At 44.2% G+C, this 137438-nt stretch overlaps 3 protein-coding genes and 1 pseudogene across 4 annotated transcripts; 1 reads left to right on the top strand and 3 right to left on the bottom strand.

The window, feature by feature from the left end:
• Window positions 1-47155: 47155 nt before the first annotated feature.
• LOC101557882 (translationally-controlled tumor protein-like) lies at window positions 47156-47659 on the bottom strand (annotated as a pseudogene).
• Window positions 47660-58726: 11067 nt separating this feature from the next.
• RAB1A (RAB1A, member RAS oncogene family) lies at window positions 58727-87270 on the top strand. The gene is made up of 6 exons (XM_004609174.2): window positions 58727-58970; window positions 72863-72935; window positions 77714-77809; window positions 83413-83508; window positions 85040-85171; window positions 85418-87270. The coding sequence occupies exons 1-6, from the start codon at window positions 58948-58950 to the stop codon at window positions 85613-85615; spliced, it is 618 nt and encodes a 205-aa protein (XP_004609231.1). The 5' UTR covers window positions 58727-58947; the 3' UTR covers window positions 85616-87270.
• On the bottom strand, window positions 80373-83401 carry LOC129399634 (protein O-mannose kinase-like). The gene has a single exon (XM_055120086.1). It carries the CDS (start codon window positions 82193-82195, stop codon window positions 81347-81349), a length of 849 nt encoding a protein of 282 aa, XP_054976061.1. The 5' UTR covers window positions 82196-83401; the 3' UTR covers window positions 80373-81346.
• CEP68 (centrosomal protein 68) lies at window positions 87110-110024 on the bottom strand. Of its 2 annotated transcripts, XM_055120084.1 has the most exons (7): window positions 109878-110024; window positions 100997-101310; window positions 98637-99995; window positions 97336-97458; window positions 94364-94460; window positions 92422-92591; window positions 87110-91264 (listed from the first exon to the last, which is right to left on the bottom strand). In XM_055120084.1, exons 2-7 carry the CDS (start codon window positions 101282-101284, stop codon window positions 91241-91243), a joined length of 2061 nt encoding a protein of 686 aa, XP_054976059.1. In that variant the 5' UTR covers window positions 101285-101310; window positions 109878-110024; the 3' UTR covers window positions 87110-91240. The 2 variants fall into 2 exon arrangements, with proteins under 2 accessions (XP_054976059.1, XP_054976060.1); XM_055120085.1 differs by lacking the exon at window positions 97336-97458.
• Between the last annotated feature and the right edge of the window lie 27414 nt (window positions 110025-137438).

The following is a 137438-nucleotide window of genomic DNA, read 5'->3' as shown; positions in this document are numbered from 1 at the left end:
CAATCTCAACTCCCCCCAACCCAATTATGAATAGTTTTGTAATGGTCTATCTCACTTAAAGGTCTATCTCACTTAATGGTCTCTATTCAATTAAAAATTTTTTTAAAAAGTAATGTGGAGTTTATGTCAATCAGCTTAATCAATGGCTGAATAAATAGTAGCACTCCTGCATTAAAAACAAAGAAACCAATTTAAAGATATAACAAGTGAAAAAATTAGACTTTTTAAATAATACATAATAGTTTTTCTTCCCTGAGTTGATTTAAATTGCGGAGACCTGTGATATTCCTTTGAACTGGAACCATTTTCATGTAATATCAATTTTTAATCACTTCAATTTATACTTGGTAGCATAATTATCTTTTCATTTGTTTCTCTGTTCTCTGGTCATGGAGACTTGCTTAAAATAAAAAGGATTCTGAACCACATTTTCATTCAAGCCATCTTAGGGAGCACGGCGTTGGATCTCTCCCTGCTTTTCATTTGTTACCTGAGGGTTAATGAAGTTAGACAGCTTTCCATGTCAGGCACTTGAGTATTCTTTTATAGAAACTGTCTATTAAGATCTTTTGCTCATTTTTAGTTTAGGGTTTTTCACTTGTTTGTTTGATTTTGGGTTACACCCGGTAATGCTCAGGGGCTATTCTTGGCTCTGCGCTCAGAACTATCCTCCTGGTACTCAAGAGACTATGTGGTGCCAGGGATTGAATCAAAGTTGGCAGTATGTAAGGCAAGGACCTTAACCCCTGTACTATCTCTCCATCCCCTTTAGTTAGATTCTTTAAATACAGTCTTTTGGTCTGTTTTATTTTTTATTGCTGTGCTTTAGATGCCATATCTCAGAAACCATCGATGAATCCAAGTTGATAAAGGCTTGACTATCTTTTTTTCTGAGTTATATGATTTACACTTTTAACCTTTAATCTTTAATCAATTCTGCATTAATTTTTCTATGCAGTCTGAAGTAGGGAACCCTTTTTTCATTCTTTGGTGTGTGTATGGTCAATTGTCCCACCAGCATTTGCTAGAAAAACAATTTTCTCTTGGTTAAATTATCTTAGCACTTGTGTCAAAAAACAACTGACCATAAATGGAAAGTTTTCTTTCTACATTTCCATTCATTTTCCATTGTTTTATATGCATAATTCTTCTAGCACCACTGTTTTAGCTATTATAGCTTTGCATTAAATTTTAGAATTTGAAAGCGGGGACCCTTCCAAAAATTTTTATTGAAGACACATTGGTTTACAAGACTATAAATGTTTATATGTCTTAGGGGTTCAGAGTTATCACACCACACCCATCGCCAAAGTGCCCGTAAACTATTCCTCTGCCACAGTCCATTGACCCTCCAGCCCCCTTTGAGTCTACTCTCCTGCCGAGGACCCTCTGGTAACTTAATTTCTCTGGTCAAATTTCAACATCACCATGTCTTTTTCAATATTGTTTTGGTGATTCTTGGTTCCTTGAATTACCACGATAAAGTTAGAATCAGTTTGCCAATTTTTTCCAAGTATCAAGCTGGGAGGTCTGATTGTGTGTGTCTTGGTGGCTAGCGAGACTCTGGATTTAATCAACACTGCATGTAAAAAAATAATAAAGCTGGAATTTTAATTTATTATTATTATTATTATTATTATTATTATTGCTTTTTGGGTTACACCCAGCAATGCACAGGGGTTAATCCTGGCTCTGCACTCAGTAATTACTCCTGGCAATGCTCAGGGGATCATGTGGGATGCTGGGAATCGAACCCGGGTTGGCCGTGTATAAGGCAAATGCCCCTACCCGTTGTGCTATTGCTCCAGCCCTAAAGCTGGAATTTTGATATTGTTGTTTGAGGAATTTTGGGACCTCATCCAGTACTCAGGGATTACTCCCGAATCTGGGATAAAACTAGTATTAGTCACAAGCAAGGTAAACACCAAGCAGGAGATTTGATATATTGTTCAATCTTCAGATCCATGGTTAATAGTCTTTAATAAATAGTCTTTAAATTGTCTAATAAATAATCTTTCCATTTATTAAATGTTTGATAAGTTCAGCAATGCCTTTTTGGTTTTCAGAGTACACTTTTGTGCTTATGTTAATTTGTTCCAGGATGCCTACATTCTGTATTTGAATTCCTCTATTCACTGTCTTTGTTTATGGGCCACACTCAGTGACACCTAGGGGCTACTCCTAGCTTGTTACCCAAGGGTCACTCCTAGTGGACCATGTGATATTCACGTGACCATGTGGTGCTGGTGATGGAATCAGGGACTCTTATAGGCTAAACATCCATATTGGCTGTTTGAGTTCTCTACCCAGCCTGGTAGAGAACTTCTTATTCTCCTGGAGATTGGCTCACCTCTAAACCTGGGATCCTCAGCTTTTCCCCTTCTGGTCATGATCTCTCTTGAACTTGCTTCTCTTTCTCTCCCCTCACATTTCTCTAAGTATCACTGTATCACTGTCATCCCGTTGCTCATCAATTTGCTCAAGTGGGCACTAGTAACGTCTCCATTGTGAGACTTATTGTTACTGTTTTTGGCATATCGAATATGGGAGTAGCTTTCCAGGCTCCTTTATCATCCCCAACATACTTTTCCTGATCTTTTTGGGGAACATAAAACAAAGAGTTACTTATGTTAAGCTAGAGATAGCAAGATGTGCTGATAGGATATAGGGTGTGAGAAAACAGGATGACTTAATAACTTGATTTGAGCAACTGGAGGTATGGAGCTGCCATTCAGTAAAATAGGCTGAATAAAGAAACTACTGTATATTGAAGAGGTATTAGGAAAGTAGGGTGCTTCCTTGCATTCAACTGATCAGGGTTCAACCCGCAGCACCGCATATGATTCTCTGAGCCCTGCCAGGAGTGACCCATGACCTCAGAGCCAGGAGTAAGCCCTGGGCACATGATTAAAAATAAAAACAAACCAAAAAATGTTATGACTAGGTAAAACCAGTCTTCTTTTGCATCCTGTGGTTGCAGTTTTAGCTGCATTCCTCCGGGCTCCGTTGACTCTGCTGGGTCAACGGCTAGTGTACCAGGGTTTCTACCAGAATCTACCAGCAGGGGTCAGCACTACACAAAACCCACAGCGTGGAACGTCCTGGGTCTTCCCACTTAAATCGTGCTAGTCTTTGATTTCCCGCATTTCCTGTCTCTGGCCACACTATCATCCACCCTCATGATCAAAACACGGACCACGAGACTACTCTGCCTTCCTCACTTGTTCAAACAGACTTTCCTTTTCACTTCCAAGTAACCCTCCAGCAACAGGCTGTTTACCTTCGTACAACCTTTGTCCTTTCATGGCACTTTTATATCCATTATCATGATTATATGTCTAATTCCATAAGATAGATTGCATAAGAGATAGGTGTTATAGTTCTCTTTTAATAGGTGAATAAAAGGAGGCATAAAGACAGCTGACTGAAATGTCAGATTAAGGACTAAAGTCAAAACTTCTAATTCAGTGTTAAGCGGCAACTCCAAGCTCTTTGGGAGGGGTTGGGGGTAAGGTACTCCCAGTGGTGCTCAGGGGACTATGCATTGCAAGAGATTGAATTCTGGGCCTCTGGCATGCAGAGAATGTGCTTAGCCCATTGAACTCTCTCTCCAGATTAATTTCCTGAGCTTCATTAATCTTGCTTGTTCAAAATCCTCCTCTCTGTGCCCAATTCAATGAAAACAAACTGCAAAGACAACCCTATAGAAAGTAAAAAAATTAATTTGAGCAGACTTCATGAAAAAAGGAGCCAAATGATTAATAACTAGGTGAAAGAAGTTCAATTTTACCAGTTTTCAAGGAAAAGTCAATTAAAGTTAATGTGATACTCTACAATTACAGATTGATAGTTATATCAGAGTACAAGAAAAGCACAACTATTTAATTGTGAAAAAACCATAAGTATTGAATATAAAGTAGCTTATATAATAAATAAAGTCTGTAGGAAAATCATAATTTGTGAAAGGCATCACTGTAACTGTCATCCTGTTGCTCATCGATTTGCTCAAGTGGGCACCGGTAACGTCTCCATTGTGAGACTTGTTACTATTTTTGGCATATCGAATACGCAAGGCAAACGCCCTACCCACTGTGCTATCGCTCCAGCCCGTGAAAAGCATAAATGATATAAATTATTTATAGTTGTATCATATTATTCTGCAGTGCATCCTAAAATATACAGCCCTGGGACTGGGTAGATAGTGCAGCATATAGGGTGTTTGCCTTGCACATGGCTGACCAGGGTTCAATCCCCAGAACTCCACTTGGTCCCCTCAGCATTGTCAGGGACACTGTCAGGAGTGACTTCTGGGCATAGAGCCAGGAGTCACCCTGAGCACTGTCTGGTATAGGTAGCCCCAAACCCAAGAAATAGAATAGAATACACATGCCCAATAGAAAAGTGTACTCTACAGGGGGCTGGAGCAATAGCACAGTGGGTAGGGCGTTTGCCTTGCACGCAGCCGACCGGGGTTCAATTCCCAACATCCCATATGGTCCCCTGAGCACCACCAGGGGTAATTCCTGAGTGCAGAGCCAGGAGTAACCCCTGTGCATTGCCGGGTGTGACCCAAAAAGCCAAAAAAAAAAGTGTACTCTACAGATTAATAATATTCATAGTGGAGGGTTGGCAAGATAATACAGGGTGTAAAGCACTTGTCTTCTATGCAGGCCTGGGTTGGTTCCCCAGCACTTTATATGGTCTCCTGAGCACTCTCAGGAGTGATCCTAAGTACAGAACCAGGAATAAGCCTTGAGCACTGCTAGGTGTGGCCCAACCCTGACCTCCAGAAGAAAGAATGTTCTTAGTGTTCCTGGGAGATGGCTCAAAAAGCAATGGACTGGATCTTTTTGCCTAGTGGAGCCCATAGTACCAACTGGTACTATAATAACCAAAGCTAGAAGCTGCCCTTGTCAATGGCAGACTAGATGACTCAGCGGCATTATGTATACCAAATGGAATGGTATGTATCATGTATCAGTGAAAAAGAACACTATAGCTGTCTGTAATAGAAGAGATGGTCTTCACAGATGGTCTTCAAGATTGAAGAGCTATAGAGCAAATATACATTTATATAAATCACTTACATTTATATAAAAGTATATATAAAATATACATAAAATTCATAAATAGGTAAATCTAATACATAACATCAGAAGAAAGGCTTTGATTAAACTTTTGGGGATTAATTTGGAGTTTTGTGAGTACTACTAGCAAGAAGAGAACTGCTTGGGCTTGGTAAGTTCTGAATTACAGTCTATGAGCATTCCTTCCTTCTTCCTTCTTTCCTTTCTTCCTTCTTGAATCAACCCAAGACCTCACACACACAAGTGCTCTATTGCTGAGCTAGATTCCCTGCTCCTATTATAAAGTGCTTTTCTGTATATACATTACTTCAGTAAAATTTGTTTTTAGATGTTTCCAGGTCTGAAATCTATCTGACTTAAACAATATCCAATTGCTATCTTGCCATTTTTCTTTTTCCTTTCAGGGTTATCAAAGACATCAAATATTATCAAATGGGAGAAGTTCTATGCTTTACCTTGAAGCACTTGAGAAAACAACCTACCTATGTGTTCTAGAACAGTCTTAGTGAGCCGGCATTCAGTGATGCCATCAGAGTACAAGAATGACTGACTAATTTGGAAAAATAGAATAAAATACATCTTTCTCATGGCATATAACTCTTACCTCAGTCAGATTAATTATTAACCTCAGCATTTTTCAGGACAGGATATTTGATTAACCTTGTAAACCAAGCCATAGAGCAAAAGTAGAATTTGTGACCATCTTCCTTCCTGAAGGAACAAGGGAAGAGAAATAGTTTGAAAATAGTTTGAAGGAACAAGGGAAGAGAAAATCTTAAGCACCACTGGACCAGCCTGGTATTTGGTCCTTTTGCTAAATACATCTCCCCCTGATATCTATGAGGAAAAAAAAGATTCAGGAAAGAATTTATATTTTATTTATTTGTGGTTGGTTTATTTTTTGGGTGGGGGCCCCCAATCATTGCACAGGGGTTCTGAGATCACTCCTGGGGATACTTTGGTTCCGGATTACAGTTTCACACACAAAAATGCAAAGAACTCCTGTCCAGTGCTGCTGGGAGTCATCGGAACTATACCCCGGCACTTGGGGGGCCATGTGGTGTCAGGGATCAAACTTGCAGCCTCCTGCATGCCTGACATTCGATCCAGCCCAAGAAAGGATTTTTAAATAGCTGTGAAAAAAAAAAGCCCAATCAAAATATCACTCCCCTCCCACCATAGTAAACGCTAGAAAACTAGGAGGAAAATTGAAGAGAATATTGGTTTAGCTATACAAAAACATTGGGAAATGATCTAAGGAAAGTTTGAATATATTTCTTCTCCTAAATGACCTTTCCCCTTTGGTCTGCAGCCATTTCTGCATCAGAAATAAATGTATCAGTTAGCGGGTGAGCCTACTTAGCCAGAAGGGGGCGAGCAGAAACAGAAATAGAAGATTTCAGTTCAACGGGTACCTCCTGCTGCATTTGTGCTGCCAGAGTAGGCAATTTGAAGTGAGCCAGGGTATATTAGAACAGCCCCAGGGCCTGGGAACCAGAGCAGAGTGGAATCTAGTCTTGCAACAGGGAGCGGAGCTCAATAACTGGAATTGCAACACCAGCAAAGCACCACTAGGTGTCGCGCTGGTGGCCTCACACCGCATAGCTAACTGCAGCACCAACCATCTGGCCCGTATATCAGGGCAAATGTAGCAGGGAGTGACCCCTGTATATCCCCTCTACACCCAGTTGTTACTGGGTAGACCCCTATAAAAATAAACTGCCCTGTCCCCAACTGCAAGCATCTTTCCATGCCGTAAAGATTAAGCATAAACTGTTCTCTTCCAGGTTAGTTCTGGATGACTGCTTCGTTTAACGGTGGTGGTGTATTTTGATCCTTGGGAAAGCAGGAAATCAGATACATGACACTGTAGAAGTCCAGGTAGTGAGAGCAATGACCGCTTTTGTTGAGCGACCTTGTTAATTGCCGTTGCTCTTGAGGAAGGGTCAGCTGAGCACAAAGAAAAGATAGTTTTGCTAAAGAAATACCAGCTCCTAAACAGGTCTTTCTCTGGTACTGAAATTTCACCAGCTATTCTCGGCCCTTCTCAATACTCACCCTTAAGCCTTGTTATTGCCTTGAAGAAAATGAGATTATTTTAAGGACTATCATGTCTTTTCATAAAAGTGCAGGTGTCCTTCAATATTGGAAAGTATTGCTTTCCTTGAAACTTTCTAAAGCAGATAAAGATGATTACCAAAGATTTACACAAATGTTTTGGGACAGTGCTCAGGAAGTCCAGGGGCCTAGAGTTCAATGCAAGGGTCCAAAGGTGTCTGACTCCTATCAAAACTTTTTTCTTTCAGCACTCTCTGACCCCACAATGAACCTATCATCCTATGTTTACTGCACCCCCAGATCAGCAAGAGCATTTGAGAGGGGCAGTAATACCCATTGAGAGTATGTATTGGCACCTTTGCATTTCTAACCCAAGATCTGGCAAGGCTTCCTGATTCCCGCCCCTTGCAATGTAAGGTCTGTGTGTAATCTTGGAAACAATGGTAAGGAGACTGGATTGGAACAGGCATTGGACTATTATGTTTTTTTTTTCTTTTTCTTTTTGGGTCACACCTGGTGATGCACAGAGATTGCTCCTGGCTCTGCACTCAGGAATTACTCCTGGCGGTGCTCAGGAGACCATATGGGATGCTGGGAATTGAACCCGGTCGGCCGCGTGCAAGGCAAACGCCCTACCCGCTGTGCTATTGCTCTAGCCTGGGCATTGGACTATTATGGATCATTCCAAAACATATGGGTTACTGGAAACCCTTCCAGCTTTGCTTTGGTTGAATGTGACGGTCCACAAGCTCTTGGCTCTGGGAGTGTGGGGTGGGAGAATGCCACATGACTGTCATTTAAGTTTGGAACTTTCCAACCGTAAAAGGAAAAGTAGGGATCATGGCTTGCCTGCTTCTTCACTTGTTGCCCTCAGGAGGATTATGCGAGGAGTCTCCCACCTCCCAGCCCATCTGCAATACTGAGAAACCACTCACAGCGGGTCCTTTCTCCAGAGGGTGGAAGGAAAAGAGCTGCCTGTCTGGAAAGTGAAATCACGAGCCCTTCTGATGTTTCTCTAGGTCTTCAATCCAAAGTAAGCAAATGAAGGACATTAGTGAGAACTTTTTGCAAGAGGATAATTTTATTCGAAAGGAATGTGTACTGAAAAATTCAAGTTTTGTTTAAGCCTTCATAAGCTTGGTGTACCTTTTTTCCCCTCGGCCACATCCATTGGTCACACCCAGTGGTCAGGAGCCACACATCTTTGTGCTTAGGGACCAAGATTCCAACCAGTATCCCAGATACAACTAGGCAAATGCCTTAACTTCGGGTCTGTAACTTGGTGCATTTTTCAGATGTTTTAGCGCTCCACATTTGTTTGTTTCTTGGAGCAGGGCACATGAAGGTGTAATTCTCTATGGTTTGAAGTTAATCCTATGAGGCATATAATATCAAAAATTATAAGAATAATAACAGAATTGCAAATTCCTTAAGTAAAATTGGAATCTGAACTTTATTTATTTAGTTCAAAGACTGATAGAAAACCACCAAATTTTGCCCAGATAAAGTTTGATGTGCAATGATAACGGAAACAGAAGTGGCACAAATTTGCAGGACTTTTTACTTCCATCATAGCAAGATGTAACATGCAGCTAGAGTTAAACCAAATGTCTTTAATAAGTGAGCACACGGGACTGGAGTGATAGTACAGTGGGCAGGGTGTTTGCCTTGCACACGGCCAACCTAGGGTTGATTCCTGCATTCCATATCCCCTGAGCACCACCAGGAAAAATTCCTGAGTCATAGTCAGGAGTAATCCCTGAGCATTGCCAGGTGTGATCTCCTGACAAAAAGTGAGCACAAGAATAAAATCTGTGCCATTACAAACTAACTTAGATGCTTCCTGTTGTTTTATTTTATTTTGAAGAATTAATTAATTATTATGGAGACTGGAGAGATAATGCAGAGCTTAAGGCATCATGCATTTTGCATTCAGCTGACGAGGTGCCATTCCTTGTAACACACGTTTCCTTGAGCTCCACCAGCATTAAACCCTGTGCACAACTGAGTGTGCCTGTAACCAAAACAAATCTTGAAAAATCACACTAACAATTAGCAAATGCAGGGATTTTATGATATATATGCTTTGTATTAAGTAGTTTCCGAGGAAGAAGCTTGGCATGCCTCTCTTTCTGCAAAACAAACGTCAATATTTTAGTTTTCCAGTTTTTGTCATACAATCAGAAGTCCTCTTTGGATTTCTTTCAGTTTGTGAAAATAGCTGCCAGTTAATGTTAATGCTGCCAATAAAAGACTAATGTTAGTCTTTTAAGGAGAGAGAGAGAGAGAGAGAGAGAGAAAGAGAGAGAGAGAGAGAGAGAGAGAGAGAGTAAAAAGGAATGTGCCTACGGGCGCAGGGGGAGGGCCCTCGGGGGAAAGATGGGGGGGTGGGAGGGATTCTGGGAACACTGGTTGTGGAGAAAGAATGGGCACTGGTGGAGGGATGGGTGCTCCATCACTGTATGACTTAAATGTGAGCACGAAAGTTTGTAAGTCTATAACTGTACCTCACGCTGATTCATTAAAAAAATAAAAAGTAAAAAATAAAAATAAAAGCAAATTGAACTTACAAAATGCTAAAGATAACTACCACTGGGGAATATCACAGACTAAAATACTCATGTGATTTATTTTATCTAATAGTGAATATTTTTCTACTCCTGTTAACAAGATACCAACTGTGAAGAAGGTGTTAGTGTATTTTTAGTGGTAGATACATTGTCTAGTTGTCAATTATATAGAAAAAGTTTGAAGGTAAAAATGATCCAAACTTAACTTTCCTAAGCTCACCTCTACTTGGAAAACTCTCTCCCCATCCACTCCAGGTATTCATATGTGTCCCAAAGCCTTATCTAATATTCTAATATGGTGCTTTGAAAATAAATCTGGTGTGGGGGGCATAGTGCAGAAATAAAAAGATTGATTTGCATGAGGCCAACTCCAGCTTAGTCCCTAATATAGCATATGCTCGGCCACCCACTCCCCCGTCCCGTCAATCAGAGCTAGGGCTCATTCCTGAGCAGATGCAAGAATAGACCTTGAGGACCACTGGGTGTGATCCCAACATTCCCTCCTCAAAGAAAAATAAATCGAAATATAAAAAGATGGAAGAAGCAATAAATATTAGAAGAAAATATGAGATGATTTATGTCTAACATTGGGGCTAAGGAGGTCTTCTTTTCTTCTCTTCTTGTTTGCTGTTCATGTTTTGTTTGGTTGCCAACATCAAACTCTGTCAATGCATGTAAAGCTTATGTTCTATTGCTGAACTACAGCCCAGACCCTGGAGAGGATTTTTTTTTCCAAAGCTAAGTTTATTTTTCAGTAAAAATCGCTCTTGTTTTATGGGAGAATTTTTATAGATATTATTTTAACATTTCCATATAGGCTAAAATTCCGTTTTATTTTTCAAAGTTTTACTTCAATAGAATTATATATACTTAATTATATGCACACATACACATATATATGTATATGATTTAAGTGAGACAAGAAATAGACAAGTTAAGAAAAGATAAATATGTTCAACATCATTAAAATGGATTGCTTTTCGAAAGATACCATAAAGTGAAAAAAAATAAGGTAAACAGATATGACAAAAAATAGCAAATACTCCAATAAATAAAATAAATCAACAACAGAAACATCAGAACATGATATGAAAAGGCAATTCATAGTAGAGGAAATAAGAGAAGGTTACATATCTCCCTGGGGGTTAGAAAAAAAACAATGAATTCATGGATATAAATATATGCCTATAGGTATAGAAACACAGAATTTTTGTGGCTGCCCAAAGGCCCAGGAGAGGATAATAGCTCTGAGAGTGAAAGTCAGAAGGAGCTTCAACTGCAACTCCAATACTTTATTTCTCTTACCCAAGTAAATTGGGCTGGAGCGATAGCACAGCGAGTAGGGCATTTGCCTTGCACCTGGCCGACCCGGGTTCTATTCCTCCATAACCCCTCAGAGAGCCCGGCAAGCTACCGAGAGTATCTTGCCCGCACAGCAGAGCCTGGCAAGCTACCCATGGCATATTCGATATGCCCAAAACAGTAACAAGTCTCACAATGGAGATGTTACTGGTCCCCGCTCGAACAAACCGATGAGCAATGGGATGACAGTGATACAGTGATACCCAAATAAAATTAGGTTTAAGATCTCTGTGACAAAAGGCAATAGTTATCAAACGTGAACCGTACCATTGGTGAACACATATTTACGTATTTATTGGAACATACCTCGGAACAGAATTTCTAGGTCATATGACCCTGAAGCAGAGATCCTCTGCCTGCTATCCCCCAATCTCCAGTGACCCAGGGATCACACTCACAAGCCACACCCTGCCACACCCTGCCGGCACCAGGTAATCTCATTGGCCACCCTCCAGATCTCAACAGCTGCTCCTCCCAGACAGGAGTATAAAATGAGGCCCCCATAGCCTTGCTACCAGACTCCATGCCAGGCTGTTTTCATTCGGGGCACCACGGGGGGGGGGGGGGTGAGTGAGAACCCTCCCCACCCCAAGGGACCCAGCCCCGGCAGCCAACTTCCATTACCCAACCAATGCCACACTCCAGGCCTTGGCTGCGCTACACATTATAAGACACTTCCTACCCATTTTCCATAATTACCACACCATATTTGATGGAGTTCAGAAGTAGGTGACAAACCATAGAGAGTATGATTATATATATAATATATATTATATAAAGTATATATACACATAGAGGTATATGGAGAGCCTGGCAAGCTATCCATGGCGTATTCGATATGCCAAAAACAGTAACAATAGATCTCATTCCCCTGACCCTGAAAGAGCCTCCAAACGTTGGGAAAGACGAGTAAGGAGAGGCTGCTAAAATCTCAGGGCTGGGAGGAATAGAGATGTTACTGGTGCCCGCTCAAGTAAATCGACAAACAACAGGATGACAGTGATACAGTGATGGTTTGTGTATGTTTTAAACAACATTTTATTTATTTTTGTCAAGGTGGAGGAACTGCAGGGTTTGGGGCCACTGCTGGTGGTGTTCAGGGGCTATTCCTGGCCTGTGCATAGGGCTCCCTCCCTCCCCCTACTCAGGGGGCTATATATGGTGCCAGGAATAGATCCAGGGTTGACCGCATTAAAGAAAATCATCTTAACCCTCAAACAATAACTTTTTGGCCCCTCTACTTATTGTGTTTTGGCTACATTGTTGCTATCAGTTGGCTCATCGAAAAAAATTTTATTGCTGTTTTTTTGGGGTCACCCCAGCTGTGCTCAGGGGTTACTTCTGGTTCTGCACTAAGTAATTATTCTTGGTGGTGCTCAGGGGACCATATGGGATGCCAGAAATCGAACCTGGATCCGATTCATGCAAAATGAACTCCCTACCTGTTGTACTATCTCTCTGGACCTCTGAAATGTATTTCTATGTGCATTTCAATAAGAAGTGAAACAATAAAATAAAGACTACAGGGGCTGGAGCGATAGCACAGCGGGTAGGGCGTTTGCCTTGCACGCGGCCGACCCAGGTTCGATTCCCAGCATCCCATATGGTCTCCTGAGCACCGCCAGGAGTAATTCCTGAGTGCAGAGCCAGGAGTAACCCCTGTGCATCACCAGATGTGACCCAAAAAGCAAAAAAAAAAAAAAAAAAAACCAAAAATAAAGACTACAGTGCAACACTAATACAAACCTTTCAGAATAGCTACAATTAGAGAATGGAAAATACCATGTGTTGGTGAGGATTTACTGCAACGGGGTGGCTCATATATCACTAGTGGGGATTTACCCTGATTGAATCCCTTTGGGAAACTGGCATCATGTACTAACTGAAAATATGAGTATCTGGCAATTCCACTTCCAGGCAGATAAACCAAGCAAAAAATGTGTTTATATGACCACCAACCAAAAAGAGAAGTATAGGGGCTGGAGTGAAAGCACAGCGGGTACGGCGTTTGCCTTGCACGTGTCCGACCCGGGTTCGATTCCCAGCATCCCATATGGTCCCCTGAGCACGGCCAGGGGTAATTCCTGAGTGCAGAGCAAGGAGTGACCCCTGAGCATCACTGGGTATGACCCAAAAAGCAAAAAAGAAAAAAAAGAAAAGTATAAAACTTGCATGGTATCTTTTTTTTTTTTTTTTGGGGTAATACCCGGAGTTGCATCTCATGCACTCAGGCGTTACTCATGGCGATGCTCAGTGGACCATATGTGATGCTGGGAATCGAACCTGGGTCAGATGCATGTAAGGCAAATGCTCTATCCGCTGTGCTATCTCTCCAGCCCCAATATAATTTTTTTCAATACATTTTATAACTTTATTGGGATAGCTTTGAAATATAAAAATCGTATACATATTTAAGGTATAGAAGAGTGTGTACAATAAGCCAGAGAAATAACTCAATGGACTGGCTCATGCTTTGCATGTGAAAGGCTCAGAATTGCTCTCTGAGTATCATGCTAAGTGAAATGAATCAGAAAAAGAGGGATAGACATAGAATGACTGCACTTATTTGTGGAATATAAAATGTCATAATATGAAACTAACACCCAAGGACAGTAGAGACAAGTGCCAGGAAGATTGCTCCATGGTTGGAAGCCTGCCTCATGAGCTGGGGGAGAAGGCAGCTGGGATAGAGAAGGGACCACTAAGTCACTGATGGTTGGAGGGATCACTCAGGATGGTAGATGTGTGCTGAAAGTAGATAAAGGACCAAATATGATGTCTTCTCAGTATCTGCATGGCAAACCATAATGCCCCAAAGCAGAGAGAGAGTAAGAAGGAAATTGTCTGCCATAGAGACAGGGGTGGGTTAGGGTGGGGGTGGCAGGAGGGATACTCCGGGGATGTTGGTGTGGAAAATGTACACTAGTGGAGGGATAGGGGTTCAATCATTGTATGACTGAAACTCCATCATGAAAGCTTTGTAACTATATCTCACAGTGATTCATTAAAAAAAATATATGTGTGTGTGTGTATATATATATATATATATACATATATATATATAAAAGAATTGCTCTCTGGCATTGTATAGTCCCCCCAGCACTGTTGGGAGTGACCCATGAGCACTACCAGGGTTGGTCCCCTCTCAAAAAAACAAAACAAATAAGGAAATAACAAGAACAAAACAAAAGAAGACCAGATAGTACAGGGCTTACAGTGTTTGCCTTACCTGTGACCAACCTCTGTTCAATCTACCACCCCAGGCTGCATTACATGTTGTTCCCTGAGCCCCACCAGGAGTAATCTGTGAGCACCAAGCCAAGAGCAATCTCTGGGCAATGGTGGATGTGACCTAAAAACCCAAACAAAAATAATTAAATAAAACTTAAGCTTTAAAAAAATACCCAAAGACCACATACTAGAAAGTTAACTTATTTATTCAATCAATTGTTCAACTAGCATAAACTCTAGGCATTGTGCAGGAGTCAAAGACCTGAAGGAGCACAGAACTCCTCGTGCATCTCTCTGATTGGCCTCCCCTCATTTGGGGCTGTCCCTCAGAGGAAATGTGACCCTCAGAGGACACCCCTCCTCTGCTGCAGCCTGTTTCCTCCCCTCCGGGCTTGCAGGACAATCCCACCATAGACCTGCTCCCCAGCCCTGCTGCTCAGGGGTGCACCTCAGTGAACATTCAACACACTCAAGGTAAAAGGTGAGATTTCCAGAGTCAACAGGCTAAAATTTATATTAACTGTCACTGTCACTGTCATCCTGTTGTTCACTGATTTGCTCAAGCCGGCACCAGTAACGACTCCATTGTGAGACTTGTTGTTACTGTTTTTGGCATATCGAATACACCACAGGGAGCTTGCCAGGCTCTTCTGTACAGGCGAGATACTCTCGGTAGCTTGCTGGGCTCTCCGAGAGGAGCAGAGGAATCTAACCCAGGTTGGTTGCGTGCAAGGCGAACGCCCTACCCGCTGCGCTCCAGTCCAAAGTTTATATTAACTAGAAAAGAAAATTTGTTCAAAAAGACAAACTGACAAAGATTTCCGTGGCCTTTGCAGAGAAACTGTGTGGTTGACACAGAAAGATTTCAGTGTCCTTTTCTTAGTTCCCTGCTTCTAGTTCCCCAGGGATCCACCTCTGCCTAACAAAGTTGGTTTCTGCGCCTCCCCAACAAACAGCCAGCCTTTGGCAACCTTCCTAGAATGTACACACAGTTTATTTTAAATAGAATCCTTTTCCCCTTTGTTTCTTCTACATTTAGTATCCAGTGTACTAAATGGCAAGCGAGAGTTAATCCTTCCTCATTTTCTTTCTACTCTCTCTCCCATCTTTTCTCCTGGGTGTCTTTTCCTCTCCCTTCATTTTCTTTTCAAGACTCCTAGTGGAGTTAACACTGTCTTGGAGTTTATAGATATGTTGCCTGTTGAACTTGAAGTTGTTCTGAACACAGAGACACAAATCTAGAAAATAGTAGTTTCTTTTCTAAACATACTGCTCTGCTGAATAAAAAACCCAAGAGAGATTTGTTTCTGGACAAGAACCAGAACTGGAGAGAGAAAAGTCAGACTTAAGGGAAGGGAGTGTCTAGGAGATTTATTTCTGGAGTAATTCCACTCAAACTTCCCCAAAATGCACTGGAGATTTTTGGATTCTTCTTCTTCTCCTCCTCCTCCTCCTCCTCCTCCTCCTCCTCCTCCTCCTCCTCCTCCTCCTTCCCCTCCTCCTCCTCCTCCTCCTCCTCCTCCTCCGCCCCTCCTCCTCCTCCTTCTCCTTCTGCTTTTGCTTCTTCTCCTCTTCCTCCTCCTCCTTCTTTTCTCCTCCTCCTTCTCCTCCTCCTCCTCCTCCTTCTCTTCTTAGTCCTCCTCCACCTATTCTTACTCCTCCTCCTCCTTCCTCCTCCTTCTCTTTGTCCTTCCCTTCTCCTTTTTCTTCTGGAGTGAGGATGTGAAGGGCCAAGACAAAGGGAGAGTTGAACCAGACCTGGCTCTGTGCTCAGGAGTAACTCTTAGTAATGTGGTACTGGGGATTTGGACCAGCATCAGCCGCATACAAGTTACATGTCTCTGTCTCTCTAAGCCCAGATTCATATTCTCTTAAACTCATAATCAAATGCATTAGGCTGGATCCATACATGTCCCGCTTTCCACTCCAGTGATTTTTATCTTTGGGGTTCAGACTATAGCTGACATCAACTGACTGTGTTTATTATTTATTGTGAGTACCTGTCTGATCTTGGATCCACATACGATTTATTTTGGTGGTTGTTATCTCTGAGTCATGAAGGAAGCAGTTCCAGTGTTGAGGAGGTCCAAGAATGGATAAAATTGATGGCTTGACTGCTTGGCAATTTCTATCAAAAAATGATTCCTTTCACAGTTATGTCCAAGGACTGGGTACAGGGGTGTGGTTAGCTCTGAAGCTATAGGTATCCTGTTTATCTCAGCTGTAATTAGACTATGAACAATATCTTAGAGAAAGGTGTTTCTCAGACCAGATACTTGGGTCTTATTTCCAGCACCACATGGTCCCTCAAGCACTGCCAGGTGTGGTCCCAAAACAACAGCAACAACAAAACCAAATTAAAGAAAATGCTTTTTATTTATAACTACAATTTATTTTGTGTGGGTGGTTGTGCGTAGCACCTTTAAAAACAGGTGTTTGATTTTTTTTTAACCAAATTGTTGTTCAACTTTATTTACAAATTAGTTTCTGAATTTGGTTTGTTGTGAGTTTTATTTTGAAAACTGATTTTTTTCTTTTAACCTATTCAAACAGCAATATTGAGACTTGGATTCTATATCCTATAGAGGAAAAAATATTATTTTTTACACTTCTGAGTCCTGTAATAAAAAGTCAGATTGGGGGCTGGAGCCATAGCACAGCGGGTAGGGTATTTGCCTTGCATGCGGCCGACCCGGGTTCAATTCCCATCATCTCATATGGTCCCCTGAGCACCGCCAGGAGCAATTCCTGAGTGCAGAGCCAGAAGTAACCCCCGTGAATCGCCAGGTGTGACCCAAAAAGCAAAAAAAAAAAAGTCAGATTGTAAAATAAAAGACAGTTTATAAATGTGAACACCTGCATGGGAGATACCCAGTGAAAATTAGTAACTGCCCAAGGTGGCTTAGAATTTAGAATTAAATATTTATCCTACTAAGGGGAAGGAGAAAGCATTTAGGTCTCTTGGGAAATAGTAAATGATTTTTAGAAAAGTAGAATGGGCCTGTGGATAAGGGGGAGTCAGAAAATATCTTTCAGGGCCTGAGCAATAGTACAGCATGGTAGGGGTTTGCCTTGCATGCAACTGATCTGGGTTTGATCCCAGTTAGTAATCTCTTATACAAGGGCTTAATGGTTCCAGGGTGGAAGACAACAATCTTCACACACTCTCCTCTAAGGACATTTTTTGGATCATTCTTAGTGGATTATTCATGACAAGCAATACAAAATAAATTATTTAGGTCCTGCTTTGGGAGCAGGGTTTGGGGGTCAGCATGGAAACATTCAAAATATGGTGGTGGCAGGTGTAATGGTGGTGGGATTGGTGTTGGAATATTAAATGTAACAAATTATTGTGAAAAAGGAGAGCCTGGAAAGCTCCCCCGTAGTGTATTCATATGTTAAAACCAGTAACAATGACGGGTCTCATTCCCCTGACCCTGAAAAGCATCCAATGCGGTACCGTTGGGAAGGACGAGTAAAGAGAGGCTGCTAAAATCTCAGGACCAGGACAAATGGAGACGTTACTGAGACCGCTCGAGAAAATTGACGATCAATGGGATGATGGTGATGAAAAATACAAGTAAATACATATTACCTATAAACTGACAACTCTCAAATTACATCTCCCATCTATTTGTCTCCACTGAAGCCATCTGCCTTTGGACTTTCTGTTTTTGTGTGTCAGAGTGGCCGAAATTGGATTCCTGATCCACCCCAGCCCCCAGCCTACTTTACTAGCCGTGTCCCCAACCCAGCAGATGACAACATATTTTTTATTCAAAACAAAAACCTAAAAGCACGTTAGGTTTGTTTGGGGGACACACTTGGTGGTACTCGGGGGCTACTCCTGGCACAGTTGGGGACCATGCAGTACCAGGGACCAAACTCCTGCACACAGAGCATGAGCTCCAGCCCTTTGAGCTACCTGCCAGACCCAGCCTTGGCAGCACTTTCACTCTTTCCTAGTCCACATCCAATCCCTGCACTAGTCCTTCGAGTCCTGCCTGCATGGACAGAGAGCACATTTCTCCACTGTCTCTCTCCCCTCTGGTCTCCTCTCCACTCCTTGCTCATGCTCGGATCACTGCATTGGACCCGCCAAAGGCCACCCTGCTTCTACTTTGTCTCCTTCCCTCTATTCTGAGAGAGAAGCCTGGAATTTAAACTGTGTTCCTTTTACGTCCAGAAGCAGAATGCCAGTCAGAATAAACACAGAAAGAGGGGACGCCCCAGGCCCAGCCTGAGCTCCTTCCTCACCCCTCCTGGACTTCTGGGTTCCAGTAACTCTGTGGCCTCCTTCTGGGGACTCCATCCTGGCTCTTGCCTCATCCTGGAAGGCCTCTGCCAGCAATATTTGCACTTTTCCCTCAGACTTTACTTACTGGCACTTCTCCACAAAGCCTACCCCTAAGGATTACCACCTTTTCTACATATGCTTGATCTGTCTAATCTGGCCCTCAGGCCTCAATAGCACTCACCACCTCATGACGGACTCCTCATGTACTTCAGTGTTCAATTTCTCACCGGTCTCTTACATTGGATGCCAGTTTGTGGCAGTCAGGGATGGATTGCCAACTAATGCCTATGCTAGTGTTTGTTTCAAAGGAGTCCTGCCATGCAGTAAATATTTATGGAATGAATTCATTGAAATTTGATATATTCCTTGAAATTGGATATATTTCTTGAACAAAGAACCAATACTATCAACTCTAATAGGCCAATAAATGAAACTTAAGTTAACACTCTGAAATTCCAAATTTTGAACCACACTTTGCTCTCAGCCCAGTTCTTAACTTCTTAGCAACAGTGACACTGTAGTATTTTCTGTGAATGGCCTCTTCTATGAATGATTTTATTGTTCTTTTTATTCCGTTTGTTACATTTCTTAGAATTCATGTCAATGGTTTCATTGATCTTATTTACTACTTCCTTAAAGTGAAATAAAACTATTTAGTGCAGGAAAATCGAAATGTTAGGAGAAGAATAATCTCCATGGGAACTTGGAGAATTTGTTTGGTTATTTGTTTATTTATTATCTACTTAATTTTGTAGTGCCAGGAATCAAACTCAGGCCCTCGCAATTATAAGGCAAGTGCTCTAATATTGACCTGAATAGGCAGAACTTAAACGATTGTCCCATGGGCTACGGAAATGCACATTTGATGTCTATCATCCCATTTATTTTTACCCCTCTGTGATACCAGGCACCAAACCAGCCCTCCTGTATGCATGTAAGTCTCATAGTTTATCACTGAGTCACATCTCTGGCTGACATCCGTATCTAAAACTCATCCCCACATCCCTTCCTAAACATCACCTGTGCAACCAATGACAAGTCAGGTTCTTCCTAAATGCTATTATTCCCTTGAACCAGTATGAAAGATTTCTTTTTGATAACACAATAGATTTCTCCTAACCTTTCTTCTGCTATTCCTTAAATAGCAGAAGCAAAGTTATCATTATGCTCCCAGGAAGAGCTTTTTAAGTAAGGTAACACCAGCCTTTTCTATAATAATTCTGCTCTTAAAAATAATTTATTCCATCTAACTCCATGTTTTCATAAGTTGAAGACATTTACAGAAAGATTAAATGTATTTCTTAGTCTTTCAATAATTGTAATGGATGAAAACAGTGTTGACTGAGTAGAATAAGTTCATCTTATTCTTTTTATTCTCTTCCTTTTCCTTGGGACACGAAACTTGGTGAATTCAGAGAAAAAGGATAGCTAAGACAAGGCACTCAGTGAAAATGAATTGTACAGAAATGTTAGCAGTTTATTTAAAAGGATCGGTCTGATTCCTGAAAAAGAGAATGATAGAGCTAATGTGAAAAAAATATTTGATATCAGTGAATATGAACTTAGGTGATAGTACAGCAGGTAAGGTGCTTGCTTTGCACGCGGCTGACCCCCAATACGAGGTTTGATCCCAGACTCCATATGCTTCCCCCCTTATCTCCCAAGTCAGATAAGAGTGATTCCTAAGCAAAGGGCCAGGAGTAAGCCCAGAGCACCTCTGGGTATGGCCCCAAAACAAAAATAAAGAAAGAAAAATGGGTAAATCTGGGCAAAGGCTATTGGAAGTTTCTTGCTCGATTCTTTTCTTGGTGGTGGGGGGGGGTGAGGGGGTGTTTGAGGGCAGGAATGAGCCACACCTGACTCAGGGCTTACTCCTAGCTCTGCACTTAGGGGTCACTCCTAGTGGTGCTCTGGGGACCGTAGGTGCTGCCAGGATTGGCACTGGCTGCATAAGACATGTGCCTTAACCCCTATAACTATCTTTCCAGCCCTGTATAATTCTTGCTTTTTTTCTCTGCGTTTAGAATTACTTTAAAATAAAAACGTTTTGGGGCTGGAGCAATGACACAGCGGGTAGGGCATTTGCCTTGCACGGAGCCAATCCGGGTTCGATTCCCAGCATCCATATGGTCCCCTGAGCACCGCCAGGGGTAATTCCTGAGTGCAGAGCCAGGAGTAACCCCTGTGTAACCCCTGTGTAATCCCTGTGCATCGCCAGGTGTAACCCTCTTCCAAAAATAAAATAAAATAAAAACGTTTTGGGAAAATATCCGGTTTCTTTGGTCTAAGTACCAGTAAACAAAGCATCAACATGTATTGAGCTACTGATCGTTGCTGAGATACATAAAGATGAATAACAGACGGGGCTGTTGTACCTATTGTTCAGTCTGAGAAGGGGAATGAGACATGTAAATAAGCGTCATGGGACAGTAAAATGGGGCTTCTCTTCCCCAACCTCAAATGAGGCACTAGGGAATAACGAACAGTAAAATAAGGTCAGTTAAAGATAACTGCCCCCCCAACCACTCCCATGCAACTCCCCACCCCCCATGCAGAACATACAAGGAAACAAAAATAACTTGCTTTTCAGTTCTTAGTATTCTCAGTCAGATCAAAGTTACAGGAAGAGAAGGAAAAGGAAAGAAAGTGACATAAATAGGCCAGTTTACCTTTTGTGGATGATGATGACGAAAACAACAAATTCCTAATTGGCTTTCGCCCAATTTTGTAGCAGGTTCTTGTCCTCAAGAAGTCAAAATTGAAAGCAAGGAACCAGAGGGCAGAATGACTGAATCAGTGCCAGACCCCACTCAGAGAAACATAAAGGGAGGGTGAGAAAAGCAGGGAAGCTCCCAGATTATGGGTCTCCTGAATTGGGATTCCTGAAATGGGACATTATTTTTAACAGGAGATTTTTTTTGGGGGGGGGGTCACACCCAGCGATGCACAGGGATTACTCCTGGCTCATGCACTCAGGAATTACTCCTGGCCATGCTCGGGGGACTATATGGGATGCTGGGAATCGAACCTGGGTTGGCTGCGTGCAAGGCAAATGCCTTACCCACTGTGCTATCGCTCCAGCCCCAACAGGAGATTATTTTAACAGGACATTATTTTTAACCCCACCAGTGGGGTGGGGCTGTGGGGAGAGGGGCCTGGGGCAACCCCTGGGGCTTCTCTACCCTGGGGTGTGAGCATCATAGCTTCAGTTACATGGTGGGGGCCATCAGGGCCACATCCACTGGTGGTTGGCGGTCAAGGTATGAGGTGCCAGACAGTAGTCCCAAGGCCTCATGCATGCCAGGCATGTGCTCTGGCCACATCCCTGCCCCTGTGCCCTTCTCAGTCCATGCTTGAGGTAGGACTCCTAGGGGATGGGGAGTTGAAGAGCTTTCAAATGTGGTTTTTCAGGGGGCTGGAGAGATACTGTAGAGGGCAGGGCACCTGCTGTTCACATGGGGGACTTGGGTTCAATCTCTGGCACCCTGTATGGTTCCTCAGCGTTGCTTGGATGATTCCTGAGCACAGAACCAGGAGTAAGCACTGAACACCCCTGGGTGTGGCCCCCAAACAAAAACAACAAATGTTTCTTCAGAGGAAGCAAACAGAAAATAAAAATCAAAATGGTAGATATAAGCCCTAAAAAATTAATGGTATAAATGTACCTGTTGCAACCTGAAACTAGGTATTCTGGGTAAAATAAACCACGCACATGTGATGAGTTTCAATGTATTATGACCTGGGTTTGATTCCTCCATCCCTCTCAGAGAGCCCAGCAAGCTACTGAGAGTTTCCGGCCCGCACAGCAGAGCCTAGCAAGCTCCCCGTGGCATATTCGATATGCCAAAAACAGTAACAACAAGTCTCACAATGGAGACGTTACTGGTGCTCGGTGCCACTGGAGCAAATCGATGAACAACTGGATGGCAGTGCTACAGTGCTACTTTTAGGTGAGATATGCTGAGCTCAAACCTGAGGAATTTCAAGTGAACCATGAAACAGGTTTTGATCCCATTTATGTGTGTGGGCAAGAGAGGGGTGGGGGGCACTGGTGGGGGGCTGGCAGTGGAAGTTCCCTGAGTCTTGTCCAGTAACAGCTATGATTTAGACCAGTTAGAGGCCGAGTGGGTCCCAGAGGACAAAGAACTTAGGACAGAGTTCCAGGTGTTTCTCCAGAAGAGCAACATATCCTCAGGGCAAGGCACGAGCCAGGAGAAAAAACTTGCCTGGAAGCAATAGGGAAAAAAGTGAGCAGGGCAGAGTGGAAAGTAGAAAAATAGTCTAGTTTCTGAGAAAGAACCTCTGAATTCACTCTCCCACTGCAGGGAGAAGAGAGACTGCAGGCAAGGCCCAAGAGGGTTGTTGATGTTGTTTTTATGCATTTATTTTATTTTATATTAATTAATTAATTATTTTTTTTTCTTTTTGGGTCACACCTAGCGATGCTCAGGGGTCGCTAGGCTTTGCACTCAGGAATTACTCCTGGCGGTGCTCAGGGGACCATATGGGATGCTGGGAATCGAACCTGGGTTGGCCGTGTGCAAGGCAAACGCCCTACCCGCTGTGCTGTCGCTTCAGCCCTTTAAAATTTTTTTAAAATTAATCACAATGATAACTCCATTTACAAAGTTGTTCATGATTGGGTGGATTTCTGTCATGTAATGTTCCAACACCCATCCAATCACCAGGGATTAAATTTTCCCTGTAAAAAAGTACCATTTCACCAACTGTCTCTATTTCCTCCCATTCCCCACCCCCATCTGTTACTATATGGCCAGCCCCTTTCCCCTCTTTGTCTCTGTCTGTCTCTCTGCTCTGTCTCTCTCTTCTCTCTCTCTGTGTCTCTCTCTTTCTCTCTCTGCCTCTGACTCTCTCTGTCTCTGTCTGTCTGTCTGTCTCTCTCTCCCCGCTTCTAGCCCCAAGAGTTTTGATCATCATTGGAGACCAGAGATTCCGGTTTATGAACAGAAACTGTTTGCTACTTAGATTGCCCAAAGGAAAATGTCCAGAATTCTATCCATTTTGCATTTTTTCAGACAGAGCAGCAGGCACCACAACCTACCTGGGATTTTCACTGAAAAAGGAGGATAGCATTTTTTTGAATAAAGATATTATCAAGGAACTATGATTTATTTTCTTTAACATGACAATGGTATCATCTTTATGTTTTATTTATTTTACTTTTCTGTTTGTTTTCCTTTGGGGGCCACACCCTGTGGTGCTCAAGGTTTACAACAGGTTCTGTGCTCACGGATCATTCCTGGCAGTACTCAGAGGACCACATGGGTGTCAGGGCTCAAACCTGGGTTGGCCATGTGCAAGGCAACCAACCACCTCAACTCCTTTATTTCATTTATTAAGTAGTGTCCTCCCCACACTCCCTATGATACTCCAGCTGGCACTGCCTGGAGTCAGGCGGTGCAGGCCTAGTGGTTCAGTGCTGGGACCAGAGGTGCTGGGTGACCCCAGAGCAACATCCTGATGTGCTTTGGAGAGGTCATACTAACTTGAAGCTGGGTGATGGAAAAATGAGAATTTTATCTAAGTTGAAAATTTACATTGTACAAACTCAACAATAAAGGGTAATGGAAGAAAGAATGCCGGATAACGATCACAATCTGAGCTTATGCTTGTTCTACCTCATGCTTCACTGATGTGTCCAACCAGTGGTGCTAAGAGAGACAAAGGTGGTGCATCAGACAGTGCTGCCACTGGAAACTGAGACCCTCTCCTCTGGGGAGTCAAGAACGCTTTACAGAACGGCTTTCTGGGGCCAGAGCTACAGTACAGAGGGATAGTTCGTTTCGCTCACAGTAACCTGGGTTTGATCCACGGCACTACATAGGGTCCCCCAAGTCCACCAGGACTGATCCCTGAGCAAAGAGCTAGCAATAAGCCCAGAGCACCACCAGATGTGATTCCCTATGTGCCCTCCTCCAAAAAAAAAAAAAAGCCTTTTATGTAATTTTTGCTTTAACAGTCGCTAAGGGAATAATGAATCCAAACACAGTGTTATCAATGCCCAAGGCAAGATTTTGTGTCTATTTTCTAAGTAATGACTCTTTTCCCCAAACTTTTATAATTCTTCTACTAGTCTAATCACTTTCACTAGAAAACCCACCTGCAATCTCTAAAGCTTAAAGAAGACAAGGAGGAAGTGTGGGTCAACTCTGTGAAAATGTCTCTTGTTTTCTTTGAGCTTGCACTAGTAGGGACTAGGCCCAAAGTCTGCAATTACTCTTTTACATAATTTATAATTTATAAAAGTTATAATTATTCCTTCTGATTTGAGAGGGTCCAGTGTCATTTATGACTTATTCCAGCCCAAAGCACTTAATGGGACCCATTAAGTGGTTGGATCGAATTCATAAAGGATAAAGGACCAAGATAAAATACACAAAGAAGGAATAAGGTAGAATGTCCCACTGACACCTGGTTGAATCTTTCAATAAATCAGCAACAGGCCCTGACAGACTTGACTAGATTCTATGAGATTTAAGGGACAGAACAACCATATGTAATGGAAATCCTGAGCCAAATCTTGAACAAGCCGATCGATGAAGACAGTTTTGGATGTAGTTAATGATTGAGAAAAAAAATACCAAAATTCTTAGATAGAACACGGTGGGGTAGGAAGAAAGTAGGTTGCAAAACAATATGTACAATACAATTCGATTTGGTTTAAATGTACAAAAAATAGGTTTAGAATAGGTACCAAAGTAACAATTTAATTGTTAGTTTTAATCTTTATTTGAATTTCAGACTTTACTGATGCCTGCTCGAGCAAATCGATGAGCAATGGGATGTGACAGTGACAGTGACAGTGTTACTTGTAGAATATGTACTGTATCTGTAATAATATATTTATTTTTAAATATTTTAAAAATATTTTTAGGGCCCAGAGAGATAGCATAGGGTTTAAGCTGGATTCCTGGTACTGCGTTTGGTCCTACAAACACCCACCAGGGGTCGCTCTTAAGCACAGAGCCAAGAATAACCCCTAAGTGCCACCAGGTTTTCCCAGAAGCCCCTAAAAATAATAGTAGGAGTAATAATTTTTCTCTTCAGTAGACTGAACTAGTTCCATTTAATATCATTATAATTTCTTCTAGCTAATTTACTATAAAAAATAGTACTGCTGGGCTGGAGAGATAGTTCAAAGGTTCTGAGCACATACTTGCATGCAGGAGACCCAGGTTCAACCTCTTTTTTAACCTCCAGATCCGAATACCACCAAGAACAACCTCCAAAGGGTCCCAGAGTACTGCTGGGTTTGGCCCCCAAATCAATAATAGTAATAATAGGAGCTGAAGCAATAGCACAGTGGGGAGGGCATTTGCCTTGTACGCTGCCAACCCAGGTTCGACTCCTGGCATCCCATCTGATCCCCTGAGCACTGCCAGGAGTAATTCCTGAATGCAGAGCCCGAGCATCATCATGTATAACCCAAAAAGCTAAAATAATAATAATAGTAATAATAAATTGATAATATTATGATGCTGCAGTAAAAGGCAGTGTTTACTTGGTTTAATTGTGGGAGTAATTAGACTCCTTTTATAACATTCCTGTTTTAGTCATTGAAATTAACTAATACTGTATGAATAGTGAGTAGTCCACTATGCACAGCAATTCCATTTGAGTTTCACTCTTTTTTGTTCTATTTTGTTTCCTGGCCTACCCATGTACTGACTCTGTGCTCAGGAATCACTACTGGTTGGGCTCACAGAACCATAAGTGGTGCTAGGGATCAAATCCAGATTGACTTCATGTGAGGCAAATACTTTAACCACCATGTTATCTCTCCAGACCTTGGTTTTGTTTTTTTTTTTTCAATTTTTGGGTCACACCCAGCGATGCACAGGAATTACTCTGGGCTCATGCATTCAGGAATTACTCCTGATGGTGCTCAGGGAACCATAAGGGATGCTGGGAATCGAACCCAGGATGACCACATGCAAGGCAAATGCCCTACCCGCTGTGCTATCACTCCAGCCCCCAGACCTTGTTCTTTACTCTTATTCCTGCAAACTTATTCCTTGCTATTTTTTATGTGTAATCCATGAAATTGGGTTTTTTAAACCTTTTAAAAAACTCATTGGCTATTTTTTAAACTTACTTATCTATTTTTCTTTCCAAAATTTTAATTAAGCACCATGAATTACAAAGTTATTTATAGTTGGATTTTTGACATACAATGTGTTTCATCACCAATCCCACTTACAATGTCAACTTCCCTTCACCATTGTTGGTTATTGTACATAAGAAAAATGAGAAGATTTGATCTTTCTTTTTGATCATCAGCACTATGATTTGGAGACAGAACCATGTGTTTCTGTTCTCATGTTCTTTTTATTCTGTAGTTGAAGAAATTGAGCCAATTTCTGCTTTCTAATTTTAAATGAAATATGTGTGTTGGTGCTATTGCTATTTCTACCTCTAATAGTTCGATGGAGTAAAATAGAGTAAGCACATTTAAATTTTAGTAGACTTGGAATTAGCATACTTGAATCCCAGTCCCAGTTTAGTTATGAGTGAATGTAATTTTCTCACATATTTGAGAAGAAAAAGCAGCCTGAGCTGAATGTAAAATTTCTTTAAAATGCCATAATCTTAAAATACTGAGAGAGAAAGATAACTCAATGGGCTGAGTACATGGTTAGCACACAGGAGGCCCTGGTTTTATCCTTAGTAACACATAGTCCTGAGCACTGCTGTGAATGATCCCTCAGCACAGAAACAGAACTAGTTCCCAAACACAGCCAGGTTATCCCCCCCCCAAATAATCCTAAAACACTCAGATTTGAACCAGAAGCAATTTGTGTACATGACATTCTATAATTCCTGGGCATGTGGTGATATTGCAGATATTAAAATCAGAGATGATTATTTTATATTTCCTTAACAAATAAAGGCAGTAGTTTGCCTCAAGTTCTGCTCATGATCCAGTAGACACCCAAACAATTACAGACTCAGGTTGATTCTGATAAACTTAGTAATATAAGAAACCGTTTCATGCACTATATGGAAATGGAAGTTTACAAGTAAAATTAGCTAGTGTTAGGCCAGAGCTGTAGTACAGTAGGAGGGCTCTTGCCTTGCATGCAGACAACTCTGGGTCAATCCCTGATACCTCTAAGTTCCCCCAAACACCTCGAGGAGTAATCTCTTCACACAGAGTCAGTAGTAAGCCCTGAGCACAGGTGGGTGTGGGCCAAAAAATAAAAAGAAAAGAAAAGAAAAAAAAAGAAATGCAGAGAAAAGGTTAGCTAATGTTAACAAATAATATCTTTTTCTGGGGCTGCTAGAGAGATAGTACAGTGGGTAAGGTCCTTGCTTTGCACACAGCTGACCTGGTATCGACTCCCAGCATTCCATATGGTCCCCAGAGCCTGCCAGGAGTGATTCCTGATTGCAGAGCCAAAAGTAATAGCTGCTGGACATCTCTAGTGCCCTCATCCCCCACAAAAAAATCTTTTTTTTTTTTAAAAAAAAGCTTTTTCTTGGTGTTCTTTCCAGACTAATTATTTGGATAAAGTTTAGTGTTTCTTGTTTGTCTGATTGCTTTGCTATTATGGCTACACTGGCTCTGTGCTCAGGAGTGACACTGGGTGGTGCTTGGGGAATCATATATCGTGCAAAGGACTTGAACCAGGGTTGGTGAGGTGCAAGGCAAACTCCTTACCTCCTATACTATCTTTCTGCCTGACTGTGTTTTTAACAAAATGTTGGCACTTTCCCCATTTTCCACACACACACACACCTTTTTTTTTTTATTTTTTGGATCTTGGGCTAATCTTGGCAGACTTTTTTGTTGTCTTTTTGTTTTCGGGCCACATCCAGAGCTACGCAGAACTTACTCCTAGTTCGGTGCTCAGTTATTACTCCTGGCAGAGCTCGGAAGACCATATGTGGTGCTGGAGATGAAACCTGGGTCATCGTGTGCAAAGGAAGCACCTTATCTGCTATATTATCTCTCTGACCCCAGAGTTTTGACCATCCCAAACAGAAACTATGTAGTAAATAAAATACCCCTATCCAGACCCTAGTCATCGCTGTTTTACATTATGCCTGATAGTCTGACTTTACCAGCTACCTCATGGAAGTGGGAGCACACAATAGGGAGCCTGGGAATGGCACAGTGGCAAAAAGTACCTGCCTTACTAGCACGAGACCTGCAGTTCAATCCACAACGCTGTCCACTGTGCCTGGCCTCATTCAAGGGGAGATTCCTTGGAAAAGCCTATCCCAACCAAAGCCATATTCTGCCACCTATCCCCCACCAAGCTCACTGTATCACTGCCATCCTGTTGCTCATTTATTTGCTTGAGCGGGCACCAGTAAGGTCTCCATCGTGAGACTTGTTACTGTTTTTGGCATATTGAATATGCCACTGGTAGCTTGCTAGGCTCTGCTGTGCAGGCGGGATACTCTTGGTAGCTTTCTGGGCTCTCTGAGAGGGGCAGAGGAATTGAACCGGGTTGGCTGTGTGCAAGGCGAATGCCCAACCCGCTGCGCTATCACTCCAGCCCCACCAAGCTCAGTGTGTTTTTCTTTTTTTAAAATTTTTTTTCTTTTTGGGTCACTCCTGGCTCCGCACTCAGGAATTATCCCTGGCGGTGCTCAGGGGACCATATGGGATGCTGAGAATGGAATCCAGGTCGGTCGCATGCAAGGCAAATGCCCTACCCACTGTGTTATTGCTTCAGCCACTCAGTGTGTTTTTAAAGCCCTCTTGATGTTCAAAAGTGAACCTGGGTTAAGAATTCTGACTTAATGTGCCTACAGGTAGGCAAAGCTGGCCTGAAGCTTGGTGGGCTTCTCCAGAACCTGCCAAGGTAGTTCCTCCTCTGTATCGGGCCATGCTAGAAGAACCCAGGCCACTTCAAACTCTGAGAACCTGGAAGTGAAACAACAGAATCTTAATATTTCAACTTGAGGAAACTGTTTGACATATGCATGATTTTTGAAGAACTTATGCCTCGGGTATGGCAAGGAGGGCTTGGCAATTATATAGCAGTGTGATTTTTTTTTTTTTGCTTATACTTGAGCAGGTGGCAAAGATTTCTGAATTTCAGTTTTCTTATGTATAAAAAGAGAACAAATATATCCTATGTTTAAGGAATGATGGCTTTTTTATTGTTTAAATAACAAAAACTTTTAGAGGCAAAATAAGACTTGAAGAATGGTGTTATCCAGGCAAAAAGATGATGCTAAAAGACTGTGCAGGCACGTGGGGATGGTTGGCAGTGTGTCTGGCAAGGATGTTGCAGGAATGGTGATGCCTAACAGTGCTTTGCCAACTTAAATGTTCCTATGAATCACCTGGGAAAGTGTGGTAAAATATAGATTGTGATTTAGTTGGTTTGAGAGACTGTGTTTCAATTTAGTTTGTTTTGTGGCCATATCCAACAATGCTCATTGGCTATTACTGTTTTGTTGCTTGGAGCCTTGGAACACCATATAGTGCTGGGATCAAACCTGGGCTTCCTACATGATCTTCCTTGAGTACTCTATCATCCCAGATTGGGCTTGCATTTTTTTTTAAATTACACCTGGCAATGATCACTCCTGGCTTTGCACTCAGGAATTACTCCTGGTGGTACTTGGGGGATCATGTGGGATGTTGGAGATCAAAACCAGGTTGGCTGTATGTGAGGCAAGTGCCCTATTCTGCATGTCTAACAAGCCCCAATCCTGCTGGTTCGAGAATTACATTTTAAGAACAGAGTGAAAGACATGTCAATTATAGTGTTTGTTGTGATGGTGGCTGACTCGAACTCTTCTGTTTCATCATTTGTGAGAAATGGGAAGACGAGGATATTGACAAGACTTGTGGTGGACTTTTGACCCAAATAAGCCCTTTATTCACAGGCTGAACTTCAAAGTTTAAGACGGGGGTTGCTGGTTAGATAGTATAGCAGATAGGGCATTTGCCTTGCATGCATCGACCTGGGGTTCAATCCCTAGCACCCCACATGTTTCCAGAGCTCCTCTAGGAGTGATCCCTGAGCACAGAGCCAGAAGTAAATCCTGAGCACCTCCAGATTTGGCCCCCAAACCAACAAACACACCAAAGAAACCCCTCTGAAACCCTACAAAGTTTAAGATGGTGAACTATAAGAGGACTGTGATTATTAGAAGGCCACCCAGACAAGGAATTATCACCAATGCAGAGAGCACCCCCAAAGGATTGTTTCTAACTCCCAAGGACCTCATTCTATCCCATACATCTCTAAAACACGTGTTCCCCTTCCTTTCGTATAGTTCTGGATGCTTCCCCTCACTCATTGATTCATTCAACAATGCATCGAGCACCTACTTGACTCCAGGCACAGTAGCGGACTCCAGAGATATGGCAGAGAGCAAATAAACTGCTATTCTGAAGGAACTGGCTTTCTAGGTAAAACTTTATTGTAGCCAAACAAGTGAACCAAATGCAAAAAGCATTCCACTGGGTGGTCACTAACATATTCTATGTTAAAAGAAAAAGTTTAGGGAATTTTCTGCCAAAGAGACTATGTGTACCAAAAGTGTGAACACATTTCAGAAGTGTCAGACAAGGGAATAGATTATGGAGTCATATATCATTAATGGATGAATTACATATACATTCAGAGTATAGGAAGGAGGTGAGACGTATATAAAGGTAGTTCCTAAGTTTTCAGAATTAAGGGCATTTGTCTTTAACATCTTTAACTAAAAATGATTTTGAATTTTTAATTCCCACTTTCATTGGAACATTTCTAAGTACCATGTAGTAGGTTAGAAAGAATAATCACTTATGCTGTATGTGTGAACTTGTAAAAAAAAAGTCTCAGTGGCAAACTGACAAAACCATGCAAATATAAAACCTGCAGCATTCTGACTTGTGTTTTATAAAGTAACAATTAATGCATAAAACGGAGCCTCTAGCATTTAAAAACCTGACAGCAAAGCCTGTCCTCATTTTCTACATTAAAAAGTGTGAAGCACCGTGGTGAAAGAATATGGGTTTTATAGTTTAACATACTTGGATTCTAAGACCAGCTTTATCTCTTGGGAGACATGTGACTTTGGAAAAGTTACTTAACCCCTCTGGACCTTAGTTTATTCAATTATAAGATGGGAAATAATAGTCCATCACACAGTACAATGATAGCAATTAAGTAAAACAATGTCTGTATAATTTAATATCAAATGACATTTATGAATTGCTACATTAATAGATTTTTTCTTTCATTGTATTTATAAAAGGATATGGAAGTTAGCTGAACCTATTGTGGTAATCATTTTACATGTAGAATAATCATTTCACATATGATATATGTAATATATATGTAAGTCAAATCACCATGCTATAAACAGTACCAATGTATCCAGTGATGCACGTCCATTATTTCTTAATCACTTGTATCACTTGTAGTCCCGTTGATCTTCAATTTGCTCAAGCAGGTGCGAGTAATGTCTCCATTTGTCCCTGTCTCGAGCTAGTGCAGCTCAATGATATCTGCTTGCTCCAGAAACAGGAAGAGCCTCAAATCATTCATTCAGGGATTTGACGAAGAAATCTGACCATCTAGTTGGTGGGCGGCCACGAGGTCTTCTGATGTCCCGTGGAATCCAGTCTGTAACAGCTCTAGTCCAGTGGTCGTCTCTGAATCGCATTACATGACCGGCCCATCTGATTTTTGATGCCTTGGCAAACGAGACAGCATCCCTGATTTTTGACTGTCGAAGAAGGTCAGAACTCCGGATTCCTTCTCTCACTTGAGTGAGACATGATATTCCTAGCATAGCTCTTTTGAATTCGCCAAGCTACCCGTGGCATATTCTATATGCCAACAACAGTAACAACAATTGGCCTCATTCACCTGTCACCGAAAGAGCCCCCAATATGGCAGCATTAAGAAAGATGAGCAGGGGGCTGGAGCGATAGCACAGAGGGTAGGGTGTTTGCCTTGCACTCGGCTGGCCCAGGTTCGATTCCCAGCACCCCATATGGTCCCCTGAGCACCAGCAGGGGTAATTCCTGAGTGCAGAGCCAGGAGTAACCCCTGTGCATTGCCAGGTGTGACCCAAAAAGCAAAAAAAAAAAAAAAGAAAGATGAGCAAGGAGAGGCTGAAAAAATCTCGGGGACGAGCTAGACTGCCAAAAGGAAGAAAGACTAAAATGATTGTCTGTACTTTCAACACACAGACACTGGTATCAGAAGCATCCATCGAGGACCTGATGGTGCAAGTGCAGAAGATCAAGTACGACATCATTAATCTGACCGAAATGAGGAGACATCAATCACATCACGCCATTTTCGACACTGGAGAAGAATTGTTTCTCGGAACATGCGACAACAGAGGCATTGGTGGCGTTGGTGTCCTTGTCAACACGAACTTGGCCATGAGCATCGATTCATTCGAATGCCTAACAACCCGAATTGGACAATTATGCTTGAATAGATGTGGCTCACTGCCTGCAGTTTCTATCTTCATCATCTACGCACAACTTCCAACTACGATGAAGAAGAAATTGAGACGTTCTACATGGAACTGGAGAAGTTCTATAAAGAAGACCACACCTTCTACAAGATCATTGTTGGTGATTTTAATGCCAAGATAGGTCCGAGAAGGTCACCCAAAGAACTCCACATTGGGACACATGGCCTAGAATGGAACAATCAGGGTGAGAGACTGTCTGAATTCATCATGTTGACCAACACCATCCATGGTAACTCACAGTTCCAGAAGGCCAAGTCTAAACGCTGGACATGGGAGTCTCCTGGTGGACAGTTCCACAATGAAATTGACCACATCATATTCAATCGAAGGTTTTGCCTGACCGATGTCGCTGTTGTCCCAAAATTCCAAACGGGATCGGACCACCGTCTCCTTCGTGCAAAATTTTACTTCACAGAGCGGGGAGAAAAGTCTGCAAAATTTAAGTCTAAGAAGGCAATTCCCAGAATGACCACCAACTGGGAGCTCTTTGGCACTACTGCAGCAATGTGGGAAGATGCCGTCCTTGACAACATTGACGAGGAATATGATCGACTGGTTCAGCACCTCCATGTCTGTACGAAGAAGAATGCCGAGAGTGAGAAAGCCATGAACAGATGCCTGTCTTCGGAAACTCTCGAGCTCATTCATCAACGTGGTTTGGCACGAGCCTCAGGCAACGATAGGCTAACGTCCGGCTCACAAAGCTGTGCAGAGATGCGATAAAGGAAGACCTCAGAGAGAAGAGCAGCAGTGATGGCCAGTGCAGCAGAAGCCGGGAAAAGTATTCGCAAGCTCACCTGTCCTTCACTGTAGGATGACATTACTTTGTCCTCTCCCCCCTTGCCACGAGGAGCTTGTCCTGGTTTTTCCCGGAGTTTAGGCTTACCCCAGTCTCACCCATCAAGGTGTTCCTGAATCTGTCCCATCCCTTCGTTTAGCTGTAATTACTTCTCTATGCTCTCTTCCCCAAACAAATTCCTGATGTATTCACTGGTGAATTTACAAAAGTAAAGATAAAAACCATATGATCATATCAATTGATGCAGAGAAAGCATTTGACAAGATCCAACATCCGTTCATGATAAAAACCCTCACCAAAATGAGTTTTGGAGGAACTTTCCTCAAAATAGTCTAAGCCATCTACCATAAGCCTATGGCAAGCATTATCCTCAATGGGGAAAAACTAAGGGCCTTTCCTCTAAGATCAGGGACAAGACAAGGATGCCCACTCTCACCACTTCTGTTCAATATAGTACAGGAAGTACTTGCGATAGCGGTGAGGTAAGAAAAAGATATCAAGGGCATCCAGATAGGAAAGGAAGAAATCAAATTCTCACTATTTGCAGATGATATGATACTATATCTAGAGAAACCTAAATCCTCTACTAAGAAACTCTTAGAAACAATAGACCTGTACAGTAAAGTTGCAGGCTACAAAATCAATACCCAAAAATCCATAGCCTTCCTATATGCAAACAATGAGACAGAGAAAAGGGACATGAAAAAAGCAATCCATTCACAATTGTGCCCCAGAAAATCAAGTACCTCAGAATCAGCTTAACTAAGGAAGTAAAAGACCTCTACAAAGAAAACTACAAGACGCTACTCCATGAAATAAAAAGAGGACATGAGGAAATGGAAACATATCCCCTGCTCACGGTTAGGGAAAATCAACATTGTCAAAATGGCAATACTCCCAAAAGCATTATACAGATTCAACGCGATCCCTATACAGATACCCATGACATTCTTCAAAGAAATGGATCAAGCAATCCTGAAATTCATATGGAACAACAAACACCCACGGATTGCTAAAACAATTCTTGGGAAAAAGACGATGGGAGGCATCACCCTCGTCAACCTCAAACTTTACTACAAGCGGTAATAATCAAAACAGCATGGTACTGAACAAAGACAGAGCCTCAGACCAATGGAACAGGGTGGAATATCCCACACAACCCCAAATGTATGACCATCTAATCTTTGATAAGGGAGCAAGAAATGTGAAGTGGAGCAAGGAAAACCTCTTTAACAAATGGTGCCCCACAACTGGACGACCACATGCAAAAGAATGGGCTTAGACCTCGACCTGACACCATGCACAAAAGTCAGATCAAAATGGATTAAAGACCTCAACCCATAAGGTACATTGAAGACAAAGTTGGCAAAACCCTCCATGATATTGAAGCTAATGGTTTCTTCAAAGATGACACACAACTGACCAACCAAGAGGAAACAGAGATAAACAAATGGGACTACATAAAACTAAGAAGCTTCTGCACCGCAAAAGATACAGTGACCAGAATACAAAGACAGTCTACAGAATTGGAAAGGATATTTACCCAATACCCATCCGATAAGGGGTTTATATCAAGAGTATATAAGGCACTGGTTGAACTCTACAAGAAGAAAACATCCAACCCCATCAGAAAATGGGGCGAAGAAATAAACAGAAACTTTTCTGAGGAAGAGATATGAATGGCCAAAAGGCACATGAAAAAGTGCTCTACATCACGAATCATCAGGGAGATGCAGATCAAAACAACCATGAGATACCACCTCACACCACAGAGAATGGCACACATCCAAAAGAACAAAAGCAACCGCTGTTGGAGAGGATGTGGGGAGAAAGGGACCCTTCTACACTGCTGGTGGGAATGCCGACTGGTTCAGCCCTTCTGGAAAACAATATGGAGGCTTCTCAAAAAATTAGAACTTGAGCTCCCATTTGACCCAGCAATACCACTACTGGGAATATATCCCGGAGAAGCAAAAAAGTATAGTCGAAATGACATCTGCACTTATATGTTCATCGCAGAACTGTTTACAATAGCCAGGATCTGGAAAAAAAACAAGTGCCCAAGAACAGATGACTGGTTAAAGAAACCCTGGTACATCTATACAATGGAATACTATGCAGCTGTTAGAAAAAATGAAGTCATGAACTTTGCATATAAATGGATCAATATGGAAAGTATCATGCTAAGTGAAATGAGTCAGAAAGAGAGAGACAGACATAGAAAGTCTGCACTCATCTGTGGAATATAACATAACAGAGTAGGAGACTAATATCCAAGAATAGTAGAAATAAGTACCAGTAGATTGGCTCCATGGCTTGGAAACTGGTCTCACATGCTGGGGAAAAAGGCAGCTCAGATAGAGAAGGGAACACCAAATAAAATGTAGTTGGAAATCCCACGCGGGAAGGGAAATGCGTGCTGAAAGTAGACTAGAGACTGAACACAATGGCCACTCAATACCCCTGTTGCAAGCCACAACACCAAACTGGAGAAAGAGAGATCAAAAGGGAATACCCTGCCACAGAGGCAGGGTGGGGTGGGGGGAAATGGGATTAGGGGGTGGGAGGGATACTGGGTTTATTGGTGGTGGAGAATGGGCACTGGTGGAGGGATGTGTTTTCGAACATTGTATGAGGGAAAAACAAGCTCGAAAATGTGTGGATCTGTATCTGTACCCTCGTGGTGATTCACTAATTAAAGAATAAAATAAATTTAAAAAAAAACCTTGTTTCACAGGGGACATTGGTGGTAGGAAATGTACACTGGTGGAGGGATGGGTGCTGGATCATTGTGTGACTGAATCCCAATTGTGAACAGCTTTGTAATGATCAATCTCACAGATATTCAATTAAAAGGATGTGGGGAGAAAGGGACCCTTCTACACTGCTGGTGGGAATGCCGGCTAGTTCAGCCCTTTTGGAAAACAGTATGGACGATTCTCAGAAAACTAGAGGTTGAGCTCCCATTTGACCCAGCAATACCACTGCTGGGAATATATCCCAGAGAATCAAAAAAGTACAATCGAAACAACATCTGCACATGTATGTTCATCGCAGCACTGTTTACAATAGCCAGAATCTGGAAAAAACCCGAATGCCCCAAAACGGATGACTGGTTGAGGAAACTTTGGTACATCTATACAATGGAATACTATGCAGCTGTTAGAAAAAAGGAAGTCAAGAATTTTGTAGTTAAGTGGATGGGCATGAAAAGTTTCATGCTGAGTGAAATGAGTCAGAAAGAGAGAGACAGACATAGAAAGACTGCACTCATCTATGGTATATAGAATATCAGAGTGGGAGACTAATACCCAAGAACCGTAGAAATAAGTACCAGGAGGTTGACCCCATGGCTTCGCGGCTGGCCTCACGTTCCGGGGAAAGGGCAACTCAGAGAAGCGATCACCAACTACATTGTAGTTGAAGGCCATGTGGGGGAAGGGAGTTGCGGGCTGAATGAGGGCTAGAGACTGAGCACAGCGGCCACTGAACACCTTTATTGCAAACCACAACAGCTAATTAGAGAGAGAGAACAGAAGGGAATGCCCTGCCACAGTGGCAGGGTGGGGTGGGGGGGAGATGGGAGTGGGGAGGGTGGGAGGGACGCCGGGTTTACGGGTGGTGGAGAATGGGCACTGGTGAAGGGATGGGTTCCCGAACTTTGTATGAGGGAAGTATAAGCACAAAAGTGTATAAATCTGTAACTGTACCCTCACGGTGATTCTCTAATTAAAAATAAATAAATTATAAAAAAAATTGTTTTTAAAAGGTAAAAAGAATTCCTCTTTTGTCACAGTTTTTTAGTCTATGTACACACAGGATTTAGTAAACTTCTCAAAAGGATGTAAATATGTTATAATCTGAAACGAATATATGGACTGAATTTCCTCCCAAGTTCTATACAGAATCTTTTGCTGCCTATCTGCTGCGTAACCTCTGGTAGGTCCCTTCCTCATTGCCTAAGTCAAATACTTTTACTATTGACCCAGAAAGTGGGTATGGCAACTATGCAGCTGGGCCAAGGGAAGAGTAAAGGGCTGAGCACATATTTTGTATGAGGGATGCTAGGATTTTATCCTCAGCACCTCATGGTTCCCTGAGCATTGCCAGGAGCCACAGCTGAGCACAGAGCCCAATAGCCTTTGAGTGCTGCCAGATGTGACCCCAAAATCAAAGTGATAAAAATTAAAATATCTCTGCTGCCTACCAAACAGTTTTGGAAGGGTCTTGCACAATAACTGAAAAAAAAATGCGTTCAAAGAAAAACAATCATGCAACTGTAAATTCCTTGGAAATGAACAGATAAGAAAATACTAAAGGATGATCCTAAGACCAAAATGTGGTTCAGAGATTTAGGGTGAGGCTGTTTATAGTCTGTTTGGCTTCTTAAATTTTGTCTTTGTTTTTGTTACCATTTGTTTTGGGGAAAACAAAGACCAGCCTTGAATTTTCTCTCAGGGTAGCAAATCCTCTTTTGGTCACTGGAGAGCAAATTATGAGAGAAAAGGAAAAAAATCTTCTAAATAATTGGGTCATCATGGCAAGGCTCCTCGGAAGCTCTTCTGGGACAAGATTTAATCGCTTCATAAATTGCGTATGTTGATTTTGTTATAAATAATAACCCTGTGTGCCTCATTAAGAACTGAATGCATGTCCTTGCATGAAACTGATCCCTTTTCTTGCCAGCTTGACTAGATGCATTGTCTTTGGAGTTCTGTCTTGGGAAACAGGTGCACCTGGCGGAGAACTCAAAGGTGCAAGATGTCTCAAGGACAGTGAAATTTTTTGCTGGTCAGTTTTGACAACTCATGCTCTAGATGATCTATCAGGCAATCTGTGTCTTTCCCCCTCTCTCATGTTCGCTGGTTCTCTCTCTATGCCTCTTCCCACCTTTCTCTAGAAGTTCCCTTGTGGGAGACGTTGATCATGAAATTGAATAATATAGTGTTTGCCTTTTAAGGACAGGAATGCTTTACAGTGCAGTGCTACTCGAGGTGCAAGTCACAAACTGGTGGGCAGCTTTTTACTGTTCATGATAACAGCACCAAAATTTAAAGTAACTGCTTAAGAAGTTTCAGTTGGCTTTGTTTTGCAGTGCCAGGTATCAAACCCAGATCTTCTGTATGCAGGAATGTGGTTGGCCACTGAATCATATCCCTGGACCACATCTAGGAAGTTCTATAGAAATCTAAGCCTGTGTTTAGTTTTCTACTTTCATTTCATTTGGCAAAAATGTCAGTTAATGCTGGATTGGAAATAGAAAAAATTAATCCTTCATTACAGATAGCTTGAGAATTGCTGTTGTGAGGAATTGTTTAAGCACTATATTATCTTGTCCAAATATGACTATCCTCATACATGTTTTACTAGACAATAAGTAATGTTGATCAGTGCTTTTGCTTGTCTTGTCATGGTTGTGCTACCGGGGCTGGTGATGCCAGAACTCAAACTCATACATGCAAGATAGGCCCTCTGCCACTGAGTCATGCCCCAGATCCTTGTTCTGTACTTAGGTGGTCTACTTCAAGTGTTAAGATACATAGGACCAGCACTGCTCATGGATTAGAGTTCATTTTTGTATGCAGAGAGCATGAGTTCAGATCCTGGTACCTCATCATCCCCAGTCCCATCAAGACCAACTTCAAGCACTGAGCTGGGCCCTTGAGCACTATAGAATGTGGACCCAAATAAACAAGAAACAAAGCATAAAACTATCCAGTATTTTCACCTATAAATATCAGTTCTTTGAGGGCAACATAGTTTTTGTTCATTCTACTATGTAGCTCCCATTTCCTTCCTTCCTTCCTTCCTTCCTTCCTTCCTTCCTTCCTTCCTTCCTTCCTTCCTTCCTTCCTTCCTTCCTTCCTTCCTTCCTTCCTTCCTTCCTTCCTTCCTTCTTTCCTTCCTTCCTTCCTTTTTTCCTTCCCTACTTGTATGGCATTAAGATCTAACCCAAAGCCTGAATTTTAATGTAATCCCTGACCCTAGTGCTCAAAAGACACCTTAATCTTTGCCAAGTGGATCTCATTTTCTTCCAGATCTTATGATATATGCAAAATATGTTCTCTCTAGGATATCTGTGATACTTGGCTGAGTCCTGTATTTAAAGTTATGCTAAAGACATCCTTCTTTGGTACCTCCCATTGCAAACTTGTCATATTACCATTTTTACATCAATGTGCTGAGATGGGGGATAACTTGAGACACCTATGAGATGACCTTCTTTCCTCAGAGACAGCTCTAGAGCGTGAAGGAGACAGTCTGACCCGGGCACCATCTGGGCCTCTGTTTATTCTCTTGGCCTCTTAACCTTGTTTTTGTTTAGTTTGGGGGCCACACCTGGCTATGCTCAAGGCTTAGTCCTGGTTCTGCACTCAGGAATTACTCCTGGTGACGCTCAGGGGACTGTATGGGATGCTGGGGATCAAACCCAGGTCAGCAACATGCAAGGCAAGTGTCCTACCTGCTGTACTATTACTCTGGTCCCATGGCCTCTCAGTCTTTTTTTAAAATTTTTTTATTGAATCACCATGATAAAAGTTACAAAGCTTTCAGGTTTAAGTCTTCTCAGTCTTGAGATGCATATACAAGAGGCTCTTTAGGTGCTGAGCCTCTCCTTGGCATAACATCTGAAGAAAGCTGACAGGATTAGTCCCTTTCATGACCCATAACTGTTTTTAATCTGCTTTTTAGAGAAAAATGTGAGCATTGGGAGTCAGAGGAACTGGACAATTTTTTTTCATTAAATATTTTAAACTGAGAATAAATGCAAATTTTCTGTTTAAATTTAAAAGAGCTAATATTCTTTTTTTTTTCTTTTTGGGTCACACCCGGCAATGCACAGGAATAACAGGGGTTATTCCTGGCTCATGCACTCAGGAATTACTCCCGGCAGTGCTGGGGAGACCATATGGGATGCCGGGGATCGAACCCAGGTCAGCACCAGGCAAGGCAAATGCCCTGCCTACTGTGCTATCACTCCGGCCCCAATAAAAGAGCTAATATTCTCAGCCCTCTCCACTCTCAGTCAAAAGAAGCAAAGACTGAGAGTGGAGAGGTTTGGTTTGGTTTGGAATGTTTTGATTTGGTTTGGGGCCATACCCAGATGTGCTTAGAGCTTATTCCTGACTCTGTGGTCAGGGATCATTCCTGGTTGCGCTCTGTCTGGGAACCATATCGGGTGCTGGGAATCAAACCTGGATCACCAACATTCGAGACAAATGCCTTACCCGCTATACTGTCTCTCTGGCCTCATTATTTATTTATTTTAGTAAATACTTATATAACACTTTATTAATTATATATTGCTGCACTATAAATTAATACAAGACTTACTGGCTCCAGGAGTAAGCCTTGGATATTGCTAAGGGTGACCCTTCTCTCCAAAAACCAAAATTTATTAGCTCAGTGTGATAACAGTAATAGTTTTATTTTCTCTCATTGTTCCAATGGGGCTCAGCTAGGTAGTTCTCTTATAAGCCTGCAGTCAGATGATAGCTGAGAAGGAGTCATTGAAAAGTTTCCTTATTCGTGGAGGTAGTGACTGGTGTTAGTAAAGAGCTCATCTGAAAGGTCAGAGATGTAGCTTAGTGGAACACATTTGCATTGTATAAGGCCTTGGCTGCAAATCCCAGTCACAAGTAAAACAACTTCACCAGTTTGAACACCTACATGTGACCTGAACTTCTTCACAGCATGGAATCTGGGTTCCAGGAAATCTTGTTCTTTGTATTGAATGGCAGAGATAGAATTTGTCATTCAATATGTCCAAGTTTTTATGAGAACATATTTAAAAATTTTCTCGTGGGTATGTACCTAGGAGTGGAATTGTTAGATCATATAAAAAAATCTAAAAACCTTTTAAAACCTGTTTAAAAACCTGAAAAACTGCTGTGCTGTTTTTCAACGTAGCTGTACTACTAACATTCCCACCAGTAGTATATGAAGGGTCTGGTTTGTCAACATCCCAGCCAACTTTTATCATTATCTGATATTTTATCTAGCATTCTAGTGGGTGTGGCATGTTTTCTCCTTATGACTCACATTCTTCTTGAGTATAAATTATTCACTTGGCTTCCTTGAAACTGCACTCAGGATTAAAATATAATTTTCAAAATAGTTTAAAAAAACATGGCTTATGCAAATATCAAATGAAAATGGGTCACAATTTAATCAACTCACTAATTAATGAGGAAATTATTACGGTGGGAAGACTGGTTCAAAGACTATTTTGAGAAGCCAGAGTTTATATTATCATTTAAAAATCTTAAAATAAAATCGCTAAATTAGAGGGAAAAATTGGTTTTGTTCTATTGGGTAATAATCCATAACTTTTGAGGTTACCAGGTGGTGTACTAGAGTCAGCTCATACTAAGTGATTTACATGTGAGAAACTTTTCTAAGTCATCCTCTGTTCAATGCCCCTTCCAGCCTATTTAGCAACTAATTACTAATTTGACCATTACTATTGGGGAAAAATTGTTCAGTTGCCCACCAGACACACAAAGTGTTAGTAAGAGTAAGAGCTTTTTTTATAGGATCTTAACTCTTAGCTAATTAATAAAGAGCAAAGTCAAAGACTGGTACATTCTCGAAAACTGAGTCATCTTTGGTTGGCCTGATAAACAGTGCTTCACCATAACACTGAAAGAATACACAACCACTCTCTGGTCTCATTTCCAATTTTTGAATAATTTTTCTTGATACTATTTTCCCCATAATAGTATTTTCATATCCCCCTTATAATTTTCTTTATGGACTTCTTTTCCTGTGCTTTATCATAAATACTGGTGTTTTTCAAGGTTTTATCTTCAAGGATTATCTAGGACAGGTATGGTTTAGAAAACTGATAAGTAATTAATTATACACTTTTGCCCTTCAAATAATATCAAAGAAGTTCCTAGTTGGATTTTCACAAAGAATTCCTACTTTCAGAAGAGCTTTTCTTGCATCGAGTGGAAGATGCCTATTCATTTGTTTATACTGATATGTGATCTTGGAAGTACCTTAACTTTTTTTTTTCTCTCAACTGTAAGTTTTGCATTATTAACAACTACCTAAAAGGCAAGAACCATGCATGGTGGTGGGGGGTGGGGGTGGGGGTTTGTTTGATTGTTTGTTTTTCATGCCTTTCTTTTTCCTACAATGCTTGGTACAGGCTTCTATCTAAACATTATCACTCTTCCAACTGGACTTTCTGATGTGAGCTCCCACCTCATCCTGCTTCTCTTATGCAATGTGACCTGCCACTCCTTCATGAAGAAGTGGAGTCTTTCTCCATCTCCTGCATCTGGGGAGGCCCTGTGACTACTCAGCTTAATAGAATATGCTGGAAGTGATGTGAGGAAGTTCCAGGCACAGTATTTAACTGACCCAGCAGCTTCTATTTTCAACTATGCTCCTGCAAGACATCGCACATCAACTGTCAGCCAGGCAAGTGAGCCTCATAGATATCTCACCTACTTCTGCCTTCAGATGACTGCAGTCCCAGGTGATTATAACAGCAAGTGCACAGACATACTATCAAGAACTACTGAGCTGAACCCAGTCCACACGCAAAACCAGGAGAGATAATACAATGTTATTTTTGAGTAACTGGTTACCCAACAGAGAAAATCAGAGCAGAGGGCCCTACATAAAGAATATTACCTGACCTTGTAGTCTAAACCTGTCCTCAAAGACTGATGATTCTTTAAAACAGGAAGCAGAGGCTAGAGAGAGCACAGAGGTTTAAGCACTTGCCTTGCATGCATCTGACTCATATTTAATTCCTGATACCACATACAGTCCCCTGAGCCCTGCCAGGTGTGATCCCTGAGTGCAGAGCCAGAAGTAAGCCTGAGCATTGCCAGGTGTGACCCAGAAAACAGAACCAACTCCAGACAAATTAAGAAGCAATTTTCACCTAAGATCTTGCTTGATACCTTATACCTAACAGATATTATTGACGCATTTTTATGAATTAACAAATGCACATAAAATGAAAAATCACTAAATAGCAGATATATTTTAATTTGATTTTCTGGGGGGTCTTGGGGCACACTTGGCAGAACTCAGGACCTACTCCTGGCTCTATACTCGGATATCATTCCTGATGAGCTACAGTAACCAAATGAGGTGCCCGGGATTGAATCCTGGTCAGATGCATGCAAGGCAAGGGTTTTACCTGCTATGCCATTGCTCTGGCCCCCCAATTTAACATTTTTATCGAGGTCTCATCGAGGCTATAGCAACTTTGACTATTGAAGTCAAAGTTGCTATACCCGTCCCTCCAACAATGTTTCAAGATCCCTCCACCATTATCAACAATCCTTTTCTCACCCCGACTCCCCCACTCATGTTTGTTTGTATTTTGTAAGGCAAAGGCACATCAGTCAGTGCTCAGAAACAATATCCCCAAATTGGTGTTTGGTGGGTTTTGCCTATGATATTCAGGGGGCTTACAGTGTCTTGTTGAGCTATCCCTCCAGCCCTATAGCAGGGATCTTAATCCTAGATTAAAAAAAAAAAGGTTGATTTGGAAATAAAATACTTGGAAAGAACTCTTCTTTCTGAAGACAGATTTATCTGTATTCCTGGGCATGGTTCGATGTCCAGACCAGAGTCAAGACAACCTGTTTGATCACAAGTTTGAATTCATGTAGGAGGAAATTTCAGAACTGGTTTTGCTATTGTTGGGCAACAACTTGAATTCACAGCTGCTAAGGCAGCCCAGTGTGGAGACTTGTTTGTTCACCTTTTTAAAAACTGTGAAAAGGATAGATCTTGATTCTGGAAATACAAAATTCAGATTTCAGAGCACTCTTGTTTTGTTCTTAGGAAAACCACTGTTGGAGCTGGAGAGATAGTGCAGAGTTCAGGTGCTCGCCTTGCACATGACAGGTTTAATTCCCAGCACTGAACATGGTCCCGAGAACTCTCAGAGTTCTCTGAGCATAAAGCCAAGAGGAAGTTCTGAGCGCTGCCAGTCCCCAAACCAAACAAAATCACTCCTGTTGTGGGCCTCGGGGGTGGGGAGAGAAGAGGGTATTGGGGGGGTACTCCTGATTCCCAATTCAGTGCTCGAATGTCACTGGGCCTTCTACATGCAAAGCACATGTGCTAGCCCTTTGGCTGCATCTCCCAGGACTGAGAAGATCATTCTATATCACGGTAGTGACGATTTTCTTCATGATGCCCCCTACCCACTTCCAGACCCAGCCAGCCTTCACTCTCTGTTTTTTTTCCCTCTTACTCCCTGCACTCCAACCTTGCTAATCTTTCAACAAACCCTCAAATGTACCACATTCCTTCCTCCCATGGAACCTTTGCTCGTGTTATCTCATCCTTCCATACTCTCTGCTCTTTCTTCATCTAGTCAGCCTCATTATTTTGCCTGAGTTCGGGAACAAGGTCCTCAAAAGATGCTTTTTCTGACCTCTGCACCTTCATTGAGATACCTGTTTAGTTAAATGCACCTAAACCCCCCACATTTCTCCTTTCATAGCATTTTTTAAAAAATGGGTCATACGCAGTAGTGCTCAGATAAGGAGTCACATGTGAAGGTGATTAGAGGACCATATGGGGTGCCAGGGATCGAACCTAGGTCAGGCATGTGCTAGGCAAGCACCTAACCTGCTTCACTCTCTCTCCCTCTCACAGTTTTACCATTTGCATATCTTTAACTGTGCACCTGGCAATGCTCAGTCAGGACTTACTCCTGACTCTGCACTCAGGAATCACTCCTGGTTGTGCTCAGAGGACTATATGGGATGCTGGAGAGCAAACCTGGTCTATCTACATGCAAGGAAAGGGAAATGCCTACCTGCTGTGCTATCATTCCGGCCCCATCAATATAATTTTATTCATGTAGGAAACCCTTGACCATGAAGACAAAGGTTGCAAAAGAATTTAGAGTTGAGGGGCTGGAGAGATAGTACAATACCTGTCTTGCATGTGACCGATCTGGGTTCAATACCTGGCATCCTGTACAGTTTCCTTTGCACCACCAGGAGTAATACCTGAGTGCATAACCAGGAGTCATACAATCACAAAAATCACAAAATCCCGTTAATCACCGATTTCTTGGGCGGGCTCAGTAACATCTCATTTCGTCCTTTCCCTGAGATCTTAGAAGTCCATCTTGACTCGGCCCTCCTAACGATGTTGCACTGGGGGCTCTTCAGGGTCAGGGGAATGAGATCCAGCTTGTTACTGGATTTTCATACGAATACACCATGGGAAGCTTGCAAGGCTGTCCCATGAGAAAAAAAAATTTTTTTCAGAACCAGGAGTAACTCCAAATAATCACCAGGTGTGGCCCCCCAAACAAAACCAAATAAAAAAGAAGACTTGATTTATAGTTGATCCTATGGCTTTCTTGAATGACTCATCAACTCTTCAAAACTAATCATCAAATTATAATTTATACCCCCAAGACTCTTTTTTTTTTTTTTTGCCTCCTGGAGTCATACTTGGCAGTGCTTAGAGTTCGCTCATGAGTCTGGTACTAAGAACTTAATCCAAGTCTCCCACATGAAAGGGTATGCTCCAGCCTTTTGAACACCCTTCTAAGCCTTCAAGGTGAAGACTTTTTTTTTTTTTTTTGCTTTTTGGGTCACACCCAGTGATGCACAGGGGTTACTCCTAGCTCTGCACTCATGAATTACCCCTGGTGGTGCTCAAGGGACCATATCGGATGCTGGGAATCGAACCCAGGTCAGCCGAGTGCAAGGCAAACACCCTACCCGCTGTGCTATTGCTCCAGTCCAAGATGAAGACTTTTTGAATACTTTAAGTGTCTTCCAATCCCAAACGGTTCTAACATGATCCCTTTGCAATGCTCCCTCTCCCCCCTTCAATTACTTTTATTTATTTATTAATTTATTTATTTTTCTTTTTGGGTCACACCCAACAATGCTCAGGGATCTGCACTCAGGAATTACTCCTGGCGTTGCTTGGGGGAGACTAGATGGGATCATACCCAGGTCAGCAACGTGCAAGGCAAATGCGCTCCCTCCGTGCTGTACTATCACTCCGGCCTTCCAATGACTTTTAAAACAGGCTTTTTTCCCCCTCAAATTAGTTTAAATAACTTTTTATTTTAAGACAACTTACCTGGTTTGTTGTTGTTGTTGTTTCCCCCTGAAAACAATACCTCTACTACAAGTAACTCAAGGTCAAAATAAATGAAGAGCTCAAGATGACATCAGTTCCTGTTATCTGACCTGGTGTTGTGTGGATCAAAAGCGGCAGCCAGTTAGGATGACAGGTGATAGATCCAAAGTAATTGCCAAATCTATTAATGTTTTTCCATTTCTAAACTGTCCTTAAAGAAAATCATATATGGGGTCATACCATCCTCATGGTACCCAGCAGAGCAGCCATACCATCCGGAGTCGTGTTCTCTCCAATAAAGAACTGGTAGTTTCTGAAATTTGCATGGATGTGCTTGATTTGCTCTGTAGTCCCAGTTATGAGGTTTAAATCTTTCTGATCTTTGTTCTTCAAGTTTGCCTTGAGTTGATTTCATGTAATCTTTGATGTACTTCTTGCAGGCTTCCTTAGTGAAGCTGGTTTCCTGCAAGTGATGGTTCAGGATGATGTCCACACCAGTGATCATGGTGCTGGTGGTTCGTACTCGGGGCCTTTGGCAGGGGCATTTTCACCAATGAGCGAGTCATCAATGCTAAACTGTGTCCGACTGACCATCTTCCCCTTGAACTCCAGGCACAGCCCGTTCCGTGTTTTCCTTGTTCTTGTAGATGTCGGAGAACATCTTCTCATGGCTGATGAGGTACCAGTGGATGATTCCGAGGGTGGCTGGCGGCAGCGACTGTGGCTGGGTAGGAGCACGGAGCTCTGAGCTGGGGTACAAGCCAGAGTGGTGCTTTCGGAGAGTGGGGAACGGGCAGAAATGGCCTTAAAACAGAATTTTAAATTTTATAAATAGCTCAAGTTTGTCCTTACCCTTTGCTGAGTCTACAAAAACTCCTAAGATAATTCTCCTCTTTAAGAGTAAGCAGTCAACTGAGTTTTGTCTTTGTTGTTTTGCTGATATTCAGGGAAACAATTTTTTATGCTATGCTAAAATAGAATAAGTGTATATATGTAATATGATAGTGGGGGTTTTTGGGTTTTTTTTTTTTTGCTTTTTTGGGTCACATTCAGCGATGCACTGGGGTTACTCCTGGCTCTGCACCTAGGAATTACTCCTGGCGTTGCTCAGGGGACCATATGGGATGCTGGGAATTGAACCCGGGTCGGCCGAGTGCAAGACAAATGCCCTACCCACTGTACTATTGCTCCAGCCCCCTATGATAGTGTTTTTCCTTTTCTTGACAAGGTGTTATTCAATCATGATAGAAATCAATAATTTCTTAGATTTGATAAATATAGTAATTCATTGAGAAATATCTCTCTTGTAGGAGCTCACATTTGTCACAAGAGCATAGACCTAGTCAGTTTTATTGGTTTATCTCCTTGTCATATCAGAATAGGTGCTTACTAATAATTGTTGAATGAATGAGAGGATCAATGAGAACAGGATAGACTGCAATGCGACAGCAACTCTTATTGATAAGATTTCTTGTTGATTCATTTCCTGCTTGTGGCAAAACTAAGAGTAAAAGATAAACTCATTTGCTCACCCTGCCACCTGGACTCAATTCCAGAACATATTATGCTACCATACAGGATTTCTACCTGGAACCCTGATAGTGATCTTAAGTTCCCATATAACTGCTGTGCTATGTCATGATTTTCATTTATTCAACTTAGTTATGTAGTCATACTCACTGTCACTGTCACCCCGTTGCTCATCGATTTGTTCGAGCGGGCACCAGTAACGTCTCTCATTGAGAGACTTATTGTTACTGTTTTTGGCATATCCAATACGCACGGGTAGCTTGCCAGGCTCTGCCGCGCGGGCTCAATACTCTCAGTAGCTTGCCAGACTCTCTGAGAGGGGCGGAGGAATCGAACTCGGGTCGGCCGCGTAAAAGGCGAAAGCCCAACCGCTGTGCTATGGGGAGAAATAGAAATTGTCCATGACAGAGCCTGGAGAGACATTACAGAGGGCAAAGATCTTGCCTTGCATGCATCTGACCTAGGATTGATCCTCAGCATCCCACATGGCCCATAGAGCACACCAGGAGTAGTCCCTGAGTGCAGTGCCAGGAGTACCCCTGACCATTGCAGGAGTGGCCTAAAACAAAACAAAAAACTACTACCCACCCAAAAAAAATACCACAGAAATTGTCCATGAGGCTTGCCATTGTGTGAGAATGGAGTACAAATGAGTTCCAGGAGGCACAGACATTTCAGCTTAGCTTGACTGATTCCAGAGTAAAAGGGTAGCAGGATATGCTATCCTCGAAACATGCCACAGTTATCTAAGGATTATTTTGAACTGAAGGCGTTTGAGAAGAAGCAGATATAAATAAAACTTTTGTCTTTCCTCCCACTTTTGCTTTCACAGGGCAGGACATAAAATTGTGAAGATGTATCCACCTTCTCTATACCAGGAAGGAGAAAAGTTAATCCTGGAGACAAGTCTATTTACTTATCAGTTCAGAGACATCACCAAAGGAAACTACTTAGCAAACTTCACTAAGTAGCCCTTATCTTCTATTAGTTTTTCTATACACAGGATGTATAGAAATTATTTTACACATACAAAATATGCATTCCCTCCCACAACTTGCTTTCCCTAGAAACTCAGTCTTTTCCCTTTCTTTTGTTATATCTCTATAATTTTAAAATTCTTTCAAAATCCTTTAAAGTCCAAGTTCTAACTTTTTTGAATTCATCATCTTTAGGTGATCGCACATATGTACATAATGCACTTGTTTATAAAATTCTTTAATATTCTTCTTATTATTTATTTGCAATGGTGGGCATCAAGCTCCAGTAAGGCATTCATTTTACCCTTGAGCCACATTTTGCCCTGTTAATGTTTTATCAGTCTAATTTACAGAGATCAGAGGTCAAACAGTAACTTTTTGCCCCCAATTTTAAGAATCAAGCCCAGATCCTCACACCTGCAATACAAGTGCTCTTCTCTCAGCCACATCCCCAAGTTAGTATCAACACCTCTTTTTTTTTTGTTTGGCTTTTTGGGTTACATCTGGCAATGTACAGGGGTTACTCTTGGATCTGCCTCAGTAATCACTCCTGGTAGTGCTGGGGGATCATAAGGCAAATGCCTTACCCACTGTACTATTGCTCCAGCTCCAGCATCAACAACTCTTTCACTTATGTAAACATCAGCTTATCCAATTAATCTAAGTTAAGTGAAGACTCCCCCCCTTTTTTAATAAGAGAATAATTTGAAACAAGTCACCTGATAAGGAAGGATAAGGTACTATCTACTCGCATTGGACTGGAGCGATAGCACAGCTGGTAGAGCATTTGCCATGCACGTGGCTGACCTGGGTTTGATTCCTCCGCCTCTCTCGGAGAGTCTGGCAAGCTACCGAGAGTATCCCGCCCACACGGCAGAGCCTGGCAAGCTACCTGTGGCATATTCGATATGCCAAAAACAGTAACAACAAGTCTCACAATGGAGACATTACTGGTACCTTCTCAAACTAATTCATGAACAACGGACAACAGTGCTACAGTGCTACAGTGCTACTCCCATGTAGTGCCATGGTGAAAATACCCAAATAAGACCCCCATTAGAAAAGCCATTGCTGCAGCCATAAACAGAGTCCAGGGGTTAAGACACTTGTCTTATACATAGTTCACTTTGGTGTGATCCCCATCACTGAATGTGGTGCCCTAATCACTGCCAGGAGTGATCCTTGAGCACAGTGGCCCTGAGCACTGCCTCTCTTCTCCTCCCCCTTCTCATCCTCCCATCCTTCCCCTCTTCTCCCTCCTTCTCTCTCTCTCTCCCTCCTCTCTCTCTCTTTCTCTCTCTCTCTCTCTCTCTCTCCTCCCCCTTAAATAATGGAAGAGCACAGCCAGCTTTGCTCAGGCCTTACTCCTGGCTCTGGTGCTCAGCGATTACTGCCGGAAGAGCTCTGGAGACCTACCATAAGTGATGGTCATCAAACACAGGCCAGCTGTTTGCAAGGCAAGCACCTTACCTACTGGACTATCTCTCTGGCCTAGTGTGATTTGCTTCTATTTAGGACTTACTCAGTTACATTCACTTAGCGCTTAAAACACTTAGGTACTGCATAAAATACTTTAAGATATATGAGTGTTTTCAAAAAGATACTTTAAAAGTATTTGTCTTGACTATATGCTGTTATGGAGAAAGATGACCACTAGCTGTGTCCCATACAATTGACTATTAAAATGCTGCGGTTTTTTGTTTGTTCGTTTGTTTGGGGGGCATATCCAGCAGAGTTCAGGACTTACTCCTAGTAAGCTTGGGCGACCATATGGGATGCCAGGGAGCCAACTTGAGTCAGTAAGGCAAACTCTTTACCTGCTATACTATTGCTCTGGCCTCTGTATTTGTTGATTTTATAAAAAAACAAAAATCAAGCACTAGATATTTTTAGAAGATCTATTATGGGCTAAGCCTTAGAGACACAGAGAAGTGTAAAATCCAAAGATGTATAAGATGTCCTTGCAGGTGAGATTATCACTCCCTCCCTGCAAAAAGAGAATGTGAACAATTGCATCTCTACCTCTGGACTATGGAGTCTTTCTTCCTCTCCCTATGAGGTCCTCTTCTCCATCTAAAGAAAGACAAAGCTGGGTAGAGTTAAGGCACCTTAAGTCACTAGAAGATAGTCTGTAGGTTGACAGGCGGTTAAAAATAAGGTAGAAGTAAAAACATCTTAAACTAAAGCAGGATGAGTTCAACATGTATTTGGGTTCATGTTTGGGGTAAGGCTGGGTCAGTGAAGAAGCTTTTGAAAGAAGTGAGTGATGGTGACAGGGAAATCAAAATCCTGAAAATATTTTCCAGTTTTTTTTTTTTCACTTTTTGGGTCACGCCTGGGGATGCTCAGGGGTTTCTCCTGGCTTTGCACTCAGGGATCAATCCTGACGTGCTCAGGAAACCATATGGGATGCTGGGAATTGAACCCGGGTCAGCCGCATGCAAGGCAAATGCCCTACCCACTGTGCTATCACTCCAGCCCCATTTTCCAGTTTTATAATTTCACCATTGCTGTCTACTAGCTGTAGATCAACTGGGGCCGGAGAAAGAGCTCAAGAGCTCAAGCACATGTTATGCATGCAGGAGGGCCATAATAGATCCTTAATACGATATGGCCTCCAGAGCACTACCAAGGATGACCCTGGAGCACAGAACAAGGAAGAATCCCTGAGCACTGTTGGGTGTGCCATTAAGAAAGAATAAAACAAACAAAACCCCAAAGAAAGTACTTCACGGTTATAGAAACACAAGGAAGTTTTATACACAATGATTGGGCATTAATTAAATCCAAAATTCTGTCTTGTAAAAACTTTCTCCTTGACCAAACTCTAGTGAGGCCCCTTTGAGTTCCCTTCTCAACTAGGTCTCAATCTTTTTGCCTATGAAAACTACAAATTTTGGGGACTGAAGTGATAGTATAGCAGTAGGGCGCTTGCCTTGTATGCTGCTGACCTGGGTTCAACTCCTGGCACCCCATATGGCCTCCTAAGCTCCAGCAGCAGAGATGTCTGAGCACAGAGCCAGGTATAAGCCCTTAATGCCACAGGTTCTGAACCCCCAAAACTCCCCAAAAGGAGCCCTCCCAAACAAAAAGCAATCAGTGTTCCTTCATTCATTGCTGGTGGCAATGTTGCCTGGTGCAGCCTTTTTGGAAGACAGTATGGACATTTTCCAAGAAACAAGGAATCGAGATTCCATGTGACCCAGCAATTTCACTTCTTGGCGTCTACCCCAAGGCCCCCCAAACTCAGAAATGATATCTGTGCTCCTAGGTTCATTGCAGCACTAGTTATAATAGCAAAAATCTGGCAACAACCCAAATGTCTAAGAACAAGTAAGTGGAGAAAGAAATTGTGGCATATGCTATTTGGCTTTAAGATGAAATCATCAACTTGCTGCCGTGTGGATGGATATGGAGAGTATTGTGCTGAGTGAAGTTAGTCAGAAGGAAAGGGACAGACACAGAATGATCTCTCTCGTATGTGAGACATAAAGAAACATAATCACTGTCACTGTCATCCCTTTGCTCATCGATTTGTTCGAGCGGGCACCAGTAACGTCTCTCATTGAGAGACTTATTGTTACTGTTTTTGGCATATCCAATATACACAGGTAGCTTGCCAGGCTCTGCCACGCGGGCTTGATACTCTCAGTAGCTTGCCAGGCTCTCTGAGAGGGGCAGAGGAATCGAACTTGGGTCAGCCACGTGAAAGGCGAACGCCCAACCGCTGTGCTATCACTCCATAGGGCAACAAAAAATGACCAGAGGCAACAGAAAATGAGAACTGCTCTATAGAACTGAACTTACCAAAAAGGGAAAAGTTATGGGGGCGGGGGAAGCACTGAGACAGTGGTGGGTTATGTGGTATTGGAAGGCTCTATACATGAAACCTTGTCATGAACAGTACTGTAAATCAAGGTGCTGCAAATAAAATTTAAACTAATAAACCTAAACTATAGTCTGTCAGCACAAATAATTTTGTTTTCTTTCTACGCACTGATTTGGACAAACATCTCCAGGAGTTTCTAACAGTTCAAGGACACATCCTTACAATGACCTCTGCCCCTCCTTAAAATTCCTGAGAAAGCTCAGAGCTGCCTAGAGAAGCTGTTTGTTCCTGCCAAACCTGGTAACAGACAGATAGGCCCCAGAAACTCATTCGTAATTGTTACTTGGGAAAATTCACAATTATAAATCCCCCTTCTATCCTTCTACTTCCTCTCTCTTTGAAATGCAAACATCTGGGGAGTTGACTCTCACAGTCAGACATTGCACATCGTGCTCTTTCACCCGTGTTTTCTCTCATACAGAGGTAAAGTTTGTCTTTTGAATAAGCACAATTCACAAACCTCATTGTCTTAGTCCCAAAAGCTAGTCTCCTTAAATATTCCTCAGCCCCATTCCTTCAGTTCTTTTTAGCTTTAAAATGTCTGTATGTTTGTCTTTTGTTTCAGTGAACTTGAGGTCGGGTCCCTCTTGGAAGAGTTATTGTTAAATAGTGTTTGTCTTTGTCTCACTTGAATAATCTCCTGTTTTCTGTGTTGATTCATAAGTGGGACTTTTTTTTTTTCTTTTTGAGCCACACCCGGCGATGCTCAGGGGTTACTCCTGGCTCTGCACTCAGGAATTTCTCCTAGTGGTGCTAGGGGACCATATGGGATGCTGGGAATCAAACCCGGGTGACTGTGTGTAAGGCAAATGCCCTTCCTGCTGTGCTATCACTCCAGCCCCAGGGGGACATTTTTTGACAGTTCTGATATCAAAGGGCACCTGTTCTTTGACTGTTGGGGGCTTGAACTCCTTACTTGTAGGCAAACTGAATATCTCGGATAGCTGCGTTTTGTCTTGTTTGTTTGTTTTGTTGTTTTAATTCCTTCCTTGCTTTCATACCTTTAGATTCTCTCTCCACCCCTCAGAAATCTCCCCTCCTTTTTTTATTCTTGATGCAATTTTCCCAGGTCAGGCACATCATCCAATGACTAAATGAATCTAATTACCTTAAACTAATCTCCCTGCCTCCTGTCTCCCCATTTTTCTCTTGTAAAAAATTCTTGTTTTTTTGTGCCATGCCCAGCGGTGCTTAGGGCTTACCCCTGGCTCTGTGCTCATGGATCACTCTTGGCAGGGATCAAGGGACCACATGGGGGGCCAGGGATTTAACCTGGGTCTGCAGCTTGCAAGGCAAGAGCCCTACCTTGCCAGGTATTATCTCTCTGGTCCCAATTTACAGACCTTTAAAGCCATGTTTCTTAGGTATATAAATTGCTCTATGAAGTTTTTATTTTTTATTTGGGGGGAGGAGGTTATGGTCCCACACCAAGGGTCACTCCTGACAGTGCTTGGAGGACCATAAGCAATGCTGGGGATTGAACCCATGTTGGCCATCTACAATGCAATTGCCTTCCTGGTACTATTGTTAGTGCAGAAGTGAATTTTCTTGAGCTGGTGGGAATTGTATGAAGATTTGCATATAAACCTCGGAAGGTGAAGAAGTTAGAGTTTATTGTACAGGTCATATAGACGGGTCCAGTTTCCCCCTGCAATGTCCAGGTTTCTCCTTTGATGTATGTACAACGTCATTCATTCAGTTTAGAGATGCCTAGCCCATGTAGACTCCCTGGTCCTGTCCCTTGCCATTTGCTCACCTCCAGTATATGCTGGCCTGGTCTGGTCTCTACGCCACTCTCTATCCAGTCTTGTCTTGCCACTGGGCCTCTCTCCAACTGTGCCCCACTGGTTCCATCATCTGGTCTTTCCTGGTCTTCAGTCATAACCCTGATGCTTGTGGGTGAGACTCCTGTGCGAAGTGCCCGTCTCTAGGTCTCTCTCAAACTGCATCCCAGTGGTTCGTCCTGGTTTTCCTTATCTCCAACTATTGCCATGTGCACGTGGGTGAGACTTCTGTGTCCTGGACCTTGTTATTATCTGGGTGTCTGAACCCTGCCTGATGCTGCTTTCTGCCTGGGTGTCTGAGCCCTGCCTGTATTCTGTCATCTGTCTGGGTGCACAAAGCCAAACTGATCTTGCAGTCTGCCTGGGCATATGTGAAGAGAAAAAGAAACTGGCTGGGGGCTTCTTCAATCTGCTGTTATCTCCCACCATCCAGCCTTCCCATTATCTATTTTGAGTGGATACTTTTTCCATGGATGGAAGTTAAACTGACTAAAATTCACCTGGCACTCCATCCTTCCACATCTGCTGTGTCACTATTTCTCCAATCCCCTATTTATATTCTCAAAAAAGGAAAAAATTAGCATTTGGAAGGAAATGTTTCTTCCCAGTATGAAGAGGAACAAATTGGAGGGAATGGGACTGGCTGTAGCGCAGGTGACAAGCCAGTAAAAAATGGAGCAATCTCAGCTGGGTTTCTTTCTTCTTATGAGAATAGCTTAAGTTTAGGAGGTCGAAGTGATAGTACAGCAGGAAGGGCACTTTCCTTGCATGCAGCCAACCTGGGTTTGGTCCCCGGCATCCCAGATGGTCTCTGGAATTCTGCCAGGAGTGATCTCTGAACACAGAATCAGGCAGGAGTAATCCTTGAGCACCTCTGAGTGTGGGGTAAAAAGAGTAGGAAGAATCCAAAAGGGAAAAATAGCACTTTTTAGAAATAATTAAATTTAGAAGGTAGTTTTGAAAAATGGGGGCCACATACAGCACTGTTCAGAGGTTACTACTCCTCACCCCCTATTTCTAGCAATTCTTGTAGGACCACGTGGTAGTCAGGATCAAACCCAGGTTTCCAGCATGTAAAGCAAGTGCTCAGGCCCACTCTCACTCTCTCTCTCTCTCTCTCTCTCTCTCTCTCTCTCTCTCTCTCTCTCTCTCTCTCTCTCTCTCTCTCTCTCTCTCCTCAGACCCTATGAAGTAATTCTTTGTTGAAAATGAACTAGGTAACTAGGGGAAGTTTAGGACTATACATTCAAGGTGAGAGGTTAAACGTTCTACTTTGGGTCAGAAAGATAAGTCAATGGGCTGAGTGCATGCTTCTGAGTATGATCCCTGGAGCACTACAAGGAACAACTCCTGAATCCAGAGCCAGGAGGTATTCCTGAGTACTGCAGGGTGTGCCCCTCCCTCCCTCTCCCTTTCTTTCCTTCTACTCTCTCTCCTCTATTTCTCCCTTCCTCCCACCTTTATACTTTCCTTACCTTTCCCAACACCCCTTTTTGTTTTCCCTCCTTCCCTCTGATGTCATGCTGTTGCTCTGGTGAAGGGCTGTGTATCAGATACACATTTGGAGGTGGTGCTTTCACATTTTTGTGGCGGTGCTTACCAGAATTTGCACACACTGGTTTAAATGCTTGACTGTAGTGCAGGACTAGGGATCACCTACAGCAAAGCTGCTGGGTATACAAACACAGACGCACACACCACCAGAGCAGCCAGAAGCTGAGAGCGTGCAGCTGAACTGGAGATGTAATTTGAGGCCTTACCTATGCGAGGCAGGCTCTTCAGCCATGGAATGATCTACCAAACTCTATTAATTTTTTTCTTTAGGGTGAGGTGTGTGTATGTGTGTGTGGGGGGTCACACCTAGTGATACTCAAGGGCTACTCCTAGATATGTGCTCAGGGGACCATGCAATAGCAGTATCTAACCCAGGTCTTCTTCATGCAAAAGTTGTGCTAGCTTCACTAATAGAACTATCTTCATGCGTTATTTATCTGTAGTTTTTGTTCCACACCCTGAAGTGCTCAGGGCCTTCTGGCTCTGTGCTCAGAGGTCACTCCTGGCTGTGCTCATGAGACCATATGTGTGAGGAGGATCAATCCAGGATCTGTCCATGAAGACAAGCTCCTTACCCCTTATATTATCTCTCTGATCCTCCTGAGTTCTTCTGTGAAATCACAATAAGCAGGGACAAAAGTCCAGAAGAATAAACATTTATGTTTATCATTGGTCCTTTTATGTATTTCTGGTGTGGTATTCCTGTGTATTTAAAAAGCCAACATGTTGTAAGTTACTTCAGTTTACTTTTGACAGCAATGCCAGGTAAGACACATTTGGGAGGGAGGTAATAAACGGCTAGTAATAAGAGCTACCTTCTTCCCACATTTTGGTGTCATGGGAATTCAAAGTGATTTTGCAATCAGTCTTGGGAGATAATTTTCTAGGTTCTTAGAACAAGTTGGAAGATAAACTTTGGACAATGTATTATACTATGCCCTTTGTAATTAAATAACCCAAGATAATGTGTTAAAGTTCAGTGGAGATTTTAGTTCAGGAGCTGATTAAAGACCAAGTTGTTTTCTGTTTTTAAATGTCACACCACTATTACGCTGTGTTTCTAAGTATTAGAGAGAATGTTTCACGTTTCTATGGGTTATTCTCTTCCAATCTTGCAGAACGGCTCAGAATTAAATAACTAAAAATAAATAACAATTCAACTGGGAGGTTGGCAGCAGGCCAGACCTCTCTGGGTGGCATCGAGATGGAAATGTGTCAGGAAGACAAGTCTGGCCAGGGCAGGAAAGAGGAGAAAGTCCACTGGTGGTACAGCATTCATTATCTAGGATCCAGGCTGGGGTGATCAGGGAAGGGCTGAAATCAAAGCCTGCAGCCAGGACAAGGACTGGAACCTGTAGGGCTGGGTGAGCGAGGAAAGGAACTGACACAACAGCTTCATGTGTTCCAGAGGCCCAAAGTTTTCAGCAGCCCGGCCCCCACTCCTCCCTTTTCCGTCCAAGGATCATCAAGAAACTCAAGCTTCAAGCGGGTCCAGCCCGCAGAAGAAGGTCCGGAGGCAGACGCACCCGGGCGCATCCAGCAGCCCTTCTTCCTCCCCGCCTCCGCGCTCAGATCGACCCTGACAGTGCCCAATTCTGCCCCCTACTCGGGTCCTAGGCCCCCGGCACCAGCCGCCGGCACCGCCCTCCGCTCCTCCTTCCTCCCCCTCCCCCACGGGGCGCTGACTCGCGAGCCTGCCACGTCTCACTGATGACGTCACCGGGGCCGTTCGGCTTTAGCCAATCCGCTAGGGGGAGTCCGAGCGAAGTCCTAGCCAGCGAGTCAGCGGGGAGGGGAACCGGGAGAGGCGGAGGGGGGTTGTCAGAGACTGGGGAATGGGATGGGCCACAACCCCTCAAGTGCGCATGCGCCATGCGCGCGAGGCGTGGCGGGAAGCCGAGTCCCGGTGGCCCCGCCGCGCCGTCCGTGTCTCGCTCTGACGGCTGCTCGTGACTCTCTTTCCCGGCATGCCTCGCGGTGTGCCCGCCCCCTGGGCTGTGTAAAGGCCCCTCGGTCTAAGGCTTTCCTATTTCCTGGTTCGCCGGCGGCCATTTTGGGTGGAAGCGATAGCTGAGTGGCGGCGGCTGCTGATTGTGTTCTAAGGGGACGGAGTGGGGGAAGACGTTTGTTCTCCCGGAACAGCCTATTTCATTCCTCCCCTCCGGTTACCCGTGGCGCGGAGAGTCTAGAAGGCGGCTGCGGCAGCAAGGGCGGCGGTGGCGGCGGCGGCAGCTGCAGTGACATGTCCAGCATGAATCCTGAATAGTGAGTGCAGGGAGAGCGAGAGCATCGGCCGGCTGCGGCGGTGGGCCGGCCGGGGAAGGCGTCCAGGGGGCGAGGGGGGCGGCGCGGGGGTGGGGGCCTGGGCCGCGGCGCGGAGGGCAGGGGCCGGGAGCAGGAGAGGCGGACGGGCCGCGAGTCGGGCCCCATTGTCTGCCGGCGGAGGGGAGGCCGGGGGGAGGGGTCGGCCGGGCGAACCGGGGCCCGGACCCCGTCAGGGTGGAGGCCCGGGGCGCGTTGCGGGTGCGGGGGCCCGGCCTCTGAGGGGGTGGGGCGGCGGGCCGGGGCCGCCGCCGGGAAGGAGACTTGTTTTCCCGGCGCGGGGCGTGTGTCGGGGGCCCGGGGCTCGGGTCTGCGGCCCGCCGGGACCCCGCGGCCGCGCTCGGCGGGAGCTGTCAGAGCCGGCGCGGTGGAGACCCGCTTTTCCTGTCCCCCCGAGCGCGCGGGCGCCCCTGCGCCGTCCTCCCCGGCGGGGCTGCGGGGAAGAGGGATGCTTTCCGGGCTTGCGTGGGATCCGGGAGGGAAGCTGCGAAGCGCTCCCGCGGACTGAGTTCTTTCCCCCCCCCCCCCCCCCGGAGTTCTTGACGAGAAGCCCTGGGCTCGGGGAGCGTGTGGTTTTTTAGAGGACACGAAAGTCACTGGGTGTCGCACAGGTCAGGGGGAAAAGCGAAGACGGGTGTGGACGGGCGCCGCTGTGACCGCCCCCGGGGCGGACGAAGACTCGGGCCGTCCAGCCGCGTCGATCCGCGGGCGCTTGGGTTACCGACTCGGATGCCTGCAGCTGGGGAATGAGGCTCCCCGAGGTGTCGTGAAAAGTTAATGCATTTCTTTCACTTGCTCACTCGGGAAGTCACCGGAGCAGATAGGGCACGCCTGGTGCTTTTCCTGGGAACTGGCGTCCACGTTCCGGGAATACTTCGTTGGGCTCCCTTAATGGCCCTCCAAGAAACCCTCCAGCAGTGTACGAATAATTGGAGGATTCATCGGTAATTTTCTTGTGTCAGAAGACGCCGGGGAAGAAGATTTTTTTTTGTTTTTGTTTTTAGGCACAAATCAGTATTTGTCCTAGAAGTAGAGTTCAGTTATTGCCTTGGTCAATTACCGTAAAACGTTTTCCCTAAAAGGCCCATCAGTTTAGCTGACCGTCATGTGTGTGTCACATGGCTCTTGCAACATGCTTTCTGACCTCAAGTTTTGTAATACTGTGGTTTAATGCTGAAATATGCACCCCCCCCTTTGTACTTAACAGGAGCCATAGTATTTTGGTCAAAATTTTAGGTGCTTTAAGAAGTTGAGGTTAGGGTCTGTCTGAGACGACTGTGCTTTGTGGACAGTTTTTCATTTCTTTAATCCTGAGCTCCAAGGACAAAGTTGATTTGTACATGTTAGGCAGAGTTGGATTTGAGGTCCCCAGTTTAGTATCTTTTCTGGTTAGGTACATGGACTTAAACACCTTTTAAGAGGCGTGTAAACCTTCTGTTCAGGGAGTTTCTTGTATTTGCTGTATATACAAATAGCTTTGTAAATACGTCCTGAAGATTTGAACAAAAAGAAGCTTGACAAATTTTTTATTCTCAATTTGTTTCCTGGAAAATAGATACTAGTAGTCATTATTCCTAGGAAGGTAGTTGTGAGGTTCAAGTGTCAAAGAATTTGGAAAACTATAAGGGCTCTATCTACATAGTGTAGATCATTATCAATGTATGGCAGGCAGGTAGTGCTAGGATTAAGAATGTGACCAATCCTTTATCCTTAAGAGTTCGTAGTGGAATATAGAAAATAACTATATTTCAGAAACAGCAGATAAGGCAAGTTCTACATATGTGGTATGGGCCTCAGCATCATGATTTCTTTTTTGTTTTGGGGGGGTCCACAGCAGGTAGTATTCAGGAATACTTCTGGCTCTGCACTCAGATAACCCGAGGATGTTGGGGGACCATTTGGGGTTAGAAAGATCAAATCTGGGTCAGGCCGGTGCAAGGCAAGTACCCCACCTGCTATACTGTCTCCCGCCCATGCCGCATCATGATTTTGAAAGTGTGGTGGATGATTATGGTGGGTTTAGTTGGGTTTAGGAAAACTTCATAAAAGGAGAACTGTAAGGGAATTTATTAGTGATAGATTTGAGAAACAGCAAGAGAGGGAGGTTTTGTCTGACCCCCTGTCCCCCAAAGAGAGGAAGGAGAGACATTGGTTAATAAATTTCAAGAATAATAGTTATTCAGTAAATACAGTGCCAAGCCAACCTTTCTTTTGAGGTCTAATTAATAATGACCTCAACAGAATCAAAAGCAGAAGTCTGGTGGTGGGGACGTGGGTGCTGGGGGTCAGATTCAGGGCCTCTGCATGCAGGTGCTCCATCACTGAGCTGTATAACTAGCCCAGAGAATACTTTTTGTATATTTTTGTCTTCAAGTATGCCAGTTGTCTGGTCTATTCTTACATTTTAGACTGGATCTAGTAAATTAAATGGGTGCTTAGGAAAAGCTTTGGAAAACCATTAGTGAAAATTATTTGTCTTTGAGAGTATATGATTGGATTTTTTTTAGGGAAGTCCCAATAGCTACCAGCAGCAGATTTTTAGTGGTCTGACTTAAGCAGTTTCTTTTTTGCATGTAATGAAGTTTGTTACCATCATAAAAGTAAATAGGGAAAGTTGGAAGAAAAAAAAGAGGAACATTCTTACTGTATCACTCTATAATACAAGACTTTTCTTTAGTGCCAAGTTCTAATCTTTAAAATCCTCTTTTTCTTAAAACTTAATAGGTGAGTGCCCTTTCTAATTCTAAGATGTCTGAAATATCTAACATTTATGCCAGGTACATTATACATGTGTAGACATTATATATGTACTGTATACTAGCTAGTGTTTATAAATGCGCCTAATAAATTTTTCTTATTCTATCATCTGATTTATATAATTTCTTTTAGAAACTAAAAATTCTTCAGTGCTGAATTTGATAATGAGAGTGAGTTCTTGACAAAAGGGAAAAAAATGGTTCTCAAAGAAGAAACAAACTTAGGTTTATATTGGTCTAAGATTACATAGCCTTATTACTAGATGCTTTTACTTTATGATTCTCAATTTGTAAATTTTTTTTTTTTTTTTTTTTTGCTTTTTGGGTCACACCCGGCGATGCACAGGGGTTACTCCTGGCTCTTCACTCAGGAATTACCCCTGGCGGTGCTCAGGGGACCATATGGGATGCTGGGATTAGAACCCGGGTCGGCCGCGTGCAAGGCAAACGCCCTACCCGCTGTGCTATCGCTCCAGCCCCTCAATTTGTAAATTTTTTATTTTTGGCTGTTATTGGGAGCAGTGACCATCTTGGGTCATCTTTATGGTAAAAATTGTTTCAAGTACAAGCAAAAGCAAAAAAGCAATTATGTAAAAGCATAGAATCTGAACTATGGAAAAAGTAGATGGAAAGGGTAAGAGTTCTCTTTTTCTGGAGCATTTTGATTTTCTGAACTAGGTGGTGTGGCAGGCAGTGATTATTTCCATACACTGGTTAAATACTTAGCATTATCTTCATACCAGAAACATTTTTATAATCCATTGGTTTCTAGAGGGTTTTTTAGTGTCAGAATTATTTATAAGAAATGTGTTAATAAAGCATGTATAATATCACTAATATACTAGTTTGCCATAGTAGGAGGAACTTTAGTTTCTACTTGTAACAACTGTAATTCTTGAATGCAGAAAAAAACGATATGACTTTTAAAAAAATACACTAGAATAATAATTTAAGATTAGTGACTGAAGATTTAATGCAGTCTTACAAATTTTCCTCTTTTGTATTGGTAAACTCAAGTAACACTTGACAACTTTGCCAGTATTATGCCTTGGATGAAAAGTTTTGTTTTTAAGTTTCTGGGCCATGCTTGGCTGTGCTCTGTAATCACTCCTGGCAGTGCTGGGGGACTGTTTGCCATGCTGGAACCCAAAGGATTGGGTGGGGAGTGATTATTATTTTACTTAGGCGCCGTGATATATAAAACGTTTTGTTGGGTGGAGGGTTACGTGCTTAGGGTTTACTCATGGCTATGTGCTCAGGGATATTCCTGATGGATCTTGGGGGACCATCTGTTGTTCTGGGGTTTGAACCCAGGTCAGCTGCATGCAAGGCAAATACCCTACCTGCTGTACTATGGGTGTGAACCATGATTTACAAAACTTTGAGCCAGTCTGAGTTCTATCTCTGAACCCAACACCCTGTCAGCTTCCCTCTACCAGTGACCAAAGGTTCCTTTCCTCAATCTTATCACTTGGCTTAAGGATTTGAATAAAAAGTAAGTGAATCATTTCTGTTATCTGGCAGGCTAATAACTATATCAATCCATGTAATTTAGAATTTCATGAGAAAACCAGAAATCAGTTAAAAGTAAGTTGTTTTATTGATTGCCTTGATGACTTTTTGGTCATCTTAGTTGATAGTGATTTGAGAATTTGAGAAACATTTAAAGGAGAAAAAAATAGTAAGTTTTCAAGACTCAGAACATGGTTACTTTCATTTCTTTTGTGGTGCTGACAGTTGAACTCTTTACAGGTATGTGCTATGCCTTTGACTCTTAATGTCTATAGAGAATCATTGTATGTAATTCTTTGGGAGATACTAGTTTTCAGTAACTAGGTAGCCATAGAATGAATCATGAATTTTCCGTGAATGATTCTTGCAGTATCATTCATTAAAAAAAAATCAAAATTTTGCGTTTAAAAATTTGCTATTTTCATTATCAGTTAAAAGGAAGGATGTTTATATCTTCCTACCTCTGTCAACAAATAAAGCTCTATAAAAGTTTGGTTTTTGAGGGGGAGATCTGGAGCATTAGTATAGCCGTAGTGCTCTTGCCTTGCAAGAGGTTCGATGCCTCTCATTTCATGGTTTCCGGGGCAATGAAAGGAGGGATTCCTGAGCACTGAGCACCGCCAGGAGTAATCACTGGGTGTGGTCCCCCCACCTCATCCAATTTTTTTTTTCAAATGCTGTGAAAGAGAATTCTTTGTGAGTGAACTTTTTTATTGGATATTTTAATCAGGTAAAAAAATTGAGGGGGCTACTTCCTGTTCAGTGCTGGATTGGGGTGGGTGGGTACTGCTTGCATCCAGTGTCTAGGATCAAATTTGTAGTTTCAACATGCAAAACATGTGCTCTGGCTCTTTGAATATCTCCCTGGCTCGTCTCCCCCAGACTCCTCCCCCAATTTGGGGGCCAAGTTTAATAATTTCCCTGTGTGCTAACATTTTGAGTTAAGCTCATGTCCTAGAAGCAGTCAATCATTTAACTGTTTTTCTCTCCTTGGTCACTTTTGATGTTCCCTATGATGTTATTTATAATTTTGATAGTTTTATTTTTGATAATTAAGAATAGTTAGCTTTCTTTATATTTGTTTTTTAAATTAATGTTTTCTATTGTCTTATATTTGGGGTTAAATAATTTTTTTTTTCCTCCATACCTAGTTGTGCTCAAGGCTTATTCTGGTTCTGCTTTCAGGGATCACTCCTGATTAGTGCACACCAACTACGGTGCTGGGGATCAAACTCAGGTTGGCCATGTACAAAGCAAGTGTCCTACCTACTATACTTTTTCTTTGGCTCTTAATAACACACTTTTAAGTTTCGGAGATTTTTAAAGGATTTGCTAGAATTTGTGTTTCAAGACAAAAATTCGAAAGTGAATGTGAGATGTTGTGGCGTGAGGTATTATTACTCCTGTGAACTTGTTTTAAAAATCCAAATAGTTTTTTTTTTTTCTTTTTTAATTTTATTACAAGATTTAGGCAGAATGACTTTTCCTTAGAGGGAAAGGGGAGTGGTCAAGAGTGTTTCAGTCTTTTCCAGTAGAAGGTGGGGCTGGGATTGTTGCTTTGATATCTGGAAAAGAATTTAGTGTGGTGGGAAGAAACCTTGGCTTTTTTTTTTTTTTTTTTTGGAACCACCCAGTGAATGTTTCAGATAATGAAAGGGCAACACTGGAATGCTATTTGGGGGAAAAGTGTAGAAATAGCAAGGAGCTAGAGAAACAGTGTTTGTAACTTACAGAGTATGATAACAGGGCATAGAAGAAATTGGAAATAAATTTTTCTTGTTATTTTTGTGACTGATAGAACACTGTTTTATTCTGAGGATATATTGTGATAAGTAATAGTGACATTTACTGTTTCGTGCCCATGATTCATAATTCTGACTAGTTATGTTACATGTGCCTGTTTTTGTTCTCAGGAGGCACCACTTTTTAGACATGTAATATTTAGTAATACCTGCTTTATTTATTTATTTATTTATTGTATTTTGGGCCATATTTGGATGTGTTCAGGGGTGACTCCTGGAGTTATTGAGGGGGGGGGAGATCATGTGCATTGCTGCAGATCAAGCCCAGGTCGGCTGCATGCAAATCACACAAGTGCCTTGCCCTTGACACAATTTTTCCAGCCCCAAAAAGATCTTCTAAATGACTTTTAAATCAGTTTGTGTGCCAGCACGTGGATCACATCTTCTCACAAGGCACTTTGTGCAGTCTGTCAAGCTGGTGAGCTTCACAAATGAAATTGAATTATTTAATTGAATTTTTCCAAGAATTGTGAGGGTTTAATTTGTTTTCCTTTGTTTTAAACTTTTAAGTACAAGTTTTTTGTTCATTTCACTTTTCTTGTAGACATTTTCAGTAACTTTCTTAACCCCGTTAATGGTTTTACACCCCAGGAGCATTTGATTAACCCTATAGACAGATTACGTGCATGCAGATTTATAGCATTTGTATAAAGTTGTAAGTGGTTAACTTTTACAAACCTCTAAGAAGCCCTGATTTAAGACAGTGAAAATAGAAAAAAGCTTTTTTCTACCACTGTTGATATGGAATTCTGGGAATGACAGTTTTAAATCTGATACCCTGAACTGACCTGATTAAAGATTTGAGATGTGTCTCAAAAACAAAAATAAAAGTCTGCAATATATCCCCAACTACGTGTATATAGAATGCACAGTGTCATCATTTTCAATTACAAATAAAGACTACAGTCCTGTAAAAAAGAAAAGAAAAAAGATTTGAGGTGTGTTTGGACTGGTTTTATTTTGATCAGTCTTTCCTTTTTTCTCTTTTCAGAAATTGGTTACTGGGTCAGAGAGGTAGTAGAGCCCGTAGGGTGCTTGCTATGCACATGGCAGATCTGGGTTTGATCCCTGGTATCCCTTAGTGTCCCTGAGCTGTGCCGGGTGTAGGTGCCCCCCTCCATCTGCCACCTGCCTTTGTTCTCACCCCCCCCCAAAAAAAAAAGGTTGTCAGAAAAAGTTTTGTGGTGCTTTGCATTGCATGAGCCTGACCCTGTTTTTTTTTTTTTTTTTTTGCTTTTTGGGTCACACCCAGCAATGCTTGGGGTAGTTACTCAGGGGACCATATGGGATGTCAGAGATTGAACCCCAGTAAGCTGTGCAGTGCAAATACCTTACCCATTGTACTATTGCTCCAGGCTGAAATGGATCGTTTTTGGTCTCTACCTAGAGTTGCCCTTGAACATCCTACCACTACCAAAAGTCTTATCTTTCTGTTTCTCTTTTTACTTTGCTAGTATAGGAAGTGTTCCCAAGAGTCTTTAAACAAGTACACTGAGTTTGCAGAAATGTCTTTCATATTAAGGACTATGGTAGGGACTCTTTTCTACCTTAAAATTCATATGGATTGTAATTAAGAGAATGCCCAGGAAAGTGTAATTTATGCTTAAATAGATTAGATGAAATTTATAAAAACAATTGAATAGCTAGATTTATGAAAGGATATTGAAACAACTTTGTGGAATGTACACTATAGGTAGTTGTTTAGTTCTTTTTGCAGGGGAGTGACCTGGGGGTAGGGGAACATGAGGAAGGGATTGAACTGTGTCTGTTGCGTGCAGGGTAAATGTCTTAACCACTGTATCGTCTCTCTGGCCTTACTTTCTGATTATTAATCTGAGTATATAAAGTATATCACTGGAAGAATGTGGAATAATAAAATATTTGGAGTTATAAATTCTTGGTTTATTTATGTTTTGGCTTTTGGGCTACACTCAGTGGTGCTCAGGGCTTACTCCTGGCTCTGTACTGAGGGATCACTCCTGGTGTGGCTTGGGGGACCAGATGGGGTGCCACGGATCAAACCCAGGTTGGCCACATACAAGGCAAGTGCCCTATCTCTCCAGTCCCAAATTCTAGGTTTAAAGTTCCTATTGTTACTTAAACTGCACACAAACTGTTTTTGCCTGCTGAACATTTTTATTTATATATACTAAGATCAGTAACACTCCAATTTAATCTTTAGTAAACTATATAATGCTATGCAGATACTACTTGACATGCAAGTTGTAGTAAGAAAAGTTAGATTACATGTAAATGGCAGGTAGTAGGGGTTTTTTTCTTTTATTTTTTGAAAGGGGGGACTCAACATTTAGTGGTGCTTAGGTCCCACTTCTGACTCTGTAGGGGTCATTCCTGTTGGGGCTCAGGAACCATATGTGTTAGGGATTGAAGCTGGGTCACACGTGTGCTCCCTCCAGCATCTCCAGGTGGTAGTTTTGACCTTAAAATTTTTCCACATGTAATCTCTTATGTCTGTTCTCTACTAGTTTTAATATCAATTTTTAATTTTCCACTGAATATGTATGAACATATAAACAGAAACCCTTATTTTCCTGTCATAATTTTGCTCCAAGTAAGGTTTTTGTTTTAAATTTTCAATTATGAAACAAAATAGGTGCTTACCAAAATAAGAAAATGACTCAGATAAGTAACAAATAGAATGGTATTTGCACAAATTAAGTTTTGTGACCTACTAGTGCAGAGGATTTGTAGATAAGGGGCTCCTGATATCAGTTGTTAATAGAAAATTTAGTTGTGTTGGATTTAGCTTGAGAGGAATAGAGTGCTGAGGAATTTCCTCAGAATCCTGGTTCTAGTCTTGGGATGATGGGGTTAACAAAAACAAATTGACCTTCAATCGTCAATCATGAACTTTATTTATATACAAGACTTCCCTTAATTCTGTGAAGAAATAGTATTCCTGGTTTTAGAGTTGAAGGAAACAGTCAAAGAACAGTTAAGTAGCATGCATAAGACTGGAGCCATAGCACAGCTTCCTTGCACGCGTTCTACCCGGGTACTAATCCTCCGTCCTGCTCTGAGAGCCTGGCAAGCTACCTGTAGGGTATTCAATATGCCAAAAACTGTAACAAGTCTCACAATGGAGACGTTACTGGTGCCTGCTGGAGCAAATTCATGAACAGCAGGATGACAGTGCTACAGTTCGGGAATGGGATTAGAATTTTAACCCTTGTACCTATAATTCAGTCATAGTAAGCTATTTCTAGTTTATTATTAGTGTTAACTTCTAGGAATCTAAATTTTAAAAATTTTTTTTATTTTTTAATTTATTCTTTTATTGAATCACCATGTTGGAAGTTACAAAGCTTTCAGGTTTAAGTCTCAGTTATACAATGCTCGAACACCCATCCCTTCACCAGTGCACATATTCCACCACCAAGAATCACAGTATACCTCCTCCTACCGCCCACTTTTAAGTCAGTAAATGAGGCCACTAACATTTTTTTGTGGTTACTTAAAAAATTTATGTATTTTTTAAATGTTAAGGTTTGTGAGTTACAGGTTATGACTGGACCTTTGACTTTAGGCTTGAAATAAAATTAAGTTTTTCTAGGCCTGAGGTTAAATTGCTTTGTCTTCGAGCCAAAGAAATGTCACAGGGTTAGCCACATCCTGGTTTGATCACTGACATCACATGCTCACTGGAAGTGACCCTAGAGCCCCAATCCCCTTGTAAAAAGCAGTAAAAAAAAATCAGGTTCAGTTTTTCTGTTTTGATTGGCTATCTTTAAATATATATTTGGAAGTCATGGATTTATTTTGTTCTGTTTTGTTTTGGGGCCACACCTGGTAATGCTTTGGGCTTGTTCCTGGCTCTGCACTCAGGTTTAATTGCTGGCGGTACTGCTTGTAATCTTGACCCTCTTTACTTGGAAGTCATTTGTATTATGACAAGTACACTGGGCAAAATTTCAGGTTTGAATCTGTGAAAGTACCCTCCTATAAAAAGTTTTTCTCTTCTTGGATCCATAAAGAAAAATCAGTGGACTGGTGTGCAGGGTTACATGCAGCTGAATCTGGTTTGAATCCCCATACCTCCTAGAGTTCCCTGAGCACTGCCAGGGGTCACTCATGAACACAGAATCAGGAGTAACTCCTGAGCTTTGCAGGGCATGGCCCTACCCTAACCCTCAACAACAAAAGATAATATAGGGCAGGAAGGTAGGTAGCTCAAAGGGCTAGAGTCCATTCTGTCACCTAGAGGCTCTAGGTTCTTCTATGCCCAGCACCATATGGTCCCTTGGACATCTGTCACCACGGAGCAACTTCAGCTAATGCTCAAGTGTTAGCCCAGAGCATTGTTAGGTTTGGCCCTATCCACACACTTTTTTTTTGGGAGGGAGTGTTAGTTTTGAAATTTAAATTTACAGGAGAGTAAAATTAGTACAGAGAATTCTTTTATCACTTAATGCATAATTTCCCTCAAAATCGTATCATCTTACTTGGCACATTTATCAGAACTAAGAAATTTTTCTTTTCTATACTTTTAGAAATCAATTATTACCATCTATAGTCAAGAGAAGGGAAGATTTTAGTACAGTAGGGAAGGTGCTTGCCTTGCACACAGCTGACCCAGGTTTGAATCCCTGTATCCCTTATGGTCCTCTGAGCACTGCCAGGATTAATTCCTGAGTGCAGAGCCAGGACTCAGCCTTGAGCATTGGCGGGTATGACCCAAAAAAGCTGAGAAACAGACAGATGGGGGGTGGGGGGCAAGGGAGGAGAAGGAGAGGGGGAGAGAGAGAGAGAGAAGGGAGGGGGAGGGGGAGGGGAAAGGGGAAGGGGAAGGGGAGAGAGGGAGAAAGATAAAGAGAAAAAAGAGTGAGTTAATATCCCCCTAAGGCAGTCTTTCCCAAACTGGGCACTCCCCCCAAAACTCCCCCCTTTTCACCTCAGAGCCCTGGTTGAATTCTGATTGTAGCCTCAGTTACAATTGGAGGGTATTTGTTTGTTCCTGGCTATGGCTTATAGTTACAGAAATATTTCAGAGCAGTTTCAAATACCCAATCCTTGAACTCTGGTATATTAATAATTTAGAAATGTGCTACTGTGTTAGGTAATTATAAATTAAACAAAGCAAGTAACATAGTATTGATCATACAGGTAAGACACAAATAGTCTCAAAAGTTAAAGTGGATCAGAATTCATAAATACACTGAGTTAAATGCTTAAACTGAATCTCAAAGATCTGTCTGTTCAGTTATATAATTTCATTTGCAAAGACATTGAACAGAAATAAATGGCTACATCAAAATTTGTGCATTGCAAAATAAAGAGCTAAAAATAAGCATTCTGCTGAATGGAAGATACCTCACAGTATTTTAAAGGACTAATGTCCAAGATGTATAAAGCTCTCTCAAAAGGTCACTGACAAAGAAACCAATAGCCCCTTCAAAAAGTGGAATGATTCCCAATTATGCTACAAATTATTTTGTGGGTTCAAGAGCCTATTCTTTCAGTTATTGTTTTACTTTTTCTTGGGAGGTATGCTGGGGGCTATAAGCCACATCCCCAACCCCTAACCATCAGTTATTTGGTTTGGTTTTGGGCCACAGTCAGTGGTACTCAGGGGTTACTCCTGGCTCTGTGCTCAGGAATTACTTTTGGTGGTGGTTGATGCTGGGGTGTCATATGGTGCACAGGGGATGGAACCCGAACCGGGCAACACACAAAGTACCTTCTCTTGTCCCTTGTGGGCTGCTGCTGTTGGAGTGATTCCTAAGTGCAGAGCCAGGAGTAACCCCTGAGCATTGTCAGGTGTGGCCCCCAAACAACAAAAAAGCTACACACAGTGGTCACCTCACTAAAAAGCTACCCCTCACTTTTGGGAAAAGATTTTGGCATAAAATCCATAACAATTATGTGGTAAAATATGGTACTCTGATAATTTGGCAAAACCCCAAATAGATTTTTTTTAAGCTCTTGATTTTTGGACTGTACATGGTGGTGATCAGGTGCTGTTCCTGGCTCTGTGCTCAGCAGTGACCTGTGGCAGTGCTCAGGACTATATGTGGTGGTAGGATCATGTCAGTGGCATGCACAGCAAGCTCCTTAACCTGTTCTGTACCATCTGTCCGGCCCAGGTGTTTTAAGTAATGAGTAATTCTATTACCCATTTTTGTTTTGTTTTGGTTATACCTATTGGGTGTTGTAGGGCTACTCCATAGTCAGAACCTCAGCATGTGAAGTATGTTTTTCAGCCCTTTGAGCTGCTCTAGCTTTCTTGTAACCTAATACTAAACGTTCATAGATTTTTTTGAAGTCCCTTATGTAAAAATGGTATAATATTTGCATAGAGTCCATGCACATCTCATTTCAGATCAACTCAAGTATTTATAATGCTACTACTTAAGTTATACCATTGTATTGTTTAGGGAATACAAGAGAAAAAGAGCTCTAAATATCTAGTGCATACCCTTCATAAGCCTACATAGCTTGTATTTTCAGTTCATATTACATTATTATCAGTGAATGTGGATTCCCACCTAGAGAGGTGGGTTCCACATTCACTTGTGTGAAAAACTCAACAGTTCATGAATAAACAAAGGTAATCACTTAAAATTTTATCTTATTTATATGTAATTATTATAATCTAGGTTAAAATTAGAGTTCTGTTTGATTACCTTAGGGTAGCAATTTTTTAAAAGCAAATCATAAAAAACAAACTTAAATCATGTGTATTTTTCTAAAAATCTGTAACTTTGGGTATTTGTTATTTTGAAAATGACTTAAAAGAATGTTGTAGAACCAGTCAGAAGGGGGATGGATCATGTGAGATTCCTTTGGAGACTGGGTTTTTGAATCTCACATGCTTCAGTTCGGGAAGGAATACTTAGGAATGGATGACTTTTTAATTTGGTCTGGCAGTGGCAAATTTCCATAAGAGCCTACCCTTCAATGTTTTCTAAAGAGGGCTTTACTGCAAGTTTAGAATATTTGTATAATTTTGCATTTGCAAGACAACTGGATTTTTGCTGCATTTCTAGTTTAAAGTACATATTATATGCATTATATGCTTTCAGAAACTAAGTGATTGTATTTTATTTCTGGGTGGTACTGGGGTTCCAACCCAGGCATTCACACACAAGCAAGTGAGTGCTTTACCACTGAGCCACCTCCCTAGCCCAAATGGTCCTTTTTTTTTTTTTAAAGAAGTTTCTTCTTTGGAGGATTACTATGAAATGATGATTTTAAGGAGCCAGGGAGAGAGTAGTTAGTGGGAAGGGTTCTTGCCTTGCATATAGCCACCCAGGTTCAATTCCCAGCACTTCATCATAAGTGCAGAGCCAGGAATAAGCTCTAAGCACTTCTGGGTGTGGCCCAAAATAATAATAGTAATAATGATTTGATCTTAGTAATTAAAGGAGAGATTTATTTCACTGGCAAGAACAATGGAAGCTTAACTCCCCAAATTCTGATAGTGCATAGTAGGGTTTATCTACCCTCTTTTGGCCTTTCTGTGATACTTAACGTTTCTTTTCTTTCCTTGGAAGTGCAAGTTCACTGATCTCAGACATCATGGATAGAATTGCCTAACTTTCTTTTACATAATTCAGTCATACTAATGATTCATCAAAAGGGCTTTGTTGTTACTTGCAGCTTTGGTTTCTATTAAGTCATACATGAGCTTTACAGAAACTGAAATACTCCTTTAGTGAATGAATATTCTTGGCTATGTTTTTATTGTCATGAACTATAATGCAATATGTGTTTCATTGATGTGATTTTTTTTTCTGTTTTGCAGTGATTATTTATTCAAGTTACTTCTGATTGGTGACTCTGGTGTTGGAAAGTCTTGCCTCCTTCTTAGGTTTGCAGTAAGTTGAAATTTATAGAAATTAATGCTGTATGTTTTCTAGGAAAATACAATTTAGACATTTTTTTTCAGAATGAATTGTTTTTTTTCAGAGTTTATATGTTTAAAGCATCTGTATATACATCCCCAGTGATATCTTGAACTCTTAAGTAGATTAAATGTTATTGCTTTTCTAATAAATTAAGCAAAATACAGTTATTGTCAGATGGTCTTGGTAGAGGTAAAAGTAGTAATTAATTCCTACATACATAATGAGATAAAAGAAAAATAGTTGGCCCGCTTTGAAGGTGACTTGATGGAATAACTTTTCAAATAAAAATTTACGAGAATTTTTTTAAAAAGCAGGGCATATTTTCCTTTTCACTGTGGAGATGATTGATTCTCACAGTATGGACCAAAGATCCCTGGCTTTTCAAGAACTTCTGCAAGGGGTTCAGGAAGTTGAAACTGTTATTCCATTAAGACAAAAGACATTTGCTTCTTTTTATGGTGCTGACTGACATTTGCTGTGACAAAAGCAGTGGTAGGTAAAGCCTCTGCTGCATTAGGTTATATCAGGGTAGTGCTTTGCTCCAAACTGCACTCATTGTTAATGGTATTTATATCCTTGCACTAGCCGAGATTTTCCTTTAAGAACATCTTCTCTTAAAACAGTAAAAATTACCTTTTTATTTTGTTCTCCCTTTTTTTTTTTTTAAGAATCTTTGAGAGTTTTATTATTGTTATTTAATTGCACCAGTTAGATCTCCCTACTTGCTCTTAGAACCCAGGGCCCACACCCAGGGCTACTAGGCCTGACAGTGCAGACTGGATAGTTCAGTGTTGGGCCCTGTTGATTATACTGCTGTGTGGGACTGCCTTGCTCTCATCTTGTCCCCACTGCGGGTGTAGGCCATTTATGTGCTTTGTGTGTACAGGGCATGTGCTTCAGCACTTTGAATTATCTTCTAGACCCCTTAAGTATTCTTTTTAAAATTTTGTGTGAAGAAGGCTGGCGATATGGTCCAGTGATAGATTGGCAGCTGCCTTAGATTCTCAAGGCCCTGGGTTCCATCCTCAGTACCATGGCAGCATGCACTGATAGTGCACAGTGACACTTGGCGTGTGATATCCCCAAGGGCACAACTTGTAGTGGTCCGGGGAGGGGGGGAAGGGTGGATCATGCGATCTTCACCAAAACTAGAACGGGGGGAGGGGAGGAAGAATTACCAAAATAAAAGACTGAATAAATGATAATTGCATGAATCTCTTTTACTTCATGTTAGAGTGTGTTGTCTTAAAAGAAAAACACTTGTACATATAGTTCTGAGTTGTGAGCTGGTTTTTTTTTTTTTTACTGAACTAGCCGTGTTTTATTGATCATTTTATGTTTTTTTACTCGAAAGACAAGTAAAAATTACAAATTCTGTAAAAAGATCATGTAGAATTGAATTTTTGGCAAACATTTTCTCAAATGAACTGCCACTTCATGGAAAATTATTTCTTCTTTATAATAAAATTCCAGTTTATAAAGGGAAATGACAGTTTTCATAAATTTGTAACTTGCCATTGTAACCATGACAGTGTCTCAAATACTTTGATTTTTTTCTGAAGATGTGAGTGAAGATACTGTCATTTTATATATATGTGTATATATATAAAATTTCATTGTAAATAATTAAAGCCATCAGAATACTAGAACAAAACATTAGGAACTCTTGAATCAGAGGTGAAACTATTTTTTAACACAGGGAAGTAAGTATTAAATCAAAATTAATATTAAGTATATTAAAATTTTTGAAGACAAACTAATAATAGCCAAAAAATAGTATGAGAAAGTAGTCAGTCAACTGTGTGCAAGGCAAACGCCTTTCCCACTGTACTATATCACTCCAGCCCCATATGTCAGAATTCTTTTAAGTATCTGTTGCATGTCAAAGTATATAAACTACAACTACGAAGTGTACTGTAGTGTTTGGGGCTGGAAAGATAGTTCAGCAGGAAGGGAGCTTCCCTTGCATGTGATCAATCTGGATTCGATCCTGTATGGTCCCCCAATTACTACCAGGAATAATTCCTGAGTGCAGAGCCAGGAGTAAGCCTTGAGCATCATCAGGTCTGACCCAAACACACCCTTCCCCCCAATCTTCCCCCAAAAAAACCCCAAGTACTGTAGAATACTTTTACATATTTTAATTATTTTAATAGGGTGTATCGTAGGCAGTGCTAGGAACCAGGCTTACTGTTATCAGAGTTTAGCCTTGTGCATCCTGGAGGGCAGGATCTTTATGCTTGAAATTGAACTAGGAGCTTTGCACATACTAGGCATTTACCATTTAGGCTGTTTCCCCAGCCTCACGTAAAATGGCATGAACTGAGTAAATATTGTTGGGAAAATGGCACACTTGTTTAGCATAGGGTTGTTAGAGATCTTCAAGAAAAAAAAATTTTTTTAAACAGTATAAGTGCAATAAAATGCTATGAATGAGATATGCTTGTATATGGATAGTGCACACATAAATCAGTAAGCAAAGGATATTTGTTCTAACAGAAGTATAAGCACATACCCGAATGGCATTTCACAAAATAAACTAATTACCAGTAGACATGAACTTTTAAATTTTATTTATAATTAAAGGATTTTAAATTCAATTTCTTCTTACTTCCTTTTGGCCATGCCCCTTGGTGTTCTGGCTCTGTGCTCAGGGTCACTTCTGGTGGTATTTTGGGGTTCATATGTAGTGCCAAGAATCAAATCAGGGTCAACCACATGCAAGGCAAGCCCCTTAACCCGTGCATAATTTCTCAGCCTCTTCATTTGTTTCCTTAGTTTCTTGTAGTAAAGATTTTCTCCTTTTTTTCGTGTTTTCTTTTAATTGGACAAACTATACTGTCCATGTGATAGCAACTAGCCCAGTGAGGTTATTTATGTTTACCTTAAACTTAAACGAAATTAAAAAATTTATTTTTTTCATTCTCACAAGCCAGATAGGGCTCTGGTTATTGAATTGACCATTGTGGTTTACAGAACCTCTCTATCATCAGAAGTTGTTTGATAGTGCTATACTTACTATACTTAGAATTAATTAGTTTTGTAACTCCCCTGGTTTGGGGCTACATCTGGCAGTACTTACTGTGGGGTCACTGGGGATTGAACCTGGTGCTGCAGTATGCAAAGCACACACTAGCCTGTTGAGCTTTCTCCTTGGCCCTGAGCATTGAGTCCATCGTTATTGGCAGAACTTCTGAGGTAGTGCTTTGTTTGCTAAGATTGGACTGTGCTGATTGTCTGATCTCTCCATTCAAACATCTTTTCACAAATGTTTTCACTTAGAGAGCTTTAGGACCATGAAGAAAGCTTCATATGGCTAGAATGGAATGCTTTGCAGGTAGGAGACTTAGTTTTGATCCCCCATACCATTGGGAGCAACCTCAGAGCGCCATTGGGTGTTTCACTCCATTAGGCACCCCTCCACACCCCTTTTATTTCTATTCTGAATGAAATGTTTTAACACATGCTGAAAAGAACAGGTTTAACTTTTAAGTTTAATGTTGTGTTAAACTCTGTTCATACAGAAACTTGTATATAGCTGTTTATAGAAGCATTTTTTGTTTTCCTGGATAAACAATGTAGTGTATTTATACAATTTGCTGTTTATTCGGCCTTAAGTACTGATGAACATGGATAAACATTTATAAAATTATAAACTGAAAGAAGCTTGACAACAAAAGGCTACATAAAAAGTCACGGTATTCTTTTGTTTTTGGGCTACACCTAGTGATGCTCAGGGCTTATTGCTGGCTTTGCACTCAGAAATTATTCTTGGTGGTACTAGGGGACCATATGAATGCTGTGGATAGAATCTAGGTTGACCACATGCAAGGCAGACAGCCTATCTGCTATACTGTCACTCTAGCCCCAGTTGCAATACTTTTTTTTTTTTTTAATTTTTATTATATCACCATGTGGAAAGATACACAGTTTTCAGGTTTATGTCTCAGTTATACAATATTCAAACACCATCCCTTCACCAGTGCCCATATTCCACCACCAGAATCCCCAGTATACCCCCCGCCCTCCACCCCCCACTGTATAACTGATGAATTTCACTTCATTTTCTCTTTACCTTGATTACGTTCCATATTGCAAAACAAAACTCACTATTGTTGTTGGAGTTTCCCAGTTGCAATACTTTCTTAATGAAATTTACTGAATAGGTAAATTCATAGAGACAGTAGATAAGTAATTTTGGGGTCTGAGGAAATGGAGGAAGTTGGGAGAGACTGCTATTGGATACAGGGTTTCCTTTGGGTTGATGAAAATAGACTAAATAGTAATGATGATTACACAAACTTGTGAATATATTTAAAATCAGTTAAGTATTTTAAGAAGGTGAATTTTATGTTAGGTGAATTTTATTTCAACTAAAGTTTTTTTTTCCTAAAAAATAATCTGTGAGAATGATAATGATCATTGGTTTGTGGTGAATATATTTGGGTGGAAAAGAGGGAGCAAGAATTGATTAGCAATTATGAAGTCTTTTTTTTTTTTTTTTTTTTAGTAGCCCTAATACTTTGCACATGTAAGAACAGTTCCACAGATTCACATCTCCAGCCTCCAAAATCATTGTAAATCATTGGAAGTATAAAACCTTTTCCTGGATGATGTACTGGAGTGGAATAGAAGGGCTATTCTTAACATGTTATACTTCCTAAATTTTGCCAACTTTGTAGATACAAATAATAAACATTATTTATTCTGTTAAACATTAATTATAATTCAACTATTTTTCCCACCAGGATGATACTTACACAGAAAGCTACATCAGCACAATTGGTGTGGATTTCAAAATAAGAACTATAGAGTTAGATGGGAAAACAATCAAGCTTCAAATAGTAAGTAAAATTTTTTAACTAGAAAATTTATTTGGAAATTATTTTGGAAAACTTAGAATTCATTCTTTATTAAATACCTAAAACTTAAATATGATGTACCTTAATCATGCATCTGTGAGTGATGGAATTGTTTAGATTGAAAAGGATTTATCTGAGTGCCTTGTTTCCTGTTCATAAATTAGAAGTACATGTTTAAGTCAAACATGAGTCTGATTTTCTTGTGCTTTTACCAATAGGGCCTAAGTTTACTTAGTCTCATGATTAAAGTGTATTGGACATTTTTGTTTGTATTTTACTGTGAATACTGTAATATTGAGAAATTTAGGATTCTTTATATGTGACTTAGTTGAAGGGTAGTTCTCATGTATTAGTCTGTACAATTCTCTAGAAACAGAATTTTGTTGGAAAGTAACTTAAGATTTTCTAACATGTTTGTTTTATAGATCATAAAATGTATGCTGAGAGTTTCATTGTCTGGCTTGTAGTTACTAGTAGAATCAAGTAACCCATGGTGTTTTTTCTTCAATATTTTGTGCCCCTGAATTATTCTAGCCCTTCCATATAACCTAACTTTATATTTCCAATCCTTAACATAAAAATAGGCAATTGCTCAAAAGGAGAGATTGGGGGAGGGAGACAGAGAGAGAAGAGAAGCACCTGCCATAGAGGCAGGCTGGAGGGGAGTCAGGGGTGGGGGGTGTTGGGAGGGAACCTGGGGACACTGGTGCTGGGAAATGTACATTGGTGGAGGATGGGTATTGAAATACTGTTTGACTATAATGAATAGTGATTCAGTAAAAATATTAAAGATAAAGAAAAAATATAGGGTATTGTAGCAGTTCAGTTGGTACAATTTAACCAGTGTGGAACTATCTTTGATCTATAAAAAAATTCTGGGCATATTTAAAAAGTAGGCTATTGGGAATACGGGGTAACAGAAAACCAGTGACTTTTTTTCCTTTTTTTATCATGAAACTGATAACACACTGAATTGGAAGGAGTTTGAATTTAGAAGTTTGAACCTTGTTTGTGTGTTGGAACCACTTGGTGGTGCTCTGTTCTACTCCTACCTTTGTGTGCACAGGAATAATCCCAGGCAATGCCCAGAGTTGGGAACCAAACCCTAGTCCACCGCTACCAAAGCAGGTGCCTTAGCTTCTGTACTATTGGTATAATATGTACAAGTGAATGGATTTTTAAAAAATTGTTCCCCTTTATAAAGTAGAGAAAAGGTTTTTTTGCTTGTTTTTGAGCCACACCTTGCAGTGCTCAAGGATGACTCCTGATTCTGTGCTTATGAATTACTCATGGTGTTCAAGGACCATATGGTTGCTGGGGATTGAACCTCCTGGGTCAGCCATACACAAGGCAAGCGCCCTAACCTCTGTACTATCTCTTCGGTCCCCATTTCAGCTTTTCTTGTTCAGTATGCCATCTGTGTCTTTATTAGAGTTGGAGATTACAAAACATTTAACAAGTTAGAGGAAGGGCCAGTCCCATACCATGGGATTTTTTTGTGATCACTCATTTATGAAGCATTTATGAAAATTCTCATATTAAACCAGGCACTCATGTAAACTCAGGGATACAAAATGAAACTTATCTCCACAGGAGATTGTGCTTTAGTGGATGAGACAATGCTGTGAAATCAATTACAGTGGGATTATTATGGATAAGGAGTTTCCAGAGTTTCAAGGAGACATCGTAAATTTTACTTGTTAAAAGCTGTAGTTATAATTCTTTGTTAATGTGCATCGAGGAACTCTTGTTATCTTTGTATGGAGGCTGGTGGGCAGAGAAGGGAAGTATTTTATTGAGCAACATCTATAATTAGACACTGCAGTAGGCATTTTACAGACACCAGAAGTTCATTTAAACTCCCTAAACAATTCTGTAAAATGAGTTGTGTCTAGGATTCACAGATTTTAAAAAAGCTGTTAGGTGATTGACTTTCCAATGAATATAGATTTGCAGTTTTGTTGTCATGTTGGCTTGATCCCAAAACTCAAGCTTCTCCAAGGGTATCCTGAAAGATTTTGCTCTCTAATCTTCCAAGATCTGTCTGGTACTTTAGAAGGAAAGGTAATGAATCTGTAGTGACTTGTCTTCATTAGTTTTAGATTAGTCACTATTAACATTTTGCCTTACTTGCTTCATTTCCCTTCCCAGAGTGAGTTAGAGTATATCACACACATTATGGAATTCTACTTCACAAATAATTTAAAGGCATAGCATTGTAAAGTGCATGCCTCACATGTGTGGTATCCTAGGTTTGATCCCCAGCACTTTGAAAAACAAAAACTGTACCCTCAGAAACACAACAAATTTGACACTAAAGTCAATTGTATACTGCCTGTATTCAGATATCTCCCACATTGCAATTTAGTTTATGACAGTTCTTTTGGAGGTTGGATCTTAAGCAAAGGAAGTAATCTTAAGCGAAGGAAGTGATTTTTTTGCGTGTGTGTGGGGGGAGGGGTGGGATAAGAGGGGGGAGGAGGAATGCCTGTTAACATGTGTATTAATATCAGTTCTCCATCCATTTTCACATTTATTAAAAATTTTTGCCTTTCCTGTTGATAATAGAATCTGTTCTAATTAGCTCTTAGACTTGTTTCATAGGAGTTTATATTCTCTTATAATTTTATATTCTCCGCATGGGAGAACCTGGCAAGCTCCCTGTGGCATATTCATATGCCAAAACCAGTAACAATAATGGGTCTCATTGCCCTGACCTGAAAGAGCCTCCAATGGTCACCTGTTAGGAAGGATGAGTAAAAAGAGGCTTCTAAAATCTCAGGGCTAGGACCAATGGAGACATTACGGAGACCACTTGAGAGAATCGACGATCAACGGGATGATGATGATGATGATGATGATGATGATGATGATTTTAACATTACAGTTCCCTTCTTCTAAAGGTGGTTGTATCTTATTATCTATTTATTTTAGTCTTCAAGTTCCTTCCCCCCCCAGTAATTCTTTTTTTTTTTTAATTTTGGAGAATCACACTTTATTGATGGCTACTTAAAGAGCTTTTCTATATACACGACTCACTAGCTTACAAGATGAATTATTTAGGTAGGTGAAGTCTCTGTGGAGTTGATTTTGGAAACTTCCTTCACAGATTGGTTGGGTTCAATTTGTCCACATCTGCAGCTGGGAGTGATTGGTGGGAGATTCAATCCAGTTGTTTGAGCTAACTTAGCACCTTCTGTCTGCCTGGATCACCAGGAGAGGCAGGACACAGGAACACTAAGGAAGCAGAGTTCCTGCAATGATTCTATCTGTTTTCTTAACTTCATCCTTGCCTATCACTCACAGGACTGGATTTTAGAGCATTTCTCTTGTCTGAGGCACTAAAGTCTCTCTAAGTGAACTCAAAACCTTGTGATAAGTATTCAACACAGCCTGAGCAGTGGGCCTTTCTGCGGGAGTCTGGCTCTTACATGCCTTATGAATGTCAAACAAATGGAAGCAGACCATATCACTCCCTTCCACGTGTCCCAAAAGGAAACTTGAGACATCTGGAATCTTCTAAATATCAACCTTCTCGTCATACGGAGGCATGAGGTCATCTTGAAAAGGCACATGTTCCCCATGGGGCCACAGCTGCTCTGGGGCCACAAAGTCTCCGTGGAGCTGCCTGTGGCCACACTTCACCAGCATCCCAGAGCTGTGGTTCACCAGGGGCAGGGCGTCTAGGTCGTTGGGGATGATGCTGAAGTTACTGGTCAGCAAATACTGGGATAGCGTCTTGGGCAAATCATTGGAGTCACACATTACCCACGTGCCCATGGGGCTGTGGTGCAGGTAGTCAATGATACTCATGTAAGCGATGGCCAGCTGCAGTCGCTGCGGCCACGTGTTCATGTGCTGGTACTTGGGAAGGTTCAGAGTCTCTTCCAAGTTGCTCAAGGAGCGTAATGGGTGGTACTCAGTGAGAACAGTGTTGTCTTCCTCACAGTAGCCAAGAAGTGTGACAACATGTTTGTTCTGTAGAGATTTGAGCATCTGAAGTCTGTGCAGGAAATCCTCTTGCATTTCCAGACTGGTGAGGCATGAGAGAGCAACTTTGCGTTCCTTCCACTCTGACAGAAAGACCCTCTTCACAGCTCCTTCCCCCACACGCTTCAGCTGTCTCACTTCTGTCTTCAGCTCCGCACAGGACAGCCAGGGCGAGCAGTTTCTCATCTGTCCCATTCTGAAGGAACCAGGGAGACAGTGACTGGCGTCCACCTCAGAGCGTTGAGGGGAAAGGAAGAACCAGTCCAGGCCGAAGTAGAGCAGCACGTTCATGAGGGCCATGGCAAGCAGCAGCCCCAACATGGAGGGCACTTCTCTCTTTGGGGGGCCTCTTTTACCATCCTGAGATTTCTGCTCCATGCTGTCATCCTCTGTATTTCGCAACTCAATTTTTTTTTTAAGTTGAGCATTATAGCTGCAATGTTTGTGCCATCCTGGTATACAGGGAAAACACCATTTTCAGTGGTTAGATGTGACCATCGCTGGTAAAACAGCTTTGAGACCAGGTGCAGGTGCAGACGCTTCCCTCTAGTACAGGCCGGCTGGTCTCGAAAAACACAAACGCAGTAATTCCCTTGAGTTCTCCGGTCGGTCCCGGCGGCCAACGCGCGCTGTGTGGGGAAGGGCTTCCTAGGGGCTCCGGGAAGGGTGGGCGCCGAGGCCGGGCATGGGGTCCTGCCTCCCCACAGTAATTCTTAAGTAAACATTTAAAATTCTCCATTAATCAATAAGTTACCTTGTTGGGCCACAGTGATAGTACAGCGGGTATGGTGCTTATCTGCAAGCTGATGACCATGATTCGATCCCCAGCATCCCATTTGATCTCCTGAGCTCTGCCAGGAGTGACCCTGAATACAGATCCAGGATTAAGTCCCAAGCAACTTCGGTTGTGACCCCAAAACAAAGGAGTTATTTTTTTATCTGTTAGTGGGGTAAATAGGTTTTCTAATTATATTAGAACTTTAAGGCGAGATCATTGTCTAGAAGCAGTTTCAACAAAATTCTCATCACCAAGAATTTAATTCTGACAGTTGAGTTTTTCTTTGATAATTTTAGCAATTAAATTTTTTTTAAATTACAAGCATTTATTTTCAGAGTCTAAATTGTTGAAATACAGTAAGGTGCTTTTAAAATGGTTCAAGTGCTATTTGGTAGTTATCTGAATTAGGTTGTTTTATTGCTTTCCATGATGGTAAAATGTGCTTGCAAGTGATTCATTCTATCTTTGTGGGTATGTATTGTGTTAAAGCAGTTGGGATCATAGTTTTCTTATCAGGTCAACTTACTCTGCATTCATTTTTAATGCCTTGCACAATGCTAACGGCTGCAGGGAATGTGACAAGTATAATACAGTTCCTCATTCCAGAGAACATGAATTTTGGTATAATTACCATTGTAATTTCCTTCATGCATTTGGCAGTTACCAATGCAGTTTAGTAGTCTGAACATTTAGTGCTAATGTTTCAATTTCAAAGCCTCATAATACAACTTTATGTAAACTAAACTCTTCTTCTTCCTATATCCCTTTTCCTAACTCTGTAATGGAATTTATGGATTTCTTGATTGTTTTTTAATAGTGGGACACAGCAGGCCAAGAAAGATTTCGAACAATCACCTCCAGTTATTACAGAGGAGCCCATGGCATCATAGTTGTGTACGATGTGACAGATCAGGTAAGTTCCAGGGGGAAATTGTGTTATAGGGGCAAAGTAGGGAATACTTTGTTATAGGGAAGTTACTTTATATAGAAATATTTTTTACATAGCAGAAATTTCTGTCCCTCTCCAATAAGTGAATAGCATTAAAACATTTTAAAGCATTAATCTTTCAAAAACAGATGCGTTATTATCTTCCACCCTTCATTTGAATGGATTGATAAACTAAAACGTCTTATTTGCCTTTGGTAAATAGGACATTTAGTAATCAGTTTTACATTTGCTTTCAAGAGACTGGTTATATTTATCATAAACTAAAATAATCATTTGCCCAGAGTTTATAAGGAACTGTTGGGTTAATACTGTGTTTGTGTTCTTGGTGTTAATTATTAACAGGAATTTGCCTGGTAATTTAACCTGTCAAAACTGCCAAAAGCAGGATAGGGGTGGAGGCTTCTCTGCCTATGGAGGATGTGGGTCAGGACATCTGATGACATTGTAAGAGAATAGCAGATAGCAAATAGCTGAAGGTGACGTGCTTTTGCAAGAAGGTATAGAGATACAGAGACAGTGTAGAATGTGTCTTTTTTGATCAGAAACTGTCCTTTTTGATCAAAAAGAAAATTTCAGGGCTCCCTTTTTTCCTGTCAAGAAGTAAAAGATCAACTTCGAAAATTCGAATTTTTCATGTAGCAAATGTAATGTCAGGTCAATTGTAAAGTCAGCGATTTAGTACTTAACTAGAATCGAACTTTAGATTACCAGTAGAAGTGCTGAAAAAGTGCTAACAACTGGAATGGGGAAAATGCTAAACTCAACTTATTTACAATGAAATATTTAAAAGTCAAAAGTTTTTCCCCAAATAGGAACTTGGAAACTTATTGAGCCATTTGTTTTTCAGATGCCAGGGGTCTAATCCAGGGCCACTGGACTAAATCCCAGGCCCATAAACAAAAATGTTTATTAAACTTTAAAAAAAATGGTTTTATTGGATGGAGAGGGGTATTTATATAGCACACTGAAATTGTATATTCTAGAACTATTGGATTTGCATAAGCTTAGTTTAATATTGAGCTATATTTCCCTCTCATAGTGTATTTTCATCTTTACACTTTTCAAATTTTAATTTTTAATTCATTTAGTTATCTAAAGTCATTAATTTTAAGGATGCTCTCTATGCTTATATTCAGGGATTCTTCTTGTGATATTGAACAGTTCCATACTAGGGTCCTGTGATATAGTGCTGCTTATGGGTCCACAGACCAATCTCTGTGGTGCTTGGGGGCCTTCAGTGTTGCACCTGGTGGGCTTGGCATCTGATGCTGGGATAGCACTTGGGGCTTGCATCTCTAACCTCTGAGCCATCTCCCTGGCCCCTATATGTAGTAGTTTTAATCTATCATCAGTTCATTTCTTCGCCAGCACTACTGTTACAGCCTATTTTGTAACTAGAGTTGTTTCACTGTCAAAAAAGCATTTGTTAATTACTTGCTTTATTAGACCAGTTGTGTTCAGAACCATGTTACAATTTTTTTAAATGCCTTTTCAGGAATCCTTCAATAATGTTAAACAATGGCTGCAGGAAATAGATCGTTATGCCAGTGAAAATGTCAACAAGTTGTTGGTAGGGAACAAATGCGATCTGACTACAAAGAAAGTTGTAGACTACACAACAGCAAAGGTATGTCTTCAAGTTTGAATTTCAAGTTGTTTGATTTGAATTACTTATGGCTGTGGCTGATACAGCAATCGTAGCCGCTTTAGCTTTGGAAGTAGGTGTACTAAATAGAATTTCTGACAGTGACATTTCATGTAGTCGGGCATGCTTGGATTTGGGGACTTAACCCTTCCTCACTTTGTACTTTAGACAATAGAAACACACTAAACGAAAAAGATTATTGCTAATTTTGCCTTTTTATTTTCTTAGGAATTTGCTGATTCCCTTGGAATTCCATTTTTGGAAACCAGTGCTAAGAACGCAACGAATGTAGAACAGTCTTTCATGACAATGGCAGCTGAGATTAAAAAGCGAATGGGTCCTGGAGCAACAGCTGGTGGTGCGGAGAAGTCCAATGTTAAAATTCAGAGCACTCCGGTCAAACAGTCAGGTGGAGGTTGCTGCTAAAACTTGCCTCCGTCCTTTTCTCACAGCAATGAATTTGCAATCTGAACCCAAGTGAAAAAACAAAATTGCCTGAATTGTACTGTATGTAGCTGCACTACAACAGATTCTTACCGTCTCCACAAAGGTCAGAGATTGTAAATGGTCAATACTGACTTTTTTTTTATTCCCTTGACTCAAGACAGCTAACTTCATTTTCAGAACTGTTTTAAACCTTTGTGTGCTGGTTTATAAAATAATGTGTGTAATCCTTGTTGCTTTCCTGATACCAGACTGTTTCCCGTGGTTGGTTAGAATATATTTTGTTTTGATGTTTATATTGGCATGTTTAGATGTCAGGTTTAGTCTTCTGAAGATGAAGTTCAGCCATTTTGTATCAAACAGCACAACCGGTGTCTGTCACTTTCCATGCATAAAGTTTAGTGAGATGTTATATGTAAGATCTGATTTTGCTAGTTCTTCCTTGTAGAGTTATAAATGGAAAGATTACACTATCTGATTAATAGTTTCTTCATATCTGCATATAATTTGTGGCTGCAGAATATTGTAATTTGTTGCACACTATGTAACAAAACAACTGAAAGATATGTTTAATAAATATTGTACTTATTGGAAGTAATATCAAATTGTATGGTGATAAGTATTGTTTCAATTCTTATGGTTAAAGGGACATAGAACCTTGCATTATATCAAAACAGCCCTTTGTGTGTGCAACCAGGGCATATAGACCTATCTTATATCTTAGAGCAGTATCTAATATGCTTTCCAGATAATACCCAATAAATGACTTACGGAGGCTTATGTGTTCTGAGATTTAGCCAAGCTTAGTGGTTCAGGGAGATTAAATTTTATGGGAAACAAGTGTAGTATATATGCTATCTAGCCTATTAATACCTTGATCCTTCTCTAAAGCTATGTGAAATGGCTTCATTTTGTTAATTCATCTGTGGTAGACGTGGAAAACAGCACACCTTTTTTTCCTAATTGGCAAATGATCAGACTGCTGTGTTGATGCTGTTTTTAATCCATCAGAGCTGTTTTTAATGCTCTGAGTCAGATGTCAACTGTGTTATCCTCCACAATTGTATAACTTAGGTTTGGAGGAGACTTAAAACATTGAAGTAGAGAGTGAGAAATTTATTGTGATTGCCCTAATTTTAGAAATTATATCCATACTGAAAACACAAATGCTGGATAGAAATAAACGAAAGAAATATATTTATTTCAGTGGAATTTTGCACATGTGAAAATTTTGTTAAATAGGACCTTAAAGGATTCTAGGGTTTTATTGTGTGAAACAAACCCTTTGCTGACACTGGCATTTTAAAGTGACAGAAATCAAGGGTTGTTTCTCAGGCTGAGAGTGGGGGGCTGGGGTTGGGGCTGAAGTGAGGTAGCAGCAGCCAAAACATTATTTTAGATCTGGCATGTCGCTGTTGACAACAGAGTTAGGTTTCTTCTTTAATTCAATGATAAAAATTTAAACTAAAACAAGCCAAAAATTAATAGGTTCCTTTATTTTCACAAACAGGCAACTGAAATACATGGTACAAAAATAAGTGGTAAGATTATTGTAAAACGAAATGGACATAATATTCAAATTACATTTTCCATCTATGAGAATTTCACAATAAAATCATAGTTTACTTTGTATTATAGACGTGCTTGTTGGATCTATTTATCCTTTTATAAGGCAGCTGGAAAATTCCTGACGTTAACAGTGGGTGTTTGGGAAAAGATCTTTCTTTTAATACTTCAAATAGATTTATTTTTTGCCTTATCAGTACAATACAATGGGGGAAGGAGTTCAGAGACAATTTTCGACATAGATCAACTGATACAAATGTTAGTGTAATGCCATGCACTTTTAAGCAACTTTATTCAAACTTGGGTGTTAGCAAAAAGTAACATAAATGTAAGGTTAAGTGTATTTACATACTTAATTTTGAAAATTCGATTATTTTCTTCATGACAGTCAACAGTTTGAGTCTTAGCAAAAGACACTACAGCATGCTGCATATTAGCTTTTATGAAATGCCAACAAATTCAGTTTTGAAAACATTTCTAATTCCATTTCCAAATACAAACAACTCAAGCCAGTGGTTTTAATAGTTTAATAAAATCTAATCCTCCCAAAAAAGAAAATTTCATTTTTTTCTTTACAATTCGTTTCTTTACAAAGGATAGCGCTGATTATTGTTTTAATTATAATTGGCGACCACAAATTAACTTGCACAAATGAAGTCTTCCAAACCTAAGCAGTGACAAGCACTAGAAAACCCTGCAGAATGAAAGCCACCACTGACTAAAATTTTCTTTATGCAGCAAAAATTTTATGTTCCCATTTAAACTTCAAAACTGCCCTATATTGACTTAGAACTGGGAGCTTAGAGTAGCAGCCATATGTCAACACTGCCAGTCCAGCTTTTAGTACTCTATTTTCCCTGTGGAGTTCAGTTCTATCCGTTTAAACAAGTACTGTGGAATTTTACTACAGGTAAAACGCCCAGCCAGGATACTTGACTCAGCCTGGCCACACCTGCACATGGAATCCTTTCTGCTGGTGGCATCTTTCTAGGCTAAAAACAATTTTAGCTTGATTTCAGGGGAGGTCTTAAGACTTGTTAAAGCACCACTTTAGATAAAATTATAGTGTGCTGCTGCACCGTGGGGACATTGACAGCTAGATCCAGATAGCACCCTTGACCGTACCTTATTTCAAAGAAAATGAACAAAAATATCCTAGACAACTCAGTAAACTAATACTTTCCTTGAAACTTTTTGGATTTTTTTTTTTTTTTGGCTAACAAAAGAGCTATTTTCATGCCTATCAAATATTAGTAAATGGCCTTAGCTCCTAAAAGTTATCCTGTGGGAAGGCATGTACCAATATATAGCCATAGCAAAGAAAAGGTAAAATATATGTCAATTTAAGTAAAGATACCATCAGATATAAGTATTTTTAATACCAATCTTGGGCATTTAAAAAATGTTATGGGGGCCGGAGATAATAAAAGAGTTAAGGCACTTGCCTTGGTGCTGGCAATCCTTGTTTGACCCCTGGTTCCACATGTCTGCCCCCAGCACCACTGCGAGCAAACCCAGAGCATCATCAGCTATCATCAGAAATCTAATTCTTCCAAAAATGATTTCATTTTAAAAAATCTCAGTGTATTTAAATAAAAAATTTTGATCATACTCTTAAGCATAGTGGTAAATCCAGTAAATCCAGGCACTTGAAATAGCCCATTTTATATGCTATTATTGAATCTTACCTAGTGCTTTATAGTTAATCTTTAAATATTTTCCAGTTGCTAAAAAGTTTGAGATACTATAAAGAAGAAAATTAATAACTCATAAGATGCACAAGGCAATATTAATAAGACCGTGTGGCTTAGGACTGGGGGATACTGGCCGAGTGGTAGAGTGCATGTTTAATGTGTGAGGCCCTAGGGTCAAGCCCTGGCACTGCATAAACGTTTGTGTGGTTTAGTTCCCAACTCTGAAGCCCTAAATTTCTTTAATTTAGTTTTGTTTTGAGAGGCTATTACAGGTCTGCATAGTGTTCCAAAATTATGCTCTGAGTTCAAGATGATTTGTTCATCTCATTAATAAGGTTAAGTTCAAGATGATTTGTTCATTTTGTTAATAAGGTTAAGCACCCTCCTCAGGTGAGAATCGAGTTTAAATTAAAGGTTTTTAGGTGCTTACCTTGGCCTGTAAGTATGAAAAACTCTTTCTTAAGCCTTAGCCCATTATATTACCAGACAGGAGGCTGGGGAGGGGGTTAAGGGGGATGTATTTTCCTCCCATGTTCATGACTCAGTTAACCTTTTTCAAAAATGGAGAAAGTCATGCTTTTGTTTTTGCATAACTTGGTTACCAGCATTTAGCCAGTCATTTTGCTTTAAAACATTATAGAATTAGCTCAGCCTTAGAGTATTTGCCTGCACATGTGTGAACTCCTGGGTTTAAATCACAGAACCAAACACAAGACAAAGAATTGACTCTTTAAGTGTCTGCTTAAACAGTTTTTTTCCTATCAGGTTACTTAAAGGTCTACTCCTCATCAACAATGAGGTCCTTTTTGTCCTCTCCTACAGTGTATTTTTAGCCTTAGTTTCTGTAGTTAATGAGGCTGGGTAATGCTACAGATACTCTTCCCTTCCCTGACCTTGAGCTACTTGTCCAAGGGGGATGGGGAGGAGGAGGCCAGTAAGGATGGATGCATCATCCTAGTGGAACCCTTAAGGTGGATAGGCAGTTAGTCCAAAGCTGTTTCTGCTCATCTACTGATTTACCTACCCTTTGCCAATTGTTTTCCCCATCACATTTTGTTTTAAGGTATTACTTAGGTAGACAGATGGATCCTTAAGTCTTAAAGATGCAGTCCCAGATATTTTGTAGAGATTCATTTGATTGTAACAGTCTATTAATCTGGAGGGTTAAAGTCTCTCCTAGTATCTTGAGTAGCTTATAAACCTAATAAGCTTTATTTTGTAACCTTCCTGACCTTTCACTTTTTCAGTCGCTTGGGTTCTAAAATGAGTAAGTACAAGCTTTTCCCTCTCTCTTGAAGTACAGCCATCATATTTGGCAGGCTGTTTTTTTGTATTTTTGAGCCACACCTGGCAGTGCTCAGCAATCACTCCTGGCAGGGGCATCAAACCTGGGCTGGCATTATGCAAAGCAAGTGCCCTACTTGCTGTACTTTTGCCAGCATTGATCTATATATATAGGTAGATATTTTTAGGTCAGGGAACACAATTTATATGTAATTAAAAAAAAAGTATTCCCAGGATCAAAAAATTACATGCCGAATCATGCCAAGTGGGAATATTCTACTTTAGGAGTGGGGGGTTGGTGATGGGGGGAGCACTGGACAGAACACACATGGCCTATCTCTGGCACTGTTGTATGCCAGATGTAGGGCCACAGATGGCAGTACTCAGGGCTTACTCCTGGCTCTGTGCTCAGAGATCAGTCCTCGTGAGCTTGGGGGAACACGAGGTGCTGTTATGGGACTGAACCTGGGTTGGCTGCCTGCAAGACAAGCCTCTATCTGTTGTGATCTCTGGCCCCTTTAAATTATCTTAGCAGGTAGTTTTAGGGTTTGTTTGCTCTCTGGGCAGAGCTGGAGCATGTACCTGTAATTTCAGACACTTGGGTCAGGGAGCCAAGGATGCAGTGTTGCTCTGGTGCCAAGGGTTATTCAGACCACACCTGTGGATGCTCAAGGGACCATGTGGTGCCAGGGACTAAACGTGGCACTGGCCACATGCAAGCAAACATCTTAACTCCTTTATTATTTCTCGGCTCCTTCTTTTTTTTTTTTTTAAACTGGATAAAGGTTTAGAATAAAAACAATCTTCCTATCATTTTATCAAAACTGCAAAGCCAGATTGTATTTGTAGAGAAGCACCAAAAGGAAAAACCTTAGTTTGGAAGAATTTGTTTTAAATTTAAAAAAAAAAAAAGTTAACTCAACAACCTTACTTAAGGGAAGAGAAAGGCATTCTAAAGCTCTAGTACATTAGAGTTGTTTCCCTCTTGATAGTTCAGTGTTAACATGGCTCTTACTGAAGAACTTCCTGAAAGTTTCCCACCATCTGGATTTTGACTGGTAGATTATGTCTCTGCCTGAGGAGATGACTGGAAGAGAAGAAGAAGCATGAGTTATATGCAGAGGAAGAATTGACACTTGCAGTTACCTGCATTCATTTCAAAACTAAATCACTGCTTATATTTCTCTAATGCGAATACAGGGACTCCCTGTACTTGACATATATGGATTTTATGCATTAACTTGTTTACAGTGAATTCCCCCAGCACCCCTGCATGTCTTCTAGAAAATCTCTTAAGCCCCATATTTTATATGTAGGAGAGTAGGTTTAGAGAAAGCAAAATCCCTTGTGGAATTACAGGCCTTGGGCAGGGGGGATGCCAGAGTGGACACTAGGCCCTTCTGCTCTGCTCTCTTAGCCTCCCTTCCCAATCACTGTTGGATTTTCCTCAGAAATAAGAAGAAAGTTGTCCTGTTAAGTGTCCTAGGTATGTTAGTGCACCTATCCCCTGGCTCTTCTAGGAATGGAGTGATAGGGAAAATTTGTAGAAGGGTGGGTGCAGGGCATGATCAGTAACTGGTCTCTACGGCTGTCTGGTGCCATCAAGAATCATTTGGTGAGGCAGAGTAATGGCACAGCATATTTGCCTTGGCATGTTTCATCCCTGGCACCCCATATCACAGCCTGCTAGGAGTCATCTCTGAGTGCAAGGCCAGGAGTAAGCCCTGCATAGTGCCAGGTGTGGCCAAAAAAAAAAAAAAATTGCATGCAGGGCCGGAGAAATAGAACAGAAAGTAGTTGCCTTGCATGCAGCCAACTCAGGTCCAATCCCTGGCACCGCATATCAGCCCCTGAGTGCACAGCCTGGAGTAAGCACCACCAGCTGTGACCCTAAAACAAAAATAAAAACTGCCTGGTGCTGGTGCTGAACAATGAGTTGGGGCAAGCAGAGGAGCAGCCTTGTAAATGCACGAGCAGACATTTTAAGAAGCAGTATATATTTTACTGCCACTGACCCTGGGAATGGGGCTGGTAAGGGACTGTCAGAAGCGGGGGTATTTGGACCAAGTGAGTAGCAAAGCCCTGCAGCAGGGCTGTCTTTATCACCGGAGACCCTGAACCTTCCCCTGTTCAGTACCAGGGGCTTCTCCCAGCATTTCATCTGACATGATTAGTTGCCAGGAGCTCTGTATTTATGCCAGCATTGAGCTACAGGCGTAGATTTTCTTCTCATTTTCTACTCACCAGGCTGAACTTCAGGTCTGTATCTGGATGTGTCCTCAGTGTACTGTCGGGGATGAGAGTGCAGCCAGCCAGCACATCCAGAGAGGCAAGGAGGGAGTCATACAGGTGATCTGCGTGACTCTCCAGCATGCTGGGCTGCTGGGAGATTCTCTCGAGGGCATCCTTTAACACTGACAAGTTAAGTTCAACGCAGTTAGGCCCCCAAACCATGCAGACTTATTAAAAAAAAAAAAAAGTTCAGGGCTATAGACACTTGGACCATGGCAATTTTCAGAATGTCCGCCATATATATGTGTGTGTATTATATATATAATATATATATAAATACATTTTTGCTGGGGGCGATAGGGCTCAAGCTCAGGGCCTCATACATATAAGGCATGTGCCGTACCATGGAGCTTCATCCTGTCCAGTTTTAACTGTGACGCCTTAGGAACTTCTCTTGCACACAAGAGGGAGGATTTATGTTAACTTTGATCAGAGCTGAAGGAAGGTTGACCTGACTTGACTTTGGAATTACATGATTCAGAGGGCCCTATAAGCATGATTCGCTGGTAAACTGCTCTGAAGCATTTTATTTTGGGGCCACAGATCCAGGAACAATCAGGGGTTATTCCTGGCTCTGCTCTCATGAATCATTCCTGGTGGGCTCAGGGGACCAGATGGGATACTGGGGTGACTGTCACTTAGCATCCATTGCAGACTGCTTCTGAACTTGTTTTTTGGTTTTTTTTTTGGTGGTGTTTTTTTTTTTTTTTTGTGGGTGCTAAGTGAATAGGAAAGAAATGGTCTGAAACTAGGCTAGAACAAGATTTTTAGGGCAAGATCCACTCCCACAAACCAAATGCTTATTTGAGGAAGGGATGGGCTAGGTTGGGAGAACAGGCAGGGCTTGTTCCACCCACCCCCCTTTACTTTTTTATTTCCTTTGTTAAACACAGGCTGCTGTAGCTTCCTGTGCCTTTATCAGCTGTGTTAACACTCCCTAGTTTCCTGCCACAGTTGCAACATCTGCCAGCAGCGGAAGGGAAAGAGGAAGCTGTGTATCTGCAGAGGACTCAACAGATGGGTGGGAGAAAGAATGAGGGCCCCTAGAAGCAGAGCAGTGCAATGTCACAGGGCAAAGTTCCCCCCTAGGGCTGTTGAGGCCCGCAAAGAATGCAGAGGGCTCCAGAGAATAATTGTTGGCTTTACCCTTCCACCTTTAGGCCTTTATTCTGCCCTCCTGGGTTTGGTCAGCAGAATCCAGCAGACTGATTTTTGAACTTTTACTTTTTAGCATGTTTGTTTGGAGCCATGTAAAAGGAAAGCTGGAATGTGATTGAAATAATCTTTTCCAGGGAGACATTAGTATTTTAACTGAACACATCCAGCTGGTTCAGACACTAGTTTCCAGTCATTTGATCTAGTACAGTTAATCCTTACACACAGGGTGGAGCTGCATAGGTCCAGCAAGAATCAAGCCAGTTGCAAGCTTAATGTACCCAGTATCTCTGATCGTTCTATTTTCCTCTACTGGCAACCCTCCTGCAAGCTGGTCTTGAGCTTAGTGTGCCACCCCCAGCCTGTCTCTCACAGGTCTCAGCTTCTTCTGAACAGACTCCTCAGATCCTTACATAAATCCTCCCCAGAGTACTCGTTCAGCCTGTGCTGGGGAACTGTAAAGGCTGCCCTACCTCTGTCAAAGGGAGATGAAAGCAGGAGCAAAAGCGTCACCGTTGAGGCCTGACATCTAACATCTGCTTGGCTTACCTCAGTCTCAGTAACTGCTGCCTTAAGTGGCTGAACTCGCAGGGCTGGTGTAAGGGACTGGCAGATGGTCATGGGCATCTAAGTTAGGGGGGGATTGTGGAGGACCTGGCCTGGCTGGCTCCTTACCAGTGACAGTGTGGGTCCCTGAACGATTGACTGTGGACTCGATTCAAACCTCAAGCCTTCTCACCTGGGGTATTATCCAACAGGCACTGAAGAAGAATTTCTCCTTTCTGTAAGATGCTCTCTGTTAGGGGCTGGTGCTCATCTATATCTTTCTTAAATTGCTTGAGGCATATCAGAAAAAGAAAGACAATTCATTAGCATTTTGGTTTGAAAAATGATTCAAAGTGAACCCATGCAGGGTAGATGGATTCTCCTCTAACCTAGAAGATAAAGCCACCCAGTCTTAATTATTTGTGCTTTTGGGGCCATAACCAACAGTTACTCAGGGGGCCGTCTGGCATGCTGGGGGCTGAACCCAGGTTAGTCATGTGCAAAGCAAGCACCCTACCCACTGCACTATCTCTCCGTCCCCACTTAAGTCCCCAACAGTAGTTTGCGCTTAAGGTAAATAGTGTCAGTTCTTTTTCCATAGTTTCACATAGCCCTGCCCCCACGCCCCAAGCTGAGGATGACTTGTATAGAGCTATTATTATTATTATTATTATTATTTTGTGAAGCGCTTTTAATCAAGGTTTCCCTCTTGGGCCACAGTTCATAGTGGTCTCTTTAAGCTCACGGGGTTCAGATTCTCAAAGCAGACTTCTTTCCTAACGAACCTGGTAAGAACTGCAAGTGATCTATTATTATTGGCCGCATCCTCCAGATAACCTGCCTTGGCTTATGCAAGGCATCAGGGAAACCACTGAGTGTCTGTTTTACTCTTTATGTTTACTTTTAAGAGTAAACTGCTTTCAGTTTTCCTTTGTCCTAATAGCTATACTATTTTTTTTAATTATATGCAGTTCATACGTTGCCATAAATTGAGTTGACACAAGTTCAAGTATTTAAGATAGAAACAAATTAAGCCAGCACATGTATACATCTTTATCAGGCATTTAAGCAGGTAGCTCTTATGAAAATATATAAATCATGCGCCATCCTGTATGGGATAGGGGGTGACTATTCTGTACTAAGGTCATGTAGGTGACACGCAAGAGCAATGTTTCACTGAACTGCAGGGGCTAATCTCAGCTCAGCTCTCTACTCTGGTTTTTTTGTTGTTGTTTTTTTGTTTGTTTGTTTTTAATTTGGGGTCACAACCGGCGATGCACAAGGGTCACTCCTGGCTCTGCAGTCAAGAATTACCCCTGGCGGTGCTCAGGGGACCATATGGGATGCCGGGACTTGAACCCGGGTCAGCTGTGTGCAAGGCAAAGGCCCTACCTGCTGTGCTATCGCTCCAGCCCCTCAGCTCTCCACTCTGCTCACAGAATACGATAGCTGCTTCTGGCTCGTATGGAAGTTGAGGAACACAATTTTCCTCATGGGGGATAATAAATGAAGGCATACAAATCTACTTGGCACCCACTCACACTGGTGGCGCTGAGGTATACCAGAAGAAAAGGCAACAGAGATGTATGCAAAAAGGCAAATTTCCTCTCCCCCAGTGTGGCTCCTCAGTTGTCTGCATGCACATGGGGCCACAGAGGTCCTCCTCAGCTTGATAGCAACTACTCCAGATAGCAGGACACAGCATTCCCATAGGGCGAGAGAGCGCCCCCTGGAGGTCTGACTGCTAATTCTAGTTTCTTCCAATTTGGCAAAGTCCCTGCCTCCCTGGGAGCCCATGTGGGAGCCCGTTACCCAGCCCAGCCTAGCACGGGTAAAGCATGCCCTCTTCTGTTGAAGATACGCTCCCGGTTACTGTAAAGTAGTGGACATCCAAAAAACTGTTACAGAAAAATCTTTTCAGATTAGCATGTAGCTCAGATCACAGATCCTATTTCTTTTTTTTTTTTTTGAAGTAACAGATTTTATTTAGAGGTTTCTGAGGGAAGGAGGAAGGGATAAGTGGAAAGGGAAAACCAGTAGGAGTAACGCCCTCAAGAAAGAACGCGGGCTCCTCCAAAGATGGAGAGAGCTCTACACACATCCTAGCACTGGACACGAAAGCATGAAAGTACACATCTCAAGGGGGGAGATGCGGGCGACACATGTGCTTGGCCACATGGCACAAGCAGCACATGGGCTCAAGCAGCATATGCGCGCACTTCCTTTGTTCAAGGTGTCTTTTATAGGGTTTCTCCAACCTGCCCCCACCCACATGGGGTTTCTTTCCAGGTAAAAGTTCGTTGCTAAGGTTACCAGGGAGGTTGGGAGTGGTGATGGCCTTCTTTGGGGAACCTCCTGGGGAGGGGTCCATTATCCTCAGGGTCTGCTGATGGTTTCTTCCACATCTTAAGATCTTAAGATCTGCACATCTTAAGAGTCTCCTTCCCAGAGACTCTGCTAAATCTCAATTTTCATTGCCAAGGGCCTTTTCCTATCTACCTGCCTACATCATATTCCCCCCTAGAGATTTCACCACCTTAAAACAGATCCTATTTCTGCTCCTACACAGTCTTGGCCAACCAGATGTGCCAGAAGCCAGAAGACAATACTGAGGGTACCTCTAAAATTTATTATCCAGTTAAGAAAACTGAGGATGAGGACAGGCAGCTCTCAGTACAACCACCTGTCTGATGCATATCTTAGAGTACTATATTTCAGCTCAAATCCGTATGGACAGAGAGTGCTGTCTGACAGAACTTTCTGGAGGGCTGAACAAATTCCACACATACCCTGTTCAATGTGGAGACAAGTGTGGGGACTGAACACAGAAAAATCTGAACCTCTGCTTTCACTTAACAGCACATGTAACCAGTCTAGGGACTGTACTTATCAATCCCTGAGGCATCTGGGAAATGTTTACTTTGCAAATCAGTGGGTTTGGTTTTTTTTTTTTTTAAATGGGTAATAAATCTATTTATTCAGGTCTCTGGCCTGGGAGATAATTCCTACATTTCAGTTTCACAGAATGTAGAATCGAAAAGAACCTCAGATTAGACTTCAGGTGAATAGCCGAGCAACACAGACATCCATTACTTGCTAGTTTACTCTATAATTAAGTGACTTAGGCACGACTTCCAGGCGAGAACAGCCAGGCCCGCATATTACCCGGTAAAGCTGCAGAGAAGACTTGAGACCTGTAAGATTGGACTTGGGTGGTGCCAAGTGGTTGGTAATGTCTGCTACAGTATACAGCCAGAGGATCAGCTCTTCCAGCTGACAGCAGAATGTCTGTGTGGACAGAAGAACACTTGATGTTAACTGATGAGCTGTTTACATTCTCTAAGACTAAAAATATCTGGGGGACTCTAGGAGCCGACTGTGCACCTTGCTAGAACTCTCCCTTCCTGAAGGTGTTCCTCTCCCTGCCCGTTGCCACCTCAGCACTCCAGACTCTGCCAGGCCAATATAAAGGGCTCCCACTTTGGTTCCATCTCCCCTTACCCTGGTATAACACCAACTAATAGGCTGAACACAGCCAGTTCTGAAGGTGGGAGTAGAGCCAGGAGGGCAAGGGCAAGGGCACGGGAAAGAACCACCCAGAAGTGGCTGGCTTGCCACAGAAACCAACTTGGGTCAGCACCACTGCCAACGCTGGAATGATTTCTGGGGCAGCAATGAACATACATGACTTCAGTCAAGGCCAAGCTGAGCCCACAGATGAAACCTATCTGTCCTTGCTTTGCTCCCGCACTGTTGAGGAAACTGGGTGTCAAATCCCACCAGCTACCATGAGCTACATACTTGACCTGAGTCCCCAGTCTCACAGAGTCCTGTTTCTTAAAGGCCCAGTGATGCACAGGGCACTAGGCAGCTCCGCACCCTCCTGAGTGCCAGGGAACAGCTGGGCATCCACCCACACCTGCTGGGTGGCTTCGTGCTTGCTGGGCCTCTGAGTGAGGATGGCACCTCCTGAACCTCCCGTGTCAGGTGGCACAAAGCCCTCAAGCACTCATTTCATGCCCCCCACGCAACAGCTCTGAGGCATGGCTGCACATTCTGCCAAGATGCAAACGAAACTGGATCAGGCCTCAAGGACATATGTGCCATGATGGCTGCCCAAGGCCCATGGCCTTTCACCCAGCTACTACAGAGGGGCCGTGGCTGGAGGCTAGGACACGGCCTGTGGGATGGACCTGACTCTGCAGTCACCTCACTTTGCCCAAGTTCCGCTCTGCTGAGCCCCATGACCTCTGAGAGGCAGCTTCCTCCCCAGGGTCAAGGCTTTGGGGGAGCAGCCTGGGAGTAGTCAGGAGCCCAGGCCGCAGCTCCGACTGTCCCTGGCTCGCAGGTCACTGAGGTGCTGTGGCCTGTCCCTCCATTGGGCCCTGGTGAGTCATGACTGGGGAGAAGGTGAAGACAGGAGGAGCAGGTGCGGCCACTGTGCCCGACAACAGGGTCGCATTTACCTTCACACATTGCAGCAACGATTCTCTCCCCTGCTCTCCCTCTCGAGGCGGACCTCCCACTTCTGGGCTCGATGCGACCTCCAGGCAGGCGGCCGCCCTCAGCAGTCCGGCAGAGACTCCCCGAGCCTGGCTGCTGACTACACCCGGAGCCCCCGCAGAGTCCCGAGCCTGGACAGAGGGGCGTAGGAAACAGGGGCTCTGTCCCGCTGGGGCTCTGGCCCCTCTGAGGGCCGCCCTGGAGGGGAGCTGGCTTTGGCTGGAGTCTGACGGGAGGGAAGTGGGCCCCTCGCTGTCCGAGGCCCCAAAGGAGCTCTGAGCGTTGGCAGCCCCCGGGGGCGGGCTCCCCAGGGTAGGGCTGGAACCCAGGTATGCGACCAGGCCGGAGACCTGCGTAAGCCGAGTGGGCAGGGCGAGGTACTCGTCGTCACTCTCCACCTCCACTTCAGCTCGCCATCCGGAGCGCCCCTCACTCTGCTGGCCCCCCTTCTCGCTTCCTGGCCGGGGTGCGGGCCTGTTCCAGGTCTTCAGCTGGGCGCCCAGCTCAAGGCGTCTGTCCCTGGGCAGGCAGGCCGCTGGGCGCCTCGGGACTGGCTCTCGGCTCTCCTGGGGACCATCCCGACTGCTGGTGGCAATGGGGGTCGAGGCAAACTGGGCCCCTGATGTGAGCCCCGGGCCACCCTGTTTCGGGGGTGCTCTGGAGGGCCGCCGCTTGAGGTGGGGCTCAGCGGGCCCCGAGAATGACAGGGCAGTTGCCTCTGCTAGTGGGCAGCCGTGGGAGATGTTCGCGGGGGACTTGAGGGTGCTCGCTGGGGAGACAGAGAAGCTGTCCAGGTCCACCCCGGAGTCCTGCAGGGCCGGGTCAGCTGGCACACGGCAGGCACGGTGCTTCCGGAGTTGAGAGCTGGGCCTCAGCGGGTAGGTGTAGTCCAGCAGCTCTTCGTACTCCCTGTTGGGGTTCCAGAGCGGGGAGCGGCGGTCAGGGGAGGGGGGCAGCGAGTCTGGCAGCACGCAGGCCCAGTACTCAGCCTGGAAGGAAAGGCGTCTTCTGCCCAGCGCGGGCTCCTCAACGCCGGAGGACAGGGGCTGTGACGACCACTGCAGCTGAGGGCCCGGGCCCAGGGCAGACGGGGTGCCCGGCGGGACCACCAGCTCCCAGGAGGAGGCCACCTGGACGGGGGAAGCATCGCGGAGACTGCTGCCGACACACAGAGGGCCAGCAGCCCGGGGGCTCCCCGCCGCCCTCCACCTTGACGGGTACTCCTCTGTGTCAGCGCCGTGTCCTGAGCAAAGGGATGTCGTTTCTGCCACAGCGGGGCTCTGAGGGCACACCTCGGGGGCAGAGGGCCTGGCCTCCTCCATCTGCAACCGTGAGGGGAGAAGAGGCACCAGGTGAGAACATGACCCAGACCAAGCTCCTGCCTCAGGTGACAGACTGGGGGTGGGGGAAGGGAGAGGGGAGGATGATACCTGGGGAAGGTTCTGGAAAGGAGTAGCCAGGTGCAGTGAGGCCGGCCCAGGCCGCTCCGGGGAGCAGGCTGCTGTACCCAAACTCATCAGCCCTCAGGCCCCCAAGCTTTCCTCCACACACTCTCAGCTACGGGTTCTGCAGCAGGGCAGCCCCCTCCCCAGAGACGTGGGCTGGAAAGCTGCTTCCTCCCGGCAGTGTGAAGCTAGTGGGTGTCTGCACCCCTCCACTGGGAACTGCTTGCCTTGATGAGGGCTCACGGGTGTAGGGTGGGGAGCAGAGACACCCACGCACCCGGCTGCTCTTCTAGACACGCATCTTGGGGAGGGCTGGGCAGCGGAAAGAAATGGCCCAGCTGCCCAGCTGCTCTCACAGCCTGCTCCCTGGCGCCCTCTGAGAGGACAGGCTCCACGGCCACCACAGCACCCAGGAGATTGCAGCCATGGAGGCCTTGGCAGGAAGGGTGTAATAGGCCATTAGAGCGGGAAGGACAGTCATGCATGTCACCTTCCCAGCCGACTGGGACTCGTACACTGGGTATAGCGACACTGCATCAGGGAGGCCGCAGGAGCACCCTGTGCCTGGGACAGTACTTCCGTGGACCCAAGGGACCATCCCTAAGTCCTCAGAAGCTAACTGCTCTGACCTGTCCAGATGACCCCAGGGACCCCCTGACACCCCACTACCGACACTGTGGGGAGCAGGCTCTCAGCTGTAGCACCCCAGCACCAGGCTGGGGGTCCACTGCTGACCCTAAGGCCCCACCCCAAGTGGACCTGAGCATAGGAGTCACCCCCCAGGAGCCCAGACTGTGAAACTGCACCCTCGCATGAAAGGGGCGAGGACATGGAGGAGACCGGCGTCACGGGTCACCCCCCGCCCCGCCCGATCCTACCTGTCCTTGAGCAGGCAGTAGTGGCTCCCCTGGAGGTACCAGGCACCTGGGGGTGGGCTCACGGCCAGGGCTGTCGGCCTGCAGCTGGGAGACTGCCCCACTGCTGCAGGCAGGCGCCAGGCACCCCTCGGCCCCCCACACGGGGGAGGCAGGGCCCCCCTCAGCTTCCAGGCGGAGCGGCTGCTCCTTGCTCAGGGGGCTCAGGGAGTCCCCCTCCTGCTGCTTGCATGTCCATCGGCTGGAGGGCTCGGCTTCGGGGGCGACCCCCTGTTCTTCCCCCAGGGCCATGGGCCTGGTGCTCAGGCTTCAGCTCCCTGGAAAGCGAGAGAGAGGTCCTTAGCTCATCTCCAGGGAACTCTTGAGTTTTCATGATCAAGAGACCATTTCCTTGCCTCCAGAACCTTCCAAGGGGAAGCAGAACCTTATCACTGGTTCCATTTTAAGTGGGTGGTGCAGGCACCCAGGTGGGTCCATTCAAGCTGCTTCATATCCAAGTAAGGACTTGGCCCTGCCCTGTCCCCAGAGACCTATTTCTCCCCACGCTCTGCGCAGGAGACTGGCAGGTTGGGGCCTGCCCAGGCTTCTGCCAGGCCCAGCAGATGCCCCCGAGCCCACAGCACCAGGCTGTGGAGCAGGTGGGAATCTCAGTCCTACAAGGACCCCCGTTAGAGCGCAGCGGCTCCTACCCGAGTCTGGGTGGTGCTGGGCCCAGTAACTGAGGTGATCGCAGCAAGGGGGGCTGGCTGACCAAAGCATTAGCAGGGCACAGGCAGCCTGCAGGCGGGGGCAGGCGGGGGCAGAAGCAGGGGAGCTCTCAGAGTGAGTTCCGTCAACGAAGCCCATCTGAGTGAGCACTTTGGAGGACAGGGAGGTCCCCCTAAGCCAGGCCGGGAGTGCTGGGCCACCGGCAAGGAGCATGCCCGAGGGCTCAGAAGGGAGGTCCTGGGCAGCTGGAGTGAAGGGGTTTGGCAACAGGGCCGACCTCAAAGCTACCACTGCAAGACTAGCCTGGCTTCCCCGGGGACCAAGACGGGGAGGGGTGATTAGAGGGGCAGTGGTGGTGGGAAGCCTGAGAAAGTGGAGGCTGTGGATGCGCCTTGGGTCCTGTGATGGGACACACGGGAGAGGCGGCACGTACCCCAAGACTGCTGCGTTCTACTGCCCTGCCCGCTTGTGCACATGGGGCTCCACCCAACTTCACATGAAGCTTCAGTCACTTCTCATAGCTGCATGTGGGGCAGGGGCGCAGGAACCCACAGCAGAGTCCTCAGAGCGAGCAGGTGCTGCTGAAATGACCCGAGACCGGCCCAGCCCACAGGTCACTGAGGGCATGGGTCCTGGGGGAGGTGATGACATAACTGTCCAAGAAGGGGGCTGAAGTGATAGCACAGCGGGTAGGGCATTTGCCTTGCACACGGCCAACCGGGATTCAGTTCCCAGCATCCCATTTGGTTCCCTGAGCACCGCCAGAGGTAATTCCTGAGTACAGAGCCAGGAGTGACTCCTGTGCATTGCCGGGTGTGACCCAAAAAAACAAAACAAAACAAAACAAAACCTGTCCAAGAAGTCATCTGACCAGGCACACAGCTGAGGGGGAAAAGCAATTTCTTCTTCTTTTTTTTTTTTTTTCTTTTTGGGCCATGCTAGCAATACTCGGGTTTCTCCTAGCTCTGCACTCAGGAATCACTCCTGGCAGTGCTCGGGGGACCATATGGGATGCCAGGGATCAAACCCAGCTCGGCCTCGTGCAAGGCAAGTGTCCTATGCACTGTAGCATCTCTCCAGCCCAGCAACTATTTTTCAAATACAGGACAGTCTCCCGGAGGGAAATAGTCTCTGCCCTCTGAGTCTACCTCTCAGGGCTCCCTGCAGACAAACATGAGCATCCACTTACCCTGCCTCTTCCTACAGGAAGCGGCAAATGCTGGGATATACTGCTGAGGGCCAGCTGCCACAATGACAGGGGCCCCACACTCCTGACGGCCGGGATGCTTGCACGGTCGTGGCTGCGCTGCTCAGAACTTATTTTGCTGGCAGCATTTGAGCCACATACTCGGGAGGTGCTGGGACCACACACAGTCATGCTGCAGGGACTGTGGGCCCAGGGGTCAAACTCTCCGGCAAGGCAACTGCTTTGCCACTGAGCCTCCCCCCACTCCCTTTCTTAAAATGCTTAGAGACTTTTCCTTAGAAATGAAGAGCCTCCATATACATATGTATAAATATATCATTATACATATTTTACAAAAATATGTACATATGTATTTTGCTTTTTGTGATGCTCAGTGGTTACTCCTTGACTCTATACTCAGAACTTGCTCCTGGTGGTGCTTAGAGGACCATATGGGATGCCAGGGATTAAACCTAAGTCGGCTGCGCGCAAGGCAAACACCCTCCCCACTGCACTATTGTTCTGACCGCTATTTCATATTTTTAAACCAGCGTCCAGTAGAGCATGATGTGGTGAGAATGTGCTCCGGCTGATTCCACTGGTCTGGCATCAGTGGATCTCTGAGGTACTGCCAACTCCACTGAGATGGGGGACCATGGACACACGCACGAATGACCTGGGGTCCGCACAGCACAACCCCTCCAGGCAGAACTTCGGAGGCCCCACAGAGCACCCACACCACCCACCACCACAACCCGCCCTGCAGCCCTTGACGGGGAGGACCTTCATTCACACCCACCCATGTCAGCATGGGACCTTCTGTACGAGGCGGGTCCTCTTCTCCGCCTTCAAGGACGGCAACACCGAGGCTCAGAGATGCTAGTCCACGTCAACAAGAGAATGTGTGCACTTGGACTGGCCAGACCTCAGAAATGCCAGTCTGTGACGGATCCACACCCTCTCCCAGGCCAGCAGCTTTAAAAAACAGAGCACTCTGGGGCTCAAGTCTAAGACATTATACAGGGTCCCAGGAGGCTGAGAGGGAGAGTCAGCCTCCGCCCTAAAAGTCCCATAGGTCACACTAAAGGACTCATGGCCGAGAAGCCCCAATGGTGGGGGCTTCCCCCTCTTCCCTCTGAGAAAGATGCATATGCTCAAAACTGCTGCCCTGGGCCAAATCCAGAGCCCAGGCTGTGAACTTTAGGATCCAGAAGGCTCATCTGCGATGTTGCTTCAAGCTCTCCACTGGTTTCCAGATTATGCAGAGGCCATATGACCTGCTGGATATAATTAGGAGTGACGAGGGCTTGGCTCACTCTCGCCTACAGTAAAAATACACTCCCGCACCGTGTATGTGGAAATGCTAACTGCTCGGTCTGGACACCTGACCCACCCTGCTATCTGCCACCGCTGCCAGGCCAGAGACAGGAGGCCGGGGTGGGGAGACTCCCCTCTCACTAGCCCTCTCCAGTGCAGGAATCACTCAGGAGAACACCTCAGACACAAAACGCTTTGCCAGGGTTCTCCCTTGAGATTTCTGATTTCTGCCAGCTTAGCCCTGAGTGCACAGTCAGCCACTGGACCTGCCACAGAGGCCAGGTCTCTCCTGGCAGAGCCACCCCTGTCACTTCCGGGGCCCAGGCCCCACATCTGTACCAAGCCACGGCACTGGGGAAGAGGTGCCCAGTGTCAATGCACAGACCTGTATTGGGACTGGAGACACACAAAGAAGCCCTGGTGTGGCGGCTCCTCCGAGAACACGGAGCTGCCCCCTCGAAGGGTGGGCAGGGTGTGTGCCCGCATCCTTCAGCGCTGTGGGTTTCTGGGGGAGCCTAATTTAGAGAACAGAACTTAAAGGCAACTGGATGTGGGAGGCGGCATGAAAAGGCATAGGATACAGATGGGGGAGGCCAACAATGGGGCAATTACAGGAGGCCTGCGCCTGCCTCAGAGCTGGGAGGCGGCGGGCAGTGGCCGCAGACCCATGGCCCATGGGCAAGGGCCAGTGCCAGGCCCTCGAGTGTCTGGGGGCAGATCAAGCAGAGCGTCATGGCCCCCTCCCAGGCCCCCTCACCCCCCACCCCCGCTAAGTGGAGAGTGGACGCAAAGTATGGAGCTGGGCAGCGCCTTCCCCTTCCCCTAGGTGGGCTCGTACTGGGCTCTCCCTAAAGCCAAGAGTCCCTCCGGGTCTGGGACCCTCTAGTGCGGAGTTTCCACACAGATGTGGCCTACTGCCACCTTTCCAGGAAACACACTTTCCTAAGGGAGCCAACAGCAGGCGCCCCGTTCCCCACAGAGGTTACTTCTGTTCCCTGGACGGCCCCTGCGCCCCAGGGCAGCTCACGCCCCTTGGGGAACACTGCACGGAGAGCCATGTGGTGGGAGACCCCCTCAGGCTCATCCGGCTGGTCAGGTAGCTGGTCGAGGGTCTTCAGAGGCCTGTCCTCAGAAGAGACACAACTGCCACATCCTGCGGGAGCTTGGCTGAGCTCCCAGTCACCCCTCCCCGCACCCCCGAGCTCTCAGGTTTCCTCTCAGGCCAACAGATTGTTCCTGTGGGGTGACGAGGATGCTGAGGTTTGATTGTCGCTCAACTGGGCCCTTTGTTCCCACCACCCAGCAAGGCAGAAAAGCTGCTTTCTGGAAACAACAAAGGTCCCTCCTGCCCTCCGAGGCCTCCCTGTCCAGACCAGTTTGGGAGGTCGAAGACAGAAGGAAGCTGATTATCTCAAGAGATGCTATTAAGAAACGGTGCTCAGTGCCTCCTCCCCGGAGCACCCAGGGGAGGAGAACTCTCCACTCTCACTACCAGAAACAGCTATTTCACCCAGCAACCGGATTGTTAGTACTTTATAGGGACTGGCAAACCTGGTCAAATGTTCCTCTTTGCTTTGGCTGCTCAGATCCCAATCCTCAATCCCACACAGGTCACGTGTAGAGAACAAGAGGCACTCACCTCTTTGTGCTTTGGCGATTCTCTGACTTTTTCTTACTTTTTGGACTACTTCCTTTTAACTCTTCCTGGAGCCTGCTTGACTCAATTTTCACTAAATATTGTGTCATAATGAAAGTAAATAGAAAGATTGTTAAAAACAGTAAAATAATACATGTGTAAGGGTCGGAGAGCTAGTACTGGACTTAAAGCGCTTGTGTCACATCCAGCTGACCCAGGTTTGAATCCCGGGAACCACATAAGGTCCCCAGACACTATCCAGGGTCATTCCTGAGTAGAGTCACGAATAGGTTATGATCACTGCTGGGTGTGGCCCAAGCCCCCTGCCCCCTAAATAAACAACAACAAACCCTGGGGCCAGTGAGATAGTACAGGGGTTAGGGCACTTATAAGCAGCTGACTGCAGTTTGATCCCCAGCAATGTCTGGTTCCCTGAATACTCTAGGAGTGACCCCTGAGCACAGAACTGGCAGCAGCTTGCAAGTACAAACACACACACCCCACCACACACACACACACACACACACACACACACACACACACACCCTGAGGCAAGGATGGCTGAGAGAGAGAGAGAGAGAGAGAGAGAAACAGACAGACAGACACACACACACAGACACACACACACCCGAGGCAGAGGATGGCAGAGAGAGAGAGAGAGAGAGAGAGAGAGAGAGAGAGAGAAACAGACAGACAGACAGACAGACAGACACACACACACACACACACACACACACACACACACACACACACCCCTGAGGCAGAGGATGGCAGAGAGAGAGAGAGAGAGAGAGGAGACAGACAGACACACACACACACCCCTGAGGCAGAGGATGGCAGAGAGAGAGAGAGAGAGAGAGAGAGGAGACAGACACACACACACACACACACCCCCCTGAGGCAGAGGATGGCAGAGAGAGAGAGAGAGAGCGAGAGAGAGAGAGAGAGAGAGAGAGAGAGAGAGAGAGAGAGAGAGAGAGAGAGAGAGAGTGAGTGAGTCACCCCCCTGAGGCAGAGGATGGCCGAGGAGGTGACAGTGACTGCCAGTGTGATCTAAGTTCTGTTCAGGCTGCTTCCCACCAAGCAGGAGCCTGGTCCCAGAGTTTGGGACCCCTTCCCCACACAAACACACACTGCTGGGGTGAGCAAGCTCCAGAGCACTGCAGCCTGATACACGCGCACAGCTTAAACAATGCATGGTATCCCTGGTGAGCACCGCAACTAAAGGTGTTAGCTCCACAGTCAGGAGCATGAGTCCTGGGGAGCACATCTGAGCACCCCAGGGACCCTGCAAGCATTACAATCAGTGTGCACAATCACCACAAAACACTCAGCTCATAGAGCATACAGGTGCAAGCACTGCAACTAGGGACAGGAATAGCAGCACTGAGGCTGAGTGTGCAAGCCTAGGGAGCACCATAACCTTGCACACATGTGACCCCCTCCACATCCCCCCCAGTCATTGCAACAGCAACACTCGAGCGGGAAGGGGAACCAAAAGAAAAGTAAACCAGTTACCAGTTTCTAAAAGGCAAATGCAGATTCTCGTCAGCACCCTTTCACTTAAAAGTGCCATCTCAGAACTTACAGGGATGCAGGTCCTCAGGTCCCAGAGCCTTAGAATCAAAATTCAGTGGGGCCAGGTGAATAAGCAGGCCTGTTTCAGCACTCTGAAAAGCAGCAATCCTACGGCTTTCCAACCACTTGCCCCCTCATGCCAGGCACACAGGAAAGATATGGCCCAGGTCCTTCAGACTGCTGCAACAGGACAAACCAAAACCTCAACCTTATGGTAGTTTTCACTGCAATTACAGAAGGGCACAGCTGGAAAGAACCTCCAGAACGAAGAGTATGCCACTGAGGGCATTCGGGACACACGGTGGCCACAGTGAAAAGCAGAGCCAAGAGCCCAGTAATCTGTAATCTTACAAGTGAGGAGAGGAAGGTTATCTGTTTTTGGAGACCCCAAATAATTTCAGAGAAACTGCCTTCTCTAGAGCTGGAAGAAAATGTACAACTCCAAACTTGGGCTGCTTCCTATGACCAGCAAGCAGGGCAGGTACAGGAAAGCCTTGATGGGAAGCTGTGCCTCCCTGGGGTGTAGTTGCCACCTGTGTGTCAGTCTGGCAAGGCAGCCTGAAGCCAACAGGAAGCTTCCTCCACAGTACACAATGCTTGGGAACGACTTTGAAGTGAGTTTCTTCGAAGTGGGTCTCACTTCCTGAGAACAGATTTCAATTATCCAAACCCCCCCAAAGGTTTTGCCTCTCTAGCTAAGGGGCTTGTTTGCCGCATCAGGCCCCATCTGTTTTTCTCCTCTGCTCCTACACCACCCCTTCAAGCACCAGATCTCATTAAGAGCGTATCGAAGAGTACCATCCTACTTGGCCAAAGAGTGATTTGGCCTTAAGCAAGCTCTAGCCAGGCTCTAAGTGCAGAAATGTTTATCTTCTATGGAATTCTTTTATTGTGGGGCTAACAGGGGAAATCAGAAAAAGCTGAAGGGATTTTTTTTTTTAAATATAGGAAAAAATAAGGACCAAAGGCAGAGAGACACTGGAGAGTAAATATTTTATACTATATATATTATACAGATAATTAGTAGTAGTGGATCTGTTTCAAGCATCTGTTTTGTCCTACCAATTCCTAAGCTTTTTTTTTTTTTCTGGTGCCATGAATTTATGTCAATAATTCAACACTTCAGGACCCAGGAAGTTACTGTGAGAACTCCCATTTTATGATGGGAAAACACAGGCAGAGAAGTGACTTATCCAGAGTTGGTAATATGGCAGGTTCAGCTCGATGTGAGTCGCTGCCAGAGCTCAGCGGCCTCCCTGCCCTGTAAGAGTAACAGGTCCCACAAGTGAAAGAAATCTAAAGGGTTGTTTTGTTTTGTTTTTTCTTGGTCAACTTTTGGCTACAGAGCTGATTTTTTTTTTTTGCTTGTTTGTTTTCTTTGGGTTTCAATCATCGAGGGCCTTGTATGTTCCCAGCATTGTGCCAGGGCCCACAATGGTACAGTGTGATGTATAAAAACAGAAGCGGTTAGAAGGAGGTCCAAATTATTAGCTGGAGGCTGGGGCAAGATGGGCGAGAGATAGTTTTCCAGAAGAGACCAGAGTTCTCTGCTCTTCCTTGTGGCAGTAGCCCTTAAGGGAGCGGATGGTGGAGGGAACAGGCATGAGACGTAGTAGCTCCACTTCTCTTAACCAAGCTCCAGGCACACTCACCGTGGTGCATTCAAACGCCCTCTACACCCCACCTCTAGGAAGGGTCGGGGTACTCCAGAGAATGCCCGTCGTCCTGCCCACCACACCGAGGAGCTCCCAGGGAGGACCAGTCTGCTCTGGCATTGGCTTGCCATTTTTTAATTGCAAACAACACACCGAACCTTCCACCTAAATAATTATCCTTTTAACAGGACTGGAAACCTGTGCCCCTGGGCTGCTAGGACGAGTTCTGGAGATGACGGTGAGAAAGGGTGGCCCTCCTGGGCAAAAAAAAAAAAAAAAAAAGGCAGAGATCTTGCCCCTTCCCTTGGCAGCGAGAGCTGCCACGACCGTGGCGGCTACCAGGCATCTCTGCAGTGGGCACGGCCCTGGGCGGGCTGGTGAGAGGGAGGTTTATATTTAAAAAGCCCAGGCGAGGGGCTGCCGCCGACTCTCTGGGCCACCTGGGTACCGGCAAGGACACGGGGCAAAGAAAGCACGTCTGGGAGCGAGGCCGCGATTTCGGGCACTGGCGACACGGCGCAGCTGCTCGGCGGGTAACACGCGTGCACTGGCGCGCGCCCCCCGCACGCACCCCGCCGCAAGGGGCTTCCCCAGCCCGGCTCCCGCCTCCGCGCCCCCTGCGAGATGGAGACGGGGGCGCGAGCAAAGCCTTTGTGCCCTTCTCCGCGCAGGACGCGAGGCCCAGCGGCCCGGTCCGGCAGACCCGCCGGGACAGAGGGGCCCCCGGGTGGCGCTCGGCGGGGCGCGGGCGTCCCCCCACACACACCCCCGGGCTACCGCACCCGCGCGCGCGCCGCTACCTACCGTGCCTCGAGCGTTTCGGACGCGCGGAGCGGGCTTGCAGCGGGCGTCCCCGGCTGCGGCAGCCCCATGCGGCGGCCTCGAAGCAGGGGTCCCGGACGGAGATCACGGTCCCTTCGCCCGTGCCTGGCGCGTTTAGGGCGGGACCTGGCGCCGGCCACGCCCTTCGACCCCGCCTCTCCTCCGCAAAGGGGCTCCGGCCGCAGTTCGGCCAATCCCAAGTCTCAGTCTAGAAGGTTAGCCAATAAGAGACCCGTTTCTGCAAGAAGAGCCCGCCCCCAGAGCAGTCTTAGCCTATGGGCGGTCGGATCTTCTTCGGGCCTCGCTTTCGGCGCTCCAGGCTCGGGTTACGCGATTGCCGGGAGCGGGTCGCGCGAGGGCAAGTTGTGCGGGAGGGCGCCGAGAGCTGCGTGCCGGGAGGGATGCGCGCCGAGGTCCGCGCCCTCCCGCCTCGAGACCCGCACCCCGACCCTCGCGCGCACCGATTCGTTTTGGTCTGGGCGCGCGCCTGCTTCGGGCGCGCTGCTGCGGGGGAGGCGGACCAACGGTCTGCGTCTGTGCGTTACTAGAACTCCCAGGGGGTGTGACCGAGACCGAACAGATGCCTTGGGGCTTAAGCTCTGGAGAGGGCAGGTCGCGAGGTGACTGGGAGGTGAAACGGAGACAACCTTTGAAAGGATATGAGGGATGTAGATAAAGGAACCGAGAGCTACTCAGCAGCTTGGTCCGATGGGCACTTGCGAGAACGGGAGTGCCAGCCTCTGCGAGGCCACTACGCTCGCCCCTGGGAGCTGGAGTTGAACTAGAGCTGAGCAGGAACAGGAGCTGAGCTGGAGCAGTTGCCGAGCTGGAGCTGATTAGGAGCAGGAGTTGGAACTGGAGCTGAGCCAGAGCTGGGAATAGATTGACCAGTCACCATGTGCAACCCCAGATGTAATAATTGACTAAGTCACGGACAATCCATCTTCAGAAATGAAGCTGACTGGAAACAGTATATTCATTCAGAATCCAAGTCCTATCCCCACTAATCACTTACTGATGACCAGATTACCAGAGGGAAGTTATACATTTATAAAGGAGAAACAGCACTTTCCACATTAAGCAAGTGATTGAACACTACTAATAATGGGATTTCCAAGCTTCTCAGAGGTTTAGCTCTGTAGCACTGTCGTCTCATTGTTCATCGATTTGCTCGAGCGGGCACCAGTAACGTCTCCATTGTAAGACTTGTTGTTACTGTTTTTGGCACATCAAGGACGCCACAGGAGCTTGCCAGGCTCTGCCATGTGGGCAGGATACTCTCGATAGCTTGCCAGGGTCTCCAAGAGGGACGGAGAAATAGAACCCAGGTCAGTCACGTGCAAGGCAAACGCCCTACCCGCTGTGCTAGTTTTATCACAGAAATATTTAACTTCACTTCGTGTGAGTAGGAGATATAATGGATATCAGGATAAGTTCAATAGCACCACAAGGATGGATAAAATAAAAAACAGAACAGCAGAAAATATTCACACACCACTTATCCAACCACTAGCCAAGAGATGAAGAGCACTCACAGGACTTAACAACAAAGAAACCCACCAGAAATGGGGGAAGGTGGTGGCACTAAAGTAATACTTCCTCAAAGATGACAAAAAGACACCAACAGGCATTTGGAAAAGCACTCATCATCCCTGATGATCAGGGAAATGCAAATAAAAAATAACAACAGGTCAATGCCCCTGACGATTGTTTAAGTCAGCCTCAGTGAAGGAATATTGAGACTTAAAAAAATAAATAAAGCTCCCTGGCCTTGGCTAAGAATATGGTACCTCCACCTCTCTGGGCACTACTCCAGGCTCCCAGGAGGGATGATGGTTATCAGTAGTTTGGTGGCTGTGTAAGGGAGGGTCTCGTGAATTCGTGTGTTCACTGACAGGCCCTGGGCTTGCGCACACTTGGGAGAGGAGCTCCTGCAGCCTCTTTTTTTTTTTTTTTTTTGCTTTTTGGGTCACACCTGGCAATGCACACGGGTTACTCCTGGCTCTGCACTCAGGAATCACTCCTGGCACTGCTCAGGGAACCATATGGGATGCTGGGAATCGAACCCGGGCTGACCGCGTGCAAGGCAAACGCCCTACCCGCTGTGCTATCACTCCAGCCCCATCCTGCAGCCTCTTTATGACCTCTGAGGTGGCCTAGACAGAACCCCGACTGCACAGCAGTGCCCCAATCTGGGGCTTTGGAGAGCAGTTGAGAGGCTTCTGTGAGAGGGCAAGGTGGAGGAGGAAGGTGCAGGCTTCTTCATTCCTGTCTCACTGAGGAAGCAAGACCAGACCCTCATCAAGGACGCTAACTGGGAATATCATGGCCAGGAGGCTGCCCAAGAGGAGGTGCTGTGTTGTGGTGGGTGGGAGTCCTGAGGCCGAACCTCAGAATTTAGGGCTGGAATTGAGGGTGGGATGGCTGGAGTTGGAATCTCTTGAGCTGCTGCTGGAGCTGGAGCTGGGCTGAGCTAGCACTGAAGGTAGAGTAGAGCAGGAACTGGAGCTACAGCTGAGCTGGAGCCGGAGCTCAGCTAGAGCCGGAGCTGGAGCACATCTGGAACTAGAGATGAGCTGAAGCTGGAACAGCTGGAACTAGAGCTGAGCTGGAGCTGGAGCAGAGATGGAACTAGAGCTGAGCTGGAACTGGAGCAGAGCTGGAACTAGAGCTGAGCTGGAGCAGAGCTGGAACTAGAGCTGAGCTGGAGCAGAGCTGGAACTAGAGCTGAGCTGGGCTGGAGCAGAGCTGGAACTAGAGCTGAGCTGGAGCAGAGCTGGAACTAGAGCTGAGCTGGAGCAGAGCTGGAACTAGAGCTGAGCTGGAACTGGAGCAGAGCTGGAACTAGAGCTGAGCTGAGCTGGAGCAGAGCTGGAACTAGAGCTGAGCTGGAGCAGAGCTGGAACTAGAGCTGAGCTGAGCTGGAGCAGAGTTGGAACTAGAGCTGAGCTGAGTTGGAGCAGAGCTGGAACTGGAGCTGAGCTGGAGCTGGAGCAGAGCTGGAATTAGAGCTGAGCTGGAGCTGGAGCTGGGGCAGAGCAGGAACTGGAGCTGGAGCTGAGCTGGAGCAGGAGCAAGAGTTTAGTTGGAACAGGAGCCGGAGCTGAGCTGGAGCTGAGCTGGAACTTGAACTGGAACTGAACTAGAGCTGGAGCAGAGCTGGAGCAGAGCTGAGCCAGAGCAGGACCTGTACCAGCGCTGGAGCTGGAACTGAAGTGGAGCTAGAGTAAGAGCAGGATCAGAAACTGGAACTGGAGCTGAGCTGGAGCTGAGCCAGGTTTGGGGTCTGAGCTGGGGCTGGAGCTCCATTGAAATGGGAGTGCCACCGAGGGAGTTTTCCTAGGCAGGGAAGAGAATGTTAGGCGGGAAAAGCCAAGAGCAGAGAGAGGTGGATGGGTTTGACAAGTGTCCAGACCACTCCTGCCTCCCTGTGCAGTCAGACACTTTATCTGTCACTTGGTTTGATCCTTTCTTGGTACACACCCGATGACACTTGGGGGAACATTTATTTTGGGGATCCAACTCAGGTCTCCCACATGTGAAGCATGATTGCCTGCTGTTTGAGCTGTGTCCCCAGCCCCTAACTTTTCCTCTTCATGACATCTGCTGATCAGTGAGTGTGTAATCACAAAATAAATACAAAACCATGGCACTCTCTTGCTGCCTGCATTCCGTGGTCTCAGGCTGCTTCCCCCGCCCAGATGGCCGATGGCAACGGGCACATGAAGGAGGGAACAGGGCCACCAGGCTGGTTGGTGATCAGTTGCCGTTTATTCCGGTCTCCCCACGCGCCTGCTCCAGTCTCACTTGGCTCCCCATTCCAGTCTCACACTACCCCCCTCACTCCCATCTCCTCCTGTTCCCCATGTTAGTCTCTCCGTGCTCTGTCTCACCACCTTGGTCTAGTGCCCACCTCCAAGCATTGGGGGTAGCAACCACACCTAGGTCCAATAGCACAATCAACATATGAAAGCCCTTTCTTCAGCTCTCCTGCAGCCAGGAGATCCACCCAAGGGGGAAATACCACCTAGGGGTGTGTTTCCCCTTTTCTTAGTCCAATAACTATTCAAACATTTTTTTTTCTTTTTGGGTCACACCCGGCGATGCACAGGGGTTACTCTTGGCTCTTGCACTCAGGAATTACTCCTGGCGGTGCTCGGGGGACCATATGGGATGCTGGGAATCGAACCCGGGTGGGCTGCCCCGTGCAAGTCAAATGCCCTACCCGCTGTGCTATCGCTCCAGCCCCTCAAACATTCATCTTAATTCTACTTCTTAATATTAGTCATTTTGTATGGACAGTAAGAGATACATTAAGCTTGTAGGGTGGCTCTCCTGGCGACATCTCGCTTTAAGTCGAGATGCCCAGGAGCGAATATTATTCAGAGTCAATTAACTCCCAAGTCATAAAAGCATAGCGTTCACTGTCTTTCTGTGTCTATACAAAAAGGACATTGCTCCGAAGTAAACTATGCGAAAGGACATAAGGGAAGGAGAAAAGCAGTATTTCACTTACAAATACAAATCAACAGTCTGAGCCGGGGATAAGGGTGACTGACCGGTTGGGGGAGCAGAGCACAGAGAAGAGGTTAAAAATAAACCCAGGGGAATGGGAGTGCCTCGAGAGCACTGTGATAGGTGTAACCCAATAAACCTAAGCTCCCTGGGGCCAGGGTGAAATGACAAATCAATGTTATCCTACAATTGAGCCCCCTACATAAGGTAATTTTTGGAGGTACTCCTGTGGGATGTCCCCTCATCGACTCCACCCCCACGTCACCCTTCCTTAAGAGACCAGGCTTTGTGTCCACATTCCTCAGGGAAATTCAGTCGCAAGCTGAAAGAACTTGCCTGCAGAACATGTGCTTTCCTGGCTTTATTTGATGTGGTCTCAGTCCTCAGCAGTTACTCGGTATTCTGCAGGGAGAGGAAATAGGAAACAGATCTGGGGGATCTGAGTAGGCGGGGAGGATTTCCTTCAAGCTAAAAGGTCAGGTCGCCTCAGGCTGGTGGAGTGGGGGCCAGGGAGGTGGGACTGTCCTCCTGAACAACACCTCAGATCAGAATGGTAGAGGGGGGGGACTACCAGCCTTCCCTGATACTGTAGCCCCAGGTGACAGGTAAGCTAGCAGGCTATGCAGCAGAGAGCACCATAGCATCTGGGGATTCCTCAACGACAAAAGTGCCTGTCTTGTGAGCACGGGACCAGGAGTTCGATCCTTAGCTTCACCCTCCATGTGCCATGCATAATCTCATCAGCTCTACTTTTGGGGTCAGCAAGGTATGTAATCCCTGGAGTACCACTTCAGCTAAAAATGTTCCACTCCAATAAGCATCACAACCAAGAGTGTATCCAATCCACAATGTGTTGGTCATTGCACAGCAGAAGGTGGGGGGATGCCTCAGTGGTGGAATCACTTGAAAGCATGAAGCTAGGAGTTGGATCCTGGGCATCACTCACACGCACTGAACGAGATCCCAGCAGCACGGAGTTCTAGTGTCTCTGGAAAGTGCTATGTCGAACACACGCAACCAGGTGCATGCAAGCACCATAAAAAGTGCAGACACTTGGACCAGGTGAGCACATGTGTGAGCAGCACAGTGCCCTCAGCACTGTACCAGGAGTGTAGGAGATTTAGAAAATTAAAAAAAAAATAGAACTGAGGGAATGAGATAAACTGAGTTTACTTGGGTTCACTTGCCTCTTTCAGAGGCTTTTTGGGTCTTCTGAGACCTCCCAGGGCAGTGTTTCCAGCTGGTGTGGAGTCGAAATAAGTAACATAAACAATTTGTTCATCTAGATTTTGTAGAGTTGCAGGAATTTAACTTTACTCACCAGTGTGTGTGCAGATGCCACTCCTCTGCAGTAAATACAGAGAGCTCGCTCTCATATGTGGGTCATAAACATATCACTGTCACTGTTGCACTGTCGTCCCATTGTTCATCGATTTTCTCGAGCAGGCACCAGTAACGTCTCCATTGTGAGACTTGTTGTTACTGTTTTTGGCATATGGAATACCACACGGGTAGCTTGCCAGGCTCTGCCATGGCTAGCTTGCCAGGCTATACTCTCGGTAGCTTGCCAGGCTCTCTGAGAGGGATGGAGGAATCGAACCCAGGTCAGCCATGTGCAAGACAAATGCCTTACCCGCTGTGTTATTGCTCCAGTCTATAAACTCCAGTCCATACTCTCCTTTCGATAGCTCAGCTGGTAGAGCGGAGGACTTTAGTCGTGTAAACATATCAAGAAACAACAAATAGCTGAAGTCCTCAGAACTGGAGATTTTGTCTGTAGAATTGAGCTTACCTGGGGTGTGTGTGTCTGTGTGCATGCACGCACGCGTGAGAGTATGCATGTGTGTGTGGAGGTGGTGGTGGTGGTGGTGGTGGTGCTGGCTGGAAGGGGCCCCTGGGACACTGGTAGAGGGAAGCAGTCACACGAACTCTGGTGGTGAGTGTGGTGTTGGAATGATGGATCTGTGAAAAGCATAATTAACAAAATTGTAAATCCCAGTGATTCAATACAAATGTTAAAAAAAATCTGTTACTAATGAAGTTCTTAAAGATTGTAGGAATAAATAGCATCAATAATAGTGATGCTATCTGCATTTGTCTCTCTGCATTTGTCTCCTGGGTTACCATAATTATACAATTCATTAGTGTTTTGTTTGTTTTTTTTGTTTGTTTTTGGTGCCAGGATCAAACCCAAGGCTTTCTACATTTAAAAAATTTTTTTATTAGAGAATCACTGTGATGTACAGTTACAAACTTAGAAACATTTGTGTTTTGCATTTCACTCATACAGTGACCATTTACCCATCCCTCCACCAATGCCCATTCACCTTCACCAATGATCCCAGTACCCCTCTCACCACGCCCACCCCATCCCCCACCACCCCACCCTGCCTCTGTGACAGGGCATTCCCTTTTTTCTCTCTCTTTTTGGGTGTTGTAGTTTGCAATAGAGGTATTGAGTGGCCTTCATGTTTGGTCTATAGTCTACTTTCAGTTCGCATCTTCCAAGCCGAATGGGTCCTCCCAACATCCTCTACTTGGTGTTCCCTTCACTATCTGAGCTGCCATTTCCCCCAGCATGTGAGGCTAGTTTCCAAGCTGTGGGGCAGACCTCCTGGTCCTTATCTCTACTACTCTTGGGTGTTAATCTCCCACTCTGTTATTTTATATTCCAGAGATGAGTGCGATCTTTCTATGTCTGTCTCTCTCTTTCTGACTCATTTCACTTAACATGATACTTTCCATGTTGATCCACTTATATGCAAAGTTCATGACTTCATCTTTTCTAACAGCTGCATAGTATTCCATTGTGTAGATGTACCAAAGTTTCTTTAACCAGTCCTCTGTTTTTGGGCAGTCCGTTTTTTCCAGATTTTGGCTATTGTAAACAGTGCTGCAATGAACACACAAATGCAGATGTCATTTCTGCTATACCTTTTAGGCTTCCTACATTTTAAGCATACACTCCACCACTGAGTTACATCCCTCATTTTGCCATAATGATTATATGTGAAATTGTCGCTTAGGTCTTGTGGCTTTGAAAAAATAAAAGAAAATGGATCTCTGCCAGGCTATGTGGAGATGTAAAGAACACATCTGAGGGGGCAGGAAGGCTGGCACATGGGAGAGCCGCCTTGTGTGGGTGAGGCTGGGTTCCATCCCTGGTACCAAGGGACAGGTGGGGGAGGACAAACAGCAGCAAACAAGCAAACAAAAATGAAAGAAATATTAGTTGGTTTGGTTTGAGATAAATTGTATTTATGACCGTTGCATGTGATTTCAGGCAGACTTTATCTTGGGATAACCCCCATCCTTTCACCCCCTCCTTTTCTTCTGCTATTGTTATGTGAATGCAGTATATGCGTTTTTGAGGGGGTGGTGGTACTGGTCAGAGATGGCCCACATGGTTGTGGCATTTATCAGCTCTTCACACTTTCCGTTGCAGTTCCCTCACATACTTGGTTGTAGTGTGCCAGAGATGGCATGATCAACTGAGATACCTTAAATACTTTTCCAAGAGCGATGAAAGTACTAGAATCCTTTAGATCCTGCAGCCCTTGAGGGCAAGGGCTGTTGAACGACGGGATGCCGTTTTCCAGAATGGCCACTAGATGGAGCGCGTTATGCGCGGTTTCTTAGGGCTTGCACCGGGAATGCGCATTCGTGGCCAACCCCGAGAGCAAAGCGCAAGCATAATACAGTACCTTCTCTGAGCTGGGCTCTGCCTCCTGGGTGCTTGCATGGTCCAAGGTTAGAACTGTAGAAAGGCAGTCGGTGTCTCTTCACACCAGCAATGAATTTTAGGCTTTGGCTGGATGGATCAGGGAACTTTTCCTTCCAGGGTGTTCCTGATCAGTCCAAAGTTAAGAGCAAAACTGGGCTGTAAGAGTAGAGATAAGTTTTTATTTCTAAAAATGTACATAGAAAGAAAGAAAGAAGGAAAGGAAGGAAGGAAGGAAGGAAGGAAGGAAGGAAGGAAGGAAGGAAGGAAGGAAGGAAGGAAGGGAGGGAGGGAGGGAGGGAGGGAGGGAGGGAGGGAGGAAGGAAGGAAGGAAGGAAGGAAGGAAGGAAGGAAGGAAGGAAGGAAGGAAGGAAGGAAGGAAGGAAAAAGAAAAAATGTGTATGTTGGGGGGACATTGAGATATCTGGGGCACTTTTTACTAAGCTCTTCCATATTCTCTCTCTCTCTCTCTCTCTCTCTCTCTCTCTCTCTCTCTCTCGTTGTTAAACTAAGGTCGGTGAAAGCTAGAGAGATAATACAGCTGGTAGGGCACTTGCCTTGTACACAGCCAACCTGAGTACAATCCCTGGCACCCCAGTCGTCCCCTGACCCTGCCAGGAGTGATCCCTGAGCACAGAGCCAAAAGCAAGCCCTGAGTACCACCAGGTATGGACCCCTCAAACAAAAATAAACAACCCCCCCCACCAAAATATAAGGACGTGTTTTCAAAGGGCAGAGATTTGTTGAGGGTCTTGGAGAAGAGCAAACTTCTATTTCGAGAACACGCGATGACTATTTATAGCTTTGCACTGTTAACTGCGTGATCAATCCAGACTGTGTGTTGAACAAGCAGACCTTGCCAGTTATGTTCCAAACAGCAACTTTAGTCTTAAATTTCACCCTCTTCTCTGGAGCAAAGAGGGGTTTCACTCTTCATTTGCATTAAATGCTACAAATGGCATTAATTTTACGGTCACTTTAAGTTTTAAAAAAAAATCACTTTTAATCATAAGCAGGCTCTCTGTGTAGCCATTGAGGTGTCAGTCCTACGTAATTAGAATTCCAAGTGTGATTTTCAAGCGTCTTCTCCTCCCTAACAGGGCTTGCTTTGAGGTGTAGGGGTCTGTGTGGGCTGGTGGGTAGGGAAGGAGAAATCTGCACTACCCTCCTGCTCTCCAGCTCCCTGACTGCTTTTTACCCCTGAAGATGACAGGAGGGAGGAGGAAGTGAAGGGGGGGCTGTGTGGCCCTGTTGGAACTCTTCTCTGGCCGCCCTGGGCTGGATGCTGACATCTCACGCTCTGCAGGTGTTTAAAGTTGCCTTGCTCTGGGGGTTATCTCTCTTTTTTAAATTTGATTTTGTTTTTATAAAGTTGTTCACAATTATTTATTACATTCAATATTGCAACACCAATTCCACCACCATTACACCTTACCACCACCATTATTTTGAATATTCCCACCATCCCAAAACATGTCCTTAAATAACTTATTTGTATCTCTTGTTATGAATACTCTGCTAAAAATGATCCCAAAAAGTTTCCTTAGAGGAAAGTATGTGAAGATTGTTGTATCTCATCCTGGAGACATTAAGCACTAGTATAAGAGATTATTAAAATGTTAACATGTTGTGTTTGTGTGCAAGGATATATATATATGTACATATATAATTTTTTTGCTTGAGATTCTACTTTACACCCCATCAAAAGTGGTGTGCTACTCTTGGTACATCAGCGGTGTAGAGTATGGGATATCACTCCAGCAATTCTAAAATTTTAAATAGGGAGATAAAGCTGGAGTTAAATTTTTAACTGGATGGTGACCTTTAGGTCTGGTGGCATCTCTAGCTTTTGGATCTCTTTCGATATTTATTTGTGAGTCTCCAGATTATAGCCATTAATGAGTTTATATGAAACCCAGAGGCAGTTTGAGGGCGTGACTGCCAGGCTCCAGGAATCACAGGGAGATGGAGGAGGTCACCCATTCCCGACTCTGTGAAAGCTTGGAGAGTTCAGTCACAAAACCCACATACTTGAGTTTTTCAGCAGTTTCTCCTATGGATGAGGCTGATCTGAGCCTGTGGAGATTGGCCTTGAGCATGGTGGCAATTGAGTTCTGGAGGTTTTGGGCTACAGGGGCTCTGTTGGGGTGGGTGGTGGGACTCACACAGATGGTGATTCTCTTTTGAGAACCCAGACCCTATAGGCTTCACCTGAGTTCCCTTGACCTGCAGATTGAGCCATTTCTTGCTGCTGACCAAAGGAGGGGGTCTCTCCTTAAAATTCAGACAGGCCCTCCCAACCAAGTCCCTTTGGCATATAGATTATTTCAGGTTGAGGTCAACTGGACCCTGCGTGCTCACGAGAACATTTCATCACTCTTTGAGCTCCCTAAAGAATACAAATCAGGGGGTCAGAGAGATAGTATGGCAGGTAAGGCATTTGCCAGGCATGCAGCTGACCTGGGTTTGATTTCTGGCTCCCATATGGTGCCAAAGCCCCAGCAGGAGTAACCTCTGAGTACAGAGTGAGGAATAAACTCTGAGCACAACTGGTATGGCCCACCACTCCCCTCAAAAAAAAAAAAGAAGAAAAATGAGGTGCTCCAGAATTAGGATTTTTATTGGGAGTCGCCATTCTATTAGAGAAGCCTGCCTAGAGAGCACAGCATCAAATGCAGAGCGTTTGCTCCTCATCACTGGAGTCATTGTTTCCTCGCTTCCTGCCTCTCTCCCCAAAGTCCTGGCCAAACGTTGGCTCTGGACTCAGACCCTCATTTTTTTCCACCGACATAAGTCTACATTCATGTGGGTTCTTTCTCCGCCTGGGTGCTATTATGTCTTTTTCTCCAAAACTCTGAGGTTAATTTGATTGTTCAACTGTCCCAACAAGGGGCCTAGAGAATTTCCTCTCCCCTTGCTCTCCACAGCGGGTCCCTGAGGCTCCCTCACCTTGACTTTCCCCATAAATGCCGCAACTCCTCCAAGGGTCCCTGTGCTAAGGCCTCTTCAAATGTTTCCCATGGGCCACCCTGTTCCCCTAAGAAATTCAACACAGGCCAATGCTGCCAGAAACATCTCAGATTCATGATGCATTTGATTTTGAATTAATTTGGGGTTAGGGCACATTCAGAAACATTTTACTGTTGCCAAGGTTTTTTTTGCCGTCCTTATATTCAGTGACAAATCCCACAATGGGGTTGTGAACCAGCGGCTACAAGCCCTGCTCTGTCCATCTGCTCTCAGCTTGCAGCCCACCCATAAGACAGTGTTTCCGGCCTATGCAAACAGAGGTACAGGCCGAAGCCAGAGCAGCAGCAAATTCTCTTGGCTCCCTTACAAAGAAGCTCATCACCCTACACCTTCCTCTTGGTGTCCTGCGTGGGTCTGAGACACTGTCCACCCTGCTCCCCTTGCTCTAGGGGACACACACCCAGCTAGCCAAGTTTCAAGTCTGTCACTCAGGGTGACGATAGGCCGGATGGCCAAGCCAGGTCCAGCTAGGAGATAGAAGCTGTTGTCACCATTATTCATTATTCTCAGTGTCCTGTTGTGTCAGGGATTGAACCTTGGCCTCAGTCCTGGGAGATGTGTCACCAGCCATTGCAGTGGTCATTATAACTTCCTTTAGCACCTGTCCGGTCTGCCCTGTAGCTGGCCAGCTGCAGCTCACAGCAGATGCCTGCATCTGAACACAGAAGGCGCCACAGGGAGAGGGAGGGCAGGTGTGGGCAGCCGTGTCAGTACCCCAGCTCCCCATCAGCAAAGATGCCTTTTGTGGCGATGCACTGCCTTTGACTATCGCTGATTCCAAGTTACCACTTGTTTTATTTATACCATGTGGTGGGGGGGGCAGAGCTGAGTCACACCCAGTGTGTGGGGATCAGTCTCAGAGGTGTTCAGGGGACCATATGCGGTGCCAGAGATAAAGCTGGGGTCAGCTACATGCAGGACAAATACCTCAACTTCTGTTTATCTCTCTGGCCCCATCTTATTTGGGGGGCAGGGTGGGGGAGGGGGGTGAGTGTTGGGCCACACCAGCAGTGCCCAGGGCTATCCCAGGCTCTTCACTCAGGAGTGGCCCCTGGCAGAGCTCAGGGGACCACATGTGTTGCCGGGGATTTGAACCCAGGTTGCAGCCACCACAGCCGCAATTTTTATTTTTTGCTCACGGGCTAGATGTGCTAGTTTAGCCTTTAAAACTGGTGTCCAAGTTACTTTTTTATGTCTGTTTACATGTTCTACCTTCTGGGTAAGCCTCGGCACCCACCTGATGCCTCCACATGTCCTTGTTGACAAAGCAAACAGGGCTCGAGGGCTTGGGGTTACTGCCGGCCACTGCTTCCATGCGGGAAATGGGCTCTAAGTTTAATCAGAAATGAATATGTGGTAATATAGATATAAATGCCCCCACTTCCTCTTTGTATTTCAAAGGATTATGACTGCTTTTCAGCTGGGTAACTTCGGATCGATTACTTCACTTTCAACTTCTCATTTGTAAACTGGCCATCAGCGCGGTGCCAGCCTCACCGGGTTTTTCAGCAGATTAAATGGAATAATCCGTCTAAACCACTTAGAACAGTGACTGACATGCCGATGAGCTCAGCAGCTGGCCATGGTTGGCAGCTCCCCACATTCGACCAGCAAAGAGGAGTGGGGGCGGGGGGAATCACATCCTTGTAGGGCGAGATTCTGGCTTCTGGTCTAGCCTGCCAGAGCACCACCCAGAGTTACCCTGTGGCTCCTCAACAGTGCCTGGACCATCAATGCCAAAAATGAAAGGCACGAAGCATATCTCTAAATGCTCCCTCAGAGTGATCTACACTGTAGCACTGCCATCCAGTTGTTCATCGATTTGCTCGAGCGGGTACCAGTAACGTCTCCATTGTGAGACTTGTTGTTACTGTGTTTGGCATATTGAATACGCCACGAAGAGCTTGCCAGGCTCTGCCGTGTGGGCTGGATACTCTCGGTAGCTTGCCGGGCTCTCTGAGAGGGATGGAGGAATCCAACCCGGGTTGGCCGTGTGCAAAGCAAACGCTCTACCCGCTGTGCTATCGCTTCAGTCCATGTACAATAAAATAAGAAGAGTGAAGAAAAGCATAGCATATTTATTACCAAATTAATGTTACATATGCACATATTTATCTCATATATATGTACTTTAAAAGCCAAATAATGGGAGAAAAAACAATAATAAAAAAAATGCAAGAAGCCAAAGGTCTGATATAGGAGGCAAGGCGTGTGCATTGTGTATGTGACTGACTCCAGTTCAAATCCCTGGCACCACATATGGTCCCAGAACATTGCCAGGAATAGTCCCTGAGCACTGCTGGGTGTGGCCTAACCTTTCTCCCCCACCTCCAAACTAAAACTGGTTACCACAGGAAGCTTAAAGTGCTCAGGAGAGATCTCCCCAAGATTCCCAGAACTGGCTTTCTCCGGACACTTCTAATGCATATGCACACACAGCATCCAGATGTTAAACTCACGTGATTGGAGGCCCTGTCATCGGAGAAATAGTGACCACTCTCAAACCAAGAGGAAGCAGAGGGAGGCCTACCCAGAGGGAGTATAGAACTACCTTGTCTTTAGAACTAACCTCCCTGAGAAACACTGATATTTTCAGGGTAAACCTGAGGCCCCTGGACTTCCCTTCACACGTTGGGTCCTTTCCAAAGTCCTTAGTTTTGGGTTCAAGCCCTCTAATGACTGAAAAAGGTATCTGTATGGTCTTTGTAGATTCATCATGTGTGAGTTATTCAATTGATCCTTTCTTCTGCCAGTTCCTCTAAAGCAGGTTGGGTTTTGTTTGCATGTGTTGTTTTGGGGCCATTCTGGGTGCTCAGGGATCACTCCTGGGCTGTGCTTGTGGGTACAGGGCTGTGCTTGTGGGAACAGATGTGTTGCCCTGGGTGAGTGAGAGACCAGCACTCTGCCCGCTGTATTACCTCTCCAGCCCCATTTGAAACACTTTGATAACCAGCCTGAGGAAAACCCAGACAGGTGGGGGAATTTCCAGGATCAAGGGAACAAGACCATGGGGGCAGGGAAGGGACACAGAGAAGCAAGTTATATTTTGAACGTAATTCCATTCAAACTCTGGACTTTGGAGCCATGCAATAATTGAAATAATTACAGAAACCATTAAAGAATTTAGGCCTTCCTCTCAGTATCTGTATTGCAAACCATAATGCCCAAAAGTAGAGATAAAGAGAGAGTATGGGGGAAATCGTATGCCAGGGAGGTAGGGGGAGGGTGGAAAAGGGGGTATACTGGGAGATTGGTGGTTGGAAATATGCACTGGTGGAGGGATGGGTGTTCGAACATTGTATGATTGTAACTCAAATGTGAAAGCTTGTAACTATCTCAATGATGATTCAATTAAAAAAAATTAGGCCATCCATAAAAATGAATAAATAAAACCAAATCAGCCAATTATCTTTAGTCTGCTGTAGGTGAATACTTTTTAAATAGAATATACAATAACTAAAGGAAAGCTAATTGTATTGTGAACAAGAAATCTCAATAGGCACTTAACATTGTAGAAAAAAATAAGACTTTGAAAATGGAACTTAATTTTTTCTTTATAAGCTATAAGACATATTTATTTTTATTATTTTTTTTTCTTTTTGGGTCACACCCGGCGATGCACAGGGGTCATTCCTGGCTCATGCACTCAGGAATTATCCCTGGCGGTGCTCAGGGGACCATATGGGATGCTGGGATTCGAACTCAGGTTGGCTGCGTGCAAGGCAAATGCCCCACCCGCTGTGCTATCACTCCAGCCCCTATAAGACATATTTATATATATATTTTTAAGCTGAGGTAACCGTGTTAACATTAATGGGATTAGTGTACAGTTATAAATGATAAAGGAAGTATTAATTAAAGCCATGAAAGACACTAACACAACACACCCAAAAGAATGACTGAAAGTTTGAAAGACAGACTGTTGAAAATGTTGGTAAGAGAAATAAAAAGAGGGGGGCACTGAGGCAATAGCACATTGGCAGGGCATTTGCCTTGCACGCAGCTGACCCAGGTTTGATTCCCAGCATCCCATATGGTCCCCCAAGCACTACCAGGAGTAATTCTTGAGTGCATGAGCCCAAAGTAAGCCCTGTGCATCGATGGGTGTGACCCAAAAAGCAAAAAATATGTTGGTATGAGGAGGGAAAAATCAAATCATCATAACTATCACATAAATTAAAATTCATACAAAAATTGGTTAAAATATTTGAGAGTACCTACCTATCAAGCAGCTTTGAGGATAGATGGATAGATGCCCAGAGAATAATTTCTTACCTTTTGGGGGGTTTGGACCACATTCAGTAGTGTTCAGAGCTTACTTCTGGCTCTGTGCTCAGGGATCACTCCTGGCAGTGCTTGGAGGACCTTATGCAGTGGTGGAGACTGAACCGTGGTTGACCACGTGCAAGGCAGCACCCAAATCTCTGTTCTATGTATCTGACCCGCGGAGAAGAAATTCTGCTAAGTGACTGCAAGACAGTAAGTTTATTTCCTAAGCTAGCTATACCTTGAGAACAAATAAAGGAATAAAAATAAATTGTTCAGCTGTGTAGAACAGTCACATTTTTTGCTAGAAGAATTGTTTTTCTGTGATTGTGAGTAGTTGGTAGGTTCTTTGGGGTTCCAAGATAAAGCAATATAAACTATAACAATGTAATTTTCCCATTCTCAGAGTAAGTGAAGACCAGAATTCTTAGAGTGGGAGAAAGGAGATATGGAAGATAGGAAAGGGCAAATGACTTCTCACAGCCCTGATTTTAAATATTAATATAAATTCAGAAATTTCTTTCCTGGCTCTGTCTATGGAAAACACCTAGAAATAATGACCAATTAATTCTGCAATGACAAGCACGCCTAACCTCCAGAATGTGATATGTGTTCAAGTGTACACATGGCATCTTGATTTATAGCAGTGACTGAGTGATAGCATGGAAAGGAAATGTCACAGAAGAATAATTGATCACTCACATTCCCTCAGTAAAGATAACTTGCCATCCCACATCAGCCACAGGGGAAATGCCAGGTTGGTTCCAGATGAAACGAGCATGGGGAAAGCATGGTCTGGATATTTTGTTGGAAAACAAGGCAGGCAAACAGTTCAGGAGTGGGCAGTTTAAACTGTATTGGCAGGTTCTGTACTGTAAAAGTGTTCCTGGTTTTATGTCACTTTAGGGGAAAAAGAATACTGATTTGATGTGAGTTAAGTAAAGGGGATGGTTGGAGGCATGGAGTCAGAATTGGTTTCTTGCAGAGGAAAGTGTGGTAGGAGGTAGCGAGCCTGGGGAGGAATTAGGCTGGGAGCGGGTGGCTGCCCTCCAATGTTAAATCTTCATAAATTTTTGACATGATGACTATATCTCAAATTATTTCTACTAAAAAGAACCAGTAGTTTCATCTAGAGAAACTGTTGACTCCAGGAAACTTATGCAATGAGCATAGAAGATTTTGTCATACCAGAGAGGAAGTGCTCAAAACCAGTAGATTATCTACTGAAAGGACTCAGGGGCCAATTGGAAGAACCTCCCTCTGGCCAAAGAAGGGATGATCAGCATTAATAAGGACAAACCCCACATGGATTACACCTCATCAGGAGTATTTAAAGGTATGAGTCAAAATATTTCTCAAAATAAATGTTTTTCTGCTTTTCTATATGAACTATACCACTGGTCACCACATAGCAAGTGAAGGATGTTTTGGTTAAGGGTAATGCAAGGAATGGTATAATTAGATTATCTTTGATAAGTACTAAAGTATTAAAGAATCAGGTATGGAGCGTTACTGGGGAGCAAAAATCTGCAATCCCAAAATACATCTTTGGCAAAAAGGTTTAATTTCATAGGAGGAATCCTGAGAGCTAGATAAAGGTCATCTTTCAAAAATAGGTGCATGTCAGTAAGTCTTTAGGGTGTCTTGAGTGAAGGATTTAATTAATGGAGAAGGAAGAACTCAAATCCACAGACCTTTATTTTACTGTGAATCCCTGATAATTTCATGACTCCATTTCACCACATAACCATTGCAGAATTTAAGACAGATTCTTTGTTTTGTTTTACAAAAAAAATAGAGTGTGGCCATTATGTGAAGCTTTTGAATAATTTGTGCTGATATTACCAAAACCCAATACCAAACAACAAAACAGGGTGTGATGATTATGAAGTGAAACATAGTAATTGATTTTCCTTTTACCCCCAATGCTAGCATTTATTTATTTATTTATTTATTTATTTATTTATGAGGGTTTTTTGGCCACACCTGGTTATGCTCAGGGAATACTCCCAATTCTATGCTCAGAGATCACTCCTGAAAGTGCTCAGGAGACCACATGTGGCATTGGGATCAAATCCAGGTCTGCTGCATGCAAGACAAGCTCCTTACTGCTGTACTCTCTCTCCAGCTCCAAGCCGAGTTATTTAAAGATGATTTTCAAGACAGTAAGTTACTCAGTTTTTCTGGGTTTCTCCTATGTATATATATAGGAGGTATTCCTATTATTAATGTATTTCTCCTCACTTTCCTCCTAATCTGTCCAGTTGCTTGCTTGTTGAGACTAAAGAACCCAGTGAGGCACAGCTTAATTTTGTCTATGCCATGTTTTCAACACATGTTGTGATGACATAAAAGAAACCACCTTCTAGAAGAATCTCCTTCTAGAATATTCCTCTACCCAGGAAGTAGTCATTTTTTGTTTGTTTGCTTGCTTGCTTTGGGCCATACCTGTAGTGCACCATGAGCTACTTCCAGTACATTACTTGATGGTTGCTCCAGTGAAGGATGGGGATGTGATGTTGGCATGCAGTGCCAGGGAGCTTATAGGCCTCTGGGCCACAGAGAGTTCGATAGGTTAGAGTGCATGCAGCAGGCTGGAGGTGACACTTGAATGCCCTTGAGCACCACTGAGTGGCCCTCTAACAAAATTTTAAAAACCAACAAAAGCACAAAAATTGCCCAGCCTGCTGCACGTCAAGCATACATAGTAGTCACTCTGCTCTCTCCCCTCTCCCAGCGTCTTACAGAAACCCTGGACCTGAATCTGAATGAGTTCTAGTCTCAATTTATAAGAAACTCAAAGGAGAGGTGAGGAAAATAGTAAAAGATGCCACCAGAGAGCTGTAGTCAGCATGATCCAGACTGTGGGGAAATCTCCAGGCCAAAGACCTTGCTGCCTAGATAGAACTGATTCTATTATTTTTATTACCGACTCACAGGGTTTGCAATAGTGCTCCTTTGCAATAGTGCTTAGTCATTCAATGTTGCCATGTCACACCTGCCACCTCAATGTCAGTATCGTTCCACCACTGTCCATAAGTTCCTCTTGTCCCCTTTGCTCTACCCTCCCCACTCCGTGTTAGTACTCTTAGCACTGTTAGTACTCTTAGTCAACTAAACTAATTTCAATGAAAAAAGGTTAAACAGGGAAGAACAGTGGAACTTATCAGTCAGTTGTATTATGTTTTTTTTCTTTTTGGGTCATACCCAATGATGCACAGGGGTTACTCCTGGCTTATGCACTCAGGAATTACTCCTGTTGGTACTCAGGGGACCATATGGGATGCTGGGAATCGAACCCGGGTCAGCCTCATGCAAGGCAAATGCCCCACCCACTGTGCTATCACTCCAGCCTCTCAGTTGTATTATGGAACTGGTGTTGATCCCAATTCAAACTAACTCTGTGAAGCTATTGTCTGGGAAGGCAGGGGAATCCGGCGATGTTGAGGACTTACTCCTGACTCTGCACTCAGGGATCACTCCGGGCAGGGCTTGGGGGACTAAATGTGATGCTGGGGATTGAACCCAGATTAGCTGTGTGCAAGGCAAATGCATATACCTGCTGTACTGTGGCTCCAACCCTATATTTAATTATTTCCATGATCGAAAGATGTTCAAGGGGCCAGGGCATGTGGGCATAGTAGGAGAGCAAATATCTCACATGTGCCAGGCCCTGGGTTCTATCCATTTCTAGGGTACTGGAATGATCCAGTGTGGAGAGCAGGGAGCAGACGCAGCTGATGGGTACTGAATAGTGTTTTTTCAAAGGAGGCAGTAAACCAAAAAAGTCTGGGGAACTCTGCCCCAAAAAGGGAAACCTCGAGGCAGCAATAATGAAAAGGTACCATCGTTCTCCTGCACATTCTCCCCTGAAAAGACCCACAGTCATAGTTCAATGGGCCAGTCAAGATTCAATTTTCAAATTCCTCCTTTCCAGAATTTTCAGACACATTTGTAATAATATCCTATTAGTTCTTATATATTTGAAATTATCCAGGTTTAATCAATCAGACATCTAAATGACCCCTTCATGTCAATGCTAGTTATTTTGATCAAGCTTATAAGTGTCTTATATTTTTCTTTCCTTTTATCATTCATATTATTGAGTCACCAACACATTGTTACTTTTTAAAAATTTTTAATGACAATTATGTTAGGAACCCTCAGGCATGGTGCTGGTCGTAGCCTACAGGGCTACTTAATGATCTGATATGACCGTGCTAATTCAAAAGCCGGGGCCCTCTTCTCTGCTTGATCTTCCTGTTAGCTCCCATGCTTGCTGCAGCCAGAGGCCCTTCCCATCATAATCAGATCTCTGCTATTCCTTCACTCTCCTCTTCATCTTAGCCCAGCAGAAAGCCCCCGTCAGGCACTCAATAACCATTTGCTAAATTGGATTTAACTAGGAAGAATGGAGGCTTGCCTGAGGAAATTAAGAAAGCATCATTAGCTTTAATTTTAGACATATCACTTAAGTGGAGGGGTGTAGTTTGGGAAAGAGTTGGAGTTCCAGGTGGTTAGGATTGCCAGGAGCCTGGCTGCAGTTAAGCGGAAAGTATGATTCTATTGGAAATGAAAATGTATGTTTGCAGCCGTGCATAATTGCTGCTAATTTGTACTGCAGGATGAACAATGGAAGCAAATTGATAAAGGGGCTCTACTTTAATTCTAACATCAAGAATAACCCTTGATTAGTTTAAGTACAACCCCTACCTTCATTGTCGAGTATCAGTGTGTGAAAGTATAATTGTACATGAAAATCCAGACTACTTGTTGACATTTTTATAAAAGAAGATGAAATGTTTTTACAACCAAGAATCAGGTGGGTTGTGTGGAAGGAATCGTTATCCTCAGCATTCATAATCTTAGCTGTTTTTTTTCCTACTAAAACATTTATGAACTACAGTAAGGTCTCAATTTACATCATGGATGGATTATTGAAAACTCACAATTTTACCTTCAACTGATGAATATGTAAAGTAAGTTCCAGTGGCATATTTCTAGTCACAAAAACAATATCACATTTCTAACTAGGGACACTAATATTTATAATGTTAAAATATCACCGTATTCATTCATTTTCCAGTCCACTTATTCCAGTTCAGGATCCAGATGTCCAGAGGCTAATAATCCTAGAAGCTCTGGACATGAGGTGGGAACCAGCCAGGACAGGAGGCCACTCTGTTGCATTATGACAATGGAGGCATGACCTTGACCCTAACATGCACACTTTGGAATGTGGCAGGAAGTCAGAGTGCCCAAAATAACCCACACAGACAAGGGAGCACGTGCACATGCCACATAGAGTACAGCCCTGCCCAGAATGAACTCTTACCCACGAACACTATTCTGCTACCATGTACAATGAAAGGACACTATTCAAGATCCTGCTGTATATATGAATGTATTTTTTTCTTTTTTGGGTCACACCTGGTGATGCACAGGGGTTATTCCTGGTTTATGCACTCAGGAATTATTCCTGGTGGTGCTCAGGGGACCATATGGGATGCTGGGAATTAAACCTGGGTCAGCCACGTGCAAGGCAAACACCCTACCCGAAGTTCTATCACTCCAGCCCCGTCTTAATGTATCTTTAGTGGCATTTAATTGCTTCTTACTGCATATGGCTTTGCTCCACCGGTTGTCTAGAGTCCTCTTGGTCTCATCTGGCATCCAGTCCACCTATTATTCATATCGGCTTCCCCTTCAAAATATTGTGACCATGACCAATATTGTGACCTCAATACCCACTACTCTCTTCTGAGCTTCTTCCAGCTTCTTCCTGAGCCCCCTCCTCCCACTCTGTCCTCTAGTCACAAACGGAAGGGACCTTAGTCAGTCTCATGTCTGTTGCCTGCCTTGTTTCTCACCAGTCCTCACCTTGACCTGCCCAGCCTAGTCCACCTTTTCCACTCTCCCTCTTAGCCATTGCCTCCAACCTTATATAGAGGCCCTTTTGGTAGTGGTTGAGCCATGATGAAGTCTACAACAATTGTAATCAACAGTGATTGCTACAAGCTGTTATGCTAGCCCAGGGAACATCTTTCCTCCCACAGGTCTAACCCATGGTTTCAGACTGTACCTGGCACAATCACCTAGGTCAGCGTTTCTCATCCTTTCTCTGACCCTGACCTGCTTCCAACCTTGTTTCCTTCCTGAGCCTACTTCTGCTCTCAGTCTTCTGATTGGTCTCTACTTCAGTGCTGTGCCATGCCCTCCCCCACCCCCTCCCCTGCCATTTATGCTGTGTAGGGCTGACCACACTCCTCCCTTCGCTCCGCTCAGGGCCCCTCCCTGACAAGAAGAAGGCCTTTCTTTCTGCTCTGTGCCCTCCAGTGTCCCCTCTTCACTCCCAGCCTGAGAGGGAGGCTGAGGGCACAGCAGTAGTACCTGGAAGGTACTACTTGGCCTGGTGGTGAGTGGAGGGCAGTGATGAGGGATTGGAAGGCAGGGGTGGGTGCTGCACGAGTGGACTCCACGACATCTCTTCACCCCTGCATACCTGTTCTTCGCTTCCTTATAGAGCAAAACCTGACTTTCCTCACTTATGTGGGATGTGAAATGTATTCAAGGGAGAACATGCAAAATATTGTAAACCACCTTCTATAGTACAAGGAGTGTTTCCTAGGTCCAGGAAAGTGAGCAAGAGGATGAACCCCAGTGATGAAGTCCACTAGTGGTGCTTCAATAATGTGGCTTTGGCAGTGTCTGTGTGCGCGTGTTTTCCCTGTGGCTACCAGCCTTTGACCGTTCTCCCTAACTCTCAGTCTTGATGGCTTTAGGTGCTACAGTCAGCATCATCTTTTCTCTGTCTTACTAAATGAATGAAAGTCTTGTCACTAGTCTCATAACTCTAATTCCTATTTTCTATTCACCTGATAAAAGGCCACAGAGTAAAACACAGACACCCAGACAAAGACAGGGACGCACAGTCAGGCCCTGCTAGGCGGCAGCAAGGGAGGGTTTGGAGCACTCATCTGTCCACTGGGGAAAGTCCCTGCTGGTCACAGAGCACCTGTCTGGGACTCCGGGGGTATGTGTCCTGGAAATGAGGGCAGTGGCAGACTCTGCACAGTGGCCATCAAGGTCCTCCAACCCCCCAGCTGTACCTGCCTGGGCCTCAATGGCTGAAAGATGAAAACCACCTTCCGGGCATCCTAAAAGCTCTGCCAAGGAGAGCACCTGTGTGCTTCTCAGGGATACCAGGGGTGAGAGTGAGGAATGAAGGAAGAGCAATGTATGCGAGAGGGTGAGGCAGCAGGAGAGCAGGGAGAAGCCTCCACTCCTGGGTTCCCAGTAATCCAGGAAGGAGCATCCCCCACAGCACCAGTGGATCTTGTCCTTGAGAATTAGGAACTTCCCTGCAGCTACCTTCCTCCAACCCTCTCCCGCAGTCTGTCTCTATGGCAGGTACTTCTCTCTCTCTCTCTCTCTCTCTCTCTCTCTCTCTCTCTCTCTCTCTGTCTCTGTCTCTCTCTGTCTCTGTCTCTCTCTCTCTGTCTCTCTCTCTGGCATTATGGTTTGTACTACAGGCACTGTACCATTATCATGTATATCCATTTACCTACTATCAGCGCTCAGTTCTTGTCCAGAGTGATAATTTCCACTATCATTGTCATATCATATCAGAGGGGTCGCTTCTCTATCCTAACTGCCCTTTTGTCCCATCCCACCCCCCCGCCCCCCGACTTGTGGTAAGACCAGTCCTCCAGCTCTTGTTTCTACTAACCTTAGTCTCTTCTACTAAAATTAGTCCACCATTTAAAAAAATATATCCCACAAATGAGTGCAATCATTTTATGTTTATCCCTCTCCTTCTGATTCATTTCACTTAGCATGACACTTTCTCCATGTCCATCCATTTGTCCAAATAAATATTAGACAATATTGATTGTCCCCACCCCAAAGCTTAAAGAGAAGGACAGTTTACCTGTCCCTGCAAAGTCTACCCTTAACTATGTTGGATTGTGCCCCTGGGACCCAGTCCAGGAGGGCATGCTGTTGTGATCTGACCTGAGGATTTGCATCACCCCCTCTCCCCTGTTCTTGCCCCATAGAGATCCTTCTTATGACTGCAGACGAAAAAGTTCTTGTCTGTCATCAGTCCCTTTCCTATTAGAATGAGTCCTGTCATCGACAGCTCTGACCAAATCAAGGCTCGTCAGCTGGGGCTGAGGCAGCGTGTGGTCACCTTATTCTCTTCAAATCCACTGAAGGCACAATTCCAGTTCCTCCTTAGAGTCTTTACCTGCTCTTCCCCTGTGCTCTGGTGCTTCTATGGACCCTCCAGCCCCGTCCTCCACAAGTGCAATGACAGCTCTTCCCTGGGAATGCATCAGGCCAGGAGAGGATGTCTGTGTCACTGACTTACCCAGCTCAAAACACAAACACTAAAGCATGATCATTGATCCAGGCACGCAGCAGGTCCTGCCACGAGTACAGTCAGCGGGAGGCTCAGACACTTCAGCGGCAGCTAATGGGTGTTGTAGAAAACATAATAATAAAGCGATGTTCCTCCGCTGTTCGGTTCTGTAATCCCTCCTGTGAACAGGGCCACCAGCTCTGCAGAGAATACTGAGTGCAGTTGCTTCGCTGCAGGAAAAGGCAGACTGCAGGACACTGAAGGGTCTGAAAGTCACCTCCAGCTGCTTCCTGGAAGCAGCGCTAATTAGACAGGGACAGAAAGGCACTTGTGCTAACAAAACAGTTAACACCAAATTCCAGTGTGTGTGGGGGGGGGGTGGGGGAGGGCAAATGCCTGTTTGCCAACCACCAGTTCTCTGATACCAACTGGGCATCCGCAATTCTGACCCTGGATATGGCACAGAGGCCACAGGTGAAGGACTCAGTCCCGTGAGGCTGTTCTGTTTCAGGTGCCAACCACAATCCTGGGTGGAGACCTGAGATTCTGACCAAACTTCTACCAACCAGTCCCCATCCTTGTGTTCAATTAATGTGTTTGAGAGGCTCACAGGACTCAGGGATCCCTTTACTTATTAGATGATTGGTTTGCTAACAGGGACTGTATTTCAGGAACAGTTGGGTGGAGAAGGCACAGAGAAAGGGGACAAGGTGTGAAGCATCCCTGCCCTCTGCTCTTCCCAAGCCCCCACATGCTCACCAGCCTGGAAGCACTTAGAACATATTCCTTTGGATTCGTTTGTTAGGGGAGGGGGCCTGGGCCATGCCTTATTTTTGAACAGATCCATTTTTTATTGGAGTAACACTTATTTTTGAGGACAACATGCATCTTCTAAATCATGAGATTATACTAACCCAGGGTTGGCATTAAAAAGAAAAATTACATAAGAGAAGGGAATATATTAAATAATAAATATATTAAGAAACAAAGTATAGATACCCAGGCCTAAACCTAAACAGGGGGTGGGAAATGTCTGACCTGTGGGCCACGTAAGGACCAAGAAATGGTGAATCAGGCCCAGTAATAGGGCAGGACAGATAAGCTGGCTTCTCATTGGCTACCTATGGCCAAACCTTCCTGTAACTATATGGCCTGTGAATGCTGCTATAGATATCCAAATGGTCCTTGCCAGGAAAAAAAGTTCTCCACCCCAGGAACCAACTGAAGCAGTATCTTTGAAGGTAACTGCATTTTTTTTTTTGTCTTTTTGGGTCACACCTGGTGTTGCACAGAGGTTACTCCTGGCGCATGCACTCAGGAATAACTCCTGGCGGTGCTCGGGGGACCATATGGGATGCTGGGAATCAAACCCGGGTTGGCTGTGTGCAAGGCAAACGTCCTACCCACTGTGCTATCACTCCAGCCCTGGTAACAGCATTAAAAAAATTATTAGTTTTTTTTTTAATGTGTGAAGCAATACGGTTTTTATCGAAATTTATTTAGAAAGTTATAAAGGGAGAGAAAGTGAGAAATCAATGTTGGAGAGAGAACACAGGCTTCTCCGGAGTGGAAATAAGCAGAGACATAGAAACAAGTGAGCAAGACACATGTGCAAGGGAGAACACTGGCCTCAGCGCAGGCCAGAGTGGGTATTTAAAAAATCCAGTCGATGCCAAGGAGCCTCAGGGTGGGTTAGGTCTTTTCACTCCCTGATTATCCTCATGAATTGGTTTGCTCGCCTTTCTCCACAAGTGCCTGTGGACTGAGACCAGTAACACATCTGCTCTCAGTTTTTGGAACAAGCAGAGTTTCTGGCCAGAGGCCGCATCCCTCTCCCCTGTGATGTGCTGGGAGCTGACAGGGCATTAGTACCAGCTTGCAGGGGGCTCTGGAGGGCCATCTGGTATCCCCTTAACTGGGTACCTACTGCTAAAAATCCCAACCCTAACCACCACACATATGGCAGTCAAGGATGGCTAATGGCTGGGAACAGTTTCTTTTCTCTTCTTTTTTTTTTTTTCCTTTTTGGGTCACACCAGGCAATGCACAGGAGTTACTCCTGGCTCTGCACTCAGGAATTACCCCTTGCGGTGCTTACGGGACCATATGGGATGCTGGGAATCGAACCCGGGTCGGCCGTGTGCAAGGCAAACGCCCTACTCACTGTGCTATCGCTCCAGCCTGTGGGAAGGGCTTCTTTAGAGCAGGACTTGGCAAAATTTTTTTCATAAAAAAACAGATAGTGAAGTATTTAAACAATCTGTGATAAGAGGCAAAAATCGAGGCTCTCATTAATGTTCTTCAATAACAGAGGGAAAAACCCCGCCCCAGCCCTCTCCCCTGTTCGCCCTAGTTGAGCCCTGCCCGGAAGTGGGCATCTTGCTGCTCCGCTGCAGTGAGCAAGCAAGATTCTCAAGAGAAAAGCATTGCTGGTCAGCTGGGATGGGCTTGACGGCAGAGTGTGTACAAGTGTGGTGCATGTATGGGGGATGTGTTTGTGATTTAGGAGTGGGCAGTATATGAATGTGTGATGTTATATGGCATATGTGGTGTGTGTATGTGCTGAGTATATGTGTGGGTTATGTGTAGATGGTATGTGAGTGTGTCTGGTGTGTGAAGGCAGTGTGTATGCACAGTATGTGTGAGGTATGGTATGTGTTTCTGGTGTATGAGTAAGCAGTGTGTGGATGCGTGTGTTTTTGTGGCATATGTGGTGTATGTGCTGAGTGTATGTGTGGGTAGTGTGTAGACAGTATGTAAGTGTGAATGCGGTGTGTATGTGTGAGGGGTGTGGTGTTTGTATGTATGGGGTGTGTTTCTGGTATATGTGGGGGTAGAGGATGGTGGTGTGTGAGTGTACGTGTGGTGGGTGTATGTGAGTGTGTAGTACATATGGCTGTCCCCAAACTTGGAGGGGAGGGGCAGGTGAAAGATTGCACGTGCGAACATAGAGCCTGTTTAATACTTTACCCTCTACAATGGTGTTTTTTCCTTTGTGATAAGTGGTGGCTAGTGGCAGCTGTGGTGTCCATGCGTTGGGAGAGAATATCCTCTCTCTCACAAGGGCAAGATTAAGCATGTGATGGCCACCTGGGCCAGAAGTAAAGGGATGCAGCTGGCAGGGCCCCTCACTGCCTCTGGCTGTGCTCCTTCCCAGGCCAGGCTCTCGAAGTTCTCGAGCTGAAGAGACAGGTAAGGAGCCCTTCAGCACTGCACTGCAGGAAGCTGCAAAATCAAGAAATATTGGGGACACTAGAAAGAATCTGGAAAGGAGCTACTGTGCCAGTAGCCCAAGGCTTGGGACTGAAGAGGGCGAGTTCAGACCCAAAGGCTGGACCCCCTCAGAGTCAACACAGAGGCAGATACAAAGGCCCTGCCAAGACGGAACCAACAGCAGCCACCATGGCTGAAGCCCTTTCCTTGGCAATGCCCTCGCAGGGACTCGTTTTCTCTTCTCTCTTGTGGAGCCAGGATTGTATTTGGCCCATGTATGCTACTGGGGATTTGACTCAGGACCATACACTTGCAAGGCTGCAAGGCAGGTGCTCTGAGCTGCCGCACGGCCCTGCCCGCGGCTCTCTGCCAGCCCAGCCAGCGGCTCTACGCCTGAACTGAGGCTGCCATGTGTCTTGGGCTCTGCAGTGCTGGG

This window comes from Sorex araneus, chromosome X (assembly GCF_027595985.1).
Source record: "Sorex araneus isolate mSorAra2 chromosome X, mSorAra2.pri, whole genome shotgun sequence".
NCBI lineage: Eukaryota > Metazoa > Chordata > Mammalia > Eulipotyphla > Soricidae > Sorex > Sorex araneus.
Note: the sequence above shows the minus strand (reverse complement) of the source record. Positions and strands in the feature narration are given on the sequence as shown.

What these genes read in the sequence shown, in the direction of transcription:
- RAB1A (XM_004609174.2), top strand. Translation starts at nt 58,948, where the DNA reads ATGTCCAGCATGAATCCTGAATA. An exon ending in TCCAGCATGAATCCTGAATA is followed by an intron (nt 58,971 to 72,862) that starts GTGAGTGCAGGG and finishes TCTGTTTTGCAG; the next exon opens with TGATTATTTATTCAAGTTAC. An exon ending in AAACAATCAAGCTTCAAATA is followed by an intron (nt 77,810 to 83,412) that starts GTAAGTAAAATT and finishes GTTTTTTAATAG; the next exon opens with TGGGACACAGCAGGCCAAGA.
- LOC129399634 (XM_055120086.1), bottom strand. Translation starts at nt 82,195, where the DNA reads ATGGAGCAGAAATCTCAGGATGGTAAAAGAGGCCCCCCAAAGAGAGAA.
- CEP68 (XM_055120084.1), bottom strand. Translation starts at nt 101,284, where the DNA reads ATGGCCCTGGGGGAAGAACAGGGGGTCGCCCCCGAAGCCGAGCCCTCC. An exon ending in CGTTGCTGCAATGTGTGAAG is followed by an intron (nt 97,459 to 98,636) that starts GTAAATGCGACC and finishes CTGTCCACACAG; the next exon opens with ACATTCTGCTGTCAGCTGGA. An exon ending in CAGACCTGAAGTTCAGCCTG is followed by an intron (nt 91,265 to 92,421) that starts GTGAGTAGAAAA and finishes CTTCTCTTCCAG; the next exon opens with TCATCTCCTCAGGCAGAGAC.